Below are 144,179 nucleotides of genomic sequence, written 5' to 3'. Positions count from 1 at the left end.
TTTTTTAAGATTTTATTTATTTAGTTGAAAGAGAGACAGGGAGATCACAAGCAAGGGGAAGGGGCAGAAGGAGGAGCAGGCTCCCCACTGAGCAAGGAAACAATGTGGGACTCGATCCCAGGACCCTGGGATCATGACCGGAGACAAAGGCAGATCCTTAACCGAATGAGCCCCCCACAAGCCCACACAGGAAGACTTCCTGAAAATTATTAAGACTTTCTTCTCTTCTCAGTCCAGAACAGCTTTTAATGCCTGGATATAACCAACCAAGTTTCTCTCTCTGTGTTTCTCTCCCTCCCGTTCCTCTTTTACACATTTCTTTTAAGCGACACTTGGAAAAGTTAAACATTGACCTTTCATGTGCTAGTCATTCTGGTGACCTTTTGTGAGTTAGACTTGAGTGGAGCGTTCCATGTAACCTGATGTCTTCACTTTCTGATCCCAACATTTTTATCAGCGTCTGACAACTTCTACGACATTGTTGACTTTAGTTCTGATTTACCAAATGGTCATTGTTCAGTGAGAAGCTGGGTGTCTCTGGACTGGTTGATTATTCTGGAATAGAATGTTACTCTTCCATGAATTCAATCGTGTAGAAAATTCCCATTATGCTGGGTTCATTAACTGTTTTCTGGAAAGGAAATTCTTTTAGGAGAGTGTTATGAATAAAGTGAATGGGGTCGTCAAAGCATAACCATGAAGAAAGTTGAGTCTCTTGCTGAAAAAGACACTGTGCAATTACAGTTTGAAGCTTCAGAAATATGATTTACATAATGTTTGACATTTTATGACTTTCCAAAATATATCCTGGTCCTATTCACTGAAATTCCACCAGGATCTGTCTGCTCTTACCTAATCCCTCTGCTTGTGTTCCCTCTCCAGCTGTCTCTCTTTCTCTCTGTCAAATAAATAGAAATCTTTAAAAATAAATAAATAAAAATAAAAATCAAGACTATTAAAAGAGTGAATTGCAGCAGCATGAATGGAGCTAGAGTATAATGTTAAGCAAAATACGTCAGAGAAAGACAAATACCACACGATCTTACTAATATGTGGAATTTAATAAAACAAATGAGCAAAGGAATGAGAGAGAGAGAAACAAACCAAGGAACAGGCTCTCAACTACAGAGAACAATCTGATGGTGACCAGAGGGGAGTTGGGGGGGGGGTGACACAGGTGATGGGGGGGCACCTGCTGTGATGAGCACCAGGTGTGGTATGGAAGGGTTGAATCACTGTATTGTACATCTCAAACTAATACAACACTGTATGTTAATTACACTGGAATTAGATTATTTTAATTTAAACCATTTTTTTAAAAGTCACCCAAATCAGTCGATTTCTGCTTCATTTGGTGAGGAAGGTAAGAAGCAAGTAGAAGGAGGAGAGAGGAGGAGATTGCGTATTTACTCCCTTTCTACGTCCTTCCCAAGAGCTAGAGAAAGAAAATTTGACAGCGCCCTTTTTAAATTCCCAGGATAAGGGTGTCATTGGAGAGGAGAATACAAATCTTTTCCCCATGGCTGCCAGAGCAATATATAAACAGTGCAATTTGGGGCGCCTGGCTGGCTCAGTTGGGAGAGCGTGCAACTCTTGATCTCGGGGTTGTGAGTTCAAACCCCACACCGGCCGTAGAGATTACTTAAAAATAAATGTGAATCTTCCCTCAAGGAATTAAATCTGCAAAGAACAGAACAAACGTCTTCTCATCCCCCAGGTCCCAGAAACAAGCAAGCCAGAGAAGTCTCTCCTGGTTTCCCTGGGAGGGATAAGGTAGGGCTCGGCAGAGATAATGTGGTTTGTGTGTAGGGTAGCTTTGCCTTCCTGAAAGGTAAAGACAAAGGGCTCCTATAAAGTTTCCATTCAGAAGTAAGACGGTGTGGGCTTGGTTTTATTTTTGCCACAAGTTATCTGTATCTTTAGGAGAAAAGATGGCCTGGGCAGAAATCCCTGTTCACAACATTGCCTTGAGCAAGCTACTTTTCTACTTTTTTCCAACAATGAGGCAGGCAGAGGAACCCCAAAATTTGCAATCATTAAGTACCACTTAAATGTCAAGCATTCAGGCATAGATCAGTAAGAAATACAAATACTCCTTCCTCGGTCTCTAACCAAGATACTGTCTACTTATCTTAACATTTCGGCTAGTTGTAGAAAACTTTCAAAAAGAAAAGCCAGTTTTATCATTACATAATATTTGTCTTAAGTAGGGGAAAAGTACGAAGATTAGGGTTTTTTCCTTTTTTCTTTTTTCTTTTTAGGTAGGCTCCACACCCAGCTTGAAGCCCAAAGCAGGGTCCTGAACTCTGGACCCCAAGATGAAGACCTAAGCTGAGATAGATTACGAGTCTGCTTGTCTCTCTGCTTCCCTTCTGTGAGCTGGGAGCCAGATGTGGGGCTCCATCCCAGGACCTGGAGATCACAGCCCCAGCCCAAGTCAGATGCTTAACAGACTGAGCCTCCCAGGTACCCCCAAGATGAAGGGGTTTTTGTTGTTTTTTTGTTTTGTTTTGTTTTGTTTTTTCTTTGACAGAGAGATAGCGAGAGAGGGAACACAAGCAGGGGGAGTAGGAGAGGGAGAAGCAGGCTTCCCGCTGAGCACGGAACCCAATGCAGGGCTCAATCCCAGAACCCTGGGATCATGACCTGAGCCAAAGGCAGATGCTTAACGACTGAGCCACCCAGGCGCCCCAGACTAAGGTTATTTTTAAGCAGACTTTTCTCCAAGGTTTTGGGATTTCTTTAGTGGGGGAGGGGAGAGAGTAAACTTTATATTTTATATTGTTCCATTTTATTTGAGACATTAGGGCAATCAACATGTTTGTTTCAACCTGTGCACAACAACCCTGCCCCCACTTTCATTAATTATACTGTTTGGACTTTTCTCTCTTCTCTCCCTACCCATCTAGCCACAATTCTAAGCCTGAGGTTGACTGTAAATATAAATTCAATTACAAACAATAATCCAAATGGCTGGTGTCTTTTTACTGGTGGAAGGAAGGACAGAGGTCTTAAGAATGTAAGTATTGTGTACACTTAAGAATGTAAGTATTGTGTACCATTTTTTGTCTTCTCAGAGCAAATTTTATGGTTTAATTATAAACATAGAGAAAGGAGACACAATTCCAAAACCTACATTTAAAAAGTCACAGAACTAAAAATGCAAAGGAAATAAAAACATGGAAACCCATGAGAAAAAAAATTATCTTCATTCCAAAATAACATTTTGATAGTAATTCCTATGTCCTCGTGCTTTTCCCAAGGACATCAAAAGGCCTTGCTAGCGCTATCGAATTCCCACAGCAGACAGTTGAGGTAGGAGGAAAACGGTGTTCTTGTGACTGTCATTTTAAAAATGAAAAAGATGGGGGCGCCTGGGTGGCTCAGTGGGTTGAAGCCTCTGCCTTCGACTCAGGTCATGATCCCAGGGTCCTGGGATCGAGCCCCGCATCGGGCTCTCTGCTCAGCGGGGGGCCTGCTTCCTCCTCTCTCTCTCTCTGCCTACTTGTGATCTCTCTCTCTGTCAAATAAATAAATAAAATCTTAAAAAAAAACAAAAACAAAAACAAAAATGAAAAAGATGGAGGGGAGCCTGTGTGGCTCAGGTCATGATCCCAAGGTCCTAGGATCGAGCCCTGAGTCGGGCTCCACACGTAGTCTAGAGCTGGCTTGGGGCTTCTCTCTCTCCCTCTTCCTCTAGCCTTCTCTCTCTCTCTCCCTCTCTAAAAAGGAAATAAACACATAACATAAAAACCGAAAAGATGAAGCTGGAAGTTGGCCTGATTTATGAACTCCAACTAGCCGGGACAGAACCTTTGACCAGACTGCTCCATTTTCCAAAACTAAAAACTGACTTCACCATCCTTGTGCAGCCGGGGAACAGAAGCCAGAGGAATGATGTCCGGAGACTAACCAGTGCTTCTTGGGTCCCAGCCCGGCATGGCGGGGGGGGGGGGGGGGGGGGGGGGGGGGGGGGGGGCAAGGCTCCTGTGACAGCAGCTGAGCGAGCCTTCCGGCAGTGCCCAGCCCACTGGGTGTGCCCAGAGAGGTGCGCTCACCCCCTCAGATGGCCTGTGCTGGCCCTCAGGCCAGTTAGCCCCAGGATGCCAGCCGCACCAGCTGCCTGCTGTGGGCCATCAGTTTGGCTACCGTACCCGTGACATCTCTTCCAACCACGACCACCGTTCCCAGTTGGCCTCTGCTGGGCCTTAGCACCATGCTAAGTTGGAGCGCTGCTCTTGGAGGAGGCTCTGGCGAGTTCCGTCCCTGGCTGCAGGCAGCGGTAAGGCGCACACACCGGGCTCTACCTCGCGGCCACCAGGAAGCCCACCTTGACTTCTTCAAGAGGATGCCCTCCTTCATCTTTCCAGTTGAATCCACAGACTGGAGTAGACTAGAAATGCCACGTCCTCGGCTTCATCCGAGAACCAAAGTGTGGATGGTCATCAATGGTTCTGCCTGCTGCAAGAATTAGGGAAATTATTTCAGATTTCTGTGAAAACCATCAGGCGAGGGCCTTGGAGGGATGGACAGCGACTTCCAGGATGAGGATGAACTCAGAGCCCTGGGGCCCCAGAGAAACTGCCAGTATGTTCCAGTCCAAAGGGTAGCGGCCTCTTCTCTCAACCATCGTCCTGGCCTTGAGCACTAGTTTGCCTCATGCCCCCCTGAGTCCACAGGTTCCAAGCCCACATTATTACTGGGTAAGGAATGCCTGCCAGGAAAGGTGGGGTAAGTGTGTCTTGGGAACTTGGTGAGGTGAGTTACAATGCGATTCTTGAGTCTGCGGTCAAGGCTGTTTCTACACAACCAGGCCGGCGGGATTACCCAGGCCTGGTCCAGGACGTCAGGGCCCAAAGTTGACACAGAGAGCTTCCCAGTTAAAGCCTATGGCAAGAGCCAGTGTCCAGTCAAGTCACTGGAAAACAAACCCGCTGGACAGAAAAACAAAGTGAAATCCATGATCAAGAGAGAAAGCACAGGAAGCCAGAGCAAAAGGGGTTAGAACCAGCTGGAGGCGGAACCCAGAGAGGTGGCCGGAGTGTGGAGAGTCAGAGACAGGTAAGAAACCTCAAGTCTATGGGGAGCAGTGGGGGGACAAGCCTCTTTCCTCAGTGCTAACACCCACGACGGAGGGGGTCAGAAGAAACAGGGTAAGGGGAAAGACCCAACATGAGCAGAAGGGTTTAAGAGCCGGTCAGCTGGGAAACGGGCAGCAACCTGCGGCTGTGTCTGCCTCAGCGAGTGTCCCCCAGGAAGTGTCAGGTGGCTGCTTAGGGATGCTGTGTGCCGAGGTGGGACGCACAGATAAACCCCCGGGCTTGCAGAAGGCCCACTGATCTGCCACTAGCTCGCGTCACACCCACACGAGGCTAATTTACAGGAACACGAAAAGATGGAGAACCAGGCAAGGCTCGACATTCTTAGGAAGGAACCGTAAGTGACCGACCGGTTGGTAGATTCACAATCGGTACTGTTATCAAACTCAACTGTGTTTTTAGGCTCACCACGTTCCTGGAAGCACAAATTATCATGAGAACCATCTTGGTGGGCATGGCCTAGAACAAAATTCTAATTCTCCGCTGGCCGTGCCGCAAGGGTGACCTTGGCCAGCCCTTCAGCCACCACCCCGCGGCGGCCAGACAGTGGGCGGTGCCACGGGCTCCCACCCGTAGACTCCGCACCGTGAGCTGTGGCTTGGCCCCCTGGCAGTCAAGTCCGCAGGGCGAGCGAACACACTCGACAGGTGCGTATTCATTAACAGGGTGTGCAAAAACAGGTGTTTGCTGTAACAGGGAGCAGATAATAGCCCTCCCCGATTTTGGACAGTGTTAGCACAAACTGTTCTGTGCTGTGGTGAAGCGCTATAACTCTTCCTAATAAGTAATGTTTTCCTGCAAGGGATGTGGTAGTTTCAATATTTTCACATCAAGATTAAGTACTTTCCCGCAGTCTTGAGCAAAATACTCAGGTTAAATTGGGCAAATTAAAGACACTCACGGATAAAAAAGATTAAACATCACTAAATCTGTGAATCCGTACAGTCTGCAAAGTAGGAGCGGTGACCCCAGGCCACCTGTGTGATGTCTAGAAAGTTCAAGGGCTTTTGGAACAGTACCTTGTAGTAAAGGCTACCATTTACAACTTTGCAAAGAATTGCACTAAATCTTTATTTGCCTTACCTCATTTAATCCTCCCAACCACCCCAAACGCTGATAATATTATCCCCATTATGTAAGTGAATTAACTGAGAGATTAATTGTCCCAAGGTCACATCACTAGTAACAAGGCATGCCTGAACTTGAACCCAGGTCCCTCCGAAGCCAAAACCATACGCACACCTTTAGCAGCTATAAAGACTATAAAAATGTTAGGGTGAGCATTTTGAACAAATGCTTTTGACTTGAAAAGGTCATACAAAGACACAACCCAGTGAGAGACACAGTGGCTAGTCTTTCTTTGGGCCTGGAAGGGAGGTGCTCTTTCCCAGAGTAGGCATGACGATGAAGCCAAAGGAAATGGCCAATGTATTTTTTTCCAGACGAGGTATTTATGTGATGGATATTCTGAAGACAGGAGTATTTTTTCCTTTCAGTTGTTTGCTGTTGGGGTGGCTCAGCCCTAGCCAGGGGGCCTAGAGAAAACTCCAGAACTTGGTAAGCCAGCGGCTTCCCAGCAGGTCACCTCCATCTGGGTCAGTCTGAGGATCCACAACACACTTCCGGTCCTGAAGCCCAACCGGAGTTAATGACCACACGGGGGACCCTGCTGGACCCAACTCAATGCGGACGGCCTTGAGAAAGAGCTCCTTCAATCTCCTGCTCCGGAAGCAAAGGTCGGGCTTCCCACGTTGGGATAAACAAATTCAGCATTTCAAAGCAACCTGTTAGCCCCTCACCGTAATTTGCATACAAATGCCAACAGACAACCTCCCATTGTTCAAGCAGCCCCAGAGGGCTGTCGGGTTTTACTGTGAGTCACAATCCTCGGCCTCCCAAGATTTCCCTCCGAGCCTGCTTCACAATCGAGTATCGGGCTGGGAAATGACCCTTGACACTTAGCATTTTGCAATCCCGGACGGACAGACAATCCCCTCTTTGGACAGCCTCCTCTGTGCTCTGTCAGCCTGTGACATTGGTAGCCAGAAGCCAGGAACCCCAGGGGAAACCGAGCTCCCGATCCAGCCCCATAGGAGCTGCCCCAGGTTTTGCCCAGAGGATACGCTTCCTCTTTCCAGCCCTGAAGTTTTTGCCTTTGAAGGTGGACAATTGTGCTGCTTTTAAAGAAAAAGAAACTCTTTTTCCCCACGTCATATATTTTTTTAAAGATTTTACTTATATATTCGACAGAGAGAGAGGGAACACAAGCAGGGAGAGTGTGGGAGGGAGAAGCATGCTGCCCACTAAGCAAGGAGCTGGATTCGGGATTCCATCCCAAGGCCCTGGGATCATGACCTTAGCCAAAGACAGATGCTTAACCACTGAGCCACCCAGGTGGCCCCCCCACTCCACCCCACCCCCGCTCCCCCACTTAATATTTTTAACACACATTACTGGGTGCCGATTAACGGTTTGACCCAGGGCTCATGGAAAATAAAAATATGCGTGTGCATAAAATGTTTAAATAAATGAAAGGATTATGAGACACTAGAAGCAATATAAGGGTTATAAGGGTTGGGAAGTCATGAATGATCACACTCCCCCCAGGCACACATAAACACACATATTTTCTAAATTTACATCTCCTTCTTTAAAGTTACTATTCAATAAGTAATTTTCTTGAGAGAGCGCTACGAATAAAAGAAACACCTATAAAGTCTCAATTATAAAACTATATTTGGGTGCATAAGAGCCAGCTGGATGTTGAAGTAAAAGGTAACCCTTTAATGAAGATGCTAGGTGTTTGTGGAGGGGGCGGGTAGTATAAAACTCACCTTTGCTGTGCTCCTGAAAGAAGGATGCAGCAAGTTGTTATTGCTTTTATTAGAGCCTCTGGTTACAGGTTCAGTTCCAGGAGAACAAAGTTACCCCAAGTTACCCCAGTGTGGCCAGGACCAGCCAACTCAAGACGAAATAGCTTGCTGATTTTAGGCCCTTCACCTTTTGGACCAACAAAACTGTCTGTGGTTTATTTTTAAATTCCTTAGGGAAACACTGTTTGATAAAAACTGGATATTTCACGATGCTAAGAGGAAAGTCCAACTCTTCGTTTAATCGGGAATGATGATCAAGCTTCTCAGGGAGAACTGGTGTCCTGTCGTTCGCTTGGAGATTGCTCCAGATTTCAAAGGTGGGGATACGTTTGACCTTAGCAATGTTTGACCTTAGCAACGCTCCATTAATTTTCAGATCCGTTTGAATTGTTCCTCCTCCACTCCCTTCCCTGGCAACTTGTTTTCTTTGGGGTTCCCATACAAAATTATAAATCTTCAAAACAATAGTTTAGAGTGGAGAAAAGTGAAGAGGAAGACATTTGGGTATTCACAGACAACCTGAATTCAGATACCTAGTGCAAGAGGGCTCCGTCTCCCTTCCTCGGTCTCCCTTCCTCGTCTGCTCTCCTTGGATCACAGCAAGGTACAAAGGCTGTAGGGGTCCTCCCTCCTCTCCACCGGGATTTCACAGTTGAATCCCTAAATCTAGGTGAGAAATACCCCATTTAGCAAGGCAACTGTGAATGAAAGTCTCGGGTATCAAAATCACATCCACTAAATTTAGTTTAAAAAAAAAAAAAAGCCTCAGCGTGGACTTCCAACACTTGAAAAAGTAAGAAACTGCTTTCAGAAGTGTGGTGTTTTTCCACTGTCCTCATCAGTTCCCTAGGGAAATTCCAAGGGGAAGAGACTAGGGATAAAGAGCTTTCTGTATTTCTCTTGGTTTTAACTGCTCAAACAATTTTTGTTCCATTAGGTCCGTAATGTGAGATCTTTCAGAGTGAATTTACACAACAGCCCCTGACTTTATTAATTCATCACAACTAACTCAGTCTTCACGTGTCGAAAAACAAATTGCTGACTTCCCATGAATTCCAACATCTACTTAACGCTCTGCCCTGAAAGTTGTTCGCTATGAAATTATTCCGGGATTTCCAAGACTGTCCGGCCAGCATGGCACAGAGGCGCACACGCCACGCGATGTCCGTATCTGCACACACATGTATCTGCGCACACACAGAAACAGTCACCAGCTCACCTCTTCAGGATTCCGCTCAGGTCACTCCAACATCAATCCAGTCTGCAAGGCCTAGGCTGCCAAACACAATTTGAAGGAGCCTCCAGGAGGCCAGCCGGCGACAGGCTGCTAGATAGAAGGTGTCTCCACGAAGTCTTGAGGAATGACAGAGGCCTTGAGACATTGTCTACCTGCTTATCCAAAGTATCTCCCCAGGTTGCCTCTCGATGCCTTTCCCGAAATCTCTTTTCATATTCACAGAATGGGGAAAGTTTGTATAAACATGGCTCATAGGCCTCGGCCTATAACACATTGAAATTCTCCAAAGCAGATCCCCTGGAAAATCACCACCTTCCTGCAAGAAGTCTATCCCTCTCCGGCTGCATGAGCCCGAGCCCCTCCCCAGACCGATCTCCAAATTCCCAGAAGGGCAGACAAGTGAATTACGCCATCACGCGCAGGACGGTAGGACGTGCGCCGACCAGCCAGGACGTGTTCAGAGCCTGAAACTATTCCAGATGAAGAGTTGTCAAATTTTCAAGAAGGGTTTAATTTTGTTATTTCATCGGGTCTCAAATTCTCAGATCAGTGACCTGCCTTTTGAAATCAGCACAGCGAGAGCAACAGGGACAGAATGAAGAGAGGGACGAAGCGTGAGTCAGCCTCTGAAGCAGTTCCTTTTCCAACACAACTGGGACCTTCAGAGTCCCCAACTAAATCAGCTTCATCTGGGGAAATTAAGCGGGTTTGTCACTAACTAGATGCCCACCCCCTGCCCCCCCACCCCGTGTGAGAACGTCCACACTGCCCTAAAAACGGCTTGCGGAACTACTTGTCTTTGGTGGGAGCACCTATGGGCAAACTGTAAGCGCCGGTGACCATTGTCTAGAAAGCATCAATCACGCGCAAACCGGTGAAGTGTTTCTGAAACAGTATCCGTCAGCAAACTGGACTCCCTTGATTTTCTCACTGGATTAACCATCATTCTGTGAAATACAAAAAAAAAAAAAAAAAAAAAGTCCATAAAACTGAAGTGTTCCCATTAGCAGCCATGAGATTATTCCGAAAGGAAACAATGACAAGCCAATGTCATTAGTAGATGAGAGGCCAAAAGCAATACATTAAAAACCTGTATTAAGGAGGTTACATGCAGTCTGCAGGTCACTGAATGGGCTGGAAATCTCAGGTATGAGAGAGCGAAGTATAAAAAAGTCAAGGAAATGTCCACTGTAAAAGTAACAGGCCCAAGCTCTTAAATTTTTTTTGAAAAAAATTTTTTTAAAGATTTCATTTATTTATTTGAGAGAGAGAGAGAAAAAGCATGAGCAGGGGGAGGGGCAGAAGAAACAACAGACTCCTACTCAGCAGAGACCCAATGCTAAGGCAGATGCTTAGCCAACTGAGCCACCCAGGTGCTCCCCGAGTTCTCAACTTTAAAAAAAAAAACAAACAGATTTTATTCATTTATTTGACAGAGAGAGACAGCGAGAGATGGAACACAAGCAGGGAGAGTGGGAGAGGAAGACACAGGCTTCCTGCTGAGCAGGGAGCCTGATGTGGGGCTTGATCCCAGGACTCTAGGGTCACGACGTGAGCCAAAGGCAGACGCTTAATGACTGAGCCACCCAGGCGCCCCTCAAAGTTTCAGGAATATTTTGCTGGACCCCTCTAGTTCATTGAAGACGCTTGTGTGCGTTGATAGAAATAGCTAGTACACCTCCAAGCAATAATCTTGTAAAGCATTATCATTGCCCCCATTTTATAGGTAACAAAACTGAGTATTCAAAGGGCTTAAGGAATTTGCCCAAGTTCACAGAGCTAGCAGGACAAAGGCAGCATTGGAACCCGGGCTGTGCGACTGACTCCCAAGTGCACTTGACCGCTACCCTACTATGAGTTCGGCCTCATCCCGCCGTGTAACTTTTGGTGGAGGTTTGACATTATTTGGGCCGAGACAGAGAAGAGGACCAATTAGAAGTTATAAGGGAAAAAAGCTGTCCTGGCCCCAAAAAGGCTAGTTCCAGACTCATGATACTGGATGCCCCTGCCTTCAAGCTTTTAGCCTATAATCAGCCCATATTGAAACCAGATTTACGAGCTCTTCAGAGGAGAGCTTTGTGATTTTCTAAAGCAGACATGTTTGGTATTTTAGAAGGTCAAACCCCCTATGGTGCAGTGTTTTTAATAAAATCAGTTCAGCAGAAATTAGAGACACACCAGTCAATTCCTAGGAACCCTCTGAGCCATTCAAAATAAGGGTGTGTGTGTCGGGGGTGGGGGGTGTGGAAATAACATAAAAGACATAACCACATACAGATCCATTTTTTCAAACGGGAGAGAATGGGAGGGGGTAGATATGGAAACATCATGGCAAATTTGGTCCCATTTGTCTCTGGTTGGGGCAAATTTCCACTTAGAAGAATCTTACTTTGGGGGGGGGGGTAGTTCTATGTCAGTATTAAACAAGGGCTGTTCCTGGTTAGCCCGGCCTTGTCCTGTCACCTCAAAGTGACAGTAAACATCTCCAGGAGGGAAAAACAAACACAGCAGTCATCACCTTACATCACCGACTCAGGTAGGTCGTTATTTCATGAAGGGCCCTTTATCTCTGCTCTTGGCAGCCTCCACGCTCTCACAGGAAAGCAACAGGAGAACCTATATTTAGTTCTTGGTAAAAATCAAAGCTGAGAGACCCGCAGTATTTTCGTCGAAAGGCCGAGTTGTGCCCAGAACTGCCTTTTAAGACTGGCGGCGAGGGCAGTGTGCAAACACTCAGTGAGTAAGTATCTCATTTACGAACAGGACACGCGAGGGGCACAGGGTTCGTCTTAGGAAGACAGGGGAATAGGAACAGCCAGTCTATTACAGCAAGCACGTGAGCACCCGGACCCGGACCCCCGGTCCAGCGGTGGGGGGCAGGTGCACAACATGATCACCCCCCACCCCGGAACAGGATGCGTGTAAATGGCCTCGTGAATTTACAGTAGAAACAAGACACAGGGCAGCAAACACTGAACACAGAAGTGGGGCATTTTGCATTCATCTTCCAGTAAATGTCTGTGATTTCAGTGCCTGGAGGATGGGGGTTTACTGGTTTCCAAGTGATTCAAAATACGGGGCTTCAAATCCCTCATTGCCTTTATTTAACGAGTTGCTGAGTTCTTAGTTAGCTGGTATTTGGAAGAAATGGGGTGAGTTAAGACTAACAGACACCGGCTACTCGAGGCATCCCTGAGCATGCTTGACGCTGTACGTGAAAGCAGAAGGGGAAGGCGCAAGAAGGCTTTTCCTCTTCAAGCTATGAAACTACTGTAATTTGATCTGGAGCTCACAGTGGAGGTGAGGGTCGAAACTCCATCAAGGGGCAATCTCAGTGAATTTTCTTCTCTAGATGGGTTTGGATAGTTAGGCCACAATTCTCTGGCTCCCTTGAAAAGCAACACACCAAAAACTTAATACCCTTTTATCAACTGTAAGTCACGCGTGCAAGAACTGTCATTCTCAAAAAGCATAATACGAATGCCGTCATTTATTAAAATGTGTATTTATTCCATAGCCTACTTTGTATGGGGCTGTGGCCTCTTAATTACTGGATAATCTAGGTACTCGTTTTTTTTTAGACTAGTCATTTCCACTCCGATTCTTCCATGAACTTGGCGACTGCATCTGTCTTAAAGGACCCAAATTATGCTTATCGTAAAATAACCCCCCAAATATGCACACACACAATCTTTTAACACTCAGTAAAAGAAAACCCCATACTCACATATGCAGACTAGAGGTTCATTTTTAAGCAGAAGTTTCAAATATACAAAAGAATCAGGAAAAAAAAAAAAAGAATCCTAGGTGGCAAATTCTTCTCACGTTTAGGATAACAAAGACCTATTTGGGGGGAAAAGTACACAAACATGGCATGGGTTTGAATTCAGGCTGAGCAGTCTTGCCAGACAGAAGGTCCTACAGGAGTGAAAACACTGTTACTCAGTGTGTCAGTGGCTGAAGTCAAGGTGGGGGGCATAGGACCCTCCTGTTCTTTAAATCTCAGTTGATACAAATAACCCTCAGTATTGAAACTCTTTCTAAACACTGAAAAAAAAAATTAGTATAACACTGCATTGAAGGAAGGTATGAAAACCAGGAGCACGACACAATCGAGTTTGGCTAATCTGGGATCCAAAATACTTAGTTTGGTCTGAGACAAAAGCCAACTGATATGATAAATCAATCCAACCGTAGTAAAAGTAGACAGTGACTAACTCTAACTACGAGAAGTTTCGTTTAGCGGGCTTGGTTTGGTTTTTCTTTTTTGGTTGGAGGTAGACACATTTTTAAAAAGCATTTCGGAGCAACTGGAGTAAGTTGATGAATAAATATGACCTTTCCTCAGCTCCAGACACTGATCCATCATATCCCACCTGGTCTAAAGAAGTTTAGGATTTCTCATAGGTGAAAGCTAAACACCAGGGTTATCCTAACACCTAAGGAAAACACGTGGGTAAGACACCGAATGATGGGCAGGACACATTTGGAAATTCTCCACACTGTAAGAAAACTACAAAAATGCAGGTAAGGACAAACAAGATCTTGGTCTTGTTTAAATACAAAAAAAAAAAAAAAAAGGTGGGGGGCAAAACAAAACAAACAAAAATCAAGCCAAATCCTATAGTTGAGACCCTACTATGAGCGACAACAGATCTTCATTTGTATAATAAACATGAAGTTTCTTACACTTCCCACTTAGTTTTTAATTTATGACAAGACACCGCTAAGTTTCAGACAAAATATATATATATATATTTTTTAAATCTTTACAATAAATCAAGATGTTGGAGCTTACACAGAGCACATTTTAGTTTATTTAGGTACTCAATTCCAGCTCGCTCAGATGCAAAACCCTGGTAACAGTGTGTACGAAGTCTTCTCTTTGCTTTTTATAATTTTAAAGCAAATAATACATTTGACTGTATTTAAGAGTCTGTGCAAATAATCCTTCAGAAGAAATATCCAAGATTCTGTTTGCAGAGGTCATTCCGTCTCTCAAAGGTGATTCCGTGAGTTCCTTTTTCTGCAGATAAAGTGCTCCTGTCCAGCAGAACCCCAAGCCTTCCAGCGTCCAAGAACTTCGGTTTGGGGTCAGACCCCGTCATACGAACTCCAGCTTCCCGTGCCCGCTGTACATGCCCCAGTGGACGAGCGAGAGGATCTTGTCGTTGCTGAGGTCCGCTTGTCTCATCTTGTCACAGGTCAGACAGCAGTTCTCGTGGCCGCTCACAGGCACCATGCACTCCAAGTCTAACTTGGCCACCTGCCCCTTTTTGGAATGGTGTCCGTGGAAGCTATAGTGCAAACGGGACAGCATCTGCTGCCGCTGATCCTGCAGTCTCTTGTTCTCACTCCGGAGCATCCTCAAGGCCAGCATGATCAGCAACACCAGAATGAGGCCGCCGGCGATGGGCACGGCGATCACGGCCGCCCGGAACCACAGCTCTTTGGAGGAAGTGAGCTCCTGCACTTTGGTGATGAGGTTCCTGCCGCCGTCGTGCTGATAGCGGTTTCCCTGTCCTAGAGCAACACAAACGCATGAGCAGACTGCGGTTACGCCCTCCCACCGGGACTTCTGATCACCTATCCATCTGCAACGAGACACCCCGTGAGAAAGCAGCGGACGGTGAAATCAACACTATTTACAAATGACACGCTGCCCAGCGGTGCAAAGATCGGCTGGCTTCCGAGAACAGTCTGTGTAGGGACTGTCATTCCCGAACAGGAAGGGTCTTCTGGGTCTTCCAAAAGTGGAAAAGCCAGGCAAAACCTATTATGCAGACAGACATCTCATACTCAGGCAGACATAAAAGCTACTCAACAGAGATGCATCTTCGCATCCACAGCCAGGCCTCTCCCCCTGGTGTCTCTAATTACATTAACAATAAAATCAATAGCAGACACACAAATCGTGGCCACCGCGCGCCAGAGGAGGCCGGCCGCTGGTCCGAGGGGCTTCTACCTACCTGAGGCCTCCCCCTTGGGAGGGGCGAGCACGTCGTGCAGCCCTCGGTAATTGCACATGTCTTCATGACAGCATTCCAACGTGGGCACGGCGGTGCCAGAGTGGTTTCGGGCCTGTTTGGCTTGGCAGAGGTCTGCTGTGCTTGTGAGAGAGTCCAGGCAGCCATGGGTGAGCGGGGAGTTTGTGTTCTGAGGATCGAGAAGCCTCGAGAAGCAGGCGCTCAGCTCGGATTTACACATATAGCCGGTCGCCACGCAGTGGGCAGCATCACAGTAGCATCTGATTTCACCTGAAGACAATGAGAAATTGCGTCACGCGCCTTCTCGGGCCCAGATAAAGCCTCTACCTGGGCAACTGCTCAAGTTCAAAGGCATGAACTTTTAGGATATTCAGCTGAGCGCCCGCCATGCCAGCCCCAGGCAGACTTGGGAGGGCCCTGTGTGCAAGGCAGTGCTTAAATTTCCACCCAGTTAAAGGTAATTTTAGAAACATACTAATCCCAACTGCAGAGAATCAGAGTTCAATCGCGATTTCTGAGGAGTTAGCGGGTTAATTCAAAATATTACTTCTGGATCTGAAGGAAAAGAATCATCACAAGAATTTCTCCTACCATAAGGTGAATTACACTGTTTATTCATTTTAATCCTACGTGACCATACAACATAAAAACGCCAGGCTTTTTGATTTTGTCAGTATAAATATTTGATCGGAACTACTGAATTGTTTACTACCTTAAAGGGCTGTGCCAAGATTTAAGAGCTTTAGCTAACACCTTATAAAGTTATTAACTAGAAACACAACAATCTAGAAATTGCTCCGGTCAGGAGGTTTTAAAACTATGAAACTGGGCAGCTATTTGCAACCTCTCTAGAAAAGGCAAACTTTGCCTATAAAGATCTTTTCATGCAGAGGAGCTTTTAGTCAGTATATTGTAAAACAGGAACTAGGCAGTTTACAATTAGTGGTTTGCTTGCCAAAGTCAATTTCTTTCAGCCCAAATGGAAAGTCATAAAACTGGGGGCGGGGTGGGGGGCGGGTGAGGAGGGGAGGCGGGTGTAAAAACTAACTTCTCCTCCCCTTAGCTCCCCAGTTTTACATGTAATTCAACATGGGATCTAAAAGGGGAAACACTGAAACTGAAAATCCTCTGCTGGTTGAATGAAAAATCCTTAAGGAAACCTCAAATTTTTCTCCAGGAAGTGATTAAAAGTTTCCTTTATAAAACTTGTTTGGGGAGTTGCAAGTCGCTGGTAACATTTTGCTGCAATGCATGCTTCTTCTGAGGCTTCTAGCATCCACCTCTAGTTGAAATGATCCGGGTCTCAGAGCGATCACCAATACCGCATCTGACCCCGTGAGCTCTGGTCACTGTCAGATGCCACAACTAATGCTACTGTAAACGGAACCGAGGCACACACCTCTTCCCAGCTCCCCAGTCAGAAGTTCTAGTAGTTACTGAAACCCCGGCTCTGAAATTAAACACCAGGGACTGTGGTTTTATAGACCTCTTCCTACCCTCTCCTTTCTTCTTCCTCCTCCTCTCTGCGAATGTGAACGCCTGAGTAAGGTGTCTCATTTAATTATCTGTCCAAATTCCAGGCCACTGTATGGTATGCTCCGGTTTTCATCAGACGCTAATGCTTTCGTTCTTAAAAAAAACAAAACAAAACAAAACAAAACAAAACACACAAACAAAAAACCTGCCAGCTAATCACAGATCTCTGGCAATTTGAGTTTAACTGTCCAAAGCTGGAGGTCCTGCTCTAGCTCCCTGCGTCTGTCCCACTCTGGGCCGAAGTCCCTTCTCCAGGAAGACCTTCAAGTTGGAACCTTGCTTTTTAGAGGTTCGCTCTCCTCTTTCCCAGCGTACTCGATGCTTTGCACAAAGCTCGCCAGTCTTAGATGGTGATGACTACATATCCCTAGCCTAACAAATCCCACCGACAGATTTAAAGTAGAAATAAAACAGATTCAAAGTCCATTTTGATCCCATGCACCTTAAACCCAGTGTAGAAAAAGAGCACTGAATGAAAAAAGAAAAAAGAGTAAAATGTTTATGAGCGCCTATTTAAAATACTGTATTTCCAATGACCTAAAACAGTCTAATAAAATTTTGACAGGTAACGACGAAAGTTCTAACAACTTTTTTTTTTTAATTGGAGCCACATTTCAACAAGTTGAATGGACTTTTGTATTACTGTATTAAAACTATATTTCTGTCGTTTCATAAAGTTTCTTCCTGTGGCATGCAAAAGGCCCAGAAAGGGGACTGGTATTTGGAAACAGTGAACAATGCTCTTCTGTTTCCCCCCCCTTTCTTGTTACTGTATGTAGTGATTAAACAAAAATGTCTGCTTTAGTCAAGATGGCTACAGGAGAGACTGCTGGCTTCTTTTAAAGCTTTTGAAGTCCGCAGCAGTCAGAAATCTCTGATCCCCTAATTATATCATTATCAGGCACATAGTTTCGGTATCTGTGACTTCATGTCAGCCTCAGTCCCTCCCTGTTCTGCCGGCCTTTGATAGGGCCAGGAGGCTCCCCTCTGCAGGCTACCAGGGCTGTTATTTAGGGTTAATTACACCCTTCCTTTCAAAATAAATAAATACCGTAGCACAGCATCCTTCTGGGCTAGCTTATCCTTTAACCTCATGCCTGCTACATGGCAATTAGAGAAGGGGGGGGTGCAAAAGCTAAATAACGCTTCCCATTTAAAAAAAAAGAAGAGAAAAAGAAAAATTATCTGTTCGGAGAACAGTAAGGGGAGTTCATGGCGGGGGAATCCTTGCAATCTAGGAGTTTGGGTTATTTCAACCTAAAAGGCGAAAGACTGCCGGAGCAGCCCTCCCAGCCCGCGAAGCCACCCATCAGACTCCTGCAGACTCCTGCACACCAAGACTCACACTTGGGGCACCTCCTCTCTCACACTAGCCGGCTCACAAAGACACTGAGAGGCTCACACGAAGGCACGCGCGCGGACGGAGTCACACTTGGGGACGGGCGCCGACGGCCCGCACTCCGGCCCAGCGCGGCGGCCCGCAGGGTCGGGGGTTCGGCGCGGCCGCCCCCAGCCGCGGGGTGCGGAGGGCGGCTACGTCCCCGCGCGCACCACGGCCCCGCTTCCCGGCTGCAGACGTTCAGGAAAGTTCGCCGCGGGCCGACTTACAAAAACATTTTGACAACCACTTGCCCCGAGGTCTGACTCCACCCCGGGACACCCGAGGGGGGCGGCCGCGAAGCCACCGCCGCGACTTCTAAGAACAGGCAACTTGTCGCGACCTGCGGGCTCCAGCGCGGGAGGAAGCCTCGCCCGCCGCTAACAAAGCCTTGGCAGCCGCCTTCAAAGGCCCGCGGCAGCGGCCGCCCCGGGACCCCCGCGCGCCCCTCCCGGAGAGCCCGCGCCTCGGCCGGCGGGCACCCACCTTTGGTGAGCAGCACGGCCATGGCGCAGAGTTCGAGCTGCAGCCAGATGAAGATGTAGCTGGAATGGCGATCCATTGACGCCCCCCACGGCCGCGGCGCCCCCGCCGGCTCCCGGAGCCGCGGCGCAACTGCAGCCTACGGCTCCCGGAGCGCGCAGGGCATGGGGGCTCCCCGGGGCGGCGGGCGCCGTCAGCGACCGGGCGAGGAGCCGGGCCGCGGCCGGAGCATGGAGCGCGGCTGGAGGGGCGCCGAGCAGCCGAGAGGACTTTCGCGGCCCGACTCCGCGGCCACCGGGGACCCCTTCGCTCGGTTCGGCGCCGCAGTCCCGGGTGGGCTATGGGCCTCGCTCCCCCTCGGCCGGCCACTCCGCGAAGGAAGAAGGTCCCCGAGCGCGCTCCCAGACCGTCAGCCGCGAGCTCTAGATTGCGCCCACCTCTGCCGGCCGGGATCCGCGCCGTAAATAGCGCCCGGCGCCTGGAGCCGGCCAGACGCACCCCGCCCCCGGCCCCGCCCCCGGCCCCGCCCCCGGTAGCGCGAGCGCCGTCCGATTGGCCGCCAGGCTCCAGTCGATCATCTCCGCAGCCAGGAGGCGGGCCCAGAGGGGGGCCGGGTGGGACCTGCCCCGTGGCTACTAGCGGCGCCGGTGTCTGGCGCTGCGGGTGGGGAGGCTGTCGTCTCCCGCGCTCCCCCTCGCGGAGGCCTGCGCGTCCGTGACCTTCGCGAGGCGCGGGTCGATCCCGGCCGCCGGATCTCTGGCACTCGCCTCCGGGACCTTCACAACTCAGACTTGGGCCGGCGTCCCCCATCCCCTGGCTACTTTCTTGTTGCCCCCGAAACGCGCGAGGGACAGAGGGGTCGCTAGCGGAAGGCCTCCGGGCCACGCTGCGCGCTCTAGGAACCCCAGGGACAAGCGGCGGTCCCCCGGCGTGCGCCATCTGCCACGGCGCCCCTGCCGAGCCCTGGGGGCTTGCGTGTGGCCGAGGAGGGGGTTTCGTCGGGGAGCCCGGAAGGGGGGCGGCCGGGGACCGGGGTCGGCTTTCAGCCTTTTACCCCCTCTCCCTCTCGGCGCATCCGCCTCGAGCCGCCCGCCCTGTGATCAATAAAGCCCAGACAGACAGACTGTTGATCAGTGGGGCCCGCTAAGTTCTCCTGGGTAGACAGGGGACGAGGAGCCGGCTAGAGACACTTAACGAAAATTAGCAAATCCAAAAGCACCCGGCGCCAGCGAGACGACACAGGCCGAGACTGACACTCAATTAACCACCCCCCAAACAATCGCAGGCAAACACACCGGCTGACCCTGATCGATATCAGCCCCGCAGTGATCTCCTTTCTGAGATACTAATTCATTTATTAGGACTTGCAGGGCTGCCGGCCCCCAAGGTACCCAAAGGCAGCCCTGGAGGTTTTGCTATTGTTGTGTTTTCTTTTGTTTTTACTTTTGGAGGCTAAATTCAACTTAAAGCTCTTATCTGCGGGAATGCTCTTGTACCCTTTCCTCCCATAACCTGAGATTAACAGAAGTCCACCGTTGGAGAAATTTCCTTTTAGGATCAGCCAACATTTCCCTACCTGATAAAATGTCAGGGGGTGGCGGAAAAAGGAAAAGAAAAGCATTTAATGCTAAGGTGACAGATGTGAAGTCAAATCCCTTTGGACCATGGTACAGCAATGAGCTTTGAGGCTAAGAAAAAAAAATCCATGTCTGGAGGACCAAAAATCAAGGTGAACCCAATAAATTAAAGTTGAAAGTCCACAGAGGACACAGGATACAGTTAATGAAATCGCCCTTTAAAAATGTTTATATGCAGAAAGAAGAAAATAACTTCATGAATTGATGCTCTGCCCATTACTTCACTAGATCAAAATTGAATCTACAAGGATGGGAGAGAACACTGAGTGGACCTTTTAAGAGGAAGTTAAACTGGTTAGGGCACCAGGTAAACAGCAGGTATCTCTCAAGTGTTGGGCTGACCCTTGGTCCCGAGGAGGACTTTGATTAGAACTTCCTGACATGGGATTCTTTGACAAATTAACAGTTCTAAGGGGCTCACGCAGACAATACTTCTCATGTAAGGACACACTCTTTTTTCACTCTAGAGAGTCAATTATTAGCTAAAAGGAAAACTTCTAGAGCATATTCATTCAACTATCTCGAAGCGCCCACTATAGGCCAGACTCTGGGGTTGTAAAGATGTCAGAAGCTGAACAGTGAATCACAAACAATGCAGTGGGAGGATGATAGAGATTTATGTGCATAATGTTAGACGCACAAAGAAGAGATGACTAGCCCAGGAAGGTACAGAAGTCTGGATGGTCAGCCAGAAGCAGTGACATCCGGCATGACTCCTAAAGAAAAAAGAGAATCTCCTGGAGACCGTGACAAGCATAGAAGACCACAGGAACTTAGGCGTGACATTTATTGATTGTGTTGGGGGATGTGGGTGGTCAGTAGGGGATGGGGAGATGGGACTGCAAGCAGTTCTTTGTTGCTGGAGCATAAAATGTGAAGCAAGGAGCAGGCAGAGGTGCATCAGAAAATAATGATACTTACTTGTAATGCAGATAAATACTTGTTTAACGGAAGGCAGTGTGGGGGATGGGTTGATGAAAGTTGTATTGCAGGAAACACTTTCGGAGTGCCTTCCCAGCCCACTTCAGAGGAACATCTGCTTTCTCTGGAGGGCGCACGGGCAGCCAGACTGGGGGCCTCCACCCCTCTGGCCATAGATAGTCACATGACCCTAGCTGGGCCAATGAAGTACTCTCTTCTGGATGGTTGGCCAGAGATGCAGTCCGTGCCTCGAGGTCAATTCACAGGTAACGTTCAAATTCAGAGTCCACCCGTCTGCAAAGAAAGAGAAAAACGACAAACGTGTAAGTCCAAATGGATTCCCAGTCACTTGGTGTCACTTCGGGTCCTTCAGTTCCTTATTAAGGTTAATTGAGGCGCCTTAATAAGTTCCCCTTTTTACTTAAGATTCTTGTACTTTCACCCAAAGGATCCAAACTATGATACTTGTATTTTATTGAATTGATTTTTTTTTTTATCATTCCAGGGTGAATACTTTTTTGTTCCAAACACGATTCAGAATAAGAGTTTATGATCCATCCCTCAGACAATGATTTCAACTCTTTTGTTCATTATTATTAGTTTAATGGGCAGACTTTTTAAGTGGCCAGAAATTAGTTTGAAGAGAAACAAGTCTGTACTTTGTCTAATGGTTTTGAAGCAGACATGGACTTTTCAAGTTAGATAAGTGAATGCGAGTGTGTGAATCAATGTGGAAAGTCAAAATTGGTTTATGGATAATATGTCAATTATGAGGCCATTTTAATAGTTGAGAGAATAGGTAACAATTTTAATTCAATTTAAGACTCAAGGCAATTGCTTCTTTACGGAATTTTACTTGCGTTTTGTACCCAATTCAGTTATTACTTTCTGACACATAGATTGGTAAGTAGAAGAGAAAATAGTAAAAGCTAGGATCTTTTGGATATTTAAGAAAGGGAATCAATGACCAAATTTCTTTTTACTCTTATGAAAGGAATTCTGAATACAGAAGCTGAAACCAGCTACCCATACCTAAGAACAGAATGCTGATTCTGGTCCTGACTGAAATAATTAAACATCATAATAGTTTAATATTATTACCTTCAAAGAGTGTTGTAGATATGTTTTGTCCTTGGACATATATGGATATGTATTATATATAGTGTATATAATGTATATAATCACAACACACCACTGTGACATAATTTTATGGTTGCTGTATACCACAGAATAACTACATTTTATTTTTTTATAAATAACAAACAAAAGGGGGGGTGGTTTATGTCCAACCCATTTTGTTAACAAAGATGTAAATACCAATCTCTGCTTACTCAAATAATGCCGTTGTTTCCCCCAAGTTACATGTGATCCCCATTTTCAGCAATGCCTCTCTCTTCACAATGCAGATGAAAAATAACTCGGGACATTTTGTTGGGAGAGAAACAGTTGTGTTCAGGTTCCTGGCTAGACGCAAAAAACTCTTAGAGTCTAGGGGTAGAATCTAACATTTCTGCCTGTTACACAAATTGTCTACCAACTAACAACCCACAGAGGTTAGATAACACACTGAACTCATAGTAGCAGCTTTAAAAAAAAAAAAAAAAAGTCATTTGTTCTTGGTAGAAGTTAGGAGTTCAGAACTGAAATTTGCTTTCAATGGAATAAAGTCAAAGATGAGAGATTAGCCCAGCCTAAAGGAATGACTATCTAGTGAAGTGGGGTTTTGTTTTGTTTTGTTTGGCAGGGGTGGGAGAGTTTTTTTCTTCTTTCCAAAATGAACTGACTGCAGAGTCTGGGAGGTAGTGTGATAGGACCTAGAAAAAGCTCTGAAGGTCTCAATGGGCATTCCAAAGGACATTCCAAAATGCCCACCCTCCCATAAGCTAGCAAAGATGCTGTGGGGTCTTACAAATAACCCTGCAAGATTTGTTGGCTTGAGGTTTTCTTAAGAATTTTTAAAACAACTTGGGGCACCTGGGTGGCTCAGATGGTTAAGCACCCAACTCTCGATTTCAGCTCAGATTGGGATCTCAGGGTTGTGGGATCAAGCCCCAGGATGGGCTCCGGGCTCAGTGGGAAGTCTGCTTGGCATTTTCTCCCTCCTCTTCCTCTGCCCCTCCCCCCTCAAATAAATAAATAAATCTTTTTTTAAAAAACGAATTTTTAAGGCAACTAAGTTTAGAATACAGGAAGAAATGTCCCTGTTTAAAGAACATTACTTTATGAACTTAACAATGAGTATTATTCATAATCCAATAGCATCAAATATATTCTGTATGATCCTTGACCATAAGCCATAGCCTTTATTCTATCTGGTTATGTTAATATAATTAAACCAGTAGAACTTTTAGAAATTTTCCAATAACCTGCAAGTTTTGTCTTCCTGATGTCAAATATCCAGTTTGATTCCTTTGGTTCTTTTAACTAAAATGGTAAATCAATCCCTTAAAGCAGAGGAATTACTTTAAGCAAATCCCTACTTAAAGGAACATCCTTGACCCAGAATGCTGTTCAGAAATGCAAGGAACAGTATTTTTGAGTTCTATCTCCTTAGCTGACAATATTTTGCTTGTGTTCTTTTGGATTTAAAAAAAATGTTCACATTCCAACCACTGAAATTCAGGAGCTTTGATATTTTCATTAGACAGCTAAACATTTAGACTCTAGCTTGAAATTGACTGAAACCACGCATCCTTTTCCACTACCCCAAATCTGCCCGAGTTTTCTGCTGTCCCGCTCTTCTTCCTTTGGTGACCCAACAGTGATTTATCCTAAAGCCATTCTCGTCTAATAGTGGATCTTCCAAACTAAAACCTGACAAAACAGAAGGAAGTCTGTCGCGGTGGAACTTGGAAATTACTTATATTTACCATCACGTTTTTGTCAATGTCACCGTGTTTATTTCATAATAATTTCTGAGGCAATAATTAGCTATACATTATTTATCTTATCATTTACAAAGTATCAAGATACACATTAAATCTGATGCATGGGTTGAACCCATGGAATGCAATGCCAGTCAAATGAGCATATCTTCTAATATTGAATGCATTGCAGTGAAATGTATTCTGTGCAGAGAGGTTTTGGAGAGAGCTACAGCGTTGCACAGAATGAGTCTACCAGTGAACAGAATTCTTGTTCTTCTCCTTGATATTAAGGGAAGAACTTATAATGGGTTTTCCCCTATATTCAATAATGTTCCTTTATTCCATTTGGCCACCTAACAAACAAGCTCCTATTCTACTGTGAATTTGTTTAAAAACATAACTCTCCACTGTCCCATTTGTGGTTTAATGTCATTTACCTATATTTTTAGCCTAACATCTCAAAGACGTCATTTAAAATATGCACATTTGGGGCACCTGGCTGGCTCCATGGGTATAGCATGCCACGCTCCATCTCAGGGTTGTGAGTGCGAGCCCCATGCTGGGTGCAGAGATTACTTAAAAAACAAAATCTTTAAAAATAAACAAATAAAGTATACACATTTATAGTACACTGTTCAGTCAGACTTGCTTAATTAAAAGAAAAAGAGACCCACTCAAGATTAGTTCATTTGGGAGGGGCTTCTTGTACAGATACAATAGGCTTATCGTAAGGATACAGCTAATCGAGAATTAATGAGCATCCCTTATCTTGCTGGGAAGCCAGCCTCCTTGGAACGGAAAATGAGAAGACTGGGGTCTCCTTTCTTTAGGGTCGTCTCTTCTTCTCACCTTTCTCCCTGAAAGCTGGCATCCTGTCCTTAGCTCTGGTTTTTGCCCTGACAGAACTTCTGCTTGCTTTTATCCAAACATAAGCCCCCTTTACATAGAGACAATGCTCAAAGAGATAGATGGTTTTTGCCTTCCGTCCCTATGGCAAATGACATCAGCCCTCTGGCTTCCTGATTCCAGTGTAGCAGTCTATATGTGATACATGGACAAAATTCATCAACTTTCAACCAAAAAGCCAAAATAGTCACTAGCTTCCTTGGAGCCCTTCCACTCCCACTGCCCCACACCCTACCCCTTAGCTATTCCCCATAAAATCACAGGAATATAAAAAGTGTTCTTTTTCTTAAAGATTTTATTTATTTATTTGACAGGCAGAGGTCACAAGTAGGCAGAGACGTGGGGGCGGGGGGCGGGGAAGCAGCCTCCCTGCTGAGCAGGGAGGCAGATATAGGGCTCAATTCCAGGACCCTGAGATCATGACCTGAGCTGAAAGCAGAGGTTTAACCCACTGAGCCACCCAGGCACCCCTAAAAAGAGTTTCCTAAAGAAGCAGAGAAGCAGCATTATGGTTACTATGCTTCCCTTTTCCTTCTGGCTATTCAGAGATGTTATAAATAAAGACCAGAAAATACTTCTATTACACTTTCTCTTCCCTTTGATGCCTTTCACAGTGTCATCCAGCATAAATTTTCTTTTTTAAGGAATTAACATCAACAAGGGAATTCTGAATGAACACACTCATTCAGGAGCGTGAGATGAGAACTGAATTTGTATCCATGCTCCACCACTCGTGTGTTGTCCCCAGCAAATCCGATGTCCCCTTGGTGCCCCTCCTTCCTCTCCCATAAAATGAGGACGAGCGTGCTGGGTGCCCTGGCTGTCCCAGACATCACCAAGGGAGTAACATGAGATCAGCGTGTTAACGGTGAACCCCTACAGAAATGTTAGATGCTTTTTCTTAGAAACAGTGAGTTTATGCAAATCTGTTTTTGAGTCATCTGACCAGATTTATGGTTGCTTCAGGAGTCTTCAGCTGGGTTCAGGATTTTCTTCTCCCCAGAGCTGATCGTTTGAAGTGGAAATAATGCCCCTGCCGACCCAGTCTTGGCAGGATGACGATATCTCTCTAAACACAGCGTGGATCTTGCCCACACAGGTTAGCTCTGAGGACGGGTGAATAGTCCAAGAATCAGCAGAGACAAATTGGTTGGCTAACTTATCATTATGCAAGAAATGGAGCTGCTCACTAAAGGAAGAGCCAGAATTCATGTCCCTAGTCTTCTGCGAAACCCAAGAACGATCTCCTGCCCTGTCAAAGACTCCTTTAAAAGACTACCCATCTCCAGTTCAATAGCATTTTTCAAAGAAGTGCGATGTTGCTTACTGTCAGAGAGAAGCATTTCCCAATAAAATCCTGATTGAACATCGACGTATTTGCCGTGAACTGTACTCATGAACCGTACTCTTTTTTATGGGTCATCAGTAAGATGCCGGAAGAGGCTCTTGCCCTCACAGCGCTCACCATCCTGCCATCCTCCTTTTAGATGACCGCCTAATCTCAACACAGGTTTGTAGAAAGGGCAGAATTTAAACGAAGGCTTGTAGAAAGGGCAGCCAGGCGGGAGGTGGTGGGGGGATTGGAGGGTGTGTGACATTCCTTTTTTCCTAATCCTTCAAGTCATCCTGTGAAGACCAGCACAGTTTTCCTGGAAACAGGTGAGTTCCGGCCCCTGAATGGGAGCAGAGAAGCACCTGGACGTACTGGTTCAAGGATAAGGTGAGCGCAGAGGCAAGACCCTTTAAGTTCCCGTTGAAAATAGAGGAACAGCGACAGCCCCACGTCCGACCAATCAGTGGGATATCAGTATGGGTTCTGGGGAGCAATCCCACCCCCCACCCCGCACGGGGAACGTCCGGAAAGAGAAGGTGGAGAGCGGGGAGGGCGCGGCTGGGAGCGGCGGACGAAGGCGGACCGACCCGCGGAGAGCGAGAGCGCCAGGCGGGGAAACAATGAGGCCGCGCGAGAGATCCCTCGGGGGGAAGCAAGCGCTGCAGAGGCACCAATTATTATAATTGAAGGTAATGGTGCCGAGGCGCCAAGGAGCTCCGCTCTGTTTTACATCATTCGGCCCCGGCCCAGACGCACCCGCACCGGCGCTCGGCTCCTCCCGCGCCGAGTCCACGCCCTCGGGGGCTCCTGCGCCCCGCCCCGCCCGCGTGGCTCGGCCGCGGCCCCGCTGCGCCGCGCTCCAGCTCAGGTGCGCGCCGCCGGGCCGCGCTCACCTGCGGACTCACCGGCCGGGCTCGCCCAGCCTTCCGGACCTCGCGCCGCAGCCTCCCTCACTTGTGGCAAGTCCGGCGACACTGACTGGTGCCCGAGTGAAACAAGGGGGCAGACCCTTCTGCTGGGGACGGATCCCCTCACAGCTCCCCCGGGCTAGAAACCACGCTGTCCTCGTCTTTGTGCCCTTGCGTGTCTGTTCAGGCTGTAGTTCTGTCTTACCCGCCCGCCCCCATCACAACATCACCCCGTTCCTCTTGCCCCCTTAACTCGGGGAACATAACTGGGGTCTTCAAATTAAGCCCTGTGGGAAACAAAATAGATAAACACAGGGGAAAGGACCGATGTTTTGATTTGGGCCAAACATCATCACATCCCTCTAGACCTGTGTGGTCACCGATCAGATGTGACAGTAGAGTGATCTCTAAGGTCATTTCCAGGTTCTGGCCTCACAAAGGAAATCAGCGTCGCAAAGAATAAGTGACATTGCCTTCTCTATGGAGTCGAATAAAGTTACTACTTCTCAAGAAATACTTTAGGAAGGGGCGCCTGGGTGGCTCAGTGGATTAAGCCGCTGCCTTCGGCTCAGGTAATGATCTCAGGGTCCTGGGATCAAGTCCCACATTGGGGTCTCTGCTAGGCAGCGAGCCTGCTTCCTCCTCTCTCTCTCTTTCTCTCTCTCTCTCTGCCTGCGTCTCTGCCTACTTGTGATCTCTGTCTAATAAATAAATAAAATCTTTAAAAAAAAAAAGAAATACTTTAAGAAGGCCTTCAAAAAAGCAGCCACAGTGACCAATCTGTCCTTTAGAAACTTTGTTTCTTAAAAACAGATGGGAATGGTAACACAAGTATTTGCCAGGGCGACATGGTGCTCATACATGTTTGAGTCCAGCTCAAAATGATGACCTGCTCTCCAGGAGGCGGCAATGACGGGACCACTCAGGGCTGGTGAACTCAATGCAGAGTAGAGCACCTGGGAAGGTCTTTGATGAAACAGAGCGATCAGGGAGTTAATGGCACTTAATACCATGTTTAACAACACAGGTGAAGGAAAGACTTTCAGTGATTTAAAAAAAAGACTTGCTTGTATAATTGCAGAGGGCACAACAAGGACCAGTGGGTGCCAGCTACGCCAGCTAAAAGTTGTCAGGTCGACTTGAAGTAAGGAAGAACTTCTGGCAGTCAGGCCACCTGGAGGCAGAAGAGGCGGCCTGGGGAGGCTGTGGTTCCCAAGCACTTAGGCGAAATCCAGTGATGGGTATGTGCAATAATTGTTGGAGCAGGTGACCCTTTAATGTCCCTTTCAACACTGAGATGCTATAATTACAGCTACAGCTTCTAGTTATTATTTCCTTTAATATTAAAGACGACGGTGCTGTGTCATTTTCCAGAAGTAGGAAGAATGCCGAGCACTGGAACTGAGCTAAGGAGTGAGGACCTCCAAGTTGACGCAGGCTGCCCTGAGCTGCTCCAGACCGAGGATGTCCCCATGATGGGGATGCGTGAGGGCTGAGGTTCAGCTGTGGCTCTCAGAACCAGCCCTGTACCTGGAGCTGACCATGACTGCCTGAGAGGGGTGCCTCTCTCTAATTTACGAAATGAGCCTGGGATGGGCTGGGTCACCTAGCAGGACTGGTTCACGGGCAGGAAATTCTTCCTAGCGGGGGCTGCAAAGGGCAGATGGCCCACCTGAAGACAGCTCGGAAGTGGGGTCTTAATTCAAGTCTGGGAGCCATACAAGATCAAGGAGAAAATCTCAAAAGTGTTTTAAACAGATACAGATTCTCCCAGCCCTGTCCTGCACGTCACCAAAAGGCATTCTATATCCCTTTCCTGACAAGTGTTGAAGCAATGCCCCTCCCCCCCACTCGCCCATCTTCTTTCAGTCAACAGCTGGGCGGATCAAACTTTCAATGAGAATAAAGACAAATTCGGCTTGGCACGCCCTAACGACCTTCCTCCTAAGTGACTTCATCTTATATCATCATTCCTGACCCTTCCCCCCACCCAAAAAAAGGTAGAGGAGGGAGAGAGAAAGAAAAAGAGGAAGAGAACCCACAAAGTTCTCCTGTCCTTTTTTTTTTTTTTTTAAGGTTTTATTTACCCATCGAAGTAATCTTGACACCTAGCGTGGAGCTCGAACTCCCGACTCCAAGATCAAGAGTTACTCGCTCTGCCGACTGAACCAGCCAGGTGCGCCTCCTGCCTTTCTCCATGATGTAACGGTAGTTGATTTTCCCAGCTTTTGCTAACACATTATTTTAAGTTCCTTGATAAGTACGCCTGGAGGTGTGCCTGGAACTGGACCCCAAAACCAGGAACAGAGTCACCATAACCCAGCCTCGTGCCTCTGCTGCTCGTCAAAGCCCTATCCTCCCCCAAATCCTCCCCAGATGCCCTCGCAAGGTCCCGAAGCTACAGTAGCAGCACTGGGTAGAGGGCCTCTGCTCCAAATCATCAGACCCTCCCTTTAAGCACACGTTTGCATTCTCACACACGTTATCATTAAAGTTACTTAAAATAATGCATTTTTCCCCTGGAGAAGAATTATGTTAAAAAAACAAAACCCACCAGGCTAACCCTCTTCCCCTAAGCCAACACTAGAACATTCACATCTATCACTTTTATTTTTCAGAGAACGTGATGCATTCATCTTTGCAGCCCCGGGCCTCCTCCTCTGTCCGGTGGACACCCTCGGCGGAAGGGAGCTGACCTTTGGCATGTCTCTCTCGCCCTCCTGTGGTGACAGGGAAGCAGCACCCAGCAGGGAAGGTACAAGTAGTGAGGTCAAACAGGGAAAATTTAGAGTCGCTATTTTAATGACTGGGTCTCAAAGTCCGGCAGGGACATCAGGAAGAGGGCTGTGAGCCCTGCTTCCAGAATCTTCTTAGGGCTTTGGACAATAAGGAACAAGCTTCTCTCTGTGCCTAAGGCCAGGAGAAGGTTCTTACCAGAACCTTCTGGTACCAGCAGGCCCAGGTATGCCGTGGAGTACAACAGTGACCTTGGTTCTTGCCTGAGAGTGTCTGTGTCTCTGTGTCAACCCCCAGCAAGCCAGCACTCTCACCAAGGAGGGGCTCATATTCTCAAAGACCCCAATTTGTTTCTTGGTCTTTAGCATTTTTGAATGGGAATGTGTTAACAGAACCATCACAGAGCATTGCCCCTATTCCCTAAAGTCTAAATGCATGCATTGTTTCTACAAATCCATAGACCGTTTGGGGCCGGCTTCCACTTTAAAAAGCAAACAAACAGAAAACCTCCACACAGATGCGTCAAAGATCCCTTCCTTCCCTGACCCACAGAACACGGATGGGTGACTGACATTTCCCCCAGAACCACGCACGACAGTGTTGCATGGATCCTGTCTGGAACTCCCCCCGCCCCTCCTCCCGCCACGTGATGTGAAAATCTGACTCTCCTCCAGGTCAAGATCAAAGCCAAGAGACTAACAGGATAATTCCGCCTCCAGCTCCGCGCTCGCTGCAGTCTAGACCGATCAAATCCATCAGGCAGTTCTTCTGTGTACTAAAGCTAGGTGAGGCCACGTCAACCACTTTTTAAATTAAATCATGGAAATCATCACTTCCGTCTCTGGTTTCACAGCTGAGGAAGCTGAGAGGAGGTGCAGTGGCTCTCTGGGGGTCACACCAACTTCAGCGAGAGTCTGAGTCAGGGTACTCACCTCCCGGCCCACGGGGAAGGTGGGACGGTGTGGCCATCGCATTCCCTGGTCAATCGCGGTCGGTTTCTCCTTGAACAAAGACAGAAAGAAACGGTTAGTGTTCTGAGCTACGGTTCCTTAGAAACATTTTGGCCACATTATAAGGGAAAATTACCTCTTGACAAATGGAGTAATTGGAGGGAGAAAGAAAAAAGAAGAAGACAGAGAGAGACATTTAACTGCTGAGAACAAGCACTGTTTATGAGTAGGTCAACTCCCCACCGCTCCCAAACCTCCCGGGGTTTCTATGAACCCAAAGTAAGGATGGCTGGGAACGAGTTCTGGGGTCATTCTCGGATGGCGGTCGTTGTTACAGGAAGCAACTTGCCCAGGCAGCTGTCGGTGATCGTTTGCCCTGATGGCCGATTTTATCTGCAGGCTCGTTCCGCTCAGACGTTGGCCTTCCCCTGTGGAAACGTGCTCTGGGAACTCCCTGCCCCTGCCCCTCAGTGCTCATCAAGCGCAGAAGCAGAATCAACGAGGGATCTCAGCCTTCACACCCACCAGACCGCTCACACCAATCAGGGAAGTGGCTTGGGCGGAGGAGACACTTTGGGGCTCCTGAAATCCATTCCGGACGTCTGTTTTGAGGGCAATGGACGGGAGTCCCACCGATCACAGAGAACCTGAGATGACATCATGTTAACGACCAAGAACAAGGAAGGTAGCCGGGACTTCGCCAGGAGTCCTGCCCTCTGGGCTAGAGGCGTGGGGGTCTAACCATGCCCCGCTTCTCCACCTGACCTTGCTTCTCTGTGCTGTACCCTGTCTTCGAGTATGGGTGCGAGAGAGCAGTGGGCCTGAGCACCGAATCATCTCAATGCCAACTCTTGGCTTGGCTTGCAGTCAGATCTCACTTGACCCCTTGGCACTCCAGAATCCTCAGCCACGGGATGAACCAACCTGAAAAATGGCTTCTCAGGCCCCTCCCGGCTCTAGAATTTGAAGCCTGCCCCATACTGCTTGCTCATATTGTGGAGGACGAACAATATAGGCTGTTAAAGGTGCCCTGGTCTTGGTTTCTGCAGAGGCTCCAAGCCCTCGTTCAGGGATTCTCCAACCTGAGCAAGCATCAGAATCATCTGGAAGGCTTGTTAAAACAGATTAATGGGTTCCTCTCCCAGAGTGCCTGATTCTGGGGTTCAGAGGTGGGGCCCAAGAATTTGCATTTCTACTAGGTTTCGCCAGGTGGCACTGATGCTGCTGATGGGGGAGCACACTTCAAGAACCTCCCGCCCTGTGCTATCCAGGAGCATCGAGGACCCCAGCTCTAGAAGACATGCCAAGGTACGGCCCAGAGAAAAACAACCCGCTCTGCCAGCCGAGAGAGAGGCTCCTCCAGACATCTAAACGCAGCCCTGCCGGCAGGTCCCTAAATAACCTGTACCCTGTCTCCTAGGCTTAGTCTCATGGGAAAGGATAGCATGATAACGGATATTTCCATGCTGCTCTCCAGTTCTCAGACAGCTTTGCTCTTCTTCATTTGTTCCTCTGGACAATCCTCCACTATGGATCAGGAAGATAATACCATCTTCAATTTCTGAGGCCAAACCTGCCGTTCCGAGGGGTCCCATCTTTGATCAGTATCACCCAGTCCAAAAGCTGTGGGGTGCGGGGCACTCAAGACAACTGTTCACCCAAAGCGCTCAAGTCTTTTGTGTCCTTCGGACTTTGCACAGACAGCTAGCCTTGAGTGTCCTCTTCCAGGTAATGGGAGCACTGTCTCTAACCAAATAATTATTTCCTCGAAGGGCTAATTAGGTGTCATCTTAACACACGAGAGGCCATATTATTCAGAAAGCTGTTTCCTCACGCAACCTAATAGAACCCGGAGCTCGAAGCCCTTACTCCTGCCCTAGAGTGTGGCTTCCCAACAGTCGGGTGAATCCGTGAGTGAATCTGCCTTGCATTTCAGTCATCTGCATGAGAAGTACCAAACAATTCTTCTGTACAGACCGATGTCCTAGACAAGGACTCCCGGGATAAGATGCTCAAAAGGCAACTTTCAGTACTTAGCTCTCAGTTTTGATTTTTTAAGTCTCTGATCACTTTCTCGATTCCTTTCTGGCTTCAGTTAATGCAGTAATCAGCAAGTCCTTGGAGCTCGTCAGCAGACCAGGAATAGAAAGTGGGGGCTGTGCGGCGCCTGGGTGGTTCAGTGGGTTGAAGCCTCTGCCTTTGGCTCAGGTCACGATCCCAGAGTCCTGGGATCGAGCCCTGGGTCAGCACCTCTGCTCAGCGGGGAGCCTGCTTCCTCCTCTCTCTCTGCCTGCCTCTCTGCCTACTTGTGATCTCTGTCAAATAAATAAATAAAAAATCTTTAAAAAAAATTAAAAACATTAAAAAAAAAAAAAGAAAGCAGGGGCTGCAGGTGGACAGAATGAGGCCATTCTCCCCTGTAGGCAGCCTGTCATCATCAACAGTGATGAACTTCCCCAACAGCGTGACTGGAGTGGTGCATCAGGCTCACTCTCCATCACACCTTCTGGGAGCCCTGCCTGAGAAGGGTCTTTCCTCCTGAACACTCCAGTGCACCTCTAGGGAATTCAGGCCCACTTACTGGGATAAAGGAACAAAAACAAAACACAAAACAAAAAAAGAACACACCGATCATATTAAATGTTTCCACTGGAGGACAAATGGACTGTGAACAGGGATTCCGCTGTGCTTGTTTCATTGTGAAACAGTGACTCTTGGAATTGAGCGTTTGCGAGAGAGATTAAAAATCTTATTTGTTTACCCTGAGAGCCTCAGTCCAGAGAGGGTCCGCACCCCCTGTCAGTGATGCTGAGCGGTGGGGCTGGGACACGGGGCACGGGTTCTGAGCAGGGGGCAGTCCCCAACCACTACAGCACTGAGTTGGGCCTTCTCGTCTTATAACCGAAACCTTAGCCAGAATCTACGTGTTGCCCGGGTTATATGATCTAAGAAGTGATGCCAAAAATATGGTCCCTGCCCGAATGCCTCGTCCACTCGCCTCCATTTCCTCACCCACCAAATGGAGTTCATGGGGATTGTTCTGACCTCGTAGGAGTGTCGTGAGGATTAACTACAATATCAGCTGAGACACTGGTTGGTAAGCTGTGAGGAGTAATGACTAGTATTCTAAGGGACCGATATCTGAGGACAGACCATGAACAGGAGGATGAGGACAAGGGAAGCCTGGGAAGACACAGACTTCTCCTCAGAATTACGCCCAAAGGCCGCCATGGCCGCCTGAAGTGTCCAGCTGCCCAAACATGGTTCTGTTGCTGGGACTCGGTTTCTTCCAGAGGCAAGATTTTAATATTACTTGCTCTCTTTTTTTTTTTAAGTTATCTCCATGCCAACATGGGGCTCAAACTCCCGACCCCCAGATCAAGAGTCACACGCTCCAACTGAGCAGCGAGGCGCCTCTGGTATTGCTCACTCTTGATTTTTTTTTCAGTTTTTATTTTTTAATTTTTTTCTACATCTCCTATTTATCTGTCAGAGAGAGAGCAGCAGAGGGAGAGAGAAGCAGGCTCCCCACTGAGCAAGGAGCCGGATGCAGGACTCGATCCCAGGACCCCGGGATCATGACCTGAGCCAGAGGCAGATGCTTAACCCACGGAGCCACCCGGGCGTTCCTAGTATTGCTTCCTCTTGAGATCGAGACCCTCCAGACTCCCTCTCACTGCTCATGTTCCCTGCGCGGCTGACAAACCACATACAGAGAAATCCAAATGCTGCCCACAGGCAGGGCGCGCGGGCAGCGGGCTGCAGGCCCCACTCCGTCCGCAGGACCATCCGTCCGCACCCGCAGTCCGTCAGCACTGGAGAGCTGAGATGGGGAAGGGAGCAGAAGACTGATTTCCGTAGGTCATTTCTTTTTTTTTTTTTAAAGATTTTATTTATTTATTTGACAGACAGAGATCACAAGTAGGCAGAGAGGCAGGCAGAGAGAGAGGGGGAAGCAGGCCCCCCGCTGAGCAGAGAGCCCGATGTGAGGCTCGATCCCAGGACCCTGAGATCATGACCTGAGCTGAAGGCAGAGGCTTTAACCCACTGAGCCACCCAGGCGCCCCCCGTAGGTCATTTCTATCCTGTCAAATGAGGCCCGCCAAACAAACGGTCCATGCGGCGAAACCTACTGACACTTGCTGTCCTACCCGGAACGGACCTTCGAACACGTGAGAAAATGAAGAAACACGAAGGAGTTAGATTATCCCAAAGTTCGTTTTCTTCTAAAGTGACAAAAGTCACAACACGTGTGTTGAAGTCTGATCCCCCGCCCCCCCCCCCCCCCCCCGTTCCTGCCCCCTGCTGCGGGCTCCTTGCTAATAACATTATGAGCTCAGGCTGGAATGTCAACTTGAACTTTAGCATTTGTGGCACAACCAACTATAACTCGGTTTAAGCACACTTGTTTTATTTGATTGAGTGCTCCAATTTACTGTGCACTTCCTGAGGCCCTTGGGTTAAAACAACATGATCTAATGCAATGAAAACCAGCAAAAAAATATATTCTTTATTTCCAGTAGCACAAGGCCAATTGAAGCTACCCAAGGCATACTTAAACAGTGTTAATCAGCCTAAAGACTCTGTTTTTTTCTCCCCTTCCTTCGTGGCCACACGTTCAACTCACAAGCCCCCCTTCTCCCCCCATCTTCTGACGGCATATAAACATGCCTAATTTTAGGAGAAACCAAGTGACTCTGGAAGCCAAAAGGCAGTGTTAATAGTGAGCTTAAGGAGGTTCCTGAATCATTTTGAGACAGATTAGACCAAAGGGGGAAAAGGTCAGCCTTCAGTAATTCATTCTAATTCTCGAACTCCAGCCAGGAGTGTGAGGTGTAAGAACGTTATAAAATTCTTGGAGACCTACAACCAGAAAAGCAGCCGGGGAGAAGGTGGGACTTGATTAGAGGTTTAAAGCAAGGGTGGGGGGCGCCTGGGTGGCTCAGTGGGTTAAAGCCTCTGCCTTCGGCTCGGGTCATGATCTCAGGGTCCTGGGATCGAGCCCCGCATCAGGCTCTCTGTTCAGCAGGGATCCTGCTTCCTCCTGTCTCTCTGGCTGCCTCTCTGCCTACTTGTGATCTCTCTCTGTCAAATAAATACATAAAATCTTTAAAAAAAAAAAAAAAAGCAAGGGTGGGACTTGGTTGATACGAAGGAGGAAAGAGGGCACGCTAGTACACGGAGCCAGCACGCGAAGGCGGGCACACGCGGGGGAGCACGGCACGTGTGCCCTCCCCAAACGTGAGCAGTTCACGCGCTCTGCGCCGGGAACCAGGCCGGACTTTGGGTGCCTCACGGAGCACACGTATCTCCTGGGACTGAGATTCTCGAGAAGGGAGACGGACAGCAGAAACCAGCCAAGTACCGGATAGAGCTGCCAGATGGTAGTAAGGGCTGTGGAGAAGGACAGAGCAGGGAGAGAAGACAGGGAGTCCTGAGTCGTGGAGCTGGGCTTTAAAATCGTGTGACCTGGGACTCCTGGGTGGCTCAGTTGGTTGAGTGTCTGCCTTCGGCTCAGGTCATGATCCCAGAGTCCTGAGATCGAGTCCCACATCGGGCTCCTTGCTCAGCAGGGAACATGCTTCTCCCTCTGCCTGCCACTCCCCTTGCTTGTGCTCTCTCTGTCTCTCTGAAAAACAGATAAATAAAATCTTAAAAAATATTAATAATTAATTAATAAGTAAATAAATGAAATCAAGTGACCCAAAGGGGCAGCTGTGTGGCTTAGCTGGCAAAGCGTCTGACTGTTGATCTCGGCTCAGGTCATGATCTCGGTGCTGTGAGACTGAGCCCTGTGCCAGGCTCCACACTGAGTGGGAAGCCGCTTGAGATTCTCTCTCTCCCTCTCTACCCCTCTCCACTCACGTGCTCTCTCTCTCTCTCAAAAAAAAAAAAAATAAATAAATAAATAAAAATAAAGTGACCAAGGGATGGCTCTCTGATAAAGTGATTGTCTTAGTAAGGCCTACCACTCCAGGGGGGAAGCGTTTTCTAGGCAGAAGGTACAGTTAGTGGAAAGGCCCTGAGGTAGAACTACAAGCAGACAGTGAAAGGGGAAACATCCTCCTAAGGGAATGAAAATTCTTCCTTGGGGCGCCTGGGTGGCTCATTGGGTTAAGCTCTGTCATCGGCTCAGGTCATGGTCTCAGGGTCCTGGGATCGAGCCCCACATCGGGCTCTCTGCTCAGCGGGGAGCCTGCTTCCTCCTCTCTCTCTCTGCCTGCCTCTCTGCCTACTAGTGATCTCCGTCTGTCAAATAAATAAATAAAATCTTTAAAAAAAGAAAAAAAAGATAATTTATTCTTGGAGGGTAAAGAAAATCTTAATCTTTTAATGTGTAGAGCACAGATTCAGGGGTGCCTGGCTGGCTCTGCTGGTAGAGCATGAGACCCCCGATCTCAGGGTTATAAGTTTGAGTCCCAAGTTGGGTGTAGAGATGACTCAAAAAAATAAAATCTTTGAAAATAAGCAAATGAATAAATAAGTAAATAAATAAACAAGAGCGAATAAATAAGTAAATAAAATAAACAAGAGCACAGCTGCAGAGACAGGAGGTAAACATAACGGACAGTGCAGGCACGCCTCGGAGCTGTTGTGGGTTTGGTTCAGACCAACCACAATAAAGTGAATATCACAATAACGGGAGTCCAGTGAGTTGTTTGTTTGTTTGTTTCGCTTCTCAGAGCATATAAAAGTGGTGTTTACAGTCCTCTGTGGTCTATGAAGTATGCCGTAGCATTGCATCTAAAAAATGATCTATGTGGCTTAATTTTAAAATAACCAATCGCTAAAAAATGCTGACCATTATCTGAGCGCTCAAGGAGTCGTAATCACTGATCACAGATCATCATAACAAATATAATGAAACAGTTTACAGCATTGTGAGAATTACCAAAACATGACACAGAGGCACGAATGCAGCAAATGCCGTTGGAAAAATGATGCCATCGACTGCCTCGACGTAGGGTGGCCACAGCCCTTCAGTTTGTAAAAAACGCAGTATCCGCGAAGCACAATAAAACGAGGTATGCCTGTATATGTCTGGTAGTAAAATTTCATGGGGGTGATGGCAGGGTCAATTAGGAAAAATGTCTGAAAAGGCATTTCCCTTTTGCCCCTATTGGGGGCACGTGAAAACAAGTAGAAACACCGAGTTAGAGGAACAGGAAAGGTGGCTAGAATGAAGGGAACAAGGGAAACAAGGGAGAGGACAGGAAGATAATAGGGAGCTGTCCTCTAAGGTGATTAGAAACCTTTTGGCTTTTACTCTAAGAAAATGAGAGTCATTGCAGGCCTTTCACAGAGGAGTGAAGTGACTTACCTTGGCTTTAAGAAGAACCCTTCTGGGGCGCCTGAGTGTTGATTTCAGCTCAGGTCACGATCTCAGGGTCATGGGATCCAACCCCTCATGGGAGCTGAGATTCTCTTTCTCCCTTTCCCTCTACCCCAACTCCCCCCCACCCCACCCCGCTCACTCACTCTTTCTCTAAAAGACAAATAAATAAATCTTTTAAAAAAGAAAAGCATCCTGGTCATGGTGTTGAAAACAGACCGTAGGGAGAGAAGCTGGGGAGGACTGCTATGGCACAGGTAAGCCCCATGTTGCCTATAGAAATTGCTTACAGGGGCGCCTGGGTGGCTCAGTGGGTTAAAGCCTCTGCCTTCGGCTCGGGTCATGATCCCAGGATCCTGGGTTCGAGCCCCGCATCGGGCTCTCTGCTTGGCAGGGAACCTGCTTCCTCCTCTCTCTCTCTCTGCCTCTCTGCCTGCTTGTGATCTCTGTCTGTCAAATAAATAAATAAAATCTTTAAAAAAAAAAAAAGAAATTGCTTACAAATAAAAAACTTCAAAAAAAAAGAAAGGGGAGGAGTGTGGAGGAAAAAAGACCAAGAGAACAACAGAGTAGGGGCGCCTCGGTAGCTCAGTCGGTTAAGCGTCTGCCTTTGGCTCAGGCCATGACCCCAGGGTCCTGGGATCAAGCCCCGCATTGGGCTCCCTGCTCGGTGAGCCTGCTTCTCCCTCTCTCTCTGCCTGCTGCTCTGCCTGCTTGTGCCCTCTCTCTCTCTCTCTGTCAAATAAATAAGTAAAATCTTAAAAAAGAACAATAGAGTAGACCAAGAGAAAACTAATACAATGGTAGGTCCAAATCCAAAAATACCAATAGTTAACATTAAACATTAACGAATTAAACCCACCAAATAAAGGCAAGCTTTGTCAGAGATTTTACATGTACGTATCATATACACAACATAGATATATGTAAGATGTGTGTGTATGTGTGTGTCTGGGTCAACTATCTAGAAATGCAGTTTATTTTTTCCAAGTTTTTAAGTGACCTTTACACCCCACATGGGTCTCAAACTCATGACTCCCAAATCAAGAGTCACGTGCTCCCCCCGACTGAGCCAGCCAGGCGCCCCTACAAACGCAGCTTAAATCCACAAACGCATCTTAGCACGAGGGAAACGCGTGGGAGAAGATACGCGGGGCAAACAGGGGCTGAAGACAGCTGCAGTGTCTGTTGCCGTCCTGCGTCAGCTCCAAATGAGGAGAGGCCACAATAAGGTTCTGAAAACGAGAACGAATCGTTCCCCCAGCTCCGGTCTCCATACGTCACAGTTTCTCGGTTTTAGGTCCAGCTCTGACTCAGCTTTCTAGATAAATAAACCCTCCGGAGACCTGATGCTGGGGTTCGGCTTGAGCAGGCCTCACCTGACGTCAACGACAGGGCTGCGGGGGGGAAGGACTTCACAGCCGCGGCCCAACTTAGTGTTCGTCAGGCGCCTACGGGCCTCAGGGATGGGCCTTTGCTTCTGGAAGAAAGACAGGGCCTCAGTGCCGCTCAAGTGTCACCAGCAAAAACCACAGGCCCAGGCACAAAGAGCTCCTAATCACAGTATCATCGCAAAGGTGATATTTCTCCCTCGTCCTCTGAATGACAGGGGTCCCGTGCTGGCATTCATTTTGCCACCCGCGCCCGGGGACACCCATGCCTCAGCTGCTTGTTGGTCTCCACATGCCCTCCTTTCCCCTGAACCCATTTCCTTGTTAACTCAGATCACCGACTCTCCTCCCCAAGCTAGAGGGAGGCCCCACCTCCATTCAACAGGCCACCGTGTCCCAAGGAGGTCCTACCTCCCTCTCCATCCCCTCTTGGGGTGAACAACCTTCACTACCTGGAAAAAGTCTTGCTTTCATCAGACCTGCGCATTTCACAGAATTTTAAAATTACATTTCCTGTTGGATCATCTTTAGGACGAAGAACAGCAGAGCACCAGCCTTCCAGGGACAGCCCTCCGTGTGTGAAGACCATGGTGAGATGTGGCCTGACCCCTGTCATTATTACATTACGTGCTAGTTCCTTGCCAAAGTCAGGCGCCGCTGCAGCTGTCCCATGACCTCTCCTCCTGCTCTGGGCATCGGCATCGCTCCCTTCTTGCAAGTTCAATGCTCTATGCCATTCTGCCTGGTAAGGCTCTGACCAGCACGGAAAAGTGGCGACCCTCAGCCAAACGGTCAGTCCTGCCTTCCTCTGAGCAATTCGGAACTCCCAGTGTGTGGCCACTGTTCTTTCTTGCCGTGCCACCTGCCTGGGTGACTCTGGTTTGGCAGAGCTAGGAAGGGGCAGAACTCGTGGCAGAGATTGGGAGATGGGGAGCAGGGGAAGAGGGAAGTCAAGTGTATTGTGAACAACATGAATTCCAGGTTTTCCCTCTTGGTGCCAGATGGGACGAGACGTCCTCAGCAGCTGGCTGCCTCAGGGCCTTTGCAGCCAGGCATAGCTGACCAGACCTTAACTTGTGTGGGACAGACTCCTTGCATCAGATCAGCCCCAGAAATGGCCTCTTCCACTCGGAACAGGTGAGAAGGCAGCCCCCCGGCTGCAGGGGCCACTAACCTCAGGGTCAGGTGGAGTCTCCCGAGCAAGGGGCAGGAGCTGGACGGGATGAAGCAGGCTTGCCGGGGAGGACTGCCTCGGCCAGTCTCGTCCATATCCCCTCGGCCCCGGCCACTGTGCACGAGGAGAACACACCTGCCTAGCACCCCAGCCCAGGGCTGAGCACCTCTCCCCCACCAACGTTCTCAGCAAGAGGGGCCCGCGCAGGGGAACTCGCCCCCAGAGGCAGGAAGAGCCAAGGGAGGCCCCCCTCCCTCATTCCACCAACCCAACTCCTCCAGGGAGCACCCCGGGACCCCGGGCGCCCAGAAGAAGCCGTGTTCCTGCCAAATACCTATTTAGTCCCTCAGCAGAACAGGTAGAGAGAGGTAAGTTTCTGGAAACGTCTGCTTCCTATTGAAAGGACCAAACACAAAGCCCTGAGTTCAGATTAGCTCCCCAGAACAGTCTATGCTTTCGGGTTATAAAAATGTCATCAGTTTTCAGACTGAAGTGCTAATTGCTTGAATGGTCCCCTCACCAGTTGATGCAAACACATTAGGAGGAGGAGAAGGAGGGAGCAGAGTGGGATGAAGAGCAGACAAGAAGCGGGGAGCTGTGGCAGGTGCCAGAGTCCCTCCCTAGCCTCCGCCAGCTCTGTCCCACAGCTTCCCTCTTATGCTTCTGATCTTGTTCTGGGCACAGATGGGCTTCTAGACCCAGAAGCCACATGTGACTCACACCCTTGGCCCCCAACCCCTCTAAAAGAGGGCTGTCCCCCAGGAATCCCACCCTTTCCCCCCCTCAATGCCCCTCTCACCCTTTCTGTAAAGGTCATGTTGGTTCAACTTGAGAAACAATCAGCTAGTTTGACTCTAACTTAAGTCACTGGGGCAGAGGAGACAAAGACAAATTTTATTCTATCCCATTATTAAATGAATGAATTCGACCGGAAGCAAGGACAAGATGCGCTTGATTCAGACCTTTTCCCGGTCAGTGGAGAGGGTGCTCACACCAGCAGTCTAATGGGTTAGGAAATGGCTGTCTGGCCTGGTACCCAGGGTCCCACCAGGCCAGAAGCACCCGGCACCCCAAGAGCGGCCATAGAGACTATCATCCAAACTGGAACTCTTGAACGTGGAAAGTTGGGGTTTCTTGCGGTGCCAAGACAACAACTATGAACGGAGCTGCCCCAGACACCCCCGATGTGTGGTCACCCTCCCCAGGATGCTGACGACTTCCGAGCTGAAACGGGGAGAACACGGGGTCCGTGGCACAGGGAAGGGCTGTTGTTAGCATCCGAAGAAGCATGGTCCCACCTGCTCTGCCCCACTCGGGAATTCTGGCGAAAGAAGAGCCATCATCGCAGCTGGAGTCGGCAGGGCTTTAGGATCTAACAGCGAGGGCCCGATTAAGGGTTCACAAGCACAAAGCTAGGTTATTATTTTATCTTATTTAAGAAACCTGGTTTTGAGGTTTGGCAGATACCCGGGAACCCGTGTTCGGGTTCCGCACACCAGGACGGAAAACCCCTGCTGCCCCCTAGACCCGGAATGCCCTCAGTTCTCTGGACCCCAGACCCACAGGATGCAGCTTCTAGGGCCAATCCTGGAACGGCCTTGAGGCCTCCCCTCACCTGTCTGGAAGGTCACCAGTCACTTTCTAAAGGACAGACTCTCACTCCTTGTCTGAGCCCCCTGAGGGCCACTGGGACGAGGTAGTGGAAAGGGGGTCCTTCTACTGGATCTGCTGGTCCTTCTGCTGGGCCTCCCGCCGCTCCCGGTGCCGCAAGCTGCCCAGAGTGACTCGGCCACTCGCGGCCTTCAGTGCACTGAGATCCGCCCGCCCTGGCACCGCGGTTCTTCCGAAGCCCTCGGGGTCATCCCGGACTGTCCTTCCCTTGCACCGCACATCCCGCTCACCAGGCAGGGCCATCGGGCCGCCCCCTCGGTCTTCCCGGACTCCTACTTCTTGCCACTCCCGCGGCTGCCGCGGCCTGCTCGGGGCCCCAGCATCTCACACCCGGATGGTGGCACCGGCCCCAGAAAGGGTCCCCTTGCGTCCCCTTCCCCCACCCCATGCCCTCTATTCTCCACACTCAGCCCTTTAAAATGGAAGTCGAGTCACATCACTGCACGGACCCAAACGCTCCCATGGGACCATCTCTCTCAGAGCAAAAGTCGAAGTTCTTAAGTGGGTCCAAGCCCCCACGTGCTCGGGACCTGGATCCGGAGCCAAACTCACCTCCTGCAGGTCCCTGCGCTGCTCACTCTGCCCACCACGCACTACGCATGCGCCAGCCTCGGGGCCCCCCGCTCCTGCTGTTCCTCTTCTTGCTGTTCCCTGACAGGGCCACAGCCGGCCCATTTCCTTGCAGTCGTGTCATCCACGTCGCCTCTCGACCATCGGCCCTGCCCACTCTATTTAAAATGCCGGTCTGCTCAGCCACCCGCTAAGGCCTCTGGATTTTCTTATCTGGTTTCTGCTTTTTTTTTTTTTCCCCGTTTTCTTCTTTTTTTCTTTAATTTTAAAGATTTTTATTTATTTGACAGAGAGAGATCACAAGTAGGCAGAGAGGCAGGCAGAGAGAGAGGGAAGCAGGCTCCCTGTAGAACAGAGAGCCCGATGCGGGGCTCGATCCCAGGACCCTGAGACCATGACCTGAGCCGAAGGCAGCGGCTTAATCCACTGAGCCACCCAGGCGCCCCTTTATTTTATTTTTAAAGACTTATTTATTTATTTGTTTATTTGACACAGAGAGAGAGAGAGCAAGAGAGGGAACACAAGCAGGGGGAGTGGGAGAGGGAGAAGCAGGCTTCCCGCCAAGCAAGGAGCCTGATGCTGGACTCGATCCCAGCACCCCGGGATCATGACCTAAGCCTAAGGTAGACACTCAGTGACTGAGCCACCCAGACGCCCCTGATTTATTTTTATTTTAGGGAGCGCCAGAGAGAGAGGAAGGGAGAAAGAGAAAAATCTCAAGCAGACTCTGCAAGGAGCCCCATGTGGGGCTTGATGCCAGGACCCAGGGATCATGACCTGAGCCCAAATCAAGAGTTGGGCGCTTCACAGACTGAGCCCCCCAGTATCTACCTTTTTAGCCCCAGAAGCATAGCTGCGTTTGCCTTTACAGGTTGGCTCGGCATTTCCAAGGCTCATTCCTGTTGTCTGCGGCCCCATGTGAATGACGCCTGGCGGTCCTGGCTGGCCTGGCAGGGAGAGCCGAGAGGTAAGAGAAAGGTCGTGCACGAAGCAGTCGTTTGTATAAATACAACCAGCTAGTTATGAGGCCGGTTCTCTCCGTGCCTTCACACTAGAGAAGCTCGGACGGCGTAAATGAAGATCCAACACAGAGTAAAACACACAGACACACACTCCCGGTTCACGCTGAACATCCCCAAGGATTAACTGCTAAATCTAACTCATATTCTTTTTCCTTTCAGGAAGTGTGTTCCATTTTCTTTCTCATCAGGTTAAAAAAAAAAAAAAATCCCAAGCTTCATGTTCAGAGCAGCCACCGGCAGGGCTCGCAGCTTTGCACAGATAGGAGCTAGGCACTAGGTACTCGGGTTCAACTCGCTAACAAGCCTCCCTCTTCAGAAAGGAGAGGAATGTTGGTTCTGTCCGATTTGGGTTTTCCCCCTTAATTCTGAATTCTGCTTCCTTTTGTCGCCCTTCGGGATCGGAGTCAAAAGGCAAAGATCATGGGGCGCCTGGGTGGCTCAGTGGGTTAAAGCCTCTGCCTTCTGTTCAGGTCATGATCCCAGGGTCCTGGGATCGAGCCCCGCATCGGGCTCCCTGCTCTGCAGGAATCCTGCTTCTCTCTCTCCCACTCCCCCTGCTTGCATTCTTTTTCTCACTCTCTCTCTCTCTCTCTGTCAAATAAATAAATCTTAAAAAAAAAAAAAAAAAGGCAAAGATCAGAACTAAGCAGGCCCACACCGTCAGCATTCTGGAAGGTCCTGTTCCCCCTTTGAATTTCCTACCAGCTCCAGAGAAACACAAACATCACTATCTTAATAAGCCTGCTTTTCACCAAATTATTTGGATCATAAATACCACTTATTTAATACCTTCTATGTGCCAGACACGGGGCGAAGTGCTTTACTCAAAGAAGTGATTTGCCCCAAGACTCGCAGCTAGAAATCAACAGGGTTGAGATTCGAACCCAAGCCCACCAGCTCTCTGCCTGGCAGATGGTTCAGCAAAGGCTGAAGCCGTCTTGCTCTGTACTAGAAACCTAGCATGGAGAGAAAGCCCAGGCACCCACGGTGCAGCTGAGTTTAAGCTTGTCCCCAGTATCCTCTCATGGCACTGGCCTGCCTCAGTTTCTCTGCCTTCCAACCCAGACCCCGTTGAAAAGAGATCCCTGCCCTCAACTACATAGGAAGCTTCTTGCAAGTCTGGCCCAACTGTAGGCCAGGTTGTTGAACCAGACCTCAATCCCCTTGCCCATGTTCTAGTCGTTTTTCCTGGTTTATCCAGGCCCCCAGCCCACAGGACCGATCCCGCTCTTGGCTGCTGGCTGGTGTCTTCCCATGGGTCTGGATCACTGTCCAACAGGTGACCAGGTGACCATCCTCCTGGACCCGTGGCCGTGTCCAACCATTGGCCAGTGGCACACTCATCAGATGGGCCGGTTTTCCCCAGGCAGTTTCTTCTCTTCCAAACCAGTATGGACCAGATCAGCTTGACTTGAGCGTAGTCAAGCCTGTTTGCATGATTACAGTGGGTACTTAGCGGGCCTCTGCTGGCTACAAGTCTTTGGATTTTTCAGAGTAGTTGGAAGAGGGCAGGCACACAGCTTTCTTTCTGCACATTCTGCAGGTCCAGTGTGGCCCCCAAAATTTCCTCTCTGTTCTTCTCCTATGTCCTAGGAGCTGTCCTAGACTGCTCATGTTCAAGGGCATATCTGAGCAGTTTGTTCATAGGGTCATCAGAGTAGTGGCCTTGAGGATATCTCCAACTCCAAAACCTCTAGCTCTATGATCTAAACACCAAACGATGAACCTGGAGCCAAAGAAATAGCTCCCAACCACCAAGGAACTGCTATACCCAGGACGGGCACTCAGAAGGTTCCCATCTGAGATCGGTAGTGAGCACTGAACAGTAACAAGCAAGACAGACACCGTCTCTGCCCTTGTGGAGCTCGGTACTCAAGTCATGAGAGGGAAGCCACAAACACAGAGAAAATAAAATGAGATAACCTTTCTGGGGCCCCCGGATGAATTACTGTAGACATAGTGATAAACGTCATGAGGAACGTTTCCAGAGGGGGAGCCTGATGAGCGACTCATGTGGGACTCCTCCTTGAGAAGATGCCATTGAGGAGCTGGAGGGCGAGAAGGACCAGCAGCGTGAGAATCTGGAAGGGACCAATTCCACGCAGCAGAGGGAGCAGCTGGAGAGAGCAGAGTGGATTTGGGGCAAGAAGCGGCAAATGCATTGAGCGGGAGGAGGGCACCCCCAGCCCCGGCTGAAAGCCAGAGGTGGTGAGGTCAGGAGAAACAGGCTGGAAAGCGAGGCAGAAGTGGACAGGAGCGTGGGCTAGTGTGGGGGGCTCTGGGACAGCACGCGGGCTGGGCTGAGCCTCCCCACGACCTTGGAGTCATTACCACTGCACTGCCTGGGGAAGCTGACTTGCACACATGGGCCAAAGCAGGTGGTCAGGGCTCCCGGAAGGGGCCCGGTTAAGCAGGCAGAGGCCTTGACTCTCTCCAGCCACAGTTAGTTCCAGGTGGTTTTGTGCCACTGTTTTCTGAACCCCAGCTCAGGACCTTTGTCCTTTTTTTATTTATGGGACAGGCTCTACGCGGCCTGCGGTTTCCGTGCGGCTTCTGAACGCTCGGGTGCTGCCCAGCTACCTAACCCTGAAGCAGTAGCCGCTGTGCACTCAGCTCGCAGGGAGCTTTGGAAAACCCGCTGGCGGAAGAGGAGGCTGGAAGTGGTTTTCAAGGGGCTCAAGCCAACACCGACTCAGCCAGCACGGCCTGTGTCCTTGCTTCATGTCCCACTCTGTGCTCACGGCTTTCCGAGCGCTGTCACGTGAACCCCTCCCTGCAGTCCTACGCAGGATAAGACAAAACCATGACTTCTCGGGCCAAGTTGATTGTCCGCGACAAATCGACTCCGCATTGACAGAACCTGGGTTTGAATTCAGTAGGTCGGACTCCTGAGACAGTGCTCTGTACAAGTCCCCAAAGAAGTGCATTCAAGAATGCAAGTTCTCTGGTCATTTTGCCCTTTCCTGTCTCTTTGGGGTCTGTTTGCGGTTCTGACATTTCCTCTGAACCCGTGACCATTCTCTTGCTCCCTCCCTCGAGTTGCTGGGGGAGGCAGCTCCCGGGTCTGGACGGTGGGGCTGAATGTAGCCCAACACCGCCACCTAGCGTCAGTGGCGGGATCACCAGGCCCACCGAGAGCCAACCGGCCACGGGACGCGGAGACCTCCTTGTCCTGACTCAGCTTCCAACACCTGCGTCTTCGTTTTGTTTTGTTTTTCTGGCTACGAGAGAACATCCTCATTGGAACACTTTTGAGTACGCTTGTGAAGAACGACTCTGAAAGCTTTCTTACACAGTGGAAAGCCAAACCAGCCCTGCTTTGACCTCCAAACGGGCATTTCCCAATTTACCCTTAACCCCAGATGCCATCAAATTGTACCTCTTCTTGCGATAACGGTGTTAGGGTTATGCAGGATAATAGCCTCACTCTTAGTAGAGTCACTCTGTAGTATGTAGGGATAATTGCCACAAAGTCTGCAACTGGCTTTTAAATGGTTGGACGCGGAGGGGCAGAGAGGCAGGTAGTGGGAATGAATCCAGACGGCAGTAATAGTCAACATGTTCATTGCACAGTTCATCCAACTGTACGGATGTTTGACTGCCCAAATAAAAAATCACAAGCATCACTGGAATGTGTGAGGAGAGAGGGAAAGAGAAAGAGAAACCAAGGCACCAGCCGTTTCTAAAGCCTTCCTCCCAAAGACACCGGCGCTCGGGAGCACGGCAGAGGGTGAGCGTGAAGATAGAGCCAGCCCTCCAAGGTCCCTGCAAAGGATTACAGGAAGTCCCAACATTCATGCCTGATCAGAAGCCCAGCCCAGCCACAGTCCTCTGAGGACCAGCTAATAGGCCTCCTTCACAGAAGCAGTGAGCTCATGGGCTTGTTGCCTCCCTGGGCCCTGGTAGCTGTTGAAGAACTTTCTCCGTTGATTACAGTCCTGGGGGACCCATGAGCATGAGCACCACCAGCCACTAGAGCCAGTAGACAGAGAGGTAGGTGTCCCTTGGCAGTAGTCACAAAACTTGGGGCACCAGACCTGTCAGAAGTTTGCCTCTAAACACACTGGAGCAAGGCAAAGGGAGAGTTTAAAGATGGTACCAGTCTCCACCGCAAGGGTTCCAGCAGGTTCCTGGATGTGTGTGTTAAATTAGATACCTGCCCCTCAGGCTGACTTTAATATAAGCAGGCGGGCCTCCTTCACCTTAAGCCTCGGTGAGCCTGACTGCCTCTGGGCTAAGCTCTGGGGCAGATGAGTCCAAGAGCCCAAGACTTTTGAGCTGCTTTCCAGATCCCAAAACACGCATGGGACTCAGGACACAAGCCCCGGTGGTTTTCAAAGTCAGATGCTTTGGAGGCTCATCTTCAAGGGTATGTCCCAAAAGTTGGGATGCCCCATGTGGGGTCCAAAGGCCTTGCCCCTCTAGGAGCTCTGGATTCTGAGTTCCCTGCATTGTGGGGATGCCACACCGAGGGTAGGATTTATGGTAAGATTGTGTCCTCGCCTCGCCTACCCATTTTGAAGGGGTTTTCTTCCTGTTGCCCAATGTGCAGTTGTCTCTAGGCCAACCTTTAGGGGTTTTTTTTACATTTTTAAAAGATGTCTTCTTGTTTCATTTGTAGCTACAGATTCCATGTTGCCATGGGAGGAGCTGAGCTCAGCATCTCCCTCTGTCACCATATTGAACTGCCATCCTGAGTGGCCTTTAAAAATTTTTTCCCCTTAGTAATCTGTACATTTATTAATTAATTAATTATTAATAAATTATAAATTATATATAAAATTATAAAATATAATTAATCATAATTATAATTAAATAATAATTAATTAACTTATAATTAAATAAATAAAATTAACTTATAATTAATAATTATTAATTAATTAACTTAGTAATCTGTACATTTACATTTTTGAGGCCAACATAGGTACTACTCTAACAAATTCTCACTAAAAAAAGGTGGTATTTTATTGAAATTACATTGAACATATTGAGAATTTTGACCCTTTTTTCAATATTGCATTTTCCGATCTAGACCATGCATGTTTGTGCATAAGCTATATTCTGTATCCCACACAAAAGCTTTAAAGAATTTTTTCACATAGACATATACATGTTTCCCTCTGTCCCCATTTTATTGAGAAATAATTGGCCTGTAATATTGTGTAAATTGAAGGCATACAACATGATGATTTGACACATGTACGTATCACACGATGATTACCATAATAAGATGAGTTAACCTATCACCTCGCGCGATTTTTTTTTTTTTTTAGTTAGAACATACAGTCAGAAACTTTCAGGTATACGCTAAAATATTAACTATAGTCACCCTACAATACTTTAGATGCCTAGAACTTATCTTCGCAAGTTTGTACCTTTTAATTAACAACTCCCTATTTTCCTCACCCCTCAGCCCCTGGGAACCACCAATCTGTATTTCTATGGGTTCAGCTTTTCTAGAGTCCACATGAAGGTGAAATCTTACAATATTTGTCTTTCTCTGACCTATTCCACTTAGCATAATGCCTTCAAGTTTTGCCCACATTGTGGCAAACGGCGGATTTCCTTCTTTCTTATGGCTGAATAATATTCCATTTTATAAATACATTTTCTTTGTCCACTCATGCATTGATGGACAGTTAGGTTGTTTACATATTTTGGCTATTGTGAATAATGCTTCAATGAACAGGAGTGTAGAGACACCTCTTTGAGATAGTGATATTTCCTTCAGATACATACTCAGAAGTAAGCTCACCGGATCTTTAATTTTTTGAAGAACATCCATACTGTTTTCCATAGTGGCTGCACCAATGTACGCTCCTACGAACAGTGCCCAAGAGGTCCTCCCCAATCCTTATCTCGTGTCTTGTTGATAACAGCCATTCAAACAGGTGTGAGGTGACCTCTTTTGCTTAGCATTTCCCTGATGATTAGTGGTGATGAGCACTTTTTCATGTATGTGTTGGCCATTTGTATGTCTTCTTTAGAAAAGTTTCTGTTCAGGTCCTTTGCCCATTTTTTAATTGAATTGTGTTTGGTTGCCTTTTTGTTTTGTTTGTTTTCTATCAACATGTAGTAAGAGGTGTAATTTGCAAACATCTCCTTGTGAGATGTATAATTTGCACAAAGATTTTTCTCCCATTCCATAGATTGCCTTTTTGTTCCTTTTGCTGTGCAAAAGCTTTGTAGCTTAGTATTGTTCCACTTTTTTTTTTAAAGACTTATTTTTTTGAGAGAGAGAAAGTGGGGGGAAGGACGGAGGGAGGGAGAGAGAACCTCAAGCAGGCTCCCTGCTGAGTGCAGAGCCCAAGGCCGGACTCGATCTTACCACCCATGAGATCATGACCTGAGCTAAAATCACAAGTCAGATGCTTACTCAACTGAACCTCCCAGGTGATCCTAGTTCCACTTCTTTGTTTTTGTTGTGTCACTTTTGATATCATATTCAAAAACCCAGCCAAGACCAGTGTCATTTTTTTCTGTTTTCTTCTAAGATTTTTACAGTTGCTGGTCTTACATTTAAGACCTGAAATAATTCAAGTTAAATTTTCATAAGTGGTGTAAAAGAGGAGCCCCATTTCATTATTTTGCGTGAGTATAATTTTCACAATGCTGTTTATTGAAGAGATGTTCCTAAATGTCTTAATTTCATTGCAATAGTAAATTAAATCTATAGTTCCATTTTATTTTCTATGTAACAAAGCTATTAATGTTTGCATATTAAAATTGTAATTAGCCCTCCTACTAAATTTTCTAATAGCTTTTTTCTGTATATACATCACTGAAAATAATTATTGTCTTCCTCCTTTCCATATTTATAGCTCATTTCTTTTTCCTGTTTAATTGCATTGACTACTATTTCCCAAACAGTATTAAAAGTAGCAGAGGTGATAAATGTTTGTTTTTGAATGTTATGGAACTGCTTCTAGTGTTTTGTCATGAAGCATGGTGTGATGAGCTTCACATGACTGTCTTGTTCTCATTCCTCAGATCTCAGCTCAAAAACTGTCTTTCAAGGTTTTTCCCTAAATACATGATCTAAAATCGCTAACACTCACTCCTTTGCGGGTCTTTATTACCTTGTTTTATATTCTTCACAATTATTTCTGTATTTATCATGCATTATGTATTGAATTCTGCATTTTTTTGTACGTTTTTTTCTTTCACTTAAATGGAAGCTTCAACTAGAGTGAGAACCTGGTCTACTAGTACATAGCACCTTTTTATTTCTTGATCAGTCACTTTTGGACTTTCCCAAGACAAAAATGAATGCACTTTTATTTCCTCCCATCTTCTCACCATCTCCCATTTCATTATTTCACTTTGCCACATTTTACGGCATCGATGTACCACATTTCCTATCATTCTGTAGTTGCACATGTAAACTGCTTCCATGCCACCAATAATGCTTTTATCTTCATGCTCCGTTCACCTCTTGGTTAGCTTTTGTCAGTTACTGTTTTCTCCAAGGTCTCATGAGCGCAATCTTCAGCCCTTTTACATTTGGGAGTCACTTGGCTTTTTTATTTGAGCCATTTGCTGAAGAGAGTATTCGGGCCACAATACATTTTCTTACACATTTCCTAGAACTTCATAAACATGTTCCATTACCTATTATCAGGAAACGTGGCTTGAATTGGCATACTTTCGCTCTTCCCTTTCTCTACGCATAGGGTCAGAGGTTATACTGGTCGTTTGCTCCCCCTTTCTCTACCCTTCCTCAGCATTGCAGGGACTGTCCCAAACTCTCTTATGCTCTTGCTTCTAAGTTCTGTCAACGTAGGCAGAACTAGAGGACAAAGCGGGGAAAGCCCGGGATTCTCCCTCACCCTGCTTCAGAAGGCCTGTTCAGCAGCAGCTTTGTGTTTCCCTTGGATCCAGCTCCCTCCATACTGGCCCTCTTGTCATTTCCAGCTCTCCTTTATTATGTCCTCCAATATGGCCTGCCTTGGTTTTAGTCCCCGCTAGTTTCAAATTCTCCCCTTTTGAAATACCTAAGGTGATTTCTATTTTCTGACTGAACTCTAATTTGGGATGATTAAATGTGCTGAAATATACCAAAATTTCCTATCTTTATTTCCATCCATCCACTTTTCGAAAATTATATAAGTTTCATGTTTCTTTCATTGTTTTGATGTTTGTGGAGAAATATTTTGGCTCTTTAAGTAATTTTGTGACGCACTGGGTGGTATCTCATCAGCTAGCTTATCCTGCAATTCTGTTACCAGTATTTTACTTGGTATTTCTGGAACCCTTGGGCTTCTGAAACAGGTCTAGAGAAATGTACACTGGGACTGAATTGGTCTTGCCAAACATGGTGATATTTTATCATTTTAAGTTTTAGTTCATAAAGATGAAAACTATCAAGGCATCAAAACGAAAAAAAGTGACATTTAGGCAAGAGGTCTGTTGAAACTTCAGAGTGACTCTGTTCAAGGTTCCTTTAATAATTTAAGACTTCATTTTTAAGTAATCTCTACACCCATCATGGGGCTTGAATGTACAAACCTGAGATCAAGAGTCGCATGCTCCACCAACTAGGCCAGCCAGGTGTCCCTAATAATAAATTTTTGATTAAAAAAATGTTTGAAAACATCATGCTTGGCATGCCTGGGTGGTTCAGCCAGTTAAGCGGCTGGCTTCGGCTCAGGTCCCTGAGGAGTCCACTTCTCCCTCTGCCTACCAATCCCATGTGCTCACTCCCTCTCCGATATAAAACAAAACAAAAAACCATTGTGTTTAAAGATTAAATACAAATTTCAGCAAACTTAAATATTTAAAATATATATTTCATTCACTCATTCATGCAAACATCTTGAGCACCTAGTATGTGCTCAATTTTTCTAGGTCTCGGAGATACACAAGAGACAATTCTGTCCTTGCATTCTGCCTTTCTCATCCAAGGTTAATAATCCTGTTAACTACCCAAAGAGGTAAGAAAACTTTTGATCCTAATGCAGCCACACAGGCTGAACAAATGAAACACTAGGCACCTTGGAAAATGAAAAAGATCCTGTTTATGAAGTACATAGAGTGTTATCAAGAGCCTGTCAAATCTTAAATCTTTCCACCCATCACAAAAGCAGGGTATTCCTAAATCCCATGTTCCTGTAGGACTTTGTGGGCAGAGATGTTCTATTAGTGACACATCTTAGAATGTTGACTCGAATGCTTCCTGCCTCACACCCTATCCTAAAAAGTCAGAATGGTGTGGTTGGATGTGAAGGCATCATCTGAATTAAACAGACCTATCAAAGAATCCTACTGTGAAAGCGCTCGAATTATTACTGGATCAGTTGATTAAATTTCTTAGATCAAATTTCATAATGGTAACAAGAAAACTGGTTTGGAGTTAGGTTTTGGTAACCATTAGTAAATTGCAGTAGTTTCTTTAAACACACACACAAAAAACCAAAAACCCAAGTAACTAGTTGCTGTTTCTTTCCTATCTCCCAAGGTCAAAGAACCAAAAATAAATCAGATTTTAAGTCACTTGTTTCCAGAGGGCTATGGAAACATGTATTCGACATATATTTCTGGAGTACTTAGTGTGTATCAGGCACTGTTTTTTTTGAAGAAAACGAATGAAGGAACAGTGATGGTGTTCTTTTAGATGGGAGAGCAGGAATAAGCTTGAGGTGGCCTTTGAGCAGAGACTGAACGGGCAGCTAGCTGTGCAGGTCTAAAAACAAAATTTTCCAGACCGAAAATACAAAAATCCTGAAGTGAGATTACAATGAGGGAGGGAGAATGGAGCAGACAAGATTGTGATAGTCTTCAAGGGCTTCAACACAAGCCATGGTAAGAGATTTCAATTTTGTGGTATGTGAAATCATTGATTTAAGACTGTGAACAGAATGATGGCGTGTTGTTTGATTTCACTCTGGGGAACAGTCTAGAGAACAGACAGGAATGTGTGGCAAAGAGAAAGGAGGCCGTGGCAGTAGACTGGTTCAGATGATGATTGCGGATTAGAATAGAGGGCTAAACACGGAGATAGTGAGCTCTCAGATCCAAAATACATTTTGGAGAGAGCTCACGGGTCTTGATGATGGATCACATAGAGGGTATTAGAGAAAAGGGATGCTTTCTCTGGGGAGTGATACTGGTAACAGTTACTGGAAATGGGGACACTGGAGAATAAACTCTGAAGTACAGGAGTTCTTTTTAGAGAATTTGCCACCTTAAGGCAAGTACCTAAACTGACTGCTGTTCAGAGCTCAAGAAAAGAGTTCAATACTAAAGACAATTTGGATGAAATTGACCTAAGAGTAGGATTCTTACAGCCAAGGGCTCTAGGCAGACCACCGGAAGGCACTCCCAAAGTTCAGAATAGGAAAAAGGGATATGGCAAGAGGATCTATAGATCTTTAAGCCAAAATTTTCATTAAAATAGTGCTAAGAAATTATGTTGAAACTTCTGAAACACTAAAATTTTAGCAGTAATTTGGCATTTTCTTACTCAAATGCAAATTATGCACTCTAAGACTTTCAAAAGACTGTTCTGAAATAACTGCACAATATAGTCAAAACATATTTATTACTTTAAATAAGTGTCATTTTGTACACTCCAGTACAAATACAATATAGCCGTATTTACAGGTATCGAAAAGAAATCTGTATATTCAAACCCCACATCTAAATACAGTAGCTTTAAGTCCTGAACTACAGTAGTTCCGGTTTGCAGAGTCAATTACTTCACAACACCCCCCCCCCCCCCCGCTTTGAAATAATCCCTTACAGCTAATTGGGTTTAAACAATATTGTTTGAAATGGGGTACAAATCATCTTTGCAAAGTTTTAAGCACCTCCTTTCCAAGGTTTTGTTAAGTGTGAAAGATATATAAAACTTAGAAGATAAAACCATTCATCTGAGCTATTAAAAAGAAGCATCATGTCTTTAAGGAGTTGAAGCATGGAGTTTTCAGTGTGCTTAAAAACTGGAGTTGGATTATAGTCCAAGTTTTAAAATTAAAAGGTAGTCAAACAGAAAACTGGGGAAAAAAGTAGGAAAGCTGGTTAAGAGGAAAGACTTTCTAACAGATCCCCCCTTCACAAAATATATTTTATTACAGTATCAGTTTTTAAGGTTTGAATAGAAGACTAATTCCTTTTAAAAATAAAAACCCTGAGGTTTCCTAGGGGCTCTTTGTATTTCTATTTCCAAATTATATGAACCAAGGTGCGAATCAAAATGAGATACATGTTCAAAGCCATGGCAACTATATCAAGAATATTCTTGGATATTATGCCTATTTTAATAAATATTCCCTGGTTATCTCAAGGTAAGTAACTGGACACAATGTATTAAAGTGCAATACTTAAAATAATTTACTACAGAATAAGTGAATCAAATATTGTAAAAATATTTCCACAAAAATTTTAATTTTGTTTAAAAATTCACCAAGAAATTTCGTATTAGGCATCTTCTCCTATATATATATGTGAGCAATTCATTTAGGGATGTAAACATTTTTTAAAGCAAAGGAATAAGATGACACAGACCAATAAACTATTAGCAAATAAAATTCAAATTTACCTTAAATCACAAGTCAAGTTGCCCTCTGATCAGGAAACATTTGCCTACTACATCACAAATTGCTCACGTCTTCCCAGGAAAGACACAGGACTCCCATCAGTGAGAGTTCCAGCTTAACATTGCTCTTTGGAGTTAATTTTACATGCACTAATCAAGCCCAGCAAATGTTAACAATCTTACAGGTATGAACATTTCATGGTATGATTTGACATTTGTCTTTTCTTACATTTTAAAAGTATGCTCAAGTTACAACAACAAAAAAAGTTTCCAGTGTAAGATTTTAATTCCTCTTAATTACACTGGAACATTTTTCTTTTTTTGTATTTTAGAAAATATCATTCATACTATTGCTTACATTTTACTTTTTGAAGTTTACTGAAAGGTCTGAGCATTATCATCTATACTTTAAATATGCTAAAGCACATGAGCAATTTTGGAATTTTCATATCCAAAACTGCAACATTAATGTCTAACATCACAAAATAAGCCCTTGGTGCTGGCAGTTCTGAAAGCACATAAATATATCTGCCTCAACAGGAAAAAAGTCTAGATCAGGTAAGATTTTGAAATTGAATTTTCTGCATCAAGAAACCCTTGTGAGTTGATAGAATACTGGCAGTGTCATGCTAAGGCCATGTGACCAATATTTTAGAAAAGAAAAAAAAAAAGCCAAGGTAATTTTATAGTAGCAATAGTTTCTTTTTTTATTTTAATATACTTTAGGAAACAATATACAAAGCTGAGCTTTCCCACCATTTCCAGGTAACAGAAGGAAGCTCCAATTACACAAATTTAGCGTTTTGTGATGGCTAAGAACAGCAGTCAGCACCAGACTTGAACAGTTAGCTACAACACAAACATCCTTCAAAATGAAATGTCATAATAGCAAGACAGGTTAAACCAGGGTTTATAACAAATGACAACCACTTGGGAAGTGACTTAATCATTCTTGTTGAATTTCGTATTTCATTAAATATCTTATACACAATTTCCTGTTAATATGCTTTAAACAAAACCTCCCTTAAGGAATTATTTCAATTAAGTATAAATATTCAACAAGAATAGTTCTGATAAAGAATCCCCAGGTAGTTCAAATTCTAATATGCACTGACCGAAGGAAAAGAAAAATAACAATTTTTTGTTTGTTTTAACATGTTTATTACAACAGATACAATTCACATCTGACTAGCTTTGTTTCCTCTTTCCCCTCCCACAACCATGTTCATTGGGCCATTTCCTTATATGTGAGCAATCAATGTACTTTCAGCACACATGCCCAGCAGTACTTTTAAGTCCATTCTTACAGGGTGCAAATGGATCTCAATAATTTATACAAACAAGTGGGTTATGCTCGATCACTGCAATTTCAAGCTACTGTACACAGGAATGAAAAGGTTATAGAAAAGTGCCATAGCAACAGTGCCTTAAGAAAGGAGAAAAAGAGGAGCCTTAAAAAATGGATAAAATCAGATCAAGGATTTCAGAGGGAAATGGAACACACGGGAAATGAAAAACATTTCTCTGCAAAACAAATGGAGAAGCACTGCTCTTGATCAGGTGCAAGTGTGGAAACAGTTGTTTCATGATATTTTGTACACTGCCCATATGGTTCAAAATCGTATCCTTAAGACACAGATCGCTGGCGCTTGCACTGAATTTTTGAAAATGCAAGATTTCTGAATGATAAATTAACCCCCCAATTTTTTTTTTTTTTTTAAAAAAAGCTAATTTTGCAGACAGGTTTACATGTAAAAGGCTAGGTATTTAGCCACCTCAGCATTGATTAGTTTTGGATGTCTAAGCTCTGTTACACATGGCTTCCCATGGCTTCACTCTACAAAACATATTTACAACGTGAAGAATACATCTACAAGAAATCTACATTTCAAGGGTTTTACAAATCAATCTTGTATCTTTCCCCTGAATTGACTCTCACAGACCCCATCCCCTTGTCATTTCCTTTGCCCAGCTTAACGGTCCAAAGTCTACTTAAATGCAGCTCAAAAATGTTAAGATTGGGCAATAAGATTTACAGTTCCTGTACGCAAAACCATGTGCAATTATTCACATCTTCACACCATGAAGGAATTCTGATTTTTTAGCTTTTCGAGTTCCTTAATTTGTTGTCTCAAAAATAGTATCCTGAAAAATAAAAAAAGGCATTAGAACTTGTGTGGTTCATATATAAATGTTACAGAAAAACCAAACAAAACTTTACTACAAAAATATCTTTAAAAGATAAAATAAGTAACTACAATTAAGACTAAGTAATTAAAAACGGATTAACCCAGGGGCACCTGGGTGGCTCAGTTAATTGGGTGTCCTGACTCCTGGTTTCGGCTCAGGTCCTGATCTCAGGGTCGTGAGATCAAGCCCCATGAGGGCATCTGTGCTCAGCAGGGAGTCTGCTTGAAACTCTCTCTCCTCCTCTTTGCCCTTCCCCACCTCAGATAAATAAAACTTTAAAAATAAATAAATATGGATTAGTCTAGAGTTAAAACAAAATGACCAGTGAATGTACAACATATTAAAGAATTAGGATGACAAAAGTTAGAATGTTTCCTAGTTCTCTAACGATTTCTCAATAATCTGACTATAAAGACTGATCTAAAATGTGGTTTGTTTGCTGTTATCATCACAGATAACACACACACACACACACACAGCAGCAGCTATTAAATATGAGACAAACCTATACTTCGTGTGTTTTCTAGGCCACAACAGAGTAAGCCTAGAATTAACAAGGTACAAGAAGCTTAATTTGAAGAACAATTCTCAATAAACACAGGCTCAGAAAAACAAAGCTAAGTCAAAGTCCAACGGACATGAATATTTAAAACTAGAGATTTCCATGAACTTCGTAAAACTGTTCCCCTTCTGACCTTGATCCCTCTCTTCTGTTCTGTAAAGTGTGATACTTACTGCCTGTACCAGGGAATTAGGCATAATCATAAAGTGGCCTGCTATTTACCAGTGCACACTGTGTCAATAGTTGAGGCTGCAAATAATTTCCTAAAAGTCCAATCACCTGTCTTAGTAAGCCAAAATGCAGTCAAGTTTTATGTATGCTTGAAGTACTTTCAGAACAATCAGAAAGTCAACAAATCCTACTTCCTATTCACAATATAACTCCAGATACTTTAGTAATTCAAAGATTAGATAAAAACTTACTTTTCCAAGTTTACATAAATTCCAACTTGGTATTTACTAAATATTTGTGGTTTCATGTTAAGACCAACTCTGCTTGTGATCCAGTAACTTATACAAACAGGATATGAGAGGGCATTAAAAGTTGGTCCTTGATTTTGTAAGACACATTAAAAAAATATCTATAGGGGCGCCTGGGTGGCTCAGTGGGTTAAAGCCTCTGCCTCCGGCTCAGGTCATGATCCCAGAGTCCTGGGATCGAGCCCCGCATTGGGCTCTCTGCTCTGCGGGGAGTCTGCTTCCTCCTCTCTCTCTGCCTGCCTCTCTGCCTACTTGTGATCTGTGTCAAATAAATAAATAAAATATTTAAAAAAATATATCTATACTATTTACTGGGATGTAGATATCCTTGAGTAGGATACTAGACTAAGAAATGTGAGACAGTAAGTGTTTAGGTGAAAACAATTCAGAAAATAGGTATACTTGCTAGACAACCAGATTTCTAAGAGATCTCTAGGTGATCCAAAGACAATGTAAATAGTGATTCGAAATTTCAACTAAAACAAGTACCCTTAGCAACTGAGTACTACCCTCAATCGAAGAGGAGACCCTTTATAATTATTTGCTGTCAACAATTCACTTTTTAAAAATATCTTTATTTTTTAGAAGATTACAGTGAGTTAATAGTGTTCTACCATTTCACTTTTAAAATATTACTGTACCTTACAGAGTTGTAAGAATAAAGTCTAACAAAGCATTTACCATGGGTTAGAGAATTAAAATCTAGACACCACTACCATTCACCAGGCATATTATTATATTATAAAAATGCAATCATAGTGTGGCGTGCCTAAGTGGCTTAACTGGTTGAGACTCTTGGTTTTGACTCAAGCCATGATCTCATGGGCCTAGAGATAAGAGTCCCATGTCAGGTTCTGAACTCAGGAGGAAGTCTGCTTCAAGATTCTCTCCCCTTGCCCACCGCCCCCCCCAATTAAATCTTTTTTTAAAAAGCAATTACAGTGTTAATGAACAGGATGTATCAAAGAGAAGTTTCAATTTTGGAAATGAAATCTTATTTATATTCTTCAGTCTGATTTAAGATATATAATGCTAAGACAAAAACTTTGTCCACGAAAACCTTACCTTTGCTCTCGCAAAGTTGCTTGAATTTCACATACTCGGACTAAAGATCTTAAATTTTTTAATTCAGTACAAATTTCTGACATGTGAACACTTCCCATATTATGGGCTTCTTCTCGCAATCTTGATGCCTATAATTAGAGAAATGAAGATCACATAAAATATAAGTTACAATCACAAAAGAACAATCATTAAATTTCTGAGTACAACTTTATACCAAGGTTACAGAATCCTCTTTCTTCTTTAAATCCACAAAAGTGATAGTGAATCTAAGCGGGAAAATTATTTTCTTTAAAAAAACAAAAAAACATTTAAAAAAAAAAGACCTGTCTCTATTGGTGGAAGGTAATTTTCAAAAATTTCCCCTTCAAGTTCTGGAGAAACCAGTATTTCCAACTTCAGTATTTGATAGCACTAGGATAAAAGAACTCATGGGGTGTGGTTTATAAAAGATGCTGAGTCAGCCAGAGTACGGTTCAGGTGCAACACTGATGAAAGGGCCTTCACTGTATTCTTGTGTCATAAGATACACATTAACTCTGTGAACTCAGAGAAAGTTTCAGTCAGTAAACTGCTGGAAGAGAAGCCAACGGCAGTTACTGGAATGTTCAAAGGTCCCTCATTCCAAAGCAAAACTGTTTCCTAACTCCTCATTGCCAGTCTAGTGGAAAGATCTAATAGTAGTAGTCTGAAGAAGTTCTAAAAACTGTAAGAACAGCTGGCTGAATGGAAAAAGCACATTGGCTTTGAGCCCCATCACTGTTTTAACTGGGTGACCTTGGTATTTTAATTTATTTGGTCCTAAGGGCCTCACTGGTAAAATGGAGAACTCATTATCTGTACCAGTTAACAGTTTTGAGAAGTGGAATAAGACACTTGGCACAGTGCTAAATGCTGAGTATTTGGTAATGGAAGTTGTAACAATAATTATATTAAAATATTTTAGGTGAGGGGTGCCTGGGTGGCTCAGTCCTTAAGCATGTGCCTTTGGCTCAGGTCATGATCCCAAGACCCTAGGATTGAGCCCCCCATCAGGCTCCCTGTCTGGTGGGAAGCCTCTTTCTTTTTAACTCTTCCACTCCCCCTGCTTGTGTTCCCTCTCTCTGCCAAATAAATAAAATCTTAAAAAAAAAATTTTCTGTGAAACCGTAACAAATCATCTCCTAAATACCTTAAAACAAGTACTTAAGAAATTATTTTATAGAGTGACTATAAACAATCTAGTTAGGAATTAGTTATTTCAAACATAGCTTAAATTCAGTGACCTAGATCAGATTTTCTAAAAGTAGAATTGTGTTTTTGTCACTCATTCACGGGTAAAATTTCGGCTGTGAATCATACCTGCTTCTCTGCATGATCTGCAGGCCATCCTTGAACATGTTTTATGAGATTTTCATTGAAGTGTGCTGCTAGCGTAGGTGTTAATGAACATGTAGGTCGGGCAGATGAATTCTGTGGTACAACTGTTGCATTTGATGCATTACTACTAGAAGTATGGTTTGGACCAGGTGATGGACTTCTCTGGCTACTGGAAAAAAAAAAAAAAAAAAAAAAAAACAGAATTGAATGTGTACAATGTTTTAAAAAGTAGGTATCCTAGAAACTGTCCATAACTTCTACTAAATTAAAGATATCCAAATTCCTAAGAAAAATTTGTTATTTTAACATCAAATAAATAGAATTTAAAATCCAAAGCGTATTTATATCATGTATTCCTCTAACACACTTTTGGGGGGAAAAGAGTCCTTTTAATAAACACTAATATCAGTTAAATTTAAAGAGTGCTCTCCAAATTTGACCTGTTGATTTTGTATACCAGAAATACTAGTAAGAATATAACTAAGAAATGGTCACATTTTCTGAATATTCTATCTTAAATACATGTAGATAAGGAGGGGAAAAATATATTGTCTTTGTTTAATATCAGAACAAAGTATTGAAGCAGAGGGTAGGTAATGTGAAGCAAAATACAGGCATTTTATTGGACAGCAATGAATGAATTCAGTGGCAAAATAAGACCAAAAACATAACACTCTGAGACTGTTTATCTTCTTCTAAAACTATATGGTTTGGGCCAGGGTTTAGGGATATGGTGGTGAGAACCAAAAATTTAATCACCCAAGTGATTTCCTACCTGCTTCACCAGACTTGGCTCTGAATGAATTTCAGTTATTTCCAAAAACTAAATCTCCCAAAGGATGAAGAGTTTTCATCACTGAGGATATTTAAAATAACACTGCAGCCTCTAAAGACAATTTAAAAGAAGAATATCCCAAAAATGTTCTGAGCAATGGCAACATTGCTGGAGTAAGCAGACAGCTTCCCAAGGTGATTATTTTGAAGGGAACAACTCTCATTTGGATGTATAAGTTCTGAAATGCTTGTTTAGAAAACAACAATAAAAACAACAGTTGAATTATTTTGCCACCTCATAGCAAGAAATAAAAATAGGAAAATCAATCAAATGAAAATCATTTAAAGTTGTATTTGTTAATTAACAAAGAAATGTTGACAACACAATACAGCCCTATCTGACAAGCATTCCATACAGGAGTCAGAGCTGAAGCTATGAGGAAAACCTAACACATACCAGTTGGGAAATATTGGACCAAATTTTAGATTTAACATTTTTGGCTTCATCAATACTCAAATTTAAAACTGCTATGAGGAAGTTAAAAATGAGGTCATTTCCAACAAGTGAAGTATTATAGAATCAGGTGCCCTCTACCTACAGTTATCAATCACACACTGTTACTACTATCATATCCTAATAAGTAAAATTCTAAAGAAAGAATCACTTTCTTCAAAAATAACCAGGCTTCCCTACTGGAGACAACCACCTACTTATACATAAGATTTGCCTCTGTCAATCTTTTAATACATAAAACTTAGCCTATCCATGGATTCTAATGAGATCAAGTTATATTATACATATTTTTTATATTATACATATTTTTTATAATATTCAAACAATGCCGCATGCAATATTAATGAAAAGAATAGTATTTCAGCAGTTATCAACTTACTTTGAGCGCTGAAGACTTCGAGGAGAGACAGGCTCATGACCTTGCTGCTTGTCAGCAGTTACAGGCTGCTGTGTGGCCGATTGGGAAACCGGTCCTTGCTTAACTACTGGAGTACTAACCTGCAATGTCAAAATCTGGTGAGACAGGCTTCTATTACACAGATAAATATATTACATAGATAAATACCACAGACACTAGATAATAGCAAAGTACTATCAATGAGAAGTCCCTGTTATTTCTATTCTTTAATAATTCTTATCATAACATGAGCTGACCTGTTTCATAATAAAATGAGTATCAGTAGATATAGACATATTTAATCGTGTGAATCATGCTCACTTAAGTTCCCAAATCCACAGACCCCTCTAAATTTAGCTGGATAATCTTTTTTTTTTTTTTTTTAAGATTTTATTTATTTATTTGACAGAGAGAGATCACAAGTAGACAGAGAGGCAGGCAGAGAGAAAGAGAGGGAAGCAGGCTCCCTGCTGAGCAGAGAGCCCGATGCGGGACTCAATCCCAGGACCCCGAGATCATGACCTGAGCCGAAGGCAGCGGCCTAACCCACTGAGCCACCCAGGCGCCCCTAGCTGGATAATCTTAAACTCTGAAAAATCTAGAGATTTAAAGAATTAGAATCAAATAAAGTTCGAAGAGAGTCTAGTTTTGAGACTAAAATCCAATTTCTTCATAAAATGGCCTAGGGCCATAAGACTACTTTCTTACCACAGAAGCACAAGAAACTAGTTCTAATGTTGAGCCCAGTTTTCTTTCCAATACACTAAAACAGCTCTTCTAATTTTATATCAATAAAAATTAATGTTACCACATCCTACAAATATGGCTGCTCAAATTTCAACCACATGTGCAGACAATTAGAGACTGACTGGTCTATTAAGAAAATGAGCTATGGCCCATAGAAAATTCAACTGAAGCAGTCTTCAAAAAGATGTTACCCTATAGAGATGGAACAAGAGGTCCATGACTATCAGTGGGGATATATACTATATATTCAGATGCCACAAAGAGAAAACACAAGTAGTTTAAAATATAAGACCCAAATTAAGGCACAAAGGCAGACTGAGAGCCATTTCTAATTAAGTCATACCCTCCAATAGCAGTTCTTTAAATTTTTTTTTTTTAAAGATTTTTTTTATTTATTTATTTGACAGAGAGAGATACAAGTAGGCAGAGAGGCAAGCAGAGAGAGTGAGAGGGAAGCAGGCTCCCTGCCGAGCAGAGAGCCCGATGCGGGACTCGATCCCAGGACCCTGAGATCATGACCCGAGCCGAAGGCAGCGGCCTAAACCACTGAGCCACCCAGGCGCCCCTCTTTAAATTTTTTTTTTAGGTTATTTATTTGCACGAGAGAGAGAACATGAGGGGGAGAGGGGCAGAGGAAGGGAAAGCAGACTCCCTGCTGAGCTAGATCCAAGGACCCTGAGGTCATGACCTGACATGAAGGCAGATGCTTAACCAACTAGGTGATCCTGGCACCCCCTTTTTTTGAGTTTTTTTCTTTTTATTAATATTCTCCCAAACAAATCTGAACACCCTGACTACTTCTGAACATAAAAGAACATTTTTCAGGGCACCTGGGTGGCTTAGTCGATTAAGCAGCTGCCTTCAGCTCGAGTCATGATCCCAGGGTCCTGGGATTGAACACCGTGTTGGGCTCCCTGCTCAGCAGAGAGCCCTGCTTCTCTCTCTCTCTCTCTGCCTGCCACTTTGCCTAGTTGTGCTCTCTCTCTCCGTTAAATAAATAAATAAGAATCTTAAAAAAAAAATTTTTTCTAAGGTCTACATATTTCTTACTGCATGTCCACTTAAAAAAAAAAAAAACTTGGAAAAGTTTTCAAATGCAAAAAACTGACAGCCATATGCTTATGGGATTTGAAATGCTAATTTTACAAAGGAATGTAAAACTAACACTACCATTTAACTTCACTTTTAGTCATCATTTACTGTACTCTAAAGATACTACCGTGAGGATGAGTTTTAAGCTCTAGTAATAAGGTCTCTATTATTGCTGAAACACCATTTTTATCTTCCTCCATCAAAATGCAGGCAAACAGTAAGAAACTACATAATAAACTAATACTTTTTTTAAAAAAAAGATTTTATTTATTTATTTGACAGAGATCACAAGTAGGCAGAGAGGCAGGTAGAGAGGGGGGGAAGCAGGTTCCCCGGCGAGCAGAGAGCCCAATGCGGGGCTCAATCCCAGGACCCTGGGATCATGAGAGCTGAAAGCAGAGTTAACCCACTGAGTCACCCAGGCGCCCCAATAAACTAATACTTTTAACACAGAATTTAAAAATTCAGTCCAGACTGACCCTAAAGCATACTTAGATAAGTAACTTAAATAGGAAAGGGACAAGCCAAAAGGAAGACCTTAAACCCTGCCTACAAACACTTTCAAGTTATGTTTCAATGCATTTTTATTTTTAGGCTTCTGTTTCTGATTTGATTTCAATATAAAAAATTTTTGGCGGGGCGCCTGGCTGGCTCAGTAGGTAGAGCATTCAAATCCACTACCCACAATGAGTTTGAGCCTCACACTGAGTAGAGACTGCTTAAAAATAAAACTTTAGGGGGGGAAAAATCTTTGGCATGAAGAATTAAAATAGCCCGCTTTTAAATTTCCTATATTTACAATTGAGAAGAAGACAATTGCAACTTGCATATGTGAACTTCCCAATCTTTTAATGTTTTGCTGGTACAGTAGGACTATAAAGCAAAGAATGAGTGTTAAGTGGGAGGTGCTTACCAATTTGCGGGCAAGACTACAAAATATAGTAATACAGAATCTGAGTGTAGCATTGTTAAGGTCCTGTTTATAGTCCAATCAGAAAAGACCAACAATTTTTAACTGTGCTCTGAGGAGTCATCCATTAAAGACCTTGCCTAGATAAACACAGGTAGTACAGCTTAGTAAAATGGGTTCTGTGCTCAGAAAAGACCAAGGCCTCAAATTCTGACTCTACCACAAAAGCCAGATTTAACTGAAGGCTTCATTTTCTTATCTAAAAAATGAAGCAAACAGTAGTTGATTCTCATGATACGAAGTTAAAAATAACATATAAAGCTCTTAGCACAGAAATGGGACTCCTTTCTAAAATAAAAGTATGGGAGGAAAAGCCATGAGAAAACCTGTTCTCTCCTATCCTTTAGAGCTAAAAAAATTCTACAAATATTAAGACAATTAGTATACCCTTCTTATTCCACTCTCCATGTCACAAATCCCAAAGCCAGGAAGAGAAAACAATCAGCATGTAAAAGCACAGGTGATGGGACCCGTGGGTGGCTCAGTCAGGTAACCATCTGACTTCGGCTCAGGTCATGACTCAGAATCCTGGGATCAAGCCTCATGTTGGGCTCCTCGCTCAGTGAGGAGTCTGCTCATCCCTCTCCCACCCACTGTGCTCATGCTCTCTCTCTCTCAAACAAATACAATCTTTAATAATAATAGTAATAAAGTGGCAGGTGCAATTCCCCTCCTCGAGCCCCTCAATTTACTGAGAATCTAACCTGCCTCTATTCTCACCCATCATTCACTCCACCACTACATTCTTGAAGAGGGCTTTTTCTACATGACAGATTCTAAAAACGTTAAGCTTGTTTTTCCAAAAGTGAGTGCTTTCTTCTCCAAATTTCCCTCAAAGGCAACATACCTTTGGCTGTGATGAAACAGGAGGAGTACTAATCAAAGGTTTGATTGGGACTGTGTTAGTCTGAGGTGTGCTTATTCTTGGAGACACATACGATCTTGGGGATGACGCATCAGAAGTTAAAGACATTGGAGACTGATTTGATGGCTGGGCTGTGAAAAAGTGAAGCAATTAATTTTAAATAAACCCAAACTTCTGTAATACATGTGTAGAGGTCTTTCCATCTCTCCACATGCCACCTGAACCCCAAAAGAGAACACTCACTTATCTGAGAAAGTCTGAAAATACTCACTGGGCCCACATGGACTAAAATGAGCTGTGGATCAGAACCAAGGACACCAAGGACACCACCCAGTGAGTGCCTCTCCCAACCTCCTCCTCAGGTTGAAGCAAGAACGTAAGCCTGAATCTATTCTCATATGGAAGGCATCCTCACCATTCTTATTTCTTCCTTAATTTACATTTAGGTCTTTATCTCCTGCCTTATGAGGCTAACCTTGACCCAGTCTTTTTCACTACTATATTTCAATTTTAAAATAAGTACTCCTGGCTCAGTTTATCAGTTTTCTGAATTGGGGCTGGGGGACAAGTCAAAGTGACCCTTTCATTTCTCCTTTGTTCCTGTGTATGTCCCTTTCCATTGGATGCTTTCACAGAAAAGAGAAAATAGCTCATTCAATCAAGTAGGGACTTAAGCATTTCTGTATCCTCTGGTCAAAAACCATCGAATGTCAAACCTGAACCAAACTTCAACTCTTAAAATATATTCAATGTTTCACAAAGATTGAGGACATATCAGTTTACATTCAGCTTTGGGGTAAAATATTTCATTGACAAACTCTGATTTAAATATATATAACAGATTTAATGGCAATACTGCAAGATAAATGCCAATGCTTGCCTCATCTCAAAAAATAAAAATACTGTATATACTAGTGTCAAAAAAAAAATTAAACATCAAATCATTACAGCTAATCTCTTCGAAGACTAAGAAAAATTTGCTATGAATCCCCCTCCAAATCAATATACAATCCCAGTGATACCTAAGGAAATGAATACCTTGTGTAGAGAGCTGAGCAGCTTGAGAAATCAAAGAAGTTATGTTGAAAGCAGACGGTCCAGCAGTAAGAAACTTATGAATTATGGACTGCAATGAGGCTTGTGTCACAGCTGCTGTAAGAACTAAAAACATATCTTAAATTAAAACAAAAACACAGAGGCATATTAAGGCATTAGTAACAACTCAAAAACTCAAAGGAACCCCAGAGAAAACTGCCGTGTTTCAAACTAGAACTCTCAAAACAGAAATCTAGAAAGTAAGAGTAATAAAATGGGTCTAGAGATAAATGATCTGAGGCAGAGGAAAAAAGCTTAATGGATTTATGGTATGGAAAAACAGTGGTTTCCTTTGCACTAAAATTTAGGTGCTTACTGGAACTTCTGATTATACCAGAAACCTATTCACTGATAGCTAAAGTGCTTTACATGTAGTATGGCATTACATGTAATGTCATATTACAAAAGGTAGATTACAAATGTAGCTATTTCACGCGAATGCTTTATTAGACAAGCTAACCACGCAAACCCTACCAACATCCCCTCCAACAATCTTTTAAAAACTGACATTAAAAAGCTAGGTAATTTAGGGGCGCCTGGGTGGCTCAGTGGATTAAGCCGCTGCCTTCGGCTCGGGTCATGATCTCAGGGTCTGGGATCGAGCCCCGCATCGGGCTCTCTGCTCTGCAGGGAGACTGCTTCCTCCTCTCTCTCTGCCTGCCTCTCTGCCTACTTGTGATCTCTCTCTCTGTCAAATAAATAAATAAAATCTTTAAAAAAAAAAAAAAAGCTAGGTAATTTAAGAACATCATGGATTTTTAGAGTACAAGATCTTTTATTATTGACATTTTCTTATGTTATTACTTCTTCGAACTGTTTAAAAGCCCCACTTTCCCTAGTAAGAGACATGTACCTATCAAATAGGAGAAGGGCATAGTTATCTAAAAAGAATAAAATCAAAATGCAGAAAAGTACAATAAAAACAAAGTTATTGACCAATGCCTGAAATAGCTCCATTTTTAAGCTAAAGGAAGAACTTAACCACTTACTACTACTGGTAAGTACATTATGTGACAATGTATGTAAGTCAAAATTGACTATTCTAAACAGAAAATTTTGCAATGCTCTTAGGACTATTTGGTTTGTGAATTAAAACTACATCCACTTTTATTCAGACTTCTTTGAATCTATGAAAAGCAAAGTTGGAATTAACAATGCAAATAACTAGGAAAACCAGGAAAATGTTATGCATTACCTCCCATCTCAATTTTTTTTCCAAGTATTTTAAGAAGGAACTACCTGAATTCCCAGTTTTAAGAGTTACCCTATTTTTAATACTCCAAATAATTATTTACTCATATACCAGAGGTTTTTTTTGAAATATGCTAGAATTCAAGTGTTTTTGTATCAGCTTTGGGAAATGCTCTTTGTTTTAACTTAAAATTTATCATACATATTAGGCAGACACAACAGCTTATCTCCAGTAACTACCAGGTACATAGCAAGTCTTAAAAAAATACAGAAAAAGCCATGTACTGCTAACTCAATTACAATACCAAAGGCTTTAAACAATGGAGGATATAAACTCAAAAGAATGAAGCTCAAATGTGAATTTCAAAATGAAACAAAGATCATTCCTAAACTGGGGATTTTACTAACCACAGAATTCTACACAATGCAAATGAATTAAAAAATTTGTTACTATGAAAATTTACCTTCATTTATTTTGGATATGTCCACATTAGAATTATTAAGTTGCAGTGTGGCTTGCAAAGCAGGAAGCAGCTGTCTAAGAAGGTTTGGGTCCTGAAGTAATGGAGGTATTGGTGACTGTGGAACAGGAGAAACAGGGATTGCTGAAGCAGATGTTGGAGGTGCAGATGTGGGATTCAGTCCAGAGGCAGAAGATGTGGAAGGAGTTGTGCAAGAATGTGATACAGATTTGTCTCCTGGTGTAGACTCTAAGTAAAAAGGAGATAACAAGGCTGAAAAAATTACTTGAATAGAGGAAACTAGAACATCAAAAAAGCAACTTTCATGTGCCAAACACCTAACTCACCTAACATTTAATAAGTAACCTCATTTAATCTTTGCAAGGTAGCACAGAGGGGGCTCAGAAAATATCTGATTAGAATAATGAAGCAGACATTTTTATATCCCAATTTCATAGGTGAGAAAGGTCTCTGAACAAGAAAGATTATGTAACTTGCTTGAAATCACAAAACCTGGTAAAGCAGTGATTCAACCATATTTGTGTTTGATTCTAAACGTACCTCGTTCTGTTTCAAACACAGTTATGTATTAACTACACATTCAAATAAGCTTCTATTAGGATAAAGGGACAATACAATTCTCGGGACTTCATTTAAGAAGAAAATTATGATCACAGTAACAACCCTCCCAAACATGACAGTGGTCTGAAAACAAATCAGGATTGCCACTATCGCAAGCACCTCCAAGATGTGCTAAGGGGATCAGATGAATGAGACTCTGACTTTGAGTATTTTTTATAAACAACTGAGTTTCCAGGGACACCTGGATGGCTCAGTTGAGTAAGCAGCGGCCTTTGGCTCAGGTCATGACCCCAGGTTTAAAAATTATTGGCACTAAAAAGGATCCTTTTAAATAACAACTCCACCCATGATACTCTATATTCAGTATTTAAAAATAAACAACAACAAAAAAAGTGTAAAACATGCATGGAAAATTAACATTATCTGAAACCTGTCATTGCAAATTATGTATACAGAGTCAACGCAACTGTGATCAAAACCTCAGCCACAGTTTTTGGCAGCATCTGACAAACTGATTCTATTAACTTATTTGAAAAAGGTAAGGGCTAGTACAGTCATGAAACTCATGAAGAAAAAGAACACAGCTAGTGAAATGTGTCTTGCCAGTATAAAAACTTACATTTAAAACAAAACCAATTTAATACAGATTTAACTTCTACACGTATGTTTAGAAGTCTTTACAACTAGGAGATGAAAACAGGAAGGTACGTAGGAAATTCACAAAAAGCAAACCTCACATTCAAATCACTGACAACCAAAGTACTCTTAAGGAACTCCTATCAATCAGAAAAGACAATGCATTCCGTAGAAAAACGAAAAAAGTGGGGGGGGGGGCATGAAATAAAGACATTTCACAGAAGAAACCTGAATGGTTTTAAAGATCACAGAAGATGGGGCGCCTGGGTGGCTCAGTTGGTTAAGCAACTGCCTTTGGCTCCGGTCATGATCCTAGAGTCCCGGATCCAGTGCCACATTGGGCTCCCTGCTTGGCAGAAGTCTGCCCCTTCCTTTGACCCTTCCCCTTCTTATGCTCTCTCTCCTTCTTGCTCTCTCTCAAATAAATAAATAAAATCTTAAAAAAAAAAAAATCACAGATGATCAACTTCACTGATAATCAGGAAAATGCAAATCTAAATCAAGAGGATATCCTTTTATGCTCACCAGAGTGACAGAAATTTTAATTAAAAATCTGACAACACCAAAAGTTAGAAAGGTGTAACAGGAACTTAACATTTCTGGTGGAGACTAAATTGACAGACCCACACAGCAGAGAAAGTTGGCATTAACTAAGAAATTAGATGCAAACATTCGATGATCCAGTATTTCCCCTTAGTGAAACTATGATGTATATAAATTGGGAGAAACATTCAACAATTTTTATAATAACAGTATGCTTGTTTTCATTTTTTTAAAGATTTATTTATTTGAGAGAGAGAGAGATCACAAGTAGGCTGAGAGGCAGGCAGAGATAGGGAGGAAGCAGACAACTCCCTGCTGAGCAGATAGCCTGATGCGGGGCTCGATCCCAGGACCCTGAGATCATGACCTGAGCTGAAGGCAGAGGCTTAACCCACTGAGCAACCCAGGTACCCTGCTTGTTTTGATTTTAACACAAAACTAGAAACAAACTAAATGTCCACCAATAGAAAGATGAACACTATTTTCATACCATGGAATTTTACTAATACAGTAACTTTAATGGGGGGAAAAAAAAGAGTTAGAAACAGAGAACCTCTGGGTAAAAACTAAGACTCAACTGTTCAAGATGTTCATATATATTCTTACAATACTGGCCCAAAGACTAAGTATGAAGATTTGCTGAAGTATCTTTAATTTCCCATACGCAACCATTTCTTTAAGATTTTCAAGTTCACATACACATTATATAACCCGAATTAAAACTGCCATTATTAAGTATGAAAGTTCCAGGAACACTGTATCTGAGTATTACACTGTTACCCAATAACTGTAAATCCTCATTTCCAATTCTAAGAACTAAACATTCATTAATCTTCACATTCCCACAAAGCTGGGAATTACTAGCAAACTTAATAGAGAGGGCCTCCTCTATCAGCCTTTTAATACCACCACGGTAATCAAAGAACTAGGGTCAACAGCTCTCTGAAGTATGGACCTCACAGCTGCTTTAAAATATATTTCATGGCTATGTTTATCAACTACGATCAAAACTCATAAAGTCTAAGACATTTTAAATTTTGTAAATCACGCATTTCCAAGGAAGATTATTCACTCTGGCAGACCTCTGGTATGTTCAACTTTGCTGTCCTAGATTCAGAGAGAAGTATACCGAAACTCGAATGACGTAAGATTTTCCCTAGGTGAACCTGTCAGTTATTGCATTTTATGGGGTAATTACAGATGACAGTAGGAGTTTTCTCCAGGATCATACTCCTTAAGGGTCAGCTTAGGGGATATACAATTTAGGGACATTCTTAACCACTGTTTAAAATGAAAGAAGTGAGACCCTTAACAGGTAATATCTTTATCTAAATGCCAGAATTTTTCTATTAAAAGGTTTGATTGAGATTATTAGTTTCAACAGAATGTATATCAGAATCAACTATAAACGAAACAAAACAACAGATACCTAGGCTCCATTCCTAATGAACCTGTGGAAGGCCCAAGCATATGCTCACATAGCACAAACATACAGGAGTGAGTGAAATTAATGATAAGTTCCAAGACAGGAAAGTGCTGTATCATTTTTCCAAGGGAGGTCTTCAGCATACTATTTTCTTATTGAGGTATACCTGACATACAATACCAATATCAGTTTCAGGTGTTCAGCACTGTTATCTGTATATACTGCAAAATAATCACCCAACACAGTCAAATAATTCTTTTTCTTGTGATGAGAACTTTCAAGATTTATTCTCTAATCAACTTTCGAATATGCAATAGAATTATTAACCAAATAGTTGCCACACTGGACATCACATTCCCATGCTTTATTTTTTAACTGGAAGTTTGTACCTTCTGACTTCGTTCACTCATTTTGCCCCAGGCAACCACCAATCTGGGCTCTGTAAGCTTGGTTTTGTTTTTTTAGATTCTTCACAGAAGAACTTCCACACTATTTTAAATAATGGCTCCACTCACCTCGTTTCCCTAGAAGACACATCCATAAAAATGCCCTTCCAAAGCATGTTACATGTTAAACATTTTACCTATTACTTACCTCAATCTACATGTGTAACTGAGAACAACATATTGAGTTTAAGAATATAAATATAAAATACTAATCGGCAGTGTCAGTTTTATCATTACAATATTACAAAAGGGGCACCTGGGTGGGTCAGTCGTTAAGCATCTGCCTTTGGCTCAGGTCATGATCCCAGGGTCCTGGGATCGAGCCCCGCATCGGGCTCTGCCTCAGCGGGAAGTCTGCTTCTCCCTCTCCCACTAGCCCTGCTTGTGTTCCCTCTCTCACTGTGTCTGTCAAATGAATAAATCAAATTTTTAAAATATATATATATATTTATATATATATTTATATATATTTATAAATTTATATATATATATTTATATATATATTTATAAATTTATAAATTTATATATATTTATATATATATTTATATATATGTATATATATATATATATATATAACAAAAGAAAGGTATTGGTTGGTTGGGTACCTCTCCTCTGTGTTCTGGGTGCCTTAACACAGATCTATTACACTGTCCAGCATCTTCTATTATATAGCTGATCTTCCCCCCTTCTATTAGACCTTGAATTTCTTCAGGAGAGGGATTTTGTTGTTGTTATCTCCCTCTGTACCCCTGGTACAAAACAGGACTTGGCACAAAGATGGCATCAACATGTACTTGTTGAATGGGTGCCCAATTCTGCAATAAAGGCCCAGGTTCATGTACACATGCTGTCCCTCTTAACCTGCAGGTTTAGAACTTACGATAATGGGGTGGAAAGCCTAAGGTCTCCATCCATAAATAACTGAAAAAACAGACAATTAACAGCTTACTTTATGCTATTTTCATAAAGGTAAATGTATATAGTCTTAGAGATAAATTTAATTGATGTAGGCTTATTTTAAATAATCTTGCAAAATACTAAACCTCTCTTTTAAAAAAAAGACAGAAAGGAAACAGAACTATGTGGAATTAAAAAAAAGTCATCAAATAAACTTTTCTGTATGTTTAATTTTAATTAACAATTCTATTTATCTGAAACCTCTTGATCTGGAATCCGTTAAGACAACAGGCTAACATACTAAACGTGCTTATACAAATTCGTATCAAACTAAAGATGAAAAAATAAAAACCTGGACCTTTGAAAACAGTTAAAAGACAGAATTAAATATATATAAGGTAATAAATGTAGTATTACAAAGCCATATCTATATAGGCTCTTCCACTTTTAAAGAATACCATCCTCCAGTCTCATTCCTTAAATGCAAACTTTCCCAAGTATTAAAAAAAAAACCCTAACTTCCTTTGAGCACTTTTCAGTCTCTTCCCCTAACCTTTTTAAACTTAAACTAAGTCACTTTTCCATCTGACATTTCTAAGACTTACAGACCTCTAACCAACTCTTTCATGAGCTTTAAAATATGTTATCTTCTGATTTTTTTAAATAAATGCTTTAACAAAACTGTCCCTTTATGCTTGTAAATATAATTATTCATTCACATTTCCAATGCTTACCAGTAGAGGGCGTAAAGTACCAAAGACTAAACCACATATAAATCAAATAGAAATCTGTTAATATACCCTGACTCTTTAAGGTTTAAAGTAATATTTACCTCTTCTAACTCTAGGCACCATTCAAAGTATCCAAGAGTGTAAACCAAAGTCAAAATCTATTTCTGACCTACATTTTTCTGCTATGCCAAATAATTCCTTTTGGATCTACAGTAAGATTAAAAAAAAAAAAAAAAAAGACACTGCACTTAAAAGAGTAAACAGTACTATACTGTGTTTCTAATAGTAATTTCCTCTGATGCTTAGACAGTTGCTGTAATACTCAAAGCAACATGTGAACAAAGCTCAAACCACTGATACAACAAGGGCAGTCTGTTTTGTTCTATTTTGTAGTAGTAGATTAGGATATGGAGAAGTTACAAAGGAAAGAAGTATTTCAATGTAGGAAAAAACTGTAATAAGGTAGCTAAGTGACAGCACCTGGTATATAACGTGACTTTCATTTATTTTTAATTTGCTAATTCATGAATACATTAAATCATATATCCACCCCGAACCTTTACTATGCGTTTACAAAGGTATGTAAGTATGGTGCCAATGTAGAATATATTAAGATGTATTTCTGCAACCTACTTTTTGTTCAACCGAGGAAATTTTTATGGTAATACATATAAAGGATAAACATATTTTGTAACTTTTTAACAGATTTTATTAACCAATTTTATTAACAGATTTTATTAACTAACCAACTTACTCCCACAAACTGTGCTTCCCCATATTCAACTGGTAAGTCACTAATCTTGAGAGAAAAATCTTATTTTAATCTTAATTTCCAGTATACACTGATAATATTTCAGTTCAAAGTTTTTTTCCCTGTTAAAATACATGTAACAGAAAACATCATTTTAACCATTTCCGGGTTTACAATTCAGGGGCATTAAGTATTTACACATTATCGTGCAAATATTTCACCACCATCTATCTCAAATTTTTTCTCTCTCTCTAAACAGAAATTCTGTAACCAATGAAAGAAGGGCTCCTCATGACCCCACGCCCTAGTAGCTACTATTCTTTCTGTCTCTATTGTCTCTATTAATCTGCCCATTCGAAGTATTGCATATTAAGTGCATTCGCATCTGTCCTTGTCTGGCTCACTTATACTAAGGTCTTCAAGGTTCACTATGTTGCAGCATAGTAGCAGCAGGTATCAGAATCGAATTCCTTTTTAAGGCTGAGTAATATTACATGTCTAACTAACATGTTTTATTTATTCATTGTCTATTAGGTGATGGACACCTGGGACTGTTTCCACCACTGGGCTATTGTAAACTACACCCGTACAAACATCAGTGTTAACACCTGTTAGATTCCCCTTTTTCTGGTTATACACCGAGGCAAAGAACAGCAATTCTGTTTCATGTCTGAGGAACTACTAAACTGTATTCTGTAAGAGCTGCACCATTTTGCACTCCTACAAGCTATGTACAAGGGGTCTAACATCCTCAAAAACACTTATTTTCATTGCTATTTTTGTAACAGTCATCCCAAGGGTGTGAACTGTTGTTTTATTTAGTTCTGATTTGCTTTCCCTGACGATTTAAACCCTTTTCATGTGCTTACTGCCAGGCCTTAGAGAAAATGTCTTTCAAGTCCTCTGGCCATTTTTTAACTAGCTGGTTTCATTTAATTGTTCAGTTATAGGATTTCATATATATGGATATCATCCCTTAATAGATACAGGATTTACAGTTTATTTCCTCTCACTCGGTGGGTTATCTTTTTCCTCTAGAGTGCTCTGATAGAGTTTTTGAATTCTGATGGTCCAGTTCATCTATTTTTTCCTTTGTTGCCACATCTATGAAATCAAATCCGATGTCATAAAAATTTTCACCTGTTTTCTTCTGAGAGTTTGATAGTTTTAGCTGCTAAGTTTAGGTCTTTGATCCATTTTTTAGTTAATTTTTGTAACTGTAAACAAAGGCTGACAATCTTAAATTCCTCTTCCATAACTGCTTATTCGTATCTGTTGCTCGTTTTTATACTGCACTTTTCCCTATTGTTTTGATGTATTCTTAATGTATTCTTAACATACTGTTATCTGTGTTACAAGTTATGTTCTACCAATTTGAGATGTCTTTCAAACCTTATCTCTGTCAGAGTTTTAATTTTAACTCTATGTATTCAAATCAACATTTTTTTAAAAAGGCAAATACCTTTAGGTCTTGATTTCAAAAGCCCTCCCCTACCCCTCGAATTATAAACAGTATTTTCTAGTATTCTTTCAGCACAGCTATTTCCCGTCTCATTGCTCAAAGTGCCATTAGGCTGACTAACATAATTTTACTTTAAACTTACTAAAAAATAGACTAAATTCTTCCATGAAGGTATTTGGTCATTCAACAAAATTCGAGTGACTAACTCTGTGGCCAGTTTTCCTAATTTTCATGAATAGTTAGTAATCATAAAAATTATTATAAAGCAAAGCAACAGAAGGAGGGCTGAACGTGGCCCACTAAACCTAGTTAATGACCTTCCTTCTGACTGGCTATAAAAGACCACTGCCTAAACCCATACTTAAGTCCTCAAGTTCATTCAAATCTACAGATACCATCAAAACATAAAAGGTAAGCTTCTTCCAAGTGATTAACTCACACCTCATGCTAATGAATGACTAATCCCCCCTCCCATTAGGTTGAGGGTGGAACTATGTAACCACTCAAATATTCAGATACATGCTAGCCCTCAGAAGATTAGCATAAATCACTGAATAGGTTTGCTTCTTTAGTTATTTTGCTTTACTTTTCAAGTTATCTATGCTAATAAATCATAATTCTGAATTACTAATTCAGAAACTTGCTAATTAAGGTCATCAAACTCTTCTGACTCTGGCAGTTAACTGGCCAAAGTGATGGTCTCTTGCTTTTTTGTCATTTCATGAATCTGGGAGAGGGAGGGCAGAGTACTAACAATTTAGAATGGTCAACGGAAGAAAAGGGGGAGGCAGATACACCTGGATGGCTCAGGTGGTTTAGCTTCCTGACTCCTGGTTTCAGCTCAGGTCATGATCTCAGGGTCATGAGATTAAGCTCCTCATCAGGCTCTGAGCTATGCGGGGAAGTCTTCTAGAGATTCCCTCCCTCCCCCTCCCCCTTATACTCTTTCTCTCTCGCTCTCTAAATCAATCTTTGGAAAAAAAAGAAAAGAAAAGAAAAGAATGGTTAACAGGATGACAACCAATAAAAATCATGTTTTAGGTTTTTAAGCACATCACTGTCCCTATTACTTTGTCATGGTTGGTTGTCCAACAGAGTAACCTTGCCCATGGATGTACAAATGTTACCCTAACAACAAATACAGATCTAAAAGATACCTGACCTCGATTCGCCTACTTAACACCAGGATTGTTCCCTACCAAACCAGAGCTTCAGATTCTACACACACTCTTCTAGCAAGCACAGACTGAATTTATCTTAGGTTCTTTTTCTTTTAAGGCACACTGGCATTAAACAGATCTAAATCTACCGCTGGTATCCTTTAATTAGTTTCACAACAAATGTTAATACTCTTCTTTTTCTCCAATTACATTTTTAAAACCATGACCTCTGCAGGTGCTTCCCCAACCCCTTAACACACTTATTACCACTCTTTCAGTTATTTACCCATCTACAAGTACTTACTACCTGTTCAACCACTAGGGACAGAGCGATGCTATACAATGACAAAGATCTTGCTCTCATATTATTTACTATAGCATCCAACTGCTAAGAGCCCCAGATAGAGCTTAGCTATATACTATTAACACTTACAACCAGAAGTCTGAAGAGTCTGATCTTACCTAACCATCAACATTTTAATATAAATTAGCTGTTAAGGAAAAATCAAACAAGGAAATCACTGTATTGATGAGAAGAGTCAATAGGAAGCTTAACTTGAGTAACATGAATGTCTCCACTGAGGAAAAAAACGTATTTCAAATTAATGGACACTCCATAAATTTAGACTAACTGGTAAACAATCTGAAAGATCTGAATTGTTATACAATTTATTTTTAAAAAATATTGCCTTCACTGATATATACGGAGTACTTGGAAAGACTAAACAATTTTCCCTATTTCAATAGTCGGTCGCAAGGTAATCCAGTCCTTTCCTGTTTAAAATTATTATATACAGAAGTTTTAGATAAAGTCTGGGATTAGCAAACATACTTTGTAGAATTAAAAATGATTCATCTGTTAGGAATTCTGAATTTCTGGGAGTCCAAGTTAATACAGATTTATGTCTTCATTACCTACAGTTTTATGGTGAGAACATGAATTCTGGAGAAGCTGACTCTAACATCTAACAGTGGCAATGTTCAGGTTCTTATGTAAGAGATATACCACCATCCCTTACAATGTTGTTTTAAGAAATAAACTAAAATATATAGTATATACTTAGCACCAAGCCTGGAATATAGTTAATTTTTAATAGTATTTAAAGTTTGTCAGGAATGGATTTGAAGAATGGAGGGAGAAGGTAGAAATCGAACAAAGTTCAAATTAATTAACACCTAACTGTAAACAGTTTAATTATATGAACTAAAATTATAATTTGGTAAGTGCTATAACAAACAAATATAAGAGAGGTTAACTGACACTGAGAACCCAAGGGCATTAGGGCTGGCTCTAAGATTACTGAGTTCAACAGAATGGAAGAACGAACATGTCCTTCTTTTCAGCAAAGGCTCAAAACAAGAAAGAATACAACACGCCTAAAGAAATGTACAGGTTTAGGGCACCTGGGTGGCTCAGTGGATTAAGCTGCTGCCTTCGGCTCCGGTCATGATCTCAGGGTCCTGAGATCGAGCCCCGCGTCGGGCTCTCTGCCTGCCTCTCTGCCTACATGTGATCTCTCTGTCAAATAAATAAAATAAAATCTTAAAAAAAAAAAAAAAAGAAATGTACAGGTTTGCAAAGATGAATTGTAAGGAATAGAAGAGTGAAATGCTGAAGATCAAGCTAGTCAGACAGGCTGCAACCAGACTGTCAAGTACTTGCTATAATCTTACTAAGAAGTATGTATGGACTTTATCCTGTGGATAATGGAAAACTATTAAAAGGGAAAAAACACAATCCAACATATATTTATAATGATGCAACTGTAAGTGAATAGTCTGGGTAAAAGGAAACAGAGCAGTTATCAGGTTATTTCAAGAGAGAGGCCCTGAGTTTCAATAATGGTAATGACAATAACCAGAGAAAGGATATATACACAAGAAAGGACATATACACATTAAGATACAGAAGGCAGAATCCAAGATTTGTTGATAGGTAGGGACAAATGCTGAAAAACAAGAAAGAGTTGGGAGGATAGTGTAGTTCTGTACTGAGAACCTGAGAGTAAGATGTGGGGAAAGGGAGGAATTTGGGACCTATCAAATGCCTATAGAAAGGAAGCAGATATATGTTAAGAGTTAGAAATAAAGATCTGGGAGTCACTTTCGTAGACAAGACTGCCCGGTGAAAGAGAACATGCTGAGCCAGAAAAGAATAAAAAAAAAAAAAAGAACAAAACACAGTAAAAGGCTGAACAATACTGGTATTTAAGGGGCAAGTAGACAAATAGGAAAGAAAAGAAGGCTAGCAATATACCAGAAGCCAAGGAAAAGAATTTCAAAAAAGAGGTAAAGCTAAGAGTTAAGTGAGTAAGAGATGAAATGAGATAAAGACTTTTTAAAGGCCATCTGATTTTTTTATTAACTGATCAGGATTTTAAAATAAATTTCTGGGGGCGCCTGGGTGGCTCAGTGGGTTAAAGCTCTGCCTTTGGCTCCGGTCATGATCCCAGGGTCCTAGGATCGAGCCCCACATCAGGCTCTCTACTCAGCAGGGAGCATGCTTCCCCTTCTCTCTCTCTGCCTGCCTCTCTGCCTACTTGTGATCTCTGTCAAATAAATAAATAAAATCTTTTTAAAAAAATGAATAATAAATTTCTGTGACCAAATAATCAAAATTTTAAGAGTTGAAGAACCATTAACATCCTTTAGAAAGTACTACCAAATTAACAATTACTGCACTGATTTACATTCCATCTCTCAAGATTTCTCTTTACAATACTAATTCTGCATCAGGGTAAACAGGATCTTAGGGGACTCTGACAACATTTGGAACAACCTGTTTATAATGTATTTAAGCACTATAGATAAAAGTATGTAGCTTAATATGTAATGAGGACTACAGAAGATATCAAATAACATGCATAAAAGAAAAGGAGAAGCAGAAGAAATCTAATTATGAGAACCCTTTGTCAGCAAATTAAATCAATGTGAAATAATGAATCAGACAATAGAGTAATAGATTAAAAGCTTAAAGACTCATTAGATCCCTATAGCATCTCCTAAACCCACCGGACATTTGAAAGTTTCTCAATGTTTACTGGTGCTAATCTGCTAATTAGTCCGCTAATGGGTCTGCCCATAATTTATTTACTTACTGCCTTTTAACTTCAATTTTTTTCCCCTTAATTTCCTAAAACACATTATAATGTGTTAAGTTTGGAACTGTGAGTGGTCTATGTAAATATACTTATTTCATCAGTCTGCTTCTGTTATGTGTTACCTCATAAAGCAGTTGCCACAATTTTTCTCTCTTTTAACAAGCTAGTTATCAGCACTGAGCTGGATAAACACAATTTTGAGTTATGAAGTTAACTTCTCTTCAGATTTAAGTTCTAATTCAGACATTAAGACTCTATCTTGTAGTCTAGGATACAGTTTTCTTAACTCACAAACTGAAACCAATAGTTGGATGTTATGCAGAGATAACAAGTTTAAAATGTCTCTATTCATATCAAATTTTAATTAACAGAAAACTGAGACAATATCTAAACTAAACATCATGGTAATTACCACAAAAACTAAAAATTACTTTATACAAATATGAAGGGACAGTCTTTTGAGTTAGTTAAGCCATTACTGTTATAAATTAAGCACCTGACTTCAAAGTGTCAAAGGCAAAAAACAGTTCTAAGGCTTCATAATTAAAAATTAAGAAAAAAAATCTAAATATGGCTAACTCTAGGACTAAATCTATGCAGTAACATTCTGAAAGACTTTTAAAGAGAATTTATAATTAAGAGTCTTATTCAAGCTAATGGAGATAATGTAATATAATCAAAAACTATAGTTCAACGTGCAGCATCTAGTAATAATGGCATACCTTTTCTTTCTGTTTTCTGTGCAGGGACAGAAGATGTGGGTGTAGGCAGTTTTGATAAAGTAGATGCTCCATTAGCATCAAATGATTTCTTTGGCTGGTGATCAGACTGTAGCGTAAATGGACTAGAAGGAAGAGTGCTTGGGGTAGCAGTTGGATGAACCACTGGTTTGATGGGGTGCTGTACTGGCGTAGAACTACTGTGAGTCTCTGCTCTTGGCAGTCTGTAGTCTCTGTCATTGTGTCTGCTTGTTTGAGACAAAATATTCTGTGGGAGCAAACTACTGGCATCACTGGAATGCTTGTCTTCCACTTTAGTTCACAGTTCGAAAAAAGAGATGTTGGAATGACAGAAGGGGGAAGAAAAAAGATTACGTTAGAATCCCGTCTTTAACATCAGCTAATTTAGCAACATACTTGTATCTTGTTATAAAACTGCAAGCCCAGTTAGTATCTGCAGTTTTACCACCAGCACAGAAATATCCAAATACTGAAAGAGGATTTTTAGTTCAATTCTAAGTAATCTGTACTCAGATTTCAAATGGGCTACTGATTTAGGGGGATTCTTTAGAACCACACCACAGTTCAAACAAAACAATGAAAAAATACATCAATATATGGAGTTGTAACATTTTACTCAAATGAAAATTTTTCAAGTTATTTTAAAACTATCAAAAGCAAATGGTCTATTCTTATAAAATATGGACCATGGATTCCAATAACTGAGTTATCCACAGTGGTTCAACTGCAAAGGAGTTTAGCTTTATTAGACTCATTTCTCATAATACTAAAGTAGCTAACTGAAAGTAGTTTGTGCTGAGGCTTATATGACCTCATTTTGGGATGGCTGAATTTATGAAGAACTGTGCATTCAGTAAGCAAATCAGTTCATATTTTTGATAATGCTAACAATATCAGTTAGCTGTAACCTCAAGTTACAGAAAATGCTAGCTGAAAACAGCCTCCATCTGGCAGCACAGTCAAAAAATCTACTTGCTATTACCATTTACATTAAGAACAACCTCTTCCAATGTAACGTCACAGAGAAATATTTAAACCTCAAGTACTTCTGCTTCCAAAAAGAATATAAGGAAAATTTCAATAATCATGGTAAAATTTATATTTATCAAAATCTCTAGCCAAAACTGTAATAATCTAATCAGTAACTAAAAATTAAACAACTTTCAAGTAGAGAAACATCTTAAGATTCAAAAGCACATACGTAATAATAATATTACCAAAGGATGCCCTCCCTGTTGAGTATTTTAAGTTTTTTCCACAATTTCACGGTTCCTCCGAGTCTAGAGACCAAGACAGCACAAAAGGAAGTATGCTTAAACTACAAGTCCGTTTCCAAAACCTTCAGTGCACAGCTCCCACGTTATACTATACAAAATGTACTAGATAAAGCCAAAAAACTTGTTATATAAAAACACAAAGTCTTCTGACTTAGTAAATGAAATTCAGTATTATAAATTACACATATACTAACCTTAACAGAAAAAAATGAATAGATTGAACTATCACAGTACAATACAAACATCTTTGCATGATATTAACTCATCAGTAAACTATCAATTTGCATGTACAAGAAACTTAAATTTTATTCTACGAGTTCTTCCTGAAAAGAATACTGCTCAACAGAAACTTTTAGGGATACCATGCCCAACTGCCACAAATCCTGTCCCTTGACTACCAAAAACTTTTACTCCCTGCACACCACAAAAAAATCCCTCTCAGTTCTGTATGACTAGAGTCAAAGAGTATCAAATGAACTCAGATAAAAGTTAAAGCTGATACTATTTCAAACACTTGTAAGCTCTGGGGCAGAAAAATGGCAGCTGCATTACAGGAACTAAGGAAGCTGTAGCTGCAACAGCTTCCCAAGCTTCACAACTCTAGACCGAACAGTTAAGGCAGTGACTCTATCTGCACACCCCCCACAACAAAGACATTTAGCAAATGTCTGGAGACATTTTTGGTTGTCACGATTAGGAGAGGGGAGGGGTGCTATTGGCCTCTAACATGTAGAGGCCAGGTATGGTCCTCTACATCCTATGTCACAGGATGGCAACCCACAACACAGAATCACCTAAAGCAAAATGTCATTAGCGCTACTGTTGAGAAACCCTTCTTCTCTAAGCACAGAACAATCATTCTTTGAGGCACAAATTAAAGACAGTGAAAATAATCTAGTAGCAGTAATATCAAATCAAAAATTTTACCCACAAAGTTTTCAATGTCAACTTCTGGGTAACATTATTTTCTATAGAGCAAAAAATAAATTTTCTATGTTTATTCTCTTTACATATAAAATCTTTCAGCACCCCCCCCGCCACACACCTTTTATTGGCAGTTACAAACTACCAAGCTTTAGGTCTTACCCAATATGATGTATTGGACACATGGAAAACTCTGCCAACACTTTTTGGATAGAAAAGGTTAAGCACTTAAATGGTTTAATGACTTCATTACTACCATGCTTAAGTATTTAACTCAGTTGACCAATTAAGGAAAAATAAAAGGAAATATAGCTAAAATTTTTCTTAAGTATTACATAAAACTGAAAAAGAGACACATGACTGTAGTTCAACACACACAGACCTACTGACTTGTCACTTGCACTTCTAGGAACTTGGCTCAGGAAGTAGTAAGTGGGCAAAGACAGAAATCGTAGCACTGCTGACAGGAGGAAAAGGGTGGAAACCACCCAAGTATCCAGGGATAGAGGATCATTTATAAATGAGGGCACATTAACAACAACAAAAAAAGGAAAACCACGCAATCGAACACATACGGATTTCTAAACTGACAGAGAAACATTTCCTTGAAATATTCCTGAAAAGAAAAGGTTAAAAACAGTAACATATAATCCCATTTTTGATGTAAAACACATACATACGTAGTTTTTATATGGATTTTATACATACACAGGAAAAAGTATATCTCCCCAAATACTCCTGGCTCATGGAATTTAAAAAGTTCCCTCTTATTTTTTAGTAACAAACATGCCTTGCTTTTGAAATTATGAAGAAAAAAGAAAAGGAACGCCTTCATCTTTGAAAGAAAAAGATATGCACACGATTTATTTAAAAACACAACTCTGATTTTATTTCCTTAAAGATGGTTTAGTAAAAGGACAAAAAAATACTACTTTCATTTCCATCAATATTTCCATCAGATCTTTAATTACTTCCTTCATTTACTCTACCTTAAAGGAGAAGAGACTTAAATGATTAAGATATTTTGGAAAGAATAAAGGAGACACACTAGGCTCTTACTTTTTTCTCTCTGGGAACCATCACCCACTAAATAAGAGGCATGGCCCAATATATAAGTGATTATTTTTACATCCATTTGCCACTCCTCCTCCATACCCCCTAATATCCCTCTGCAGTTTGTTCAGGAGGACCACAAGCTGGGTGCTATTTTTTTTTAAACTGGAGAGGAAAACCTTTACCTCATTTCTGACTGCTTGCCAGAAATCACAATTACTTAAGATATTAAGTAAAATGGAACTAGAACCCAAGTCTTCGGTCTCAAAATAAAATAGTTTTAATTCCTTCACTTCAGTACTTTAAGTCATTGTTTTCTAAGAATTAAGCACAATTGCACTAATATAAAAAATTAAATATTCCAAGGAATATATCGTAAACATTCAGTGCTGAAGAACTATGTTATTTTACTATCTGTTTCATCTTGGAGTTTTTTTTGTCAAAAGAATCAGTATCCCCTGCTGAGATCAAATACACCCCCTACTTAAGTTACAAGAGGAATATTCAAATGCCCAAGTCCAAAAATTCCCTGAACACATCTTTTAAAAATTCTTCTCAATGTTTCAACATCTGATAAAGAGCCTAAGAATTCTACAGTGGCATTTAAATTCTATTCTGGGCAAGGGAAGCCACTGGGAATAGAATACGCTTAGTATAACTTCACATACAAATTTAATTTGAGTTAAGAAATAAATGTATGTTACTCATATTGTAGACAGAATCTGACCTCAAAAAAACATTAAGGTATGCCCACAGCATGGAAACGTTATCTAGATCTATGATCATGATAAAAAAAGTTTCTCACTGATAAACATAAAACACCAACAGACACTCTGAGATGTCACTACCTGTATGTGACTATAATTCAATTATTAGATTGAAAGATTCAGTGCGTTCTGGAAGGGATTTCACTGTCCAGTTTAATAGGACACAATTCAGGAAAAGAGGGGGGGAACCAAACAACTCCAGTTTAAAAAAGTCAATCCACAATATGAAATTTTATTTTCTACCAATTCAATTGCATTATAGCCATTCTGAGTATGTGTACTATTCCTTTGTGCACCCTTTTTCTTTTCAGGAAACAAAATGGTAAAGGTTAGCAAGAAATATCTAACATAAAAGAAACCTGTTTCTATTATTTTACTTTACATATGTAAACATCTATGAATATAGATACAAATATATGAACTACAGGAGTGAATCAAACATCATGTTGTTTCAAAGAAAAAAATTAATACTTACTTCCACTGGCAAACCCACTAGTGGCTGTTGCCTGCATCACCTCCCTTCTGTAATCCCTATCTTTTGGGAAGCTATTAACTGCCATCTTGTTTGCTTCTTTTTGTCTCTGTTCTCTAAAAATAAACATAGGTAAACCCATAAAAATTACATCAAGTACAATGAGTTTACATGTAACTTTCTGGTCAAATGCTCAATAAAATGGTATATGGAAAATAAAAAGAACTGAACACAGCCATAATATCAACTGGTGCATAAGATAAGATACGGCTAACAGAACAGTAACGTTTCTCAGTGATGGTCATATTACAGCAATTATCTATAATGTCAATTACCCCACAACCAGAACTCCCAGTATTAATCCTACATATATGAAGGATACATATTATTGTACTTAAAGAATTATGAAGATTTCTACTACAAATTATAAGGAAGATGCATTAAGGACAGGCTGATCTAAAATCTTAAATATACTGATGGTTTACAAGGTCCTTATACACAGGTGCTTATCTGTCCAAGTTTTGTTTTGTTTGTTTTTGTTTGTTTTTAAGTAAAAAGTAATTACAGAAAACCCTTACAATTAAAGAGGGGAATGATGAGTTTCACTGTTAAGAAATCTAAACTTAGAATGTTCTAAGATGTTAAGCTGTAAAATCAAGAGTAAGAAATATTTTTTAATGAGTAAGAGCAAATACCTTTCAAGCCACTCTTTTGGTTTTTCCCACTGTGAAACTTCTGTTCGACAATTGTAGTAGTATTTTTTCCCAGAAGAGCTAATATGCTCAGACCAGTCATCTGCAGAATCATAAGGCTTAAAAATATATTTTTAAAAATTAGAAAATATTAATACTATTTAATCACTTGATATGAAACATCAAGAATGTCAATGGTTTTCAAAACACACATAAGGGAAAAGACCATTAAATAAAAACATCCAGATCTAGAATGTAATTATCTGTGTATATATCTCAGGAGATCTTAGTCTATGAACACCTTAAAAAACAACAGTGGAAAATCCTGTAAAATATGAAATTAAACAGAAGATATATGTTTATTAGGCACAAAATGAGAAATGTGAAATTAACATCTTGATGTCAGAAAAGCATTACCAAAGTTCTCCATTTTAATAATTTTATTTGCTGAAATCCAGTCACATGGCAATGGGGAGGGGGAGTTTAAAAAACCCACAGTCAACTGATCTGATACACGACAGCACATCAGTTCTAAACTCACCATGCACAACAGTACTCCTATATAGTATTAACAGAACAATCTGCCTGTATTTACTGTTACTCAGTGGAAAAACAAAAAACAAAAAACAAAAACCACGACGTTAATAAAACCATGAACACAAAGCTAATTAAAAGTGTAGTATCTGTTTCACCAGCAAAATCCATGAGATGGGGCAAGTGTTAACTAAACCTTGTCTTCTCACATGATACATGGGTCAGCAACACCACTCATTTCTCTGTAACAAAAACCAGCCTTTCAAAAACTCTCAGCTACATTCTCTTTAGGTATTTTGTAAGTACTGGAAAATTATAAAGAAATTATAAAAATCTGAAAGGCGGCCCAATTTCCATGGTACTGATCTAAAAAGTGTAAAGTTTAAGTGACCTAGGCCCAGGAAATCTGGTAGAATCCCAAGTACACTTCCGGATGAATTTCTTGACTATTTTCTCAAATGAGCTTGAAATGATGTTATACTTTGGTAGTCTACACCTCTTCTGGGCTCACCAGCGTACAGTGACACAATTACAAGCTTGAGGAAAGAAATGAACTCTCATGTCCTGCTGACTTGGCTTTAATTTTACCAAGTAATAAACAACCTACAGAATGTACCAGTTGGCTTATAGGTCACAAAACTAACTGGTGATAGAAGGTAAGGATCAAAACACCTAGGTTTCAGGATGCCCATTATTTCCAACAAATCAATACCAATTCTCAAAATGCCGCAATAATTTAAGGGTAGATGAAAAGATATTGCAGATTCTGCCACATTTATGCTCTTGGGATTATACCTCAAAATAATGAAGCGACTGGTAATCAGCCCTGTTCCTCACATCAGTGTAAAGTTAATCCTCAATCCTTCTAGTTTTCAGAAATAGGCTACACCCAAGTTGCAGAAACCCAATCACAGAAAGTCAAATTCAGAAAGTTCTCTTTCACCACTCACCACTCCTTGTACCTAAATTATTATATAAACTGAACATTTCTATGGATATATCTGAAAGATTTGGTTTCCTTGGAAAGTGGTTATATGGGACTGATTACTAGTTTGGTCTGAAGAAGTAGAGTAAGATTTGAGGCAGGTGGACAGAGGACATCAGAATAGGGCAGAGTGGGGGCGCCTGGGTGGCTCAGCGGGTTAGGGCCTCTGCCTTCGGCTCAGGTCATGATCCCAGGGTCCTGGGATCGAGCCCCGCGTCGGGCTCTCTGCTTGGCTGGGAGCCTGCTTCCTCCTCTCTCTCTCTCTGCCTGCCTCTCTGCCTACTTGTGATCTCTATCTGTCAAATAAATAAATCTTTAAAAAAAAAAAAAAAAGAATAGGGCAGAGTGGTCTACACCAGTGCTCTTCAAAGTGATGGTTCTGTGACTTGTTCTGAAGAAGGTAAGGAGTAGGCATCAAAATATATACTGACATACTCTTTCCCTCGTCAAGAGTCCCACTTTAAGAAAAAACAATTTTTCAGCTCAAGTAAACAGTGTATTATTTGACAACAGTTAATTCACATCCTCGCATAACCTCCAGGACAGTTAAAAGTCCATGGACCAGAAACTTCAACGGTATGGGTCTATGACACTGCACTGATTTTGCCCACCAAATCCAGATTAGTACAAGTTAATGTCTTACTTAACAAAATGTGTTTCAGGGTACAGCATTAAAATAACATACCAGTAACTTTAGCTAATCTTCTCACCCCACTTCCATCCACACAAAAAAGGTAAAAGGGGCAGGGAACCCTTTTAGTAATGGGGAATTTTTCAAATACTGATGTGCAACAGGTGTTACTGCTTTTCTTCATTATGTATTTTTAACTTTATTGGAAGATATAGTTGACAAAATTGGAAGATACTTAGTGTATGCTGTGATGATTTGACACTGTGAAAGGATTTCACCAATCTGGTTCACTAACACTTCCATCACCACCTCACAGATTTTGGGAAAACATTTTGAACTTTTCACTCCCAGCCCATTTCAATCACACAATACAGTGTTAACAACTATCATCACCATGTTAAACATTAGATCTTAAGTTACTAAATTTGATTAAAAAAAGGAGTATCTACAAGTAAGAACTAAACCCCCAAAAGGCCTGCAAACACTTCAAATATTCTGAATTAGGCTTGATGTATTTCAACATAAGCATTAAGACAACCGTTTTCCCAGTGTTGTCCAGGAACCCTTGAAGGACCTCAAAATCATTTCAAAAGATCAAAACTATGTTCATAATACTACTATAATGATTTTGTCTTTTTCTTCCTCATTCTATCACAAGAACAGAGTGGGAATTTCCCCCAGATGCTGTGAAAGGAGATTTGTTATCACGGAAGATTGAATGCAGAGCACTTGTGAGGTTCTAGGTATCGCCTATGAAGACATTAAGAAGAGATACTCCAGATCTTTTTGTTTTACAAAGTTATTATTTTACGAAGTAATTTTTCATAAAAACATTACATATGCTAACATGTAAAGGGTTTACAAATCTGATTTTTATAAAATTATTTTTCAAGGTGTTTCTATAAAGATTTTGAGTGAGTGAGTGAGTGAGATAGTAAGAGCACGAGCACCCAAACACACAAGCAAGGGGGAAGAGCAGAGGGAAAAACAAGCTCCCCACTTAGGGAGCACCACGCAGGGCTTGATCCCAGGACCCTGGAACCTGACCTGAGCCAAAGGCAGACGCTTAACCAACTCAGTCACCTGAGTGGTCCTCATATTTATCAAGGCTTAATTAAAAAAAAAAAAAAAAAAAAAAACACCATTTTATTTATTTGACTGAGACACACGCAGGGGGGTGGGGGGGAAGCGGGGGAAATAGGAGAGGAAGAAGCAGGCTTCCTGCTGAGCAGGGAGTCCAATGCAGGACTCGAACCCAGGACCCTGAGATCACGACCTGAGCTGAAGGCAGAGGCTTAATGACTGAGCCACCCAGGCGCTCCCTGCAAGGTTTAACTTTTAAATATGGTAAATACGGATAAAAGATGAACAAAAGCTCTTGATTTTTATGAATGTAGACAGAGGTCTTGAGACCAAATGTATGAAAATGACTGCTCTGAAAGAACAGTACTAATAAACAGTTATGGAGGTACCCATCTGCTCTCCTTCAGTTTAAAATGTCTTTTTTTTTTTTTTTTAAGATTTTATTTATTTATTTGATAGATCACAAGCAGGCAGAGAGAGGAGAAAGGAGGCTTCCCGCGGAGCAGAGAGCCCGATGCGGGGCTCGATCCCAGGACCCTGGGATCATGACATGAGCCGAAGGCAGAGGCTTTAACCCACTGAGCCACCCAGGCGCCCCCAGTTTAAAATGTCTTTTAGGTGTGCTTTTCTCCTTAAAAAAGTGTATCCCCTTCTGCTCTCTCTCTTAAAATACAGAATCCTACTACTTCTTCCCCATGGGAAACACTGGAAAAGGAATGGTTAATCCTGGAATTAACTTACTAATTTTTAATAAGGAGCCCCTTCACTGACTAACAATACCATCATCAAAGATGGCAATTATCGTAACAAAGAATTTCATGGAGTCCTAAGAGTGCTCTGATAAATTTCTGATTTTTTAAAATTAAGTGGAGTATCTTCAGGCTAAGACTGGTTACCGAAATAAATCTTGAGAGCCTTAAGCTGAAAAGCTCCAAAAAATGAAGATATTTATGTGGTAACAAGTGGAGCTGGACTATAAATCCCAAGTCAACTGAGACTGATGAAGTACCTCCCAGCAAATCAAGACCGGTGGGTATGTAGAAGGGGAAGATATATGTTAAGTGTTTAAATGGGAATAAATTTTTTTTCTAAATTAAGCAATTCAGAGGTTTTTAAATCACAAATATGCATAACTAACCTAAAACAAGGTTTGTAAGTCCTGTTATATTTAGATTAGGGAGGAGGAGGCATTCAAAAAGCTTTTCCTAAATAGTTATCATGGGCTAGGCTCTGTGTTAAACCACAATAAATGTGAAAATCTTAATACTAAGAAAATAAGGCAACTTCAACTCGACTATCAACAGCTGATAAATATAAATCACCCATACAACCAAATGTCTGTGTAGACGGTAACTAGATAATACTGTTACTGATCTTTCAAAGATTTAAAACCTGAAAACTTGAAAGAGAAAAAAAAGAACTACTTCTTTATAAAGTTATTCCATATTTTAACCTAGGTTAAAATGTGTTGACCTAAGTTCTCTAATTTTCACCTGTTCTTCTCTTCTTTCATTATGAAAGTATCAGATAAAAACTAATTTTGTTTTACTTACTACTCAAAACCTTCCATTAGAAGTGATTTAAAGACAAAAAGTGAGTCTGTAAGCAACCTGCAGAGAAGTTCAAACGCTAACTTTTCAGGTAAGATTAAATTTGTAGTTTATAAAATAATAAATGCGTCATGCCCACCGGGCAAATCATAGTAAGAAGACCACTTCTTGGAGATTAATTACATATACCTGTAGCTGCAACATACAGAAAGGGAAATCCTGATTCTTAAAACATATAATACTTAATCCACTCAGGTAACAGTCTTCAGCTTCCATCCACAAAACGAAATCCCCTGACACCACTTATGATTTGGATAGATCAAGCTTATCTGCCCATTATTTACTCTTTCTGATTTCACCACGTTTAACCCATGTCTTAGAAATCAAATCAACCAGAATTAGTTCTCCCTGAATTAAGATTTTTCTTAAGCCAAAACAATGTCCACATGGCCTCCCACTGCAACTATCAGCAGATAAATACCAATTTGGGATTGTGAGTGACAAATGGAACTTTACGTTAGTGTTTGTTACTTTGTAAATTAACGGGGCCACCTTCCACAAACACAGATTCATTCTAAAATCCTGAATATACACCTTATTGTGTAACTCTTGCCAAGGAGTTTGATGATAACACCTGTTAAGGCTTACCAAGCTGTTGTCTCAGCCTCAATACCACTGCCTTCCAAACTGATCTGTGATACTAGGGCAAATTATATCATTTATTCAGCTAGCTACCAGTTAGATTCTGCCAATAGTAGGCACTGAAGTTAAGACCAAAAGGCATGAGAAGCCTAGCAACCACAGATATCTCCAATTTCCAACTCTCTGCCATCTGCCCCAAACCAGAACTAGCTTCACCGTGCCACTTAGAGGTCCTATCACCAGTTGTGCAAGGCTCCTCCTCCTCTAAGCTATTAGGTTCTAACAACCACAACCTTTTCCTATTGCACTCTAGCTCTAAGGCTGAATGTATGTGTGTATCACCTCCGTGTTCCTTTTTGTTTTTTTCAGTCCTCAATAACATACACTGTTTGCCTAGCCAATCCTGTATATAAATTCTCTGTGCTGTCAAATTCTCTGTGCTAAAATAGCTAGCATGATTTGTTTTCCTATCTAGACCCTGACTGATACAGTATTTAAAACTATTCTAAATTTATCTTTATGAAAATGCTATCATTTATGTCTTCATTTCCTTTGAAACAAATGTACTATCCACACTGCTTCAATAAGGGAGAAGAAATAATAAATCCCAAAGACCCTTCAATATTGATTAAGGTATGATGATCACCCAAATATCCATTGCAGAATCTGTTGGATTCAACCTACACTTCTACAGCCTTCTAGTGGCTCCTTCCTTGTATTTTCCATGCTACTCTGACAGAAGTTTTAAAATCCCAAGCAGGAGGTTACTTCACCAATTATATGCTTCAGTAGTTCTGCACTGCCTTTATATAAAATATTCCTTGGTAAGATACACAATTTGGGGGGATCTAGTTTCCACTTATCTCTGTAACCTGAGCTTTTACCATTCTTTCACACTTTCAAAACCTTTGCAGTTCTCCAAACGCTATGTTATTTCACACTTCTAGGTCTTCGCAGATGGTGCTCCCTGTGCAGACCATACGAATTCCAGCCCTTGTCACCTAGCTGCTATGTTCAATCCGCTGGGGAGTGTTACTTGTACTTTAATACTTTCCTCTCATCCAAGACTGGAGTTACCGTTCTAAGTGCTCCCAAAGCAACTCTAACAGGCACTGTTTTAACTATTTACTCTTCCGTTTTCACCACAGGTCCAAAAGTTCCTCTGAGATGGACCACATTTTCTTAGTACTATATATATCTCCAATTTGGCATATACTTGGCAAATTGAAAACTTAAACTTTTGTTGAATGAATGTATCAAAACTTTCATTTGAACCGTGACTTTAAAAAAAAAAAAAAATCAAAGCTGAGTTACTTCAGTTTAGAAATACCTAAAATTCCTGACTTTCATTGCCTTAAAGACAGGAATCCTCACATCATTAGTATTTAGTAGGGTGTGTAATACATAGCAAATGTTCTGAATACATGTTTTAAGAAATGTATACATTTCTTAAAGGAGGACAAGGTAAACCACTTTAACTACGTAAGTTTCACAATCTATAGTTCTTTTTATCTCAGACACTGCAACATATTTTGCTCTGTATAGAAAAGTTATGAAATAATACCAGTATCTCCTGACTATTCTCAGTTCTATGAAGCTTAGCTCATTACTTCAAATATATTTTAAAAAGGTCAACTTTAGATTAAATAAGACTTGGTGGAGGAGTTTTTGAGGGAGGAGGGTAATAAACACAAACACACACAACGCCCCCCTCCCCCAAACCAAAATCGGGCATGTTTATATACTTACTGTATCTGAAGTTTTGCTTGGATTATTGCTTGGATTAGAAGAATGTGAATTTGAACTATGAAGAGCACTGTGGTTGTGTGAATTTTCTTGTGGAGAGTAACTGGTCCCTTAAAAGAAACAAAGACCAAAGTGAATTATAAGTTGTATTTCATGTTTAATTTCAACTGCTTTCTATCATACTACGATCACTGTATATCCCTAAATCATTTTAAATAAGCATCTGGAATATACACATATTCATACTTCTTACATATGAAGTATTTGTGAGCCTACAAAAGATGTGGCTTAAAGAGCATATAGCTTGCATGGCTGACAGCCTATGGAAAAATGTTATGTATAATCAGATGAGCAAAACCTCATCAGTATCATTTCTTGCAATCTTTTTTTTTTTTTAAATAAGACATTAGACAGAAACACAATATAAAGAAAAAAGGCACAAAAATTCAGTGATACAGAACTAAAAGTCACAAATATCCAGTAGGTTTTTGCAATTATTTTTCAATTTCTTTTTTTTTTTTATAAAGATTTTAGGCAGAGAGGCAGGCAAAGAGAGAGGCAGAGAGAGGCAGAGAGAGTAGTTTTCAATTTCTTAAATAGCCTCTGCAACTTGATTTTAAATAGTTTTGCCAATATTTCAACTAAAACAGCATTAAGAAAGTTAAGTCCTGGGGCGCCTGGGTGGCTCAGTGGATTAAGCCGCTGCCTTCGGCTCAGGTCATGATCTCAGGGTCCTGGGATCGAGCCCCGCATCGGGCTCTCTGCTCTGCAGGGAGCCTGCTTCCTCCTCTCTCTCTGCCTGCCTCTCTGCTACTTGTGATCTCTCTCTCTCTCTGTCAAATAAATAAATAAAATATTAAAAAAAAAGTTAAGTCCCAGGGAAGGTATCTGAAGATGGTATCAAGTCTCCTAATAACAGGACCAACTCTAAGAATTGCTTAAAAGTAATTCATGAGCTTTATGAATAATCCACACATCTCAAAGACCAGGGATGATAGTGTTTATTGTCTTAAGAAAAGCCAAGGTATAAAAATACAGACTTGCAAAAACACTGATTAAAGACAGAAGAAGGTTCACCACAAAAGTCTAATTGCTATTACAATTTCCAACTGTATTTCAATTTCATTACGTTTTTCCCCAGCAACAACATACCATAATTCACCTTAAAAATTAACACACTACACTGGCAATGGTATGAAGTCTACACTGTAATGAACAAAATGTGGGAAGAGTAATATAAATGATTGAGAATTAACTATTTCAGTCAGCAGGGGAAACTAAGTAGGTAAGAAAAGTGAAATGGGACAGATAGAAGATGACTTTATAGTTTCAGATACCCAAGTGGAAATATCAGTAGACCTATGGAGCACTAGGAATCCAGAAGCAATCTGCAAGTCTCCTCCATTAGAAGTGAAAGGGAGGGGACTCAACTTTGCCTTGCATAGTATCAACAAGCCACTATGAGCTTGGAATGAAGTAAGAGTATGGCAAGAGAAAAGGCAATAGCCAACATCAAACCCTGGATAAGGGCCAGTTTATAAGGGAAACCAAAAGCAGATTCAAAGACCCCAAAACACCAGTAATGTGATAAAGACAGGAGAGGGTTACTGAAGGACATGGCACAATGTGGGTGATATAACAGAGGAAATTTCTCAACCAGACTACTGCTTGATGACTTACTTCTTCATCTACTTGTTTTTAATTTTGCCTTGTTGTATGGCATGCATTTATATAAAACGCCCGAAACTTCTAACAGTAGGCAAAATATTCTTCAGTAAACATTGTAAGAACAAACACAAAGAGAAATTAGTCGAGATAAACTCAGCGGGAAGAAAAGTTAACATAGCTGGCCTTAAGACCTCTATCCTCAGAAAGGCCCCTGTGCACAGGTGGCCCTTGGCTGACATGTGGGAACCTAGATACAGTTCCCGTAAGAGTTAACAGTTGCTCACTGGGCCCAAGTTGTTTGTGAATACAACATGGTTTATGCTTAACATATGCTTTCCTACTGGGAATCCACGTTTTTGGTACATGCTAGGTAAAGGTGCCTATGTAACAAACCAAATCTAGTAACAATTTTGGGTACCAAATTTCTAGTAAGTCTCCTTTATAGTCAACATTTCACAAATACTGTCATAATTCATTGCTGAAGGAATGAAGTAGGTCTTACTAGTGTGACTCTACTAGAAGATTCTCAGAAGCCTGCACCTGGCTTCCTCCAGGTTTTGCTCTGCATACCTTTTCTCTTAGCTGACTCTGCTATGTATCTTTTCGCAGTAGTAAGTCATAGCCATGACGACGACTATACAATGGGTGCTGTGACCCTCTAAGAGAATCACCAAACCCCAAAACACTCATGCACAAAGAAATCTTAATATTCCCAAGTTTTTAAGAAAATCTTAAACCTATGCCAAAATCTGCCCTTTTCATATGTAACTCCTAGTTTGTTTTAAAGAAAAATCAGGTTAACAGGAAAATACAGCTATGAAACTGAGTAATTTATCCCTAGTAAGAGTTCAGATACTACTGAAATTTCCACAAATATGTTGGCAATAATGAAGAAAAGGTCAGTTTTATAGACTGAAATGAATCCTAGAATAATCCTTTAAGAAGCCTGGGTTAGATGCCTTTACATTTACTTGCATATATTCGTAAGCAAGATGACCTACACTTAAGACTATAAAAGTGCCACATTAAAGATTTATTACAAGACCAGAGAAGTGAAGTACTCTACAAACAGGTATACCAGGCATGAGGTCTACTGATCTCTCTCTCACGAGGTTAAGATCCAGGCATCCACTCCATTTTAGTGTTATTCTTAATATCAATGAAAATTCAAAAACTGACAAGCACCCAATTTAGTTAAGCTCTTACCTCTGAAGAAACAGTAAATATTCCACCAGTGTGACAGATGGTATCAGATAGCTTTTAGGCCTAACATATGTTTTTTCGGAGGCCATAACATACTGAAAAAACGCCAAGTACTGAGGCACCCTGGCCTAAAGCTTTAGAGACAAGAGAAAACTCAATCAGCTGTTAAGAGCGAAGACATTTTCAGAGACAGGAGCTTTTTGAGTCTACATCCTGTGAAATAGATTTATCTAGACCACTTAGCAAAACTAACAACTGAACCTTAAAAAAAGTGAGAAGCAAGATTAAGATACAGATTATTTTGGTAAGAGACTAAGAATAAACTGACATTCTTAAATCAGATCCAAAACTAAGTAAAAGAGGTTTTATAGAAAGCATGGTATGGGACGGCAGGCAATAAATCTTTAGACTCTGGCCAGAAGGATGTGCTTAAGAACTGAATGCAGGGCAGATTTGCCCCTAAATAACATGACCATACAATGTTCCAGCTAACTCTCCTTAATAAAAGCTACAATTTATATTACCTTCCAAAGTATTTTTGGGAGGGTTCTCATTTGAGCCTTTTAATTCCTCCATGTAGTTCTTTTCATACTGAAGTTAACACCCAAGTAGAGAAGCAAAGTGATTACATACACAGCCTACCTAGCATCAGAGTAACAATGATGCTGGATATGATTTTCCAGGCCTACACGTTCCATACCTAATATACAAAGTGCTACAAATACAAAATTTCTTAGAAATCTCTTTATCTCAAAAATGCACATAAATTTTATTTCCTGCCCTACAATTAGTCTGCATATTTCAGCATAAGAACACAAGTTCTTTTTATTAATAGTATGATGTAGGGAGGCCTGGGTGGCTCAGTCGTTAAGTGTCTGCCCTCAGCTCAGGTCATGAGCTCAGGATCCTGGGATTTAGCCCTGCAGAGGGCTCCCAGCTCAGTAAGAAGCCTGCTTCTCCCTCTCCCACTCCCCCTGTTTGCGTTCCCTGACTCGGTGTGTCTAAAAAAAAAAAAAAAAAAAAAAAAAAAAGATTTTATTTGACAAAGTTATGATGTAGAGTCTAAGACTGAAAGAAAGAACAAGTGATCTGTGGATGCCAATATATCCAAAGAGTAAAGCCATAAAACTGGAACTCAGAATTCTAATACTAAATCAGTGATGATTCAAGTGCACAAAGGAAGATAATATATATGCTGGCAAGAGATAGTCTCATGGATGCTATTTGGCCCAAGAAAGTTTCTTTGAGGAAAGCAGTATTTATGGATTAGGTGGGAAACAACTGGTTTTAAATGATACTTAAGAAATTAAACTTAGGGGGCGCCTGGGTGGCTCAGTGGGTTGAGGCCTCTGCCTTCGGCTCAGGTCGTGATCCCAGGGTCCTGGGATCGAGCCCCGCATCGGGCTCTCTGCTCAGCAGGGAGCCTGCTTCCCCCTCTCTCTCTGCCTGCCTCTCTGCCTACTTGTGATTTCTCTCTGTCAAATAAATAAAATTTAAAAAAAAAGAAATTAAACTTAGGGGGCGCCTGGGTGGCTCAGTGGGTTAAAGCCTCTGCCTTCAGCTCAGGGCATGATCCCAGGTTCTGGGATCGAGCCCCACATTGGACTCCCTCCTCAGCAGGGAGCCTGCTTCCCCTCCTCTCTCTCTCTGCCTGCCTCTCTGCCTATTTGTGATCTCTGTCAAATAAATAAGATCTTTGAAACAAAAGGAATTAAACTTAGGACTAATGAAGCAAGTCTTAAAGATTTCTAAGAAAAGGATACTACTGGGGCACCTTGGTGGCTCAGTGGGTTAAGCCTCTGCCTTCAGCTCAGGTCATGTTCTCAGGGTCCTGGGACTGTGCCGGTCTTGGGCTCTCTGCTCAGCAGGGAGCCTGCTTCCCCGCCCTCTCTGCCTACTTGTAATCTCTGTCAAATAAATAAAAATCTTAAAAAATAAATAAACTGTTTAAAAAAAACAAAGAGAAGGATACTACTGAGAATTACTTGGGTTTTGTGGGGGGTGTAATAAAGGGGTTACATGTTTATGCTTGGGCAAAGTTCTCTCATCCAGTGATTAACCAGAGGCAGATATAAAATGGAGATGTTTTCACTCAACTGGATTTAATGTCAGACTAGAATCCAAGGATCAGCAAATTACAATCTGCTGGAGGCATGTTTTCATGAACGAAGTCATTAATAAAGTTTTATCAGAACAAGCGACAGGGATAGGCAGAGGGTGGTTGGGTTATGGACACTGAGGAGCACATGTGCTATGGTGAGTGCTGTGAAATGTGTAAGCCTGATGATTCACAGACCTGTACCCCTGTGGCAAATAATACAGTATATGTTAATAAAAATAATTAAAAAAAAAAAAGCGACAGCCAATCATTTATATTGCCTATGTTTAGCTAATTTTTTCTTTTAATTGTAACAGCGACTGTGGGACCCAGGAGACTAAAACATTATCCAGTCTTTTAAGAAAACTTTGCAAATTCCTGGATTAGACATTAATCTAAGATAAGCAATTAATGAACATAATGCAATATACAAACCTGACAGAATCTACAATGTTTAAAAGGCAGAATAATCCCTACTTAGCAACCTCTCTAACATCAGAAGTGACGTCTTAAGATAAAAAGGCTAGAACCTCCAGACTGAGAAAGATGGAGCCCTAGGAGAGTACCCTGGGAAACGGGGGGGGGGGGGGGGGGGGGGGGAGATGATGTAACAAAATGCACCTGACTTGGATAGTAAAGGGAAAACAAATAATATACACTTCTCTATGAGCAAACAAGACTGGGAAACACAACCAGCTTTTCAAAAAGCGAAACAACAGTTTTCACTCTATTTAGGAATAAATACTATGGCATTTGTGTCCTTATTCAGAACATGAAAACCACTACAATTTACTACCAGATCGTCAGAATAACTGAAAGAATGAGTCAGGCATTCCTAGAATACTAAAGATTTCAAGGACATCTACCACCCTAAACTTCTATTCAAACTAATAAAACTACGCAGTAGGTATGACTAATTAAGTTCACTGGATCTCAAACTTCAGTATATTTTAAAAAATGTAGATTTCAAGGTTGAACCTCGGAGATTCTGATTCACAGTATATGGCATAGGACCCCCAGGATGTAAATTTTTAATAACATGGTTTTGGTGTGGTCAGTATCTGCGCCACACTTTATTTTAAATGGTCTCCTGCTTTCCACTATTTTGGTTTTCCTCTCATCAGTCCAAAACAAGAGACCACAAACAGTTAAAAATAAGGAGATTTTACAAAGAAAGCCACATCTATAATGAGTATTTTTATCATAACATAAATGTCTTCCTGACAAACCTTAAATTCTGCAAAATCACACTAAAAATATGCCTTATGGGAAAAACAGAGCAGGAACAAATCACTCAAAATTATACAACTGTATTATAACCAAAGCGCTAACAAAAACCGGAAGAGCACAGGTAAGCAGCTCAGCATAGTTATAGATTTGTTTCAGAGGGTATCAAAAATGGAAAAAAAAAGGGGGGGGTAGAAATGAGGCTTGCTGGGAATGAGAACATAGAAGTCAAGTTCTAAGCACTGAGGCTAAGTGGATGGAGAAGAAGTGCAACTTGCCACAGAGAGCCATGCAAGGCTGGGGAGCAGACTTAAATTTTCTTTACCCTAGGCAACAGCTAGCTGGATGAGAGCTTTTTCTTTTCTATTTGAAGATTATAACCCTATTCCTGCTATTCTGATTCTCCTTGCCTAGAAAAAAAAGTCCCGCATATGGACCAATACAGCTTCAATTTATTTTTTTTTTAAGATTTTATTTATTTGACAAACAGAGATAAGTAGGCAGAGAAGCAGGCAGAGAGAGAGGGAGAAGCAGGCTCCCCGCTGAGCAGAGAGCCGGATGCGGGGCTCGATCCCAGGACCCTGGGATCATGACCTGAGCTGAAAGCAGAGGCTTTAACCCACTGAGCCACCCAGGTGCCCCCAGCTTCAATTTATTAATGTCATTCTCCAATTTACTAATTGTATATGAGCTAAAATAAATGGTGGTGGAAAATCAAGATGTAGCTAACCAGACTATGTCTCCTGGTGAGGGCAGAAATGATTCCGATGTGTTAAGAACAGACTTGTATCTGACAGTGCCCTGTAGTTGAGTTAGTCCCTCTAGGTAAGTGTTATCCAAGTTAAGCCCACTAGGGCACATATGTTATTGAGCACTTGAAATTTGGCTACTCTGAATTCAAATATGCTACATGTGTAAAACACACACTGGATTCAAAGACTGCATCCAAAAAGAATGTAAAATGGCACATTAATATTTCTATACTGATTACCTGATGAACTATTTTTGGTATGTTAACTAGTATTTACTATTGAAATTAACTCTAGATGCTGGCTAGGAGAAAATTTAAAATCACATACGTGGCTCACTGGACAGCACTATTCTAGATGAAGGTATCCACTGGTAATTAGTGGAATGGGGTCAGAGATGCCTACTAAGCAGAGGATATTTCTCAAGTCCTGTCCCATCTTAAAAATCAGCTTCTAATTAGCTGAGCCCAGTACCTAATTCTGCTTAACACAATATGGTACATTTTCCAAGAATGTAACTGCTGTGCAAATTGTACTGTAGAGTACTTGGTTTCAAACTTGTACCAAGATGTTCACCACCTGGAAAAATTTCATCATCAACAATAATGCTATATAATACATCTGCACATCTATCTACATGAACAAATAATATCAAGGAGATTCCTTTAACAGTAAGGACCAAAAATTATTAAACTAGCAGAGATGAAAGATGCAGCTTTCACTGAATTTCATTAATAAAGCTTGTTTTATAAACTTTAGTGCTGGGATGCTAGATGGGCTCAGTCAGTTAAGTGTCTGGTCGTATTTCAAGCCCCACTTGTCTGGCTCAGTGCTAAGCAAGGAGTGTACTTGAGATTCTTTCCCTCTGCCCTTCAACTTTCCCCCTCCCCCCTCACCCCGGGGCTCACATAAGCCCACACTACTCTCTCTCAAGTAAGTCTTTAAAAAACTAAAAAAACAAATAAAAACAATACTGCTATCCTTTATGTTTACCCCAAATTAATATGCTACAAATCATTTTGCACAGTGATACAAAGTACCTTGTGCAAAGTATGTATCACATATTTCCTTTGGAACTACTCACATCTTTCCTACTCTTACATGTGTCCATAACATATATTATTTATGTATACCTGAAGACTAGAAATGGAATTCTACAAAATACTTCAAGGAACAATGCACACGCAAAAGAATCGAGGTGAGTCGGACCCTTCCTCACACTATACACAAAGACTAATACAAAATGAATTACAGACATAAATGTTAAGATCTGAAACTGTGTAACTCTTAAAACACAGGCTTATTTCATCACCAAATTTCAAGTGAAAAAAAAAAAAAAAAAAAAAAAAAACACAGGGGCGCCTGGGGGGCTCAGCTGGTTAATTGTCTGCCTTTGGCTTGGGTCATGATCCCAGGGTCCTGAGATGGAGCCCCACATCCGGCTCCTTGCTAGGTAGGAAGTCTTTTTCTCTCTCTCCCACTCCCCCTGCTTGTGTTCCCTCTCTTACTGTGTCTCTGTCAAATAAACAGAATCTTAAAAATATACATATTACATATATATAAAAATTAGGTTTTTGTCAAAATTTAAACCTTTTGTGCTTCAAACAATACCATCGAGAAAGTGAGAAGTCAATCCACGGAATAGGAAAATATATTTGCATATCCTATGCAAAGGACTTTTATCCAGTTGTACAATTACAACTCAATAAAAGATCAATACATTTTTTAAAGATAACAAACACCTCTACAAAGGCGGCATACAAATGACCAAAAAGCACATGAGAAGATGCTCATCAACATTAGTCACTGGGGAAATATAAATCAAATCTGCAATAAGATACCACTCACATCCATTAGGATAGCTACGGTCAAAAAGACAGACTATAACAAGTGTTGAGGAGGATGCAGAGAAACTGAAACCCTCATACACACTGCTGTTGTGAATATAAAATACTCAGCTGCTTTGGGAAATAGGATGGTATTTCCTTAAAAGATTAAACAAAGATTTATCATATGATCCAGTGATTCTAGGTATAAATCCAAGAGCGGTGGAAACGTGTCCACACATGTTCACAGTACATTAGTCTTAACAGCCAAAAGCTGGAAACCAAATGTCTAACAAATAAATATGGATTATTCAAAAATAAAAACAAACAAATACTGCCACAAGGTATAACACGGATGAACCTTGAAAATGCTATGCTAAGTCCTATAAAGCATTCACAAAGGACTACATACTGTAGGATTCCACTTGTATGAAACATCCACAATAGGTAAAACAGAAAGGTTGCCTAAGTGTGCAGGCAAAGTGAAAGCTATAAAGTTTCTTTCTGGGTGATGAAATTGTTCTAGAACTGATTGTGGTGATGGTTGCACAACTGGAAATACATTAAAAACCACCGATTTGCACACTTCAAATTGGTGAGCTGTATGAGAGGTGAATTACACATCAACAAAACTTACCAAAAAATAGTAGTAGTAATAATAAGCTGCCATACTTTACTCGTGTGACTTTGACTTGTCTAGCTTACACAGAGATCCTTAATTCATCATTTCTCAAACTCTACTCCTATGAGATGCTTTGAACAAAAAATGTTACATAGCCACGTAAATCTTGAAAAAGTTGTATGGGATACCTTCTTATAGAAAATTTTGCATGTGCTTGGAAGGATCTAAGAACTACTGAACCTGGGGGGGGGGGGAAGAGAACTGAGTATGGATACATGATACAACATATATGAACCACAAAAAACACTATATTAGTCAAAGAGGCCAGTCACAAAGAATGTATACAATCCATTTATATGAAATATCCAAAATAGTAAACTATCAAGATAGAAAGCAAATCAATGGTTGGGGACCAGGCAGGGAGAAGAAACGGAGTGACTACTAATAGGCTTTCGGTGGGATGGTGGTGGTGGTAGTAATTGTGTGATATGTGAATTATACCTGTATTTTTAAAAACAGACATTTGAAATGAGAATCACTCAGTGAAAAGAGCACTCAATCAAGTATTAAAGTGAAGAGGTCACTAACTTCTACAGTTATCTTCATCGTCAAGGAAGATACTGGTTGGACAGTGTGTAGAATTACTTCCATTCACTTGGAAAAATTATCAACACAGAACTTGACCCCTCAGTGATCTCAAGCATTTGATTCACTATCAAAAAGAACAAATACATAGTCTCGGGTCAGGGGTGGGAGGTTGGGGCAACCTGAGGGTTTTGAAGGGTCAGGGGTGGGAGGTTGGGGGAACAGGTGGTGGGTAATGGGGAGGGCACGTTTTGCATGGAGCACTGGGTGTTGTGCAAAAAGAATGAATACTGTTACACTGAAAAAATAAATAAAATGAAAAAAAATGAAAAAAAAAAAAAAAAAAAGAACAAATAGCTGTCATTTCAGAGCTATGCAGAATTAATCCTGGAGTAACGATCTCATTTTTAGAGATTCCAGGAGAAATTCACAGGGTCCACCGTAATATTCTTAATGCTCTCCCACTTTCATTCCTGTTTTTGTTTTAAAACAGTCTCTACAGCAGTCAAAGTAAACGGTTCAAGCCTGCATCTCTGAGCACATCTGTCTTGAATTTTAATGGGTACAGAGGGAAGCTACTCCACTTCATGGTCTTACTTCCCCTCCCAGCCTCATTCTGCAGCATTCACACCTTACCTATTCTAGCCACTTTCAGTTCTTTGAATACATGCCCAGTTCCTTTCTATCCTAGATCCTTCCTACATTCTATCTCTTCACCTCTCCCATTCTTCCTCTGCCTATTTCTTGCTCATCTTTTGGTCTCAGCTTAAATGCTACATCCTTAGAAATGCCTTCCTGATCCTGCAATCTAAAACAAGCCCCCTACCATATCACTTATCTCTCCTTAACAGCTATTTTTATGCAGTGTAATTAGATTGCATCTCACACTATTCCTTAGTTTCCTTGTTTTTATATTAACTACAGGATTAGTCAAAAGTAAGGAAAGTACTCCTTTGAAAGAAAAAGTTAACATAAAAAAATAAGCTTTAAGAAAACGTATCAAATTATTTTAAGATTAAGAATGGACAGGCGGGGCGCCTGGGTGGCTCAGTGGGTTGGGCCTCTGCCTTCAGCTCGGGTCATGATCTCAGGGTCCTGGGATCGAGCCCCCTTTCGGGATCTCTGCTCGGCGGGGAGCCTGCTTTATCCTCTTTCTCTCTGCCTATTTGTGATCTCTGTCAAATAAATAAATAAAATCTTAAAAAAAAATGGACAGGCAACAATGTAGCTATAAACTGAGTATTACCCTTTTCCAAGCTGATGCCTTTAGAGAGACAGTACATCAAACAAGGAGAAAGAGAGGCAGGTCCTGCTAAGTCTTTATGTCCCTCCAAGTAATTTTACCTCCTGACGGTCATCAACTGAGCAAGAAGTAACCTATTTCAACTCTGGAAGCCTCATTGTACCCCTCAAACTAAAAATGGGTGAAAAATGAAGCCAAGGCAATCTTCAAGAATGCGCTATGCTCTCATGTTTCACACTTAAAATTCTCATTATATTAAGAAAATTACAAAGAGCATCTAATGAAAAGAGATTTAACTGGGGACGATGAAGTAAAGAATAAACTTCAATATAAAAAATGGTATGAGAAATGGCATAAGAATAAATACTAAGGCACAGGGTGACAAGGGTTTAGAGGACAAGGAGTAAAATTAGTCTGATAGGAATAAAGAATTCCTACACATGAGATAAAAAGGGTATAAGGCTAAACTAAGCCAAAGACTACTAAACAGGCTTAGAAGCGAAGCCAAGAAAAAACAGATATTATCTTTTGGACAAAAAAGTCTCCAAATAAACAATTAAGAAATGATTATTTGGTTTTGAGTATTTGGGGTTCTTCCCATGCTTTTCAACAGTACTGGGTGGATCATGAGAAAAGGAGACTTTAAAGTATGCATCTACAAGGATGACACAAAGACTAAAGAAAATTCTTTGAAGGAAATGGTTGTCTAATGTTTTCCCCCAACTTTAAGTCACAGAATTCTTTCCTTACATGGCTGGCTGTTCATTCTTCAGGTGTTAATTCACAAGTTTCCACCTAAAACACCTTTCCTCCCTGACCACTTCCTACCACGTGCCATTACCATTTCAAATCACTACTTCCTTTATGGCTTAAATCATAATATAAAATTATCCCGTTTGTCTATTTCATATATTGTCCATCTCTTCTAACACGAGAGAAACCTCCCTGAACACAAGGACTTTGCCTGTCATGTCATGGCTACAATCCCTTAATTACAACAGTGCTTGGATCCATCAGTATACTAAAATAAAACAAATGCATGAATGGAAGCCCAATACTTAAAACAGGAGCCACTTTTACTGCAATAGGGTAATGGGAGATTAAGGATCAACATGCTCAGTTCCATTCTTGGAACCTCCAGCCTCCATATAGCATCATTAAAAGAATGATAGCATTTCTACAGATTAGTTGCCAAAAAGCTGGGCAGTAGTAACAAATCGTGTGTTACATGCATGTATATAAACTTCACCTGTTAAATGTAACTAATATGACACAGCAAAAAAAGTGTTATAAGAAGACATTACCTATTATACCCACTGCCTATAATTACTACGTTATTAGTTATAAAAAAAATTAAAAAAAAAAACCACTCTCCTCCCTTCTTTTACCAGTATCCATAATATATACTGGAAAAGTGCTTTTCCCAAAATCATATGAGGTATTAGAAAGAGAAGGACATCATATTACAGCAGAGTTACCTCACAGAAAACACGGGGCTTTCCCTTACTGTTTTTTCCAGTATTTTTAATACTTTTTAAATTCTTACTATTTTAAATATTGCTCCTGTGTGTCCCTTAGTAGAGACACACACACAGACAACAGCATTTCTTCAAAAACTTTATCTGTCACTGCTGCTTAGTCATCCCACTTTTGTGTTGAGACAGTCAGGGCTGCTACTGGTAATCCAACATTGGACACTGTGTGTCTAGGTGTTCTCCAACTGTGAAATGGTTGTCTACTAAAGGGAAAAGTAAAAATTGCCACATTGCCTAAGTCAATTTTATACACATCAAGTAGCAGATGCAAATGTTGCTTACTATGAGGGATTTTAAAAATTAAAAACAGAAGCTCAATAATTAGCAAAGGAGAAGCTTGACAGATCACATTTGGTGATAATGTTTAACCAACATACCACTTTTATGGCAACATTCTTTGGACAAATACTACATCTCTTCACTCTCCCTTCAATTCTATCTTTCATTTCTCACCACCTTCTTTGTCTGCTCACAGCCCTAGCCAGATTAGATTATACAGGTTTTAGAAACTGTTTCAAACTTTCAAGGAAAAAGGAATTCCTGTAATGCATCTGGTTCCAGAAACAGACTTAATCCTAAAAGAAACAATTACAAAATTCTGACAAAGAAAACAAGAACCACAGGGCAATACAGAATAAGAGAATTCACAACTGAATTAAAGACTATGGCAGGCAGAAGAGCTGGGAGAGAAAGGTCACTTGGCCCATCAAGTTGAATTTTTAGCACAATTAAGCAGAGAACTGAAACAGGGCTTCTAAACCTTTGCCTGGACCCCGAGAGTGAGCTCTGGGAAGAGAATTATTCACGTACAGTATCAGGTCAGAAAAAAACAGAATGAATGAACTAGTCTTTCCCACATTATGACACCACCCATATCTCCTTTCTCGGATTTCCAGGCAGATTGTAAGAACCAACTTCTAAGGACACAATTAATGTAGTGTCCAGGAGAGTAAGAAACAGAATCTAAGAGAACTGAATCACTTTACACATATACATGCACACACATACCTATTCAAATCACTCAATGCAAGTATATACACAGAAATCACCCTACACAGCCTGTGCAGAGACCAAAGTGATGGTATATTAACATTAATACAGCAAAGAAAATACCCTGAAATAAGTATCAGGAAACCAGTAACTTTCAGACAAATTCTCTTCTATCCCAGAGTACAGAAAACAGGAATTCTATGAAACAAACTAAATAAATAAAGGGGTGGGGGAGCTGGAAGAAGAGTAAGAACTTAAAGACGAAATCATACAAGAAACAAATACTGTATCTGAAGTAATAAAAGAATCAACAGCGCTGAAAGCAATGTCAACTGTAAGAGCAACACCGACCTGAAAAATATCACAAAGGACAGAGATAAAATGCCACAAATGAAAAATGAAGTCAACTTATGTAAAACTGGAGGTACTGAAGAAGAGAACAGAACACAGGACACTTGAGTATTAAAAAAAATAATAAAATAAAATAAAATAAATCTTCCCTGAAATATAGGAAAATCCCAATCTGGAGATTGAAGGGGGTTTACCAGGTACCAGGAAAAATAAAGAATTGATAAAAACTGAAACATATCTTCATGGTCTGGTAAAGCTGCTGAATTTTAAACATAAAAAATTCTTAAAACACCCAGACAGCAGAATCAGTCACTTATAAGGCAAACAAAAAAGTGCTGACCTAGGACGTCTCCACAGAAACCCTAAATGCTACAATACAAGGAAATAATGTCTTATGCTAAAACAAAAAAAATGGATGTGACCCAGAAAATTATTTTTCCAACCAGGATGCCATTTATATATAACTGTAATAGGCGGGCATTATTAAATGTTTAAGAATTCAAAAACCAAAGCACTCATTAACTTGGGGGTGGGGTTAGTAGATTAACACAATAACAAAAATAATCATAAGAAAAATCAAAATAAAAAATCTTGCAAATGGAGAGATCCTACACCTCAAGACGGCAGTATGCACTAAAGGCACCTGAACTCACCTGCTTAATATCTGGAATCAACAGCCAGTTAGGTTACTGTTTATTTTGAGAACCTTTATGTCAAATGACTGATGTCATACAGCAAATATTAATTTCCTCAAAATATGCTTTTGGAATTTTTCCTTTATTATAATTTTATTTCATAAAGGCACTCAGTAACAGTGAGTTACCCCCCCCACCCCGCCCAAACAGAGTACTCATCTGACAAATACTGAACAGCAAATACCCAAGACAGTATAAGACACTAACAGAATCACACAGAAATCATTCTTCCCCAGAGTTTTAGTTTCCCAAACTTAACTATGTGTATCAACAGAAACTGAGGTGCTTTTTAAACTGTTAAAGATTCCTGGTCCCATATCACCACTTTTAGTAAAGAAAAATTTCAGGTTTATCTGAACTTCCTAGGTGACTGACAAGATACCTGCCAAACCTACAACACACATTGTAACTTCTTCAAGTCTCCTCAATCTTCAAAGGTAGATTAAGTAACATCCAGTAATTATACTGTTGACTTTATTTTATCCTATTTCAAGTTTTTGACAATTACAGTTTAGTGGGTGTTGGCACTTTGCTATAAATGTCAGATTCTAGATTGTGTCACTGCTTTTTGAACACAATTTTTAAATCTCTTAAAAGTAGAGCAGCAGCAAGATATACTTCTGTGAAAACAGAACAGCTCCAGAGTTTGACAGGTTAAACGAATAGTGTATTTGTTCCAATGAATATACTGACCAAATATGAAAATACAGGTTATTCAGAAGAGCTGCTTATACTATTTTCTGAGCAGAGTAGTAAGCAAATCGGATACATATGCATCACTCTACATTAGATACAAATATTGAAACATTAAATTGGCATCTAGTAATTAAGCCTTTCCTGAAAAAAGTTAAGGTATTTGTGTAACGACTTAAAGACGACAGTGACTGGAGACAGGACCATCGATGAGGATTAAACTCTGGCAAAAATAATAATCTGTAATAATACGGTTTGATGACTGACCACAAGTGAAGATGTCCATGTATAATTATAAAAGTCACTAAAGTCAGGCAGCTAACAAAAAAAAAAGCCATTTCACACAAAAATTTTACATGAATGCACAGCTATGTTGGTTAAGAGCCCCAAACTGCAAACCACCCAAATGTCCTTCACCAGGTGAATGGGTAACCAAGCTGAGGTACACCTAGTACCATAGAGTACTCTGAGCAACAGAAGAAAAAAGCATCAGATACACAGTACCCCCTTGGTTCTCTAGGGGATCATGCTGAGTGAAAAATTCAATCTCAAAGGTTACACACTGTGCTGCTATTTACATAACATTCTTGAAATGACAAAACTGAAATGACTGAGAGCAGCTATCTTGCTACAGGTCAGGGAAGAGTGGAAGGAGACAGCTGGCTGTGGCTATAAAGAGTAGCACAAGAAATTACTATGATGAGCTGTTCTGGATCTTGACTGTGGCAGGAGTCCTGTTAATCTAGTCTTAAATCTAGTGATAAAACTGCATGAAACACACATTCCATGTAAAATTGGTAAAAATCTGAACAGGTGAGGGGACTGTGAAGGAGAACAGGATGTCACCCCAAAATATGCCACTTTGGCATGCAGATCATTTTGAGCTGAAGGTAATCAAGACCCAACAGACCCAGGAAAAACTTTCCCTCTCCTGTAACTTCCTAAAAGAATTAGATAGGGAGCATGAACAAGAAAAAGACTACCTGAGGTAACTTTTTAAACTAAAAGACCTATCTGTAAGGCAGAGCAAAATTCTAATTACAAACATCTGCTCTTATCAAGCCATGAGTTGCCCTCCTCCCCTAAGTTCCAGGCCCCATCCCAGGATGGAGTCACATGTGCCTCAACTGCCAGACTCACCCTTGATTCCCATGTTTGGGGCACTTGTTTTTCTCCTATTATGTCAAAAAACCTCAGAAAGAAAACGGGAATTTTTCCACCCCTACAACTGTAGCTATGTGAAATTCCTGGTTTTGATAGTATACTATAGTTATGCCAACATGTTATTTACAAACAGGCAAACTGTTTAATTATCTTGAATACCTGAGGGATTGTTACAGATTTCAGATAATTATTCCATTTAATCCTCAAGCAAATCTTTGAGGGAGGAGTAGTAAAATATAAGTATTTTAGGGGCACCTGGATGGCTCAGCCAGTTAAGCAATTGACTTGGTTTCAGCTTAGGTCATGATCTCAGGGTCAGGAAGTTGAGCCCTGGGTCCCAGGACTCATCCGTTTAAGATGCTCCTTCCCGCTCCCTCCGTGCACACACACAAACATGCACTAATTCTCTAAAATAAATAAGCCTTTAAAAAAAAACAACAACTTTATTTTACAGTTCAAAGTTTAGAGAAAACTTCTAAATAATGAGCCCAAGGCTACAGAGTTAATAAAGAGAAGACAAACACAGGTTAGTGTCCTTTGCCCTAATGTTAATTTTATGTTATCTTCTTTTACTACGTAATACCACTACTGCATCACACTATTTACATAACTGACATATGGTATAGGAAAACCAATATTCAATTTGTTTGATCCCTTTCAAATAAGGAATAGATGCTTAACTACTGTAAATTTTATTTTTTGTTACCTTTCTCATCTCCTAGAAGTATATTAAAAGTTACTTTTATATTTAGAAATACTACTATTAACCACATTATTTTCTCATTAAATCACCGTATTATTCAGCATCTATTATGTGTAAGGACAACACATTCCAGAGCAAAAGCTGTAAACGATGCATTCACTGTACCTGAATCAGATTTTCAATGTCTCCGCCTTTAAGGAGCTTGGGAGAAGAACACTTAGAACTCTATTAGGAAACAACTCATCTCAAATGTCTGAGACATACCGTGTATCACAATTAGTTCCTGGTTCACTGTTCCCCTATCCTCTCCTGTTAACCCTTCCCCAATCACCCCCATCCCAGAGAAGATTCTGATACAATAGTCTAGAAGAGGAAGCCGTAATATTTCACTCACCATCCCTCCTAATTAAAAAACTTAGAAGTTCTGCAATTCTTGTTTACCCCTTAGCATCAAAGGCCATTAAAACACACACACATCCACATACCCTAATGTAAGCTGTTTTAAACTATTGCTTTTAAAACACCATTATAAAAGTAAACTTTTCATTTCTGGTTGAATTTTTGTCAAAAAAAATCTATAAACGCGTATTTTAGATAAACACAAAATCTAAACAAAGAAAGTCAAATTCATGGGAACAACAAAAACCAAAATCAGGATAATTCTAGGAAACAGGCAGGGCTGAGAGTGGGGTGTCCAGAGGATAGTATGACTGAGAAAGGGTAGTACACAAGGGGCTTCCTTTATTTGCAATGATGTATTTCTTCAATTAAGCGGGGAGCATACAGTTCAGAAGAGCTATAGATCATCACACCTTGCCATTACTGTTCTTCTGACACCGCTTCATATTAACAGAATATATTTTGACAAATGGACTTTAAAAAACAATCTCTTTCCAAAACGAAATCTTACCCAGAATAGCTATCTACAATAAATAAAAAGTAGAACTGGTCTCCACTTACTCTTAACAGTGACCTGCAAGGTACTTTTGCAGAACACCAATGGCACCAAAGACTGTAGTTTGAAAACACTGAGGACACCAATTCAACAACTAGCTTCAAATAAATTTTCCTTTAACTTAAAAAATGTGTTACAGTGATCTCTCCAGCTATAGTTAAATGACAAAGAATAATCAGAATATAGACACTGTTAACAGTAATAAGCTGCCCTCTTACTATCACTGAACTGTTAATGCTCCAATCTAAGGCCAACCTTTTATTTTGTGCACTAAATCTCAACAGTGCTCCTGCAGTTGCCCCTTTTTCAATCTCTTCCTCTACTGGAGCAGTTCCATCAGCATATGGCTCTCATCAATGGACGTGAAAGGGAAAGAATGGAAAGGATGGAAATGAGAAAAGGGAAAGAAATAAAAGAAAAGGAAAACAAAGAATAGGAAAAGAAAAAAGAGAAAAGGAAATAGAAAGAAAGAAAAAGAACCCTTTCCTTTAACCCACATCCTACTCCAGCCATACTTTCGTTCTCTATTCCTCTGTGTTAGTCAGTATCTTCACCTCTTCTCCCCACTCCAATAAGGTCTTCATTCCCTCAAGCCCAATGAAACTACTCATCCGAGTCTAAACCTTCAAGAGTGACAGTTCTCACATTACTCAATCTACTGGAAGACCCAACTAAATCATCACATGTATCATGGAACACATTCTTCACTTGGATTCCAGGAGATACTCTAAGGTTCTCTTCTACTCTCCACTGGCTGTTCCTTCTCAATCTCCTTTGTTAGTCACTCCTCAAGTTCCTGACTTCTAAACATTGTAGAACCACCAGATCAGTCTGCAGTTATTTCTTGATAGCAGAGGTGTGCAAAATTTTGCTGGCTGATTCTGACCATACCCATTCCTTTACAAAATGCCATGGCTCCACCACACTACACTGGCTGAACTGAGTATTTGCAGGAGACCTTATGGCTGCCAAAGATGAAAATATTTACTTATCTAGGTCCTTTACAGAGAGGAAAGGCTGTAGACCTAGTCTTTATTGTTGTATAGTCTTCTTCATCTCAATAAATGACAATTCCAGCTTACAAATCCTTGGGTGAAAACTCTAGGAGTCATTCTCCACTTCTAGTTTATCTGTGGATTCTTTCAATATAGAGCCAGAGGGGGCGCCTGGGTGGCTCAGCCTCTGCCTTCAGCTCAGGTCATGATCTCAGGGTCCTGGGATCCAGCCCCCCATCGGGCTTTCTGCTCCGCAAAAAGCCTACTTCCCCCTCTCTGCCTGCTTCTGCCTACTTGTGGTATCTCTCTCTCTCTCTCTGTCAAATAAATAAATAAATAAATAAATATTTAAAAAAAGAGAAAAATACAGCCAGAATAACACCACTTCAACTTTATCAACCTATTTCAAGCCAGTACTGTCTCTTTCAACTAATGCAAGTGTTCTAAGTGACCTCGCTGTTTCTCTTATTCATAAAGATTAAGTCATTCAATATCCTCCAATGGTTTTTCATCATATTCAAAGCAGAGCCCAAATCCTTTCAAAAGCCCAAACCGCCCTCGCCCTTGCCTCACCTATCACTACCTTACCTACCCTAAAAACATCCATGGCTATCTTGTTCAAACACAACAAACATGTTCAGGTGAAGCCCTTGTCATTTACTATTCTCTGCCTGGAACAAACTTTCTTCACCCCATAGTCATATGTCTACCTTCCTCATTTTTTTATAGCAATCCCTACACGTATTATTTATTATTTATTTCCTCTTATTCAGCTTTATTTTTCCATGAGGTGGCACTTTTCTTGAACTCATATATTATTAGTTTATTATCGCTCTCCCGTGAGTGTCAATTTCTTAAGAGCAGATTTACGTATCTTGTTCTCTGCAGTACCCAGAGTGCCTGGCACACAGTAGGTGCCCAATATACTTATATGTCCTACATCAGTATCTTACGAAAAATGTCACATTCTTCCTCTTGTTTTTTTTACCTTACATATTCCATTTGTTATAGTAACAAATTCATGTTAGTTGATCTGTACCAATGCATTTTACAATTTGACAATTTTTACAATTCCTCAATACCTTCTAACTTCGTTTCTAGTCAACCTCTGACTTCTAAATGCCTGCCAACTGCATCAACTAAAAAGCATACAGTATGTAAAAATTTTGCTCCACTCTTTGCAGTGTCTTAAAGCCCCAGGACAGTCCTACCTTGGGATGCCTTTAATTTCTTGAATGCACCAGATTTTACTGATTCTTAAATAAATTCAGGTTTTTTTTTAACTTGCTTTCCTTAAAATAATTGTAGTCCTTGACACAATAAAGTACAATAATGAGAATCAAGAAAAGAAAAATTCCTGAATTTACACAGGTTGGTCTGCTCACATAAAACTGTATTTTTATAAAAGCAGACTGCTGGGATGCCTGGGTGGCTCAGTCAGGTAAACGCTGGACTCTTATCTCAGCATTGTGAGAATTCAAGCCTCGCACAGGATTAGAGAAGAGAAGAGAAAAGAACAAAAAAAGAAAAGAAGACTGCTGCATATAACAGTGGACCAAAGTAACATGACAGCAGGGGAAAAAATGAAGAAAAATAATTTCACAGGGACACCTGGATGGCTCAGTGGGTTAAAGCCTCTGCCTTCAGCTCAGGTCATGATCTCAGGGTCCTGGGATCGAGCCCCACATTGGGCTCTCTGCTCAGCAGAGAGCCTGCTTCCCCCCTCTCTCTCTGCCTGCCTCTCTGCCTACTTGTGATCTCCCTCTCTCCCCGTCACATAAATAAATAAGATCTTTAAAAAAAAATTTCACAGAGGTAGTTTTCTCTCTCAAGACTGAGCCTGCTAAATCTCATATACCTCATATAGCTCATGATAATACTGTATGATATTAATACAGTCTTATAATGCTGTTGTTATACTGACGCAATATGATTTATACTGGCATTGAAAATGCATTAAATTATGCCTAATAATTTATAAGTCAACTACACAGGTACTCAAAGATAATTTCTAAACACCCCAGGGTATAACCATCTGTTTTTAAGAGAAAAAGGCTGCTTCAAGTTAAATAATTTTGACTTTAAGTAACCTTTTCAGAAACATGACAAAGTATCCAAGTGCCAGTCCCAAATGTTTAGAACAATCTCCAACTTAAAACTCTTACACTGTAAATGGATCTTAAAACAGCAAAGTTTTCACGTAACAAAACTGTGAGAAGGTAGGAAAAAAATAGCTGTCCTCAACCCAAAATAACCCATTCAGATTCAGGCTGAAAACTGAGTGCTAATGTAAAACAGTTCACAATTACTCTAACGCACACCTAAAATTTGTTGATGCAACCAAAGCACTAAGACAAAAGAGGCAGTTCCCTAGAAAGAAGGGATTTGTAGATGCTACAACACTCTACATTATGTTTCTGGGGTTTAAATCACAGACTACTCCCGAGGTTCGCTAGTGTAATCCCAAGTAACAAAATGTCATTAAGAATTATAAGGCAGGAGGCACCTGAGTGGCTTCGGTGGGTTAAGTGTCTGCCTTCTGCTCAGGTCATGATCCCAGGGTCCTGGGATCAAGCCCCACATCAGGCTCTCTGCTCAGCAAGGGAGCTTGCTTCTCCCTCTCACTCTGCCTCTGCTCATGTGCACTCTCGCTCACTCACTTTAGCTCTCAAATAAACTATTAAAAAAAAAAAAAAGAAAAGAAAAGAAAAAAAGAATTGAAAGGCATGTGAGTATCAGCAACTCTTCCCGGATCCTGGATCAATCCCAAAATGTTTCATACTTGCCTCCAGAAAAAAGACAAGGGTACTTCTGCACTCTTGAAGAGCCCACATTCTCTTAGCATCAAAATTATAACTTAAATTTTTTCAAAGTTTTAAAATATGTTTAAATTAAACGTTAAGCTTTAAATTAAAGTCTATCCCAAACTTTCTGCCACTAATCATGCCACAGAATTCTCCATTATTAATCCTATCATTCATGTGAGCCTACATGACTTTCAGGAGCATGTTAAATATGAGACATCCAGGTTTCATCCAGCTGATTGCTGAGGAGGACTGAATGGCATTTTCAAACACTCCAAGAATTCTGAACAAGTGGTCCATGAACCACAGTTGCACATGCTTTGGACCATAAGGGGGGAAAAGAAGTCGGAATGTTTCTCTAAAAATATAATACAGATTTCTCAGAAATAATGTTCTAAAGAAACTGAAAAAACTGGTAGACTAGTTAAGGTTACTGGTAGTGTATTTTATACTGTATGTTCACCTTCTGTGAAAAGGAAAAACTACAGACTCTACATAACTGCATTTGATTTAGTCTTTAAGATTCGATATTCAGTCCTCTGGTAGGATAAAAGATTAATAAGAAACCAAGCATCTGAACCATCTGTTGCTGTCCCGGATAAGAACTACAGTACCACAGATGTCACTGTAATCCTTTTGATTATTCCAGTCAATTCATTCAGCTCATTATTACTCTCTAAAAATTACTCTTAATCACACATTTTATATATTATTTTCAAACTACCTAAACAATAGTAGAAGATATCAGATATTCAGTAAGAAGGAAAAGCAAAGACAGACTGTGAGGCAGGAGTGTGCATGAAATGCTCAAGAACTACAAGGATGTCAGTATGGTCAAAGCTGAGCAAATGAAAAGTAAAATGAAAGCCAGAGAGGTAACAATGGGGTAAGGAGCAAATCACACTGGGCCAGTGGGCCACTTTAAGGACATCTGAGAAGGTTCTGTGTAGAGGAGCAATTTGATCTGACCGCTGGGTGGAGAATAAACTGAAGAGCTGGAAGGTAGGAGAGCAGACGGACCGGTTTAGGAAGCTCAAGATTACTGGCCTGAGCAACTGAGAGGCTGCATTTCCTATTTAACAAAATACAGAAAACTGGGAAAAGCAGGTTTGAGGGGGGGAAAAATGAGAAGCTAAACTCTGGGCATTGCCATATAATCACCATAAAGAAAGTGTTACATGTGATAACAGATGTGCTAACCAACCTACAGTGGAGACTGGGAGGTTAGAGGAAGTTAACTTCTAAACTGAAGCCTAAAAAACAGGAAGAAATTAACAAGGCAAACAGGCCTAGAGGAGAGATCATTTTCTAAAAGGAACCAGCATGTGTAAAGTACCCATGTGTGACAGAACTCATTATCTTCACAGAACTGAAACATATAGGAGGGCTAGAAAATTAGAGATGTAGCAAGCTGTTCAGTGAAACATTTGTACTTTATCTTAAGAGCAATGGGAAGACTCGGAAAGATTTTTACATAAGGAACAAGCAAATGCCTGACTTTCCTTAAAAGGTGATTCTGGCTGTGATACAGAGAATGAATGACCTGTGGGGTAAGGAAGGGGCAGTATGCCACTGCTTTAATTCAAGCAAAAGAGGATCAGGGTCTGAGAAAAAAATGAATAGATTCAAAAGCTATTTCAGAGGCAAGATCTAACAGACTCAGTAAGTGGATACCCGGCATAAGGGAGGGTAACAGCATTGAGAGAATCAAGAGGTAAGGAAAGGAAACCAAGATGCAAAGAAAAGTGAAGCTCATACAACTGGTAAATGCACAACCAGGATGTTTCGCCCAAACCTCAGTGCTCATTCCATTCCGAAGCTACATAAACCTATACAATATTACAAGTATTTATTCATGCCAGGTATCTGCATTTTGAAAAATTCACTTTCACCAAAAATTGTCAAATTTTCACTTATACACTTTAAATGTAAAACCTGTAGGTCTCTTCCCACAGTTTTAAATGGCACTACATACAACATAATGCCTGTTTTATAATTCCCATATCTCATCCAACAAGTAAAAACCAGAAAAGTCTCTACTTTTAAAATACAAAGAATAAAAAAGACTTTCTAGAATATGAAATTAGTAACTCTTTCATTTTTTAAAAATAACCCCACAAGAAACTGGTGTTTGACCAGTAGATTAAGTTTAAAATGTTTAATAATTTGGAGAATCTGTCCTGACTTAAAGCAAAAAATGAATTCTGTATTTGGTGGGCAACTTAAGACTTAATAAACTGGAAATCTGTATTGATATGGCTAAAAAAAAAAACCAAACCATTTTTATGTAAACAAAATATGATTTCTACCTCATATACAGTATATACAGTAAAAACTTCTAATGGGATTTGTTTATAACATTCTTCAAAAATGTCAACATTCTCAATTTAAACTTAAACGCAAAGAAAACTATCATGCTGTTCTACCTCTCTCTAAATAAACACTGGTGGAAAACATTCCAAAGATCCCCACACAAACAAAGTTTGACAAACTGTTATCATACTTCTGGAAGGAAGACTGTTTTAGTTACCAAGAAATGGCAGGACACAGAGCGAGTAATAGACTCGTAAATTAAATCACAAGAAACAGAAGGTTCTCATGTACACATCTCAAGCTATTTACCTGGAAAGGACCTTGGAAATTATCAATCCAACTTAGTGAAAAAAGGGAAAAGAAAACAAAAACAGTAGCTATGAAATTAGATGAGTATGATTTGCCCACGATTACAAGGCTAATAACCAGCAAAGCAAAAACTACAATATCCACATCTCAAGACTGGTAGGCACTTTTTCCACTTTACGTGCTTTCACCTTAATTCTTCTTACCAAGTTAACTGATCTATCTCTGTAGCAGCACGGCATCCTGAAAGATACATTATATCCAAACCCCAAAAGGAACTTTCTTAGAGACAATTAGAATACAGTAAATATTCAAAGAGTTCTGGCTCTATGACTCAATTATTTATTTTTTTGATGCTTTTAATTTTATTTGGTTATAGTTCCTTAACATGATGCTTTGACATGTGTATTAAAAACTCAAAGGCCAGGGCCCCTGGGTGGCTCAGTCGTTGAGTGTCTGCCTGCCTTTAGCTCAGGTCATGATCCCAGGGTCCTGCAGGATCAAACCCCACACTGGGCTCCCTGCTCAGCAGTAAGACTGCTTCTCCCTCTCCCACTCCCCACTCCACCTGCTTGTGTTCCTTCTCTCGCTGTCTCTCTCTCTGTGTCAAGTAAATATATAAAATCTTAAAAAAAAAAAAAAAAAAACCTCAAAAGACCAACCAATAAAAGTTCTTCTGAAATAACAGTACACATAATGGAAGCTCTCTATATGCTTCCCTGCCTTCCTCAACTGATACTAATTGATAACTAATCTTAATTGATACTAATTTTAACAGATTAACTAATTGATAACTAATTTTATCATTAACCAATGATAAAAGGATTACAGTGTTTTGTTTTGTTTTTTTTAAGATTTTATTTATTTCTTTGACAGACAGAGATCACAAGTAGGCAGAGAGGCAGGCAGAGAGAGAGGAAGGGAAGCAGGCTCCATGCTGAGCAGAGAGCCCCGATGCAGGGCTCAATCCCAGGACCGAGATCATGACCTGAGCCAAAGGCAGCGGCTTAACCCACTGAGCCACCGAAGCGCCCCAGATTACAGTGTTTAAAAAAAAAAAAAAAAAAAAAAAAGACAGGGCTAGCAAACCAAAACTTGAGTACCACTATGCCCAACAAAAGACTTTTCTCCATTTAATTTTATCAATTCTGAGCCTAGAGGAAAAAAATCTCATGATATACGATTCCACCATCTACAAAAAATAAATGGTGCTTTTCAAAGCCAGAAGACAGAAAACCCACACATATCCTTCAGAATAAACACAAAGAAAAAACTGGAAAAATGACAATGCGATTAAAAAACATTAGAATACTCACACACAAAAAAATTAAGAACCTTAAGACTCTCCAATGTCAATTCTCAATTTTACTGCTTGAGAAACCATTTCTGAGCCTATAATACAGTCACTCATTCTTTTTAAAAATTTTATTTATTTAATTTGACAGAGAGAAAGAGCACAAACAGGAACAGCAGACGGAGAGGGAGAAGCAGGCTCCTCGCTGAGCAGGGCTCCATCCCACCACCCTGGGACCATGACTGGAGGCAAAGGCAGACATTTAACCAAATGAGCCACGAAGGCACTGTTCACTCAAATATCTTAAGCTAATTCTTTAATCACTCAAGATGTGTTTGGGTATTAAAGACAACGAGTAATTCAATGAAAATACTGGTAAGAAAGATTGTTGGCTAAAGTTTCCTATCAAAAACAATGAGATTAAAGAGAAATTAAAAATGATCTGTTACTGTGGCTCTTGTTTTCAACAAAATGTGAGTTCAATTCCAAAAGAGTTCAACTGAGCCACTGCCGGGTAGGAATAGCTTATACACACTTTCAAAGAGTTTACCTTTTTTTTTTTTTTTTTTTTTTAAAGTAGGTTCCACAGTGGGCTGCCCAACACAGGGCTTGAACCCACAAGCTTGAGGTATCAAGAACTGAGCTGTGATCCAGAGCAGGATGCTGAATGGACTGAGCCACCCAGATGCCCCTCGAAGAGTTTACTTTTAAAAATCATAGTTTTACTGTCAAAATGCACAAATTCAAGAGCTAAAGTATGGCATGTTATCGCTGCATTCCTTTTCCTCCCAGATTCAAAATGATCTTCGGTTAACATTTTTTTCACTTTCAGGAATAAAATCACAACACAATGAATCACTAATTAAAAATAATTAGAGCAGCAGGGGCGCCTGGGTGGCTCAGTGGATTAAGCCACTGCCTTCGGCTCGGGTCGTGATCTCAGGGTCCTGGGATCGGGCCCCGCATCGGGCTCTCTGCTCCGCGGGGAGCCTGCTTCCTCCTCTCTCTCTGCCTACCTCTCTGCCTACTTGTGATCTCTCTCTCTGTCAAATAAATAAATAAAAAAAAAATTTAAAAAAAAAAAAAAAAAAAAAAAAAAAATAATTAGAGCAGCAATTCTCAAGGGCTTACCCTTGAGAAATGGAGCACTGCATAAGAGAATTTCTAGGGAAATTCTTAATTGCAATAAGCTGAAAAACCTACTGACTATTCAAATATATAGGGTTATAGTCTGAAAACAGACTAACAACAATTATAAAACAAAAATATCCAACCCATTGTTCTGCCTAATATACTACAGAAAGTACAACTCTATAAAGGGGCATGAACTTAATAGGGTTTGAGAAACACTAATTTAGGAAAGGAACAGTTAAAACTAGTAAGTTGCAGAATTTAAAATATCACATGTATCTTTATAATAAACCTACTGATATTAAGGGAGTAGTAATAATGTGGTGGAATTAACTTACCAATTATGTATACAGTATTTTTTAAGTTCATAACTAAAACTCTTATGTGTATTTTCCTGAAGGTCTGAATAAACTATTTGCTTCCTTCATAAACAGTACAAAATCAACTTCAACCACTTTAAAAGTTCTAATTTTTCTCTTAACTGCACCTGAAAAATTAACTTTAACTTGAAACCAATTAATTCCCTTAAGGTTACTACCACTCACTTATTTCTGACATGTACTGAACATGTCAAATGGCATGTAAGACATTTACACGCCAGGTCCTAATACAATAAAAATTAAAAACCATCTCTGCCTTCTCAGAGCTTACAGTATAGGAGGTAAACCACATATGCAAACAAATCAAAATTCCCTATAAAAGAACTGTGATAGAAAAAGGTTCAAGAAGTCTTCACACATTAAGAACTGGGATCTTGAAGGATTCAGACTTGCCAAGAAAAAAAATGTGGTAGGACAAAGGACAGTTTTAGCTTTGAAAACATACAGGAGGGCAACAGCAATTTGATGTTCTAGGACTGGGTAGGTAGATTTACATGACAGTAGTACAGAGAGAGGGAGGGTAGGTTGAAGTTTGGACTCCTGGCAAGGATGACTCAGATGATTTTAAATTCTTCAAATTTTCAAGCTATATTTATAACCAAAAAAATCTATTCTGAAATGTCAGATTCTGGTGTGAATTTAACAGCGTTTCCTTTTCATTTGTGTCCTCTACGTATACCGGACAGGAATATTTCCCAATAAAGTACATGAGGAAGGAGAAAAATCATATATTTAGACAATTATGTTGTCAATAAAGTATCAGTGAAGACTTTAAGAGTTAATGTCTAAAATTTCTACTCAGACAGCAATGCATAAAGAATTAATAAACTAAAGATCTGTTAAAATGATGTTGCAATCATTAAGAGGACAATGAGGCCTAGAATTCCCCTCTGAAGATAGAAGAAAGGAAAAGGAAATCGAGGACGACTTCCTAGAAGCATTAACCCTGAAATAATCAATTCAGGAACAGATTTTAAGGAAAGTTTTCTATGGGACACCATATGAAACATGCTGAATAAGCAAAAGGACAAGTGGCCCTAGAAACCAAAAGGTAGGATTTATAGAAAAAGCAGCAGCAAGGACAACATCTCAGGGAATACGATCTATTCAGTGCAGGCAATGAGATGAAAACAGCATAGAACAGTAAAACTGGCATCATAAAATGTATGTATACACACATATCTACATATATACATCCATCAAAGGTAAAATCATTCAAATAACTTATGAATGGAAAGTGGACGTGTTAACCAAGAGATCATTAGCAGCTTCAAAAAAAGAAGCTCAAGTGAGGAGAAAAGAAGCATTAATAGCAACAGGCTAAACTTAAATTAAGTAACATTAAAACCTGAATTTCGTAGTTCTACTTGCCACATTCGAAATGTTCAATGAGCACATGTGCCTAATGGCTACCATATGAACAGCTCAGACTTTAAACATTTTCAACCACACAAACGTTCTACTCAACAGTGGCTAACCTAGACTCTCATTCCCAAGTGTGAATAGTCAACTACAAACAGCAAACGTCCGTGGAACCCAATAATGTGGAAGCACCAAATTCAAACAGAAAACCTTCTGAGGATATGTATTTGACATGGAAAAAACGAAAATATAACTTAAATTCCCAGAATATTTCTACTAATTCAGGTTCACAAAATTATAGGTTAAAAAAAAGTAGACTGTCCAAAAGAAAACTTTTTCAATAGGTGAAATGAAATGAACACTTTTTAAATTTAGATTTTATTTATTTGCCAAGAGAGACTGAGACAGCAAGAGAGAGCGAGCACAAGCAGGGGAAGCAACAGGCAGAGAAACAGACTCCCCTGCCTAACAGGGAGGGCAATACAGGACTTAATCCCAGGGATCCCAGGACACCGGGTTCACGACCTGAACCATCTTCAAATCTAATTAGAATGCTGGAGGAAATATGCCAAGGGATCTTTCTATTCTCACTCCAAAGTATACAAGTATCTACTATTTACCAGGATAAAGAAAAGTAGAAAATAATCAAAAGACATCTAACAAAAGTTCCAAAAGGTGAAGAATCAAAAATAATTTTAAGGGGCGCCTCGGTGGCTCAATCAGTTAAGCGTCTGCCTTCAACTCAGGTCCCAAGGATCTTGGGATAGAGCCCTGCACCAGGCTCCCTTCTCAGAGGGAGCCTGCTTCTCCCTCTGCCTTTTCCTCTACTCCTTCCCCACCCCACCCACCCCCCAACTCCCGATTGCGCTCTCCTGCTCACACACTAGCTCTCTCTTAAATAAATAGTATTTTTAAGTTACAGACAAAAAAAAAAAAAAATTTTTTTAAAAGAGGGGATAGGCAGCGTGAGGAAGAGGGAACAACTCTAAGGGCTCTCCTTTGACGAAAACAGTTCCAAGGAGAAGTATGAAAAAAGACCACAGTTACAAAGAGATACTGGTCAAGTTTTACATCTTAGGATAAAGAAAAATAAAAATCCTAAAGGCTCTCCATCTAAGGGGTGGGAGAGTTAAAGTAAAAGACATACATCATAATGGAGAGCTATATATATATTAAAAAAAACCAGGTTTGAGATAACAATTCTCACCTGGAACACCAGTAATCACCAATTTAGAAGCATCTTAGTTCGGGGGGGGGGGTTATCTTTTTTAATCTAGCTGAAAGATCATTCTTCTTGTATAAAGACAAAATGAAGACATGTCAGGGCATCCAGAACTTCAGATTACCACTCATAAAATGTAATAGTTATAAGTCTTCATACAAACAGAACACATGAGGAAAAATGTTTTTTAAAGAATGAGAAGTGAAATCCATTATCACAATGAAAACTTTCTCACCTGTCAGAAAACGATCGATCAAGTAAAAATTAAGATTACTAAAGATTTATATTATATAGTTACACTATATAATTAAAGAACCTGATCTGACAGAATCCTCTGTACCACATATTATTTGCAAACATCTAGGAAATATTTACAATAACTATTCAGATAAAGGAAAAAAAAAATCTTAATTCCAACAGGCCAATAAAACCAGAATTTAACATAAAGTCAAGTAGTAGTAATTTTTAAAATACTGGTTTACAGAATTCATTAAAAATTTTTAAGGGGCGGGGCGCCTGGGTAGCTCAGTGGGTTAAAGCCTCTGCCTCCGGCTCTGGTCACGATCCCAGGGATCACATCGGGCTCTCTGCTCCGCGGGGAGCCTGCTTCCTCCTCTCTCTCTGCCTGCCTCTCTGCCTAGTTGTGATTTCTCTCTGTCAAATAAATAAAAAAAAATTGAAAAAAAAAAAAAAATTTTTAAGGGGCACCTGTGTGGCTCAGCTGGTTAACCTGACTAGACTTCAGCTCAGGTTGTGCTCTCAGGGTTATGAGACGGAGCCCCATGGCTCATGCTCGGGGGGGGGGGGGGGGGGGTGTCTGATTGGGATGCTTGGGCCTGTGTGCACATGCCTTCATTCTAAAATAAACACATAAAATCTTTAAATTTTCTTTTTAAAAAAATACTTCCAAATATTCCTGAGCTAAAACAGAAAAAACAAAACTGGAATCACATCCAGACTTGAATAAAAATGCAATCACTCTATAGCTGAATCAAAACCTATGCAGTTATGAACAAAGCAGCGAATGTTTTCAATACAATCAAAACAAATATTCAAGTGGAGAAATTAAGGCCAAAGAAGGATCCAGCAAGAACTGAAATAAAAAGTAGAAAAGAGTTTCTCTGTAGCTTGTTTAAAAACACCAATATAAGAAACAAGTCTTTGGTTAAGTCTGACTCCTAAAAAGTGTAGGAAAAGTAACAGTATTAATACAAGAAAAGAGTCCAACTGTTGACAGATATAAATTTTAAACTTTGTATCCATACATTTTCTAATAAAATATTAAAGGCCATAGGGAAAAGAGTCAATAACCATACAAAAATGTGAGAAGAGCTGAAGTTCTATCCCATACTAAGGCAGTAAGAGCAGAATTTTATAGCAGAATTCAACCACAGCTTTCAGAAACAGCTAATTCTGGTATTTTTAAGCTGCTCCAAGGCACAAAAAAAGACAAATGTTTCTCATCCATTTTCAACGGTGCTTCTCATTTGTGGACATAAAAGCAAAAAATTAAAAAAATAAAATAAAAATTAGTACATCAAAACCATGAATCCTGTGACCAAGAAAAGGTGCTTGGACATTAAAAAATCTGTTGTAATTTGGGACGCCTGGGTGGCTGACTCAGGTTATGATCCCAGGGTCCTGCTCAGCAGGGAGCCTGCTTCTCTCTCTGCCTCTGTCTGCCGCTCTGCCTGCTTGTATTCTCCCCCCCCCTCTCTTCTGACAAATAAATAAATAAAAATCTTAAAAAAAAAATCTGTTGTAATATATATTAGTAAGCTGAAAAAGAACCATATGATCGTCTTTCTTAACAGTTACACAAAAAGCTAAGATTCAAGATCTACTCCTGATACTCTTGGCGAACTAGGAAACGGAAAATGTCTTACTTAGTAAAATATCTACCAAAACACTTAAAAGCAGCATTCTCCAATGTGAAACTATAGAAGTATACCCATTAAAGTCGGGAACAAAAATGTTCATTATCAACACAATGCACATTATATGGATGCCCATCTTTGGCAATGAACATTTAAAAAAATTATCAAGGAAGGAAAATGTATTTAAGTACATCTAGATGTTTTTGAGAAACAAGGGGACTGCCCTAACAAGAAAAATAAGCTACAAATCTGTTATAATTTAGGTGGAACCACATGAAACTGAGATTTTTTTTTACTTACAGAAACAGCAACATTGTACGATTTAACTTCATATAAAACTATAGTGAAGGGCTGCAGCAGAATCGTCTATTCTACCTTTCATCAACATTGCTGTCCTAATTATTTTTTATTTATTTGAGATAGAGACTGTGAGCACAAGCTGGGCTGCGGGATGCAGGGTGAGCAGCAGACTCTCTGACCCCAGAAGCCCAGGACCAAGACTTGAGCCAAAGGCAGAAGTTCAACCAACTGAGGCACCCAGGTGCCCAGCTGTTCTAATTTTAATGAAGAAATACAACAAGCAGTTAGCAGGAATGTATAATGACTACCTTGAACATGTTCTCACTGTAACTGTTTTCTCTTTGGATACTGTCCTACTGATTTTATAAAGAAACCTTTTTGTTTTAAAATAGATAATGTTAGGGGCACCTGGGTGGCTCAGTGGGTTAAAGCCTCTGCCTTCCGCTCAGGTCATGGTCCCAGGGTCGTGGGATCGAGCCCCACATCGGGCTCTCTGCTTAGCGGGGAACCTGCTTCCCTCTCTCTCTGCCTGCCTCTCTGCCTACTTGTGATCTCTCTCAAATAAATAAATAAAATCTTTTAAAAAACAAAATAAAATACATAATGTAAGATGTTTTTAACGCAACCATTCTATGTTATCAAAATAAAAATGAGAAGTGCCTTTCCTCTCTCTCTGCCTGCCTCTCTGCCTACTTGTTACCTCTCTCTCTCTCTCTCTCTCTCTCTCGCTCGCTGTCAAATAAATAAATAAATAAAATCTTAAAAAAAAAAAAAAAAAAGGGCGCCTGGGTGGCTCAGTGGGTTAAGGTGCTGCCTTCGGCTCAGGTCATGATCTCAGGGTCTTGGGATCGAGTCCCGCATCGGGCTCTCTGCTTGGCAGGGAGCCTGCTTCCCTCTCTCTCTCTCTCTGCCTGCCTCTCTGCCTACTTGTTATCTCTCCCTCTCTCTCGCTGTCAAATAAATAAATAAATAAAATCTTAAAAAAAAAAGAGAGAAGTGCCCACATCAGTGAAATTTTGGTATGGTGGTTCCCATATAGCAAAATTCTGAACAGGATAATAAAAGCAACAAAAGTAACCCAATAACATAACATGTCTAAAATCTAACTTTCTAAAAAAAAATCAAATCAAATCAAATCTAACTTTCTAGGCTCCCATGCCCAGTATCTTGGATTCTCCCAGTCTATCAGGTTCAAGCTTGAGCTCTTCCTTAGCATTTCTAAACATTATATCAAACTACTCATATCAACTGTAATTCTCTTTAAATTCTACTTCCACCATCTTAATCCAAATCCTAACCACAATCAATGCTAGTAACATATGGCTTTATATAACCAAAAGTTAGCTAATGTGCCCAAAATCAGCATACAAGACAACCATTTCAAATCCTAACTGTGTAATGTGCTGATGTGCAAGGGCATTGGGGGCAGGTAGTTTCCTTAACTATGCTAATAACGTGCTGACAAAGTCAATTTAACAGGCGTAAGTAACAGCTCCCCATAGTTCTCCGCTCAAGACCAACCACATTTATTTTAAGTCTTTCCATGAACTACTTTTACAGTTACAATGAAAATCAACTAATACACTAAATTAATTAAACAGTAAATTTTCCACCTCCTAATGTCTGTACTGAAAATAAGTTTAAATATTGAAATACTAAAATGAGTGGGGCATTCTGAATCCTGTTCTTCCCAAGAAATCAAGAACATCCCTACCTATCAGTCAGTGTCTGGGATTCACCCACTTCTTGTCAAGGTAATAAAACTGGCCCAAATCAATGGGGAGATTTTGAAGGATAAGCACTTTGTCCTGTTTTTCCAAAATCATCAACACTGACATTTAACTGTTATATCAAAAAGAAACTATCATAATTACACAAAAACAAAAAAAATTAAGGTTAGTCTATAGCTTCACTAAGTACAGCTTTGTGACTTAACCGTTAGCATTTTTTGTAATTTAAATGTCCCATGATAGATATAGACTCATATACTTATGCAGAGTATTAAAATACAAATGCTTTAAAACCCTGGTAAAGAGCCAAAAACAGCAGGAACAGAAACTGAACCAAACCACCACAGAAAACACTACAGGAAAGTAGTAAAGAACAGTACTATTTTTTTTTTCCTGAGCTTTTGACAGAGCTCACGTGCCTGCACACAAGCAGGGGGAATGGGTAGAGGGAGAAGCTGATTCCCCACCAAGCAGGCAGCCTGATGTGAGACTCCATCCCTGGATGACCTGAGCCCAAGGTAGACAGACACCCAACCAGCTGAGCCACCCAGGCACTGGAAAACCCTACTTCCTGCACCCTATCATACTGTGCAACTTCCTAGCTTTTTCCTATTACAAGCAGTGTTCTCATGATCAACCCGCACACATTTTTATGGAGAGTATGCAAAATTATTCTTCACAAATCTACTTAAAGAAAATGATTTAACACCTAAAATCAGCCTCAGTATACCAACAGTTCGTGAAACCTGTTTTTCAAACAAAAACTAAAAGAAGTTTACCACTCAACAGTCTCAAGACAACAGAAAGGCACAGGGACTGGGAGGGTGCGGGGAGGAGAAGGATACAGAGTGCCAGAGACAGCTTTTTATCTAAAAAGTAATAGCAATAGCTCCTGATACTAACCAAATATATCTCACTGGCCTGCCAGTTGCTGATACCGGTTAGAAACTTCTTTACTGTCCAGAATTAGTTCTACTGTGGGGCATTAGATGTCTGTGCCACAGGATACTAAGCTAGCTATTTAATGTGTAACTACATACAAACTGTATAATCTATAAATCAGGAAAGATTAAAGAGAAGAAAATTCTTTAAAACGCAACATACTGGGGTGCCTGGGTGGCTCAGTGGGTTAAAGCCTCTGCCTTCAGCTGGGGTCATGATCTCAGGGTCCTGGGATAGAGCCCCACATCAGGCTCTCTGCTCAGCAGGGAGCCTGCTTCCTCATCTCTCTCTGCCTGCCTCTCTTCCTAATTGTGATCCCTGTCTGCCAAATAAACAAATTAAAAACTTTAAAAATAAATAAAATGCAACACATTAACATTTGATCTGGCAAACCACCTCGCTAGGCTTCTAGATTCTGAATGATAAAATTTTGTGATGCCTCACTCAGAGTTCCTCCTCCTCTTCCATGTACTCTCCCTAGACCTGCGGGTTTATTAGGCATCTAAAATAAATCTGTGTTTATTTAAAAATTCAGTTTTCTAGGCTACATCCCCTACTGCTCTGACTCATGGTAATTCAGAGGGAGTCAAGGTACTTGTCACTTTAAAAGCTTCTCAGGTGATTCCAACAAAGCAGCCAAATCTGGAGGAAATTATCCTTACATGTATTCTAAAAATCTCTGAACTGTGGAATCCTGGGCATGAGCAGGCACCAAGTCAGAATTGCCCTAGAGCCCCCTTCATGTAGCTCTCACTTGCCAGGCTCTTCAGTTTGGCTACAGAAATACCCAGTGTTTTCCTTCCTAACTCTAAAGAACAGTTTGAGACCTATAGTGGCTGACCTGACACTAATTTAGTCACAGAAAAAAAGAGTAAACCTAATCATTTAGGGTGTCATAGTCCAGGCACTTAGCTATGTGCTTTCTAAGCGTTTTAGATGCATAATTCCCACAACAATCCTAAGGGAGTGGAAACTCAGATTTTGTAGTGTACCTAGCCACAAGTATCAGAAATTAGATTTAAACATCAATCTAGCTGAAAGACTTCATTAGTTAAGAATAGAAAGAAGTAGTAGTATCTAAGAACCAATTAGAAAGTATTCCTAGTCAGTCCTCTGATACTGTCCATACCAAGTGTCCACTGAACCCACTATACAAATATTATATTAAAACCCCAAGAAAAGGCTTAACAGAGTATGAAACCATTTTAATAAAAATTCTGGAAAAGCTATTTATAAAATCTTTCTGGTATTTCAGAACAATAAGTGTCTTATGAAAACTATTTTAACTCCAAATGACAGGATTTAAGGCAGTTTTATTTTCCCCCTTTCTCTAATTTTTCTATGATAAATGTGTCCTACCAGAGAAAAATTTTAGTATAAGAGCACTGTATAGTTCAAGGATTCATTAACTCTAACCATACCTTGCATTTACATGGTACTTGAAAAATCAGGCATATGAAAAATTTTAGAGAAATAGAGGGGTATGTGTGAAGCTAGACAGACCAAGAGAGTCGTCATATTCTCCAAAACTGTGCTGTCCAAACAATAGCCACTAACTACATATGGCAAGTAAGCACATGAAACGTGGCTAGTCCAAACTGAAAGGTGCTAAAAAGTGTAAAATACTCAATTTCAAAGGCTTCAAGGAGGGGAGTAAAGAATCTTATTAATAGCTTTAAAAATATCAAGTACATGGTGAAATGATTAATATTCTGGACATACTAGGTTAGAAAACACACTAGAATTAATTCTGCTTTACTTTTACTTCAACGGAACTACTGGAAAACCACACATGTAATTTGCGTTGGTGGCTCCCATTAACTAGAATATGCATTTTAGCCGAGATCCCCAGGTGAATATTCTACACATTCAAGTTTCAGAAGCACTGTTCCAGAAAACTACAATTTCATTTCCCTTAAATCATAGTAACAATTCCAGTATTATTCTAGCCACCCATTTACTGGAATGCTACAAGGTGTCAGGCACTCTTCTATGCAAGAGTAATACAAGTTAACAAAACAAATTCACTCCCTGTTCTTTCTGGTAGAGTATATTCCACAGAAGACAAGCAAAGAAAAGCTGAAATATAATTAATTCAGCTATCAGCACTTGTATTTGAAAAATGCACATTTGTTCCAGCACTATTGATAAATCAAGAAATTATTTGAGCATAACACAAATTTCCCACTTATCAGCAGTTTCACCTGTGAAAAACACTAGCTGTACCCAGACGAACCAAGCTACATAGGAATTTACAAAGCACACACCCCAAACATCTGCCAGCTACCTCAATTCATCCTGTGAGTTAGGAATCATATCCATCCAGTTAGTGTAACAACTCTCAGAGGGTTCAGATACCCCTCCCTCCATCACTTCAGAGTAACTCACAAGCTGCAGCCCTTTAAGAAGATGCCCACCTCCCACAAGCTCATTGCAGGTCTTTATGAACGTAAAGTACTAAGTTTACTGAAGTGTTACTGTACTCATTAATCATTTAATATGGCATGCTACGATTTTTGTTGGATTCCTGTCTCTTTCATGTGACCCTAACTACATTTTTCCCGTAAATCCTGTGGTGGGATCTTGCATAGCATGATGACTTTCAGGAACACACAAGTCATGTTATAGCAAAATGACAGTTAAGTAACATCAGGTCATATGAAGTACAAGGCAGAATACTCAGTGAAAAGGACGGAAAGTGATGGAGATGGCTATTTCAGAGTGATCAGCAAGGACAGGGAAGGCCCCTGGGAGATGGTGACATTTAAGCTCATCACCGAAGTTAAGAGCGCACCAGAAGGACACACACAAAGATGAATGTTCTAGAGAGGAGCATAAAATGCAGTACTCTTGAGACAAAAACAAACTTCTTTCTCTAAGGCCAGAATGGACAGGGCAGCACAAACAAGGACAAGAGTGGTAGGTGAGGAAGCTAAAGAAACACCCAGACACCACATTACACAGGGTCTTTTATTCACCTTCCGAGTAACAGGGAGTCACTGGACAGTTTTCAGGAAAAGAGTGACGTGAGCTGACCGGCATTTTAACTGGACCACTCTGGACTGCGTGGGGGAAGTAACTCTGTGATGCAAAAAAGAACACCATTCAAAGGCTTCTGCAGAGTCCTGGTAAGAGAGCGTGGTAGCTAGGAGTATAATGGTTGTATTTGAAGCACTGAGAAATGGTTCTAACTACAATCCAAGTATTTAAGCTACTATTAATTGTTAAAACTGGAAAGCTAGGCTCTTAGCTATATATAACACCCTAGCTCTACCTTCAACGAACAGTTCACCAAAGGGTTGTTCTAGGATCAGATAGAAACAGTATAAAAGGGTTTTCAAAATTATGAAGCATCACATAAAGAAGTAGAAAAGAGACTCTTCTGAGACATTTTTAAGACCTAAATAACTGGTTTTGAAATGATTAACAAATAGTATCTCCAATACTTAGTGGAGTCCCAGAAGCAGAATAGTTACAGATGTGGTCCCACATAGAGAATCCCTGTAAAGATGCCCCAGTTCATTGCTACCTTCACTCTTTCCAGCATCATAACAAAATGATAAACTACATACACAACCATTCTGCACAACAGAAGACAATAACCAAACACTTAACATTGAAATAATCTAGCTTTCTGTGAATTATGGGCCAAAAATCCCAAGTATGGTATACCAAAAATTTTAAATATATCTTGCACAACTAAAAAACAGTTCAATTAAGACTGCTTTAAAAGATCAAGGTGAGGGGTGCCTGGGTGGCTCAGTGGGTAAGCCTCTGCCTTCCGCTCAGGTCGTGATCTCGTGATTCTGGGATCAAGCCCTGCACTGGGCTCTCTGCTCAGTGGGAAGCCTGCTTCCCTTCTCTCTCTGCCTATTTGTGATCTGTCAAATAAATAATCTTTAAAAAGAAAAAAAAAGAAAGAAATACCACTGTTATCAGTAACAATATATAACCATCTCTTCAAAAACAATGTTAGAAAGTATTAAGACAAATGATGGATGTGTTCAAATACATGCACATATGTCTAGGGCGTTTGTATGCATTTTCTTAAAACAAAAACAACAAAAACTGAAATACTAGGACGCTAACCTGCCAAGCTTATTCTGTTTTTCTTGAAATGGAACACCTATTTCCTGTGGTCTTTAAGTGAACTATGGAGATCCAAGGCAAACATATCTGTCTATTATCTTATCACAAAGCATCGGTCAATAAAAATAGTTAATATTTATCTATTTCACTGGACTAAAATCCAAGCTTTTAGTAAACTTTAGCTTCTGTATGAAATCTCCAAGTTGCTTTGAGTACAAGTGTCTGAATATGAAGGCCTGAGAAAAATGGCTACTTCCAAACGAAAATATTGGCACACTTTCGTGTTCAAACTCTTTTAAAAAGTAAAACGCTGATGTGCTATCTTGGTCTAGAACTACACACATGTATAGTGCCAATGTCAATGCCATGGCTTTGATAAGGACTAAGTTAGACACAACCACCAAGGAAGTTGGGTGAAAGCATCAAGATACAAGAGCATATGACTTTTAATTTGTGCTACAGTAAAAACCCACCAAATAAGCTATCAATATGCCTAAATGTCTCCTGACACTGTAAACAATTTACCAGAGAAGACCCATTTCTACAGTCAGATCTGCCACTATTTGTTCAATTTTACGCAAGTAAATTTTCTCTCATTTGTAAAACTGTAAAATGGATGGTTTATCTGTTCTACCTTCAAAGAGGAACAGGAGGATCAAATGAGACTGTTAATTTTTGTAAGACTTTCTAGCATTACCAAATGTAAAACATATTTCATTTTATTCAAAGCATAAAGTTGCCTGAAGAACCATAAGATGTGCATATTACCCAAGTATCAGCCTATCACCCAAGGTGAAGAGATTTAAACATTCCTAAATTATATTTTAAAAACTATAAAAGCACCAATTATCCCCAAATTGTCCCTACAGAACGATTTCTTCAAATGTTATATAGTATCTTTTGTTTGAAAATTAGATGAAAATACATTTCCAAATATCTCCAGATATGGCTAAATGACAAAACAAGATAAAAACTTTTACTATGCACGCTAGTATTTTTTCAAGTCTGTAGAAACAATGGTTACTAAAACCACTAAAAGCAATTTTACTTTGTACTCGAAGATATCTAAATGCTCAGGAAACCAATGAGGAATATTTTTCAATGAATCAATTGAGTTAAGCTATCTCCCCCCAAGAAGAGATTTCTAACAAGTATTCCAAATGTATCTTATAATAAGTTTCTTACAAATAATTCTGAGAGGGATGTGAAAAATGGGACAACCCCCAAGAGTTTTAAGTTTTGTGGAACAGCATTCCAGAATCCTTATAAAGATACTTTCATTCCTAAACTCATCTGTACTATCATCATTCTTAAAGCTATTTGGGTAAAATCATCATTTAAAACAAGTCCTCAAGAAAAACATACTTCAATAACTAAAGAGAAAGTTTTTAAAATTCCACAAAAGTACAAATTCAACGTGTACTGTATCCTCATACTTCTGAGGTTTAGATGTCAGCCGCACTTTTAAAAACGTGTTTAAGTTATAAAAACAGATCTAATGATTGTACCTAAGATTCTTACTTTTTAGTTTTTTTTTTTTTAAGATTTTATTTACTTATTTGAAAGAGATAGAGAGCGCGCGCGCGAGCATGAGAGGGGAGAAGATCAGAGGGAGAAGCAGACTCCCTGCAGAGCTGGGAGCCCCATGCGGGACTCGATCCCAGGAATCGGGGATCATGACCTGAGCTGAAGGCAGTGGCCCAACTAACTGAGCCACCCAGGTGCCCTTGGTTATTTTTTTTAAGACTGTTTTGCAAATAACTCCCGAATATATAATAACTTGATTCACCAAGTTAAAGAATCGTTTAAGTAATTTATACTCACGTAACTTCTCTTAAGTTATAATACCCTACATTCTCTTTAATAAATCTGAAAAAGACAAAATCTAACTCCCTAAATTGTACATACTATGCTAGTCTTTTTTTCTTAAGATTTTATTTATTTGACAGAAACAGGCACAGCAAGAGAAGGAACACAAGCAGGGTGGGGGCGAAGGGAGAGGCAGGCTTCCCGCTGAGCAAGGAGCCAGAGATGCTCCTCTCAGCCAGCCCTGAGAGAAGCCCAATGCAGGACTGGATCCCAGGACCCCAGGTCATGACCCGAGCAGAAGGCAGTAGCTTAACGACTGAGCCACCCAGGTTCCCCTCTAGTAAGTCTTTTTTTAACCTAAAGATTTCTACAACTGACAAACCTCCTTACTTTTACTTTTCCTAGTAAATTACTTGGAAGTCCTTTTATACATTACTTCAAAACTGGCACTTTCCAAGGAAATCCAATGTGCCATAAAAGAAATCTAGTCATCAATGTAAAAAATACGTTGTGATTTTGAATCAACCTTGATTTTGAGTACCACATTTGTTTAACCAGCTTTGTAAAATGCAAGTTACAAAAAAAAAAAAAAAATCCAAGTTACAAATCACATAGGCTCTTAAGTTAGTAAATATTTACTAAAGTCTTAAGGTTTTTTTAAACCCTAAAATGGGGACGCCTGGGTGGCTCAGTGGGTTAAAGCCTCTGCCCTCGGCTCAGGTCATGATTCCAGGGCCCTGGGATCAAGCCCTACATCGGCTCTCTGCTTAGCCAGGAGCCTGCTCCCCCCCCCCCCCCCCCCACCGGCCCCTCTGCCTACTTGTGATCTGTCAAATAAATAAAATCTTTTAAAAAAAAAAAGTAAAAAAAAATTAAACCCTAAAATGAAAATAATGTATTTGATATTAGATCAATAAGCACTATAGTAACCTGTTCTTATAGTTTTTTTTTTTCTTCCAAAGATTTATTTGACAGAGATCAAAAGCAGGCAGGCAGAGAAAGAAGAGGAAGCAGGCTCCCCGCCGAGCAGAGAGCGCAATGTGCCATGCAGGGCTCGATCCTGGAACCCTGAGATCATGACCTGAACAGAAGATAGAGGCTTAACCCACTGAGCCACCCAGGGATCCCTACAGGTTTTTGTTTTTTTTTTTAAGATTTTATTTGAGAGAGAGAGAGAGCATGAAAGAGGGGAGGAGAGGGAGAAGCAGACTCCCCACTGAGCAGGGAGCCCAACGTGGGACTCAATCCCAGGACTCCAGGCTCATTACCTGAGCCAAAGGCAGTCACTTAACAAACTGAGCAGCCCAGGCACCTGAGTTTTTTTGTTTTGTTCTGTTTTGTTTCCAAAGAGGGAGAGGGGGAAGGAGATCTTAATCTTAAGATCTCCTTAACCCACTTCTTAATCTTAAGCAGGCTCCACACCCAGCCTGTAGCCCAATGTGAGGCTGGCTTCACAACCCTGAGACACTACCTGAGCTGAAATCAAGAGTCAAATCAACAGAGCTAACCAGGAGTCCTGAAACCTGTTTTTAAATTCAGTTACTTACAGAGGTGCACTGATAATCCAGTTCACTGCGCTGAACTTTGGGAAATGGTTTTAACTTTACCTATATGAATACTTATATATATATATATATATATATATATATATCTCACAATTTATTTAAAAATCTTAATACAAATGCCTGTAAAAAAACATACTTATACAATTTAAAAAATTAAGTTTCAAACACATATCAGCAATAAAAGAAAATATGGGAGCCAGTGAATAAGGACTAAAGTAGTATTAAATGAGAAAAGAACAACCACTTCACATCTTTAAAAGAACTAACAGACACTCCAAACTTCGGGATGGAGATCTGTATTTCACATTTATTACTACTCATACATCGTAATTAAGGAATATGGCAGCCAGGCATACCAGAAATGGTAGCTAGAAATGGAGCTATTTTACCAGTTAAAAGGTTTCAGAGGGAGGCAGATAAACAGCTAAAAAGCAAATCAGAAAGTGGGGCCTAACTTAGCAAATGACTGTATCAGAAAAATTAGAAGTCTTTTACAAATGAACCATCAGCAACCAGATGCAAACAGAAAGAAAACTAAAAGCCTAGAAGTACAGAGTTCATATAGGAAGCAAAATTAAAATCAGAATTGAAAGAAAAAAAAAAAAAAAAAAAAGGAGTACAGAAAAAGTTAGCAGCTAAAACCACCACTAGCTGGCCAAGAGTCAAAGCCCTTCAAACTAGTTTTTCCAGGCCAGGATCACATCTTTCCTTTCAGGAATACCACAAAATTGTTGCCCCGTGTTTGCTGAATAAGCAACAGAACAGTCTTGGGGTTATTTCATCTGTAAAGGAATTATCAGGTATGGTTAACTGTGAATGTTCGAAGAAAGCATTTACAGAACTTTCCCAGAGTGCCTAAACTGACTTCTTCCCACATCTGGAGACAGAGGATACACGAACCAGATCACAATCACTAAAAGAAAACCCAAGATACTTATCTGTAAGGAGATGAAGTACCATATCCTATTTTGTCACAATTACCAAAATTTTAAAAATAAAGCAGAGTACAATGCAAACAGCACCAGCCTTCCAAGACCTAACATTTAAAATGAAGTTCACTATAGAAAAATAACCGAAAACAGTATCATCTCAAACCGTATCTAACACTAGAAAATTTACCCACAAAATTAAAAATATTAATAGTTTAAGTAATTTTGCCATCAAAGAACTTCTAACACTTCAATAACCAAACCCACCTCCTACTGGTTATATACAAAATATAATTTATCTGCGTAAGTAGCACAAAGTTATAGCTATATTCAACAGAACTGTATCCCCCTTCCACACAGTGCCAAAATTCTTTCATTTCAATGCTATCTTCTGACCATTATTTTCCTCAACCCAGTAACTATGGACAGAGCCAGGCCTATGTTTCTGATTATCTGATTTCACTGAATAAAAATGATCTCCATCCTAAGAGGCGGAAAAAGAGGACCAGAAGATGCAGACTATTTTTAAAAAGTGAACAAAGTACTGAGAAGCTCCTGGACAGAAAGCCACATGGCACTCATTTGAGTTTCCTTAGAAGCTTCCGAAAGCACAATCACTGTTGTATATATGTATCTCAAACATAAGATCTTATAGTGGGGAAAAAAAACAATGTTTTATTTACCCCAGTGAAAATAGTTTGTGCCTCAATACATGCTTTAGAATCGAAATCTGCTTTTTTGGTAAATTCTGGGCCAATTAAATCTGAAAATAGTTACAGAATTTATTTACTTTTTCTTAGCCTCCTAGCACAAAGAGCCTGAGGCAGGGTAATAACTGAGTAACAGCACTATACAAAATAAAGGAGACTAACTTTTAAAAAAAGTTGAATGTCTGTATGAACACAGTACAAAAATTACATTAATAAAATCCTGGAGAATACGGAAAACAACATTTTAAACGCTAACTACAAAAACCCAAAATAATTTTCTGATCACAAGTCATTTTTTTAGCTTGTAAATGATCTCAAAAACCATACTAAGCTTTTAAATTCATAACTTATCAGTAGGAATCACATTTGAACTCCTTATAAAAATAAATTTAAACAACCTAAGAATCTCAAACTGAGTCAAATAAATTGAAGACTTTACTTGAAAAGGTGATAAAGTTCTTTTCTTGGAAAAATGTCCTGTATTTCTCTCATCATTAACAAAGCATTTGATAAGTTATATTCATAAACACATTCTCTTATAAGCCACTGGTATCCATTTTAAGATACTCAGCTCAATACCTTATTTCTAGAGTGACTTGTTTATGAAGTAAATTGACAAATAAAATATTTTGATGACATAATCATACAGGGAAATATCATGCAACCTACTGTTTTACAGAGAGCTATTAAGTATATGTGCAAGTTTCATCAAAAAAGCTACTCACCACCATCCCTCTCTCTAACTCTGTGAATATGCACATTTTTGGCCTTACTGTGACCTGTGCTGTCACTATATTTGTTTTCAGGACTATCAGATCTCCGCAACATTTTATTTGGTGGTGAAGGATCTGCGGCGTCTCGCATTTTTTCATGTCTGTGATCACCGCTACTGGGGTGACTCTTCGATGAATACTTAAGTGCCTGTAAAACATCACCCCCCCAAAAAACAGAGAGAAAAAAATGAAACTTTAAACTTCCTAGATGATTTTATCATAAAATTTGGCATATTAACGTCAGTTTATGAACTTCTATCATAAAATTAAAATTTCTATTTCTAATTCTGCCTTTAAGTTATTCAGACACCTAAGTACCTAAGCCTTAGTCTAAGGATTCTTGAACAAATCAGGTTAAAAAAAATTTTTTTTTTTTTCATTATTTTTTTAACTGCCAAAAAAAAAAAAAAACACAACACCTTGGTACATTAAATCCTTAATAAATTTTTCTGGAAATAACAAAGTTTAATCCAAAGTAGAAACTAGTGTACTAGTTTCATCTTGAGTACTAATGTAAGCTTGTGTTCTACAACTGATACACACAGATACAAGTATACACTAAGAATAGCATGTTTCTACAAACCTACCAAAAAAAAAGCAACCATCAGTTTCACCAATTTCTGATCCAAAAAAACCCATTTCACCTCTAACTTACCTACTCTTGCACAGGTATTGAAAATAATTTTGAGGTATAAAAATGTTGGCGGTATTTCTAACATAATTTAATGGAACTTCCTCACAGTGGTTTAGTTTGATTCTAATACATATTTAAGACAAACCATAATAAACCAGTGTTAATTAGTAGGTTTCAGAGAAGCAGATTCAACAGGGTTTAATCTTTTGAGTATGCAAAGATAATGAACAATGTTTTTACACATCAAGGGACCTAAGATTTTTAACTTGAGCTTTAAGAACTCATGCTAACTGGTAACATAACAATCAGCTTAGAAATTCCTTTAAGTGATTAGGTGTAGAAAGTGGAAAGTTTTATTTCTGGTGTCATGTGATAGTTACCAACCATTTATGAGATTTCCACCTCAGAACAAGGCCCACTTTTATCGCAATTTTTAAAAACTTTACATGCAGAAACTGCAGTAACAAAAAAGAACCTACCTACCTAGAACCATCTATGCTAGAATGAATTATCCATAAAAAGACTTCTGACCATGGAACGAATTATCCAAGATTTCAAAGATCTCAATTCTCAAAAAGAGAAAAGCTCTTTCACTAGTAACTCAACTATCTGCACCAAAAACAATTAAAATGGGGAAGAGATAGTTTAGGAAACATACTTAAGAGTTGAAAATCAATTAGTTATTTCTTCTCAAGCTTTCCATCTAACTTAGGTATCGTTACGTTAACTTTTAGTTCCCAAATACAATAAAAATGGCTCAGAAGTCACCTATCATCTCATCCCTTCGATTCCTTCACACCGAAATAATCGAGTTAGGTCCTTCCTGGCTAGATTCTTTTTTTCTTAAAAAAAAAAAAAAAAACAACAAAAAACCCTGAACTTCCTCCAGTCACCTGTCAAAATGTCACTAAACCTTGCTGGAGAGCGCTAACAGAACCAAATACAAAATTTTAAGGGGACCCGCGGTGCTAGTTTCAGATTTGTTGCACAGAAGGGCCTGCAGCGACTTCTGAAGCCTGCGCTCGAGTAGCAGTTCCTCCCTTCCCCCTCCGTCCCCCCACCCACCCCTCCACCCCTCCACCCCGGCCTCGGCTGGTACCTGGTAAGGCTGCGAGTCCCCCCTCCGGTCGTGACAGCTGAAAAACAGGAAGAGAGAACGCGATATGAGACACCTCGGTGTGGGGTAGGAAGAAAACGGGTTCCCCCCCAGCGCCCCTCCCCGCGGGAGACCTACCAAACGACCGGCAATGAGCCCCCCACACACACACCGCACACACACACAGCCGGCTGAAAGACGGGAACGAGGGCGAAAAGCCTGAGAACCCGGCCCTCCGCTGCCTCCACACTCACTCCGTCCTCGCCTGCTCGCGCGGCTGCTCCTCCTCCCAGCCCGATCCGGATCAGGGTTAACAACAAAAATGGCGGCTCAGCCAGCACCAGATAAGGAGGAACAGCCCCCCCCCCCCCGCGCCGCCGACGCCGCCACCGCCCCCCGCCCGCGCTGCGGCCCGGCCCGTAACGAAAAGACAATTTACCCATCACTGAGTCTCTGCTGTTTCCTCGCATACATTACCATCAATGCCCGGCCTGTGAGTGTGTGTCGGGGGAGGGGGAGAGCGGCCGCGAGAGGCGGGCGGGCGGGCGCGCAGGCGGCGGGCGGGCGGCAGCACCGGCACCAGGGCCCGACGCGCCCTCGGCGACTCTCAGCACCTCCCCGTTACTGGCGCCGGCGTTCCCGGGCCATCTCCCTCCGCCGACACCACGCTCACTCTCAGCCCAGGCAGCCGCGCCAACTACACGGCGGCAGCGGCGAACGGGGGGAGGGGGGCAAGACGACGCGTCCGGCTCTGCCCCGCGGAGAGCTACTGCCTCCTCCGCCTTCTCTTCCTCCTGCTCCTCCGCCTCCTCCCCTCCTCCCCCCGTCGTCGCCGCTGCCTGGTCCTTCTCCGCCGCCTCCTGCCGCTGCCGCCGCCGCCGCCGCTGGTGCCGCCGCTGCCGCTCCACCAACTACATCCGGGCAACTCGGGCGCCGCGGCCTTCGGAAAAGCTCGGCAGTTTCCGCCGCGCCCCTCCTCTCCCACCCTCTGCCTTCCTCCCCGCCCCGCGCGGCTCCGGAACGCCGCCTTCGGCAAACCTCGGCTCCGCCCGGCCTTCCTCTTCCTCTGAGGCCTGGCTCGCCTCCTCGCGACCCGTCAGCTCTTTCCGGTTGTCGCTTCTTTTCCTCACGCGCAAGTCCGGCCGCTGCCGTTCCAGTTTAGGAATAGTCCCGCTCGGGGACCTGCTCGAGGCTGGTCCCGGGGGCTCCGGGGTGCGCGGGGTGGGAGCCGCCTTCGGGAGGAGGACGGTGGGGCGCGAGAGGAGCCATCGCGGACTAAATAAAGGAGGCTGCGGCTGCTGCGCGTGCGCCCGGAGGCGCGGGGGTGGGAGGGTGCCCTTGGGTGAGCTCTCCGGCCGCCCGCCCCCGCCCCTCGGGGCTCCGGCGGGGTGGTCGGAAACCCCGGGTTAGGCGGCTGGCGGGCGGTTACCAAGGAGCTTCCTCGGTCGGCAGCGACGGCAGCTGCGCTCGGAGCGGTGGGGAGCGCGCCGCTGCTCCGTGCGGCCCGCTCCCGGGAGCCGGAGCCCGGGCCTGGGCACTTGCCTCAGACCGGCCGCCGAGTGCGCGGCCGGCCTTCGGGGGGCCGGGGCCGCCTGGATCTCGCCCGTTAGAAGTAAGTCTTACCCCCAGAAGCGTGCGGGAAGGCGAGCTTGCCGAGCGAGGAAAGACGCAGCAGATAAGGGGTGGCGTACCGAATGCGGGAAGGCCGTGCGCGGCTTGAGGCGGGAGCGCCGCTCCGGGCAGTGAATGGAAACCGAGGCTGACCGCGAGCTGGAATGGGTTACTGGGGGAAGGTGGTGAACCGCCTCATCCTTGTTTCCTGTTTTCCGCCCGCCCCCGCCCCCACCCCCCGCTGTGTTCTCTCCACCCTCTCCTTTATTTCCCATTTTTCTCTTCTAGTTCCTCCAACTCGCTGAAGCCCTTTGGTGAAAGAGTGCTGATTCCGCTGGAGGTTCTGCATGTGAATTAAGGCACCGGGTGTGCTACAGGAAGCTGCGACGAATTGGATTTTATAGACAGCGGCAGGCACAGTACCGACATTGGCATATTGGGAAGGGGGAAAGTCAAGTATATCCCCCCAAATTAAGCTTTACTGGAAGGGTGGCGGTTGATACTCGAGTGGGGTTTCCCCCCTGTTCCTAAATTCCTTATAAGGCAGCACTAACTTAAGGAAAAGATTGTAACAAAGTAAATATATATTTGCATAGAAGAAAAAGGTAAAAGAGGAAACAAGCCAGAAGAGCTAAGATCCCACCAAAAACCAGTATCAAAAAGAAACCGACTGACTTGGTATCCCACAAGTTACGTTACTGCTGGGCCTAATGAAGAGAAGGTATGATGTGGGGAGGAGGCCGTGAAATCACAATTGAGAGAGAAATGTTTACGTAGCCTGGTTTGTCACATCCACCTGCCAGATGTTAGGATTATTGACTGCTGTTTTCCAGAACCAGTAAAAGCCTACTTAATGCCCCCATGAGCCATCAGTAATTAAAAAGACTGCCAATGACTGAAATGGGGAAAAAATTAAAAACCTAGAGTCCTATGTGCAATCTCTTTTTTATTTAAGATTTTATTTCTTTTAGAGAGAGCATGGGGGAGGGGAGGAAGGAGCAGAGGGAAGGAAGATGGAGGTGGAAAGAATCTCAAGCATATTCCTGCTGATGGGAGCCCCACCCAGGGCTGGATACGGTGACCCTGAGATCACTATATGAGCTGAAACCAAGAGTTGAACTCTTAAGGGGCTGAACACCCCTTAGGTGCAATTTCTAACACTTTTGTAACACATAGAAGACAGAAGATAGCAGCTTTGCAGAGTACACAAAGTAGCACATACATTTTATATAGAAACTTCTTAAAAACTGGCAGCAAAATTGATGACTAATTTCTTGATGCTAATGGTGTGCTGAAATTTTGATATATACCATTTGTTTTTCTGTAAAGTTTTTTAAGATTTCTTTTTATTTGGCCCAGAGAGAGGACAAGCAGGGGGAGCAGCAGGCAGAGGGAGAACAGCCCCTGTCCACCCCACTCCCCCAGAACAGGGAGCCGGATGTGGGGGATCAATCCCTGGACCTTGGGATCACTACCAAAGCCCAAGGCAGAGAGAGGTTCAACCGACTGAGCCAGCCAGGTGCCCCTGATATTTTACATTTGATCAAAAGCAGCAAATGAGGAAACTGTAGGAGGCAATATAGTTTTCATTATTTATAGATCCTATATTTGCAAATCTGCCTACTCATTAAAATTTGTAATCACCAGTATGCATAGCAGTCACGGATATGCACAGGGTGGCGAAAAATTTAACATTCTCAGCTGAGTTTAACAAGACAACACTGGTTAATTCTGCTCTCCTACTGTAAATAAATGTACTTTTCACAATATATATACTTTCAGGGTTTTTGCACTTTTCATACTTATCAGTGGTTTTGCTTTTTTTTTTATTGTCATCTCTTTGCTTAGTATTAAATTTCTTTA

General features: G+C 41.3%; 2 protein-coding genes and 1 long non-coding RNA gene across 14 annotated transcripts; 1 reads left to right on the top strand and 2 right to left on the bottom strand.

Moving 5' to 3' along the window:
* Positions 1–12,706: 12,706 nt before the first annotated feature.
* BAMBI (BMP and activin membrane bound inhibitor) lies at positions 12,707–19,014 on the bottom strand. Its single transcript, XM_046010551.1, has 3 exons — positions 18,597–19,014; positions 15,179–15,466; positions 12,707–14,732 (listed from the first exon to the last, which is right to left on the bottom strand). The coding sequence occupies exons 1-3, from the start codon at positions 18,670–18,672 to the stop codon at positions 14,314–14,316; spliced, it is 783 nt and encodes a 260-aa protein (XP_045866507.1). The 5' UTR covers positions 18,673–19,014; the 3' UTR covers positions 12,707–14,313.
* Positions 19,015–56,226: 37,212 nt separating this feature from the next.
* On the bottom strand, positions 56,227–142,611 carry WAC (WW domain containing adaptor with coiled-coil). 12 transcript variants are annotated; one of them, XM_046010841.1, is made up of 14 exons: positions 142,329–142,611; positions 140,709–140,745; positions 138,928–139,141; positions 94,141–94,247; positions 86,970–87,085; positions 86,278–86,390; positions 81,764–82,072; positions 69,310–69,555; positions 67,598–67,720; positions 66,542–66,690; positions 62,868–62,986; positions 61,183–61,369; positions 59,845–59,972; positions 56,227–57,693 (listed from the first exon to the last, which is right to left on the bottom strand). In XM_046010841.1, exons 1-14 carry the CDS (start codon positions 142,589–142,591, stop codon positions 57,624–57,626), a joined length of 2,181 nt encoding a protein of 726 aa, XP_045866797.1. In that variant the 5' UTR covers positions 142,592–142,611; the 3' UTR covers positions 56,227–57,623. The 12 variants fall into 12 exon arrangements, with proteins under 12 accessions (XP_045866797.1, XP_045866798.1, XP_045866799.1 ...); XM_046010842.1 differs by having other exon boundaries at positions 61,183–61,366; XM_046010843.1 differs by having other exon boundaries at positions 138,928–139,123.
* Positions 142,176–143,247, top strand: LOC123945880. Its single transcript, XR_006819512.1, has 2 exons — positions 142,176–142,317; positions 142,605–143,247. It is a non-coding gene; the product is annotated as an uncharacterized LOC123945880 (long non-coding RNA).
* The last annotated feature ends 932 nt before the right edge of the window (positions 143,248–144,179 follow it).

This window comes from Meles meles, chromosome 7 (assembly GCF_922984935.1).
Source record: "Meles meles chromosome 7, mMelMel3.1 paternal haplotype, whole genome shotgun sequence".
NCBI lineage: Eukaryota > Metazoa > Chordata > Mammalia > Carnivora > Mustelidae > Meles > Meles meles.
This window is presented reverse-complemented; position numbering and strand designations above follow the sequence as displayed.

Excerpts from the sequence above, each read along its gene's own strand:
- BAMBI (XM_046010551.1), bottom strand. The coding sequence starts at position 18,672 with ATGGATCGCCATTCCAGCTACATCTTCATCTGGCTGCAGCTCGAACTC. Across the intron at positions 15,467-18,596 it reads GGCCGTGCTGCTCACCAAAG|GTGAAATCAGATGCTACTGT; the intron begins GTGGGTGCCCGC and ends CATTGTCTTCAG. Across the intron at positions 14,733-15,178 it reads TCCCAAGGGGGAGGCCTCAG|GACAGGGAAACCGCTATCAG; the intron begins GTAGGTAGAAGC and ends GTGTTGCTCTAG.
- WAC (XM_046010841.1), bottom strand. The coding sequence starts at position 142,591 with ATGGGAAATAAAGGAGAGGGTGGAGAGAACACAGCGGGGGGTGGGGGC. Across the intron at positions 139,142-140,708 it reads GGGACTCGCAGCCTTACCAG|GGGGGTGATGTTTTACAGGC; the intron begins GTACCAGCCGAG and ends TCTGTTTTTTGG. Across the intron at positions 86,391-86,969 it reads CCAAAAGAGTGGCTTGAAAG|AGAACAGAGACAAAAAGAAG; the intron begins GTATTTGCTCTT and ends GTTTATTTTTAG.